Below are 139,563 nucleotides of genomic sequence, written 5' to 3' on the forward strand. Positions count from 1 at the left end.
TCTCGGACTCCTGACCTTGTGACCCGCCCTCCTCGGCCTCCCAAAGTGCTGGGATTACAGGCGTGAGCCACCACGCCCGGCTCAAAAATTAAAATTTTTACTCGACAGGGCACACTGGCCTGTAGTCCCAACACTTTGGGAAGCCGAGGCGGGCAGACTGCGTCAGCTCAGTTCAAATCCAGCCTGAACAACATGGAGAGAACCCTGTCTCTGAAAAATAAATAAATAAAAAGATCTTGGAAGGTGTCTGAGGCTCATTCAGGGCTCCAGGAGTCCCCCTGCAGCTCCTACCTGTCGTTCTCACTCATATACAAAACACTAAGGAAAGTTACTAGATTTGCAGCTCACTCCTGCCCCCTGGTGGTGATCGGCTTGGGCACAACAGCATTCCAGGGGTTTTTATCAAATGCTTTTGCAAATGTTTCCTGAAGGTCCCCTTTCTGGCACTGTGCATGTTGCAAGAAAAAGTCCGTGCTCTGGTGGCACCCACAGCACATGGAAGGTGACAATACACAGGTCTCTGCGAAGAAAGGCATGTGAGGCAGGTTTGGTGGCCGAGCACGAGGGCAATTAAAGTAGGTCAAGGAGGGCCTCAGAGAAGTGGCATTGATCTGTGATCTGAGTGACAAGCAGTCCCCTCAGAGATGATGTCCCCCAGGAGAGGCAGGCATAAGTCTCTACTGGATCGGAGGTATTTCATGTCTTAAACTGATGTGAACCTGGGTATTTATTGTACTTTAATCTTAGCTCACTGCAGCCTTGACCTCCAGGGCTCGAGCAATCCTCCTGCCTTAGCCTCCCAAGTATCTGTAACTACAGGTGCGCCCCACTGTGCCCAGCACTGTTTTTTTTTTTTTTTTTTTTTTTTTTTTTGAGATAAGAGTCTTTGTCACCCAGGCTGGAGTGCAGTGGCATGATCCTGGCTCACTGCAACCTCCACCTCCCAGGTTCAAGCAATTCTCCTACCTCAGCTTCCTGAGTAGCTGGGACTACAGGCACGTGCCACCATACCTGGCTAATTTTTGTGTTTTTAGTGCAGACTGGGTTTCGCCACGTTAGCCAGGCTGGTCTTGAACTCCTGGGCTCAAGTGATCCTCCTGCCTCGGCCTCCCAAAGTGTTGGGATTACAGGTGTGAGCCACGCCTGGCCGTGCACTCTTAAGACTTTCCCTGTGGCAGAAATATTTTGTGACTTTTGCAGAGGGCCAGCAAGTGCCAAGGTCCCCGTTCAGAGAATCTGAGTGCCAGGTGCCAGTTGTCTGATCCATTACCTCACCTGTCCCCCTCACTACAGCCTGAGGAGGGCACTAATGCGACGACGTTAGCCCTAAGAGCAGGGACACTGAGGCTCAGCACATCACCCAAGGCCACACGAAGAGAAATTTCAAGTGCTCAAGGGCCAGCATGGAGCTGGGGACAACAGGCAGGGAGGTAACAGGCAGATGGTGCTGGGGACTGGTCAGTTGCAGGGAGGACTTCGGCTTCTGCTCCCAGGGAGGGGAGTCCTGTGAGGCTTTTGAGCAGGGGTGGGACATGCCCTGATCCTGGTGTTCACAGGTCCCCTCTGGCTGCTGCCTCCTCGGGGGCTGGCTTGGAGTGGGGAATGGGAAGGAGGCTGGGGCAGGAATTAGAGCCAGAGGGGATGGGGACCTGGAGGCCATAAGGAAAAAAGGCAGTGGTCAGAATCAAGATCTGTTTGGGGGGGCGGCCAGGTGCGGTGGCTCACACCTGTAATCCCAGCACTTTGAGAGGCCAAAGTGGGAGGATCACCTGAGGTCAGGAGTTCGAGACCAGCGTGGCCAACATGGTGAAACCCCGTGTCTACTAAAAATACAAAAAATTAGCTGAGTGTGGTGGCGGGCGCCTATAATCCCAGCAGGAGGCTGAGGCAGGAGAATCACTTGAACCTGGGAGGCAGAGGTTGTAGTGATCCGAGATTCCACCACTGCACTCCAGCCTGGGCGATAGCTAGACTCTCAAAAAAAAAATCTGTTTGGGGGCAGCGCTGGCCATAGGGTGGGGAGATATAGTCCAGGATGCTGCTCCAAAAGGTGGTAGGAAGCTGGAAAGGTGTGGGGTGTGGGCAGGCGGGCCAGATCCACAAAACCCTAGGGAACGTGACTTGGTTTGCAGATCACTACTGCCCTCTGGTGGTGATCAGCTTGGGCCACCCTGCATTCTGGAGGTCCAAGTAGGGACAAGGGAGTGGGTGGGTGAGACTGAAGGTTGGGGGCTTTTGAGGCCTCTGGAAGAAGACTGTTCCAAGTTGTGGAACAGCATGTGTGAGGCCAGGACCCACGATGGCTGGTGGGCAAAGGACCAGAGAAGCACAGCTCGGCCCCCAATATCCCACCAGGTTTCCCTCCCACCTACAAGAGATGGGCTGCCTGAACGGCCCTCCCAGCAGCCCGGAGAGCATCTGAAATCTTTTATTGGAACATCATTGCTGTTTGCCAAATAGAAGACACAGACAGCAGACGAACAGTGAAAACAGAGCCCAGTGACGAGAGCCGGCCCCTTGGCTGGGAACCCTCCCCTACTACCTGGTAGACCAGCCTGGTGACCTCTGCCCTTCCCCGGACCCCCGGGCCTTTGGCATAATGCTGATGGGGGGCTGCAGGCAGTGAAGCCCCTTGACTCAAAGCAGAGACTTGAATGGGCGCTGGAGAGTGGGGGACAGTGGAGAGGCCAAGGAGGGCTGGGCGGGTCCCCCAGGCTGGGCCGAGCAGCGCAAGTAGAGGAAGTCAGGAGCGGGCGAGATGGCATCTATCTGTTTTCTGAAAAGGGGCACATAGGGGCCTGGAAGCAGGTGGCGGTGGTAGCTGGGGCAGGTCACACACTGACATCCTTCTCATCGCCCGTCTTGGGAACAGATTCCAGTAGTGGGTCCCCAGGACCTGCCTCCTCTCCCTCCTTGGCCTCGCTGGCCTTAGAGTTGGGGACCCAGAGGCCAGAGTCAATGCAGCGCTGCATGTGGTACTTTGCGTCCTGTGAGGAGAAGGGCAGGCAGATGAGGTGGGGCCACCAGCCGGTGGTCCCCGTTGTCCCCTGCACATCCCCAAGCTGGCTTCCTGCCTACTGATATTTTACCGATTTATTTGAGACGGAGTCTCACTCTGTCACCCAGGCTGGAGTGCAGTGGTGCAATCTTGGCTCACTGCAACCTCCACCTCCCAGGTTCAAGTGATTCTCCTGCCTCAGCCTCCCAAGTAGCTGGGGTTACCGACGCCTGTCACCATGCCTGGCTAATTTTTTTACTTTTAGTAGAGATGGGGTTTTGCCATGTTGGCCAGGCTGGTCTTGAACTCCTGACCTTAGGTGATCTGCCTGCCTTGGCCTCCCAAAGCACTGAGATTACAGGCGTGAGCCACCGTACCCAGCTGGAACTTTAAATTTTATTTAACTTTAACTTAAATTTAGATAGTGCAATCTAGAACAAAAGCCAGCAAATTTTTTTGGTAAAGGGACAGACTAAATATTTCTGGTTCCGTGAGCCATATGGTCTCTGTCACGACTCAACTCTGCTGTGGTAGAGCAAGATCGGTTGTAGATGATAGAGAAACAATTGAGCGTGGCTTCTTTGTTCTAATAAAACTTTATTATAAAGACAGGCAGTGAGTCTGGGAGCTGCGGTTTGCAGAACCTGGTCTAGATGGCCATGCCCATAGAAGCTTCTAGAAACTCAGGGCCAGTCCTGCAGCTAGACCCATTTTACAGACGAGAAAACCAGTGTGACCAACCAGTGAGCCAAGTGGCAGGAATAGGGTCAAACGGTGTCCTACTTAGATTCAACGTCTATTACCACTTCCAAAAATACAGCCAGTGAGACCCTGTCTTTATAAAAACATAATTAAAAAAAAAAAATTAGCTAGATGTCATGGTGTCAGCCTGTAACCCCAGCTACTTGGGGAGGCTGAGGTGAGAGGATCACTTGAGCCTGGGAGGTCGAGACTGCAGCCTGGGTGAGAGAGGAAGACCCTGTCTCTCAAAAACAAGTAGACAAAATCCAATTAACAGCCAGCATTTACCAGCCCCTGCCGTGTGCTCACCTCCCTTCCCCACGCATTTTGTGAGCTGATATTGAGAGAAAATGTGGTTTGGATAAGGAAACTGAGGCTGGACTCAGTCACAGTAACAGTGACAGTCACGAGGGACATGCGCTCAAAGCTCAGCATTTATCTGCTGGATGCTGGGATACAGTAGGTGCTCAATATATGTGGGTGTGTGCCAAGGTGACACGACCCCCCTTACTCCTTGGAGAAGCCTTGGAGGGGCACTTTCACCAGCCGGCTTCAGAGACTTGGGACACAGGGCTGGGGGAGACACATGGCCCGCCGGGAAGGCATGGGACGCGGGGGTTACTCACGGTGGGGTCCATCTTGCTGATGGCATCTTGCAGCATCTGCACGTCCTTCACATCGAAGCACTTCTGGAGTTCCTGGGGGTACAGAGGGGCTGGGGTCAGGGGCTGGGTCCCTGTGGCCCTGGGGGGTCCCGCTCAGGGTCCTCCTGCTGCCCGCCTGAGCCGGGGAGCCGCACCTCGGGGAGGGACTCGTAGACCTCGATGGGGTCCAGGCCGCCAGGGCCGAGCCGCTTCTTGCGCTCCTCCTCCTCGTACTCTTTCATGGCCTTCTCGATGCGCAGCTTGGCGCGGCCCCGCACACGCTCCTTGAAGGCTTCCAGCTCATCGTTGAAGCCCTCCATGTACTGGCGATCGGCTGTCTGTGGGGGTCGGGCAGTGCTCACTGGACCTGGCCCAACGCTCAGGAGGGACTGGGGGGCCCAGGACCCTCCAGCCGCAGCTCCTCAGAAGTGCTCCTGGGTTCCCCAAGTCTGTTCCTGACCTACATGAAGGGCTCCCGAAGGCCTGGGCTCCCCTGCCAGGGACCTCGTCTGGCATTTGCTAAAGACCACCTGCTTGGGAGCCCTGCTCTACTGCAGATCTGAGACACTCATGTCCTCAGTGTCCCTGCATGGGCACCTCTAACTCAACACGGCCACCTCCCAGCCTGCCTTGTTCTTGGTCTCCCCAATCTCGGTAAGGGTAGCCCTGTTCCTCCAGGTGAGCAGGTTAAAAACCCTAGAGGCTAGGCCAGGCGCGGTGGCTCACGCCTGTAATCCCAGCACTTTGGGAGGCCGAGGCGGGCAGATCACGAGGTCAGGAGTTCAAGAACATCCTGGCTAACACGGTGAAACCCCATCTCTACTATAAATACAAAAAATTAGCCAGGCATGGTGGCACGTGCCTGTAGTCCCAGCTACTTGGGAGGCTGAGGCTGGAGGATCGCTTGAACCCAGGAGGTGGAGGTTGCAGTGAGCCGAGATTGTGCCACTGCACTCCAGCCTGGGCAACAGAGTGAGACTCCGTCTCAAAAAACAAAAACAAACAAACAAAAAACACTGAGGCTGGCAGGCGCCTGTAATCCCAGCTACTTGGGAGGCTGAGGCACTAGAATTGCTTGAACCCGGGAGGCAGGGGTTACAATGAGCTGAGATCATGCCACTGCATTCCAGCCTTGGTGACAAAGCAAGACTCTGTCTCAAAAACAAACTAAAACTCAAAACCCTAGAGACCCCCTCACCTTTGTCCTTCACCCACACATTCACATGGGGACCTTCAGCACATCCTACTGCTCCCACTTTTTTTTTTTGTAATGCAGTTTTGCTCTGTCGCCCAGGCTGGAGTGCAGTGGCAAACCACAGCTCACAGACTCCTGAGCTCAAGTGATCCTCCTGCCTCAGCCTCCCAAATAGTTGGGACTATAGTACTCAGTCACCAAACCTGGCCTGACCTCCACTTTTATTTTATTTATTTATTTATTTATTTATTTAGAGATAGAATTTCGCTCTTGTTCCTAGGCTGAAGTGCAATGGCACGATCTTGGCTCACCGCAACCTCCACCTCCCAGGTTCAAGCGATTCTCCTGCCTCAGCCCCGAGTAGCTGGGATTACAGGCACACACCACCACGCCTGGCTAATTTTGTATTTTCAGTAGAGATGAGGTTTCTCCATGTTAGGCTGGTCTCGAACTCCCAACCTCAGGTGATCCGCCCACCTCGGCCTCCCAAAGTGCTGGGATTACAGGCGTGAGCCACCGCGCCGGGCCTCCACTTTTAAAGTCTGGCAGGATCTGCCCACTTCTCTCCCCCTCCCTGGCCCCGCCCTCTCCCGATCTAGGATGCGGTGATTGGAGGGGCTTGAGTCCCAGTGGACAGGAGTCGGCCTTACCCAGAGCATCGTGGGCTGGTTCCCTGGGGAGGGGGCCTCCAGCCACCTGGCAGCTCAGGGACCCTACCTTAATCTTAGTGAAGAACTGCCGGAAGCAGGCCCGGGGGTCCACCTTCAGGCTCTTGGCCAGCTCTAGGATAAATTGCATGACGATTGTCTGGTGGGCCACCTGCTCCATGAGTGCACATTTCTGCCAGGAAGAACAGGCCCAGCGTCACCAAGTGGCGGCCTCATGGCAGCTCCTTTTTACAGCCCTGGGGAAAGCTCCACTCACCTCCTCCACCTCTAGGTCAATGCACCAAATGACCAGGTAATTGGCCGTCTCCTCGCACACCAGGTGGACGTTGTCTGACAGGTACTTTTGGCTGTCATCCCAGCGGCGGAGCATGCCTGTGGGAAGATGCTGGCAAGGTGCTGGAGGGCCCTGGAGGCAAAGGGCCTGCCTCGACCTTGCCCCCCATAACCCACACGCCCCACTCACCAAAGTGCTTGATCTGTTTCTCGTATTTTTCCACGAAGGTCTTGTGTTTCTGCTCCCTCACCTCCTCTGAGTCCTCCTCCGTCTTCTCGGGCTTGGTATTTACCATGCTCTGTGGTAGGGTGAGAGGGGGAGTGGGCTGGGGCAAGGTTGCGGAGCGCCTCGAGCGCGGCCGGGCGGGCCGTGGCCGCAGCGCCCATCCCATCCACGGCGGAGGTGGTGACGAAGCCATGAGCATCAAGGTGGCGGGAGCGTGGGCATGGGCCTTGGGGCAGATCAGAGGAGGGGACCGGTGGGGTGTTTCATCCGCCCGGCCCCCCAAGCCTGTCCCCCCTCCCACGTGGCCCCCGTCCATCCCTCAGCTCCCCGCCCCCCACCACACTCTTCAACTACACCGCCGGGGTCCTCCCCTGAACAGGCATTGGGTGCGCATGCGTCCTGGCTGCACGCTCTCTGGCTGCGCGTGCGCACTGCCCACCCCGCCCGCCCCGCACACCTTGCTGAAGCCGTCTTTGCTGAGCGTGTCCACGTTCCAGGGCATGCTCTTCTCCTTCTTGCGCATCTCCTCCAGCTTCTGCTCCCAGCTCCGCTCCTCCTTGCGCAGCTGCTGTGCCTCAGCCTGCAGCCGCTCCAGCTCTGCCTTGCCGCCCTCGGCGACCTCCAGCTCCTTCAGCTTCCTCTGGCACTCGGCCACCTTGCGCTTGCACTCGCGGCAGCCCCTGTCCAGTTCCTCCTTCTCCTTCTGGAACTGCTCCATGCGCTCCACCCGGGCCTGCGGGCAGGGACGGCCTATCAACTCTGGGGAGTCGTCTGTCCCTTATCTCCCGCCCCATACCCGATCCTTGCACCGGAGATGGCCCCAGGAAAAAGTATGCGTCCACCTCCCGTGCCCTGGTCTCCCAGCTTCCGCCCCTGCCCCCACAGGTGCCAGCGCACACCCAAGTGGGGTCAGGTCCCTCCGTCCTCTGCTCAGAACCCTGGCGGCTCCCATCTCACTCAGAGTAGAGCCCAAGTTGTCACCACAGCCTACATGGGCCCTACACAATCTGCCCCGGCACCTCCCCTGGTAACTCTTCCTTCCGCCACACTGGCCCCTCACTTTTCTCTCATTTCTTGAGGCCATTTATTTTTTTTTTAAGAAAACAAAACAAAACAACAACAACAAAAAAAACAGGGTCTCACTCTGTCGTCCAGGTCAGAGTGCAGTGGCCCAATGACGACATACTGCAGCCTCGACCTCCCTGGGCTCAGGCGATCCTCCCACCTCGGTCTCCCAAGTAGCTGGGACTACAGGTGTGCACCAGCATGCCCAGCTAATTTTTGTATTTTCAGTAAAGATGGGGTTCGCCATGTTGCCCAGGCTGGTCTTGAAGTCCTGGGTTCAAGCGATCCTTCCGCCTCGGCCTCCCAAAGTGCTGGGACTACAGGCGGGAGCTACTGCGCTCTGCGGAGCCCACTTTTTTCTTGAACCTCAAGGCCTTCGCACTGGCTGTTCCAACTACTTGGAATGCTTTTCCTTCAGAGCCCCCCACAGCTGACTCCATGGCACCCGCACCATCTGGGCTCCATGTTGCCTTAGCGAGGACCCCTTCCCCAACCACCTTCCTGATGATGGCAACCTCCTGCTGCCCCTGTCCGGAATTCCCTGCCTCTTCAACACCAGCAACCATTAACATCATATGACAATTATTTATCACGTTTTGGGTACTGCCCCCTCCAACGAATGAAGCCCTGCTCTCTAAATATGGGAACGTGTTCGCCATTTGTTCCCAGAACCAGGAACTTGGCCTGGTGCAAAGCAGGGGCTCAGCAAATGCTTGTTGTTTTTTTTTTTTTTTTTTTTTTGTTCGGTTTTGTTTGAACAAGGTTTTGTTGTCACGCAGACTAGAGTAGAGTGGTGCGATAATGGCTCACTGCAGCCTTGACCTCCCAGGCTCAACCTGTCTCAACCTCCCAAGTAGCTGGGACTACAGGTGCACACAAACCACCATGCCTGGCTTTTTTTTTTTTTTTTTTTGAGACGGAGTCGCCCAGGCTGGAGTGCAGTGGCGCGATCTTGGCTCACTGCAACCTCTGCCTCCCGTGTTCAAGCGATTTTCCTGCCTCAGCCTCGTGAGTAGCTGGGATTACAGGCACACGCCACCACGCCCGGGTAATTTTGTATTTTTAGTAGAGACGGGGTTTCTTCATGTTGGTCAGGCTGGTCTTGAACTCCTGACCTCAAGTGATCCACCCACCTTGGCCTCCCAAAGTGCTGGGATTACAGGCATGAGCCACTGCACCAGGGCCCCTTCTAGATGTTTCTTTGTTCCACCCATAACCTTGCCCCAGGATCACTGCCAAGGCCCCCTTAGCTGGGTCTCCAGCCCAGCATGCCCTCCTGAGCCCCAGCTTGGTGTCTACCTGCTTCCCGTTCACCCCAGCCCCAGATGTCACTCCCCAGGCACTCCTCTTTCTCCTGATGACAGTGCCTCATCTCCTCAGGCTCCTGGTCCCCGCCTCACTCCTTATCTCGCTCAGACCTCTATTTGGGCCCCATCGGATCATACAGGCATCTCCTGAGACCCCTGCGTGGCTCCCCCATCACCTCTCCTGAACCTCAGTGGGGGCTGCTCTATCCAGAGCCGCTAATCAAACCCTGAAACATGCCACCACCTTCAATTGCTGTCTCTCTCCAATCCAGGCACAGCTGCCGCCAGGGAGGCCTGTGAAGCCCGTGCATTTGACCACGTGACCAGAGTCCTCCCCACTACGTCTTGGGGGATGTGAATTCAGATGGGACTTTTGATCCTGGCATCTTTATCCTGGGTCCCAGGCAGATACTGGCCCTCATGGTTCCCCGAAAGTATGGGCTCTCTTGCCTCTTGGCCTCTGCATGTGCGGTTCCCTTACCTGCTTTTGCACCCAAAACTCAGCTTCAACAGAGCCTTCCCCAAATGCTCCCTACCTGAGGCACCACTGATCCCCAAAGGACCTCCTGTGACCATCTGACGATGTGGTGAGGGTGCTGGAGGACAGCTTTGGGGCGCCGGCCCCTGGGTCCTAGCCCACAGCCACCATGTACTGGCTGGGTATCCCTGGCCATCCCCCAACCTCCTGTAACCTCAGTTTCCTCATCTGTCGAACAGTCAACAATGCTGACCACACAAGCTCATATTGGAGATGATTAGAGTAAAATGTCCCGAGCCATGTGGGCCCTCAGCACGCACCCTTCCTGTACTAGCCAGGGTCATTACCATCCGTACAAGAGGAAAATCTCTCTCTCTCTCTCTCTCTCTGGGGACCACTCTGGGGCTTTAAAAAGGAAATGTCCTTCAAATGCTTAGTTTAATTTCTGGCCCAGAGTACACGCTCAATAACTGGGAGTGGTTGTTACTACGTGGTCACAGCACCCGGCTGTGCCACTGATGGGAGATGGAACTTTGGCCATGTCACTGAAACCTTTCCCGGCCTTGGTCTTCCCCTCTGTGAAATGGAGTCTCACAGGATCGCCGTGAGAACTAAATGACTAACTCTATGGAAAATGCTTCCAAAACAGCCCTCAGTAGGCGTGTCCCACTGTTACCATCTCCGTCCTTGTCACTGCCACCTGAATGGTCTGCTGACTCATTTCTGTGCCTTATCTGAGGCTGTGTCCCCAGGTTCTAAGGCAGCGCCAGGCAGACCTGGCCCCTATTCTAATACCCCAGGGGACTGACACAGCCAGCCTGAGCCTCGGATTCCCGCATATGTATAAGGGGTCAAGAAGGCCTACATGGTTGAGAGTGGTGGCTCACGCCTGTAATCCCAACACTTTGGGAGGCCGAAGCGGGTGGATCACCTGAGGTCAGGAGTTTGAAACCAGCCTGGCCAACATGGTGAAACCCCGTCTCTCCTAAGAATATAAAAATTAGCCAGGCGTGGTGGCGGGCGCCTGCAATCCCAGCTACTCCAGAGGCTGAGGCAGAATCACTTGAACCTGAGGCAGAAGTTGCAGTGAGCTGAGATCGCGCCACTGCACTCTAGCCTGGGCGACAGAGCATGACCCTGTCTCAAAAAAAAAAAAAAAAAGCTATACCTCATGAGATAAACAGCAGCTGCAGGCTGGGCACAGTGACCCGTGCCTATAATCCTAGCACTTTGGGAGGCCGAGGTGGGAGGATCACTTGAGCTCAGGAATTTGAGACCAGCCTAGGCAACATAGTGAGACTCCATCTCTTAAAAAAAAAAAGTTGCTGGATGTGGTGGCTCATGCCTGTAATCCTAACACTTTGGGAGGCCAGGCGGGCAGATCATGAGGTCAGGAGTCCGGGACCAGCCTGGCCAACATGGTGAAACCCCATCTCTACTTAAAAAATACAAAAATTTGCCAGGCACGGTGGCACACACCTGTAGTCCCAGCTACTCAGGAGGCTGAGGCAGGAGAGTTGCTTGGATCTGGGAGGTGGAGGTTGCAGTGAGCCGAGATGGCACCACTGCACTCCAGCCTGGGCAACAGAGTGAGACTCTGTCTTTAAAAAAAAAAAAAAAAAAGCAGCTGTGGCCTCTCCAACTCCCTTTCTCCATGATGGGCCCGTGTCACCCTGGAGCCTGCCCACCACCCTGCAATCCGCTGCTGGGCAGCCACCAGTCTCCCCTGTGTCCTCTGAACAACCGCCAGGGAGGCCGCAGCTAAAAAAGGCCTCTTGGAGTTGGTGGGGGCGGCAGCCTGCCCAGCCTGGGCTTTACACCTCCTATCGGGGAGGGGCTGTAGCAGGCTGGGCAGGGGAGAAGCCACCCCAGCAAGCAGGGCCCACAGGTGTCACTACCCTCCTGCCTTACAGTTAGGGAAACTGAGGCTCACAGAATCTCAATGTCATACAACTCATTAGAAGAAACCACTAACAGCAGCTGTCTCTGGGCAGGAGAGGCAGCGAGCTGGGGCTGAGAAAAGGGATTCATTTGTCCGCTTCTGGAAACTTTGGAATTTTTTTTTTTTTTTTAAGAGACAAGGTCTTAGGCCAGGCTTGGTGGCTCACACCTACAATCCCGGCAGTTTGTGAGGCTGAGGCGGGTGGATTGCCTGAGCTCAGCAGTTTGAGACCAGCCTGGGCAACATGGTGAAACCCTGTCTCTACCAAAAAGTACAAAAATCAACCAGGCATGGTGGTGTGCACCTGTGGTCCCAGCTACTCAGGAGGCAGAAGTAGGAGGATCACTTGAGCCCGGAAGGTAGAAGTTGCAGTGAGCTGAGATGGCACCACTGCACTCCAGCCTGGGTGACAAAGCAAGGCCCCGTCTCGAAAAAAAAAAAAAAAAAAAAAAAAAAAATTAAAAAAAAAAAAAGAGAGACAAGGTCTTGCTATGTTGCTCAGGCTGGACCTGAACTTCTGGGCTCAAATGATCCTTCTGCCTCAGCCTCCTGAGTAGCTAGGACTATAGGCATGTGCCACCACATGTGGCTACAGAATTTTTTTTTTTTTAACCATGAACAGAAATTATTTAAATGATGATGATGATAATAGCCACTGCCCCAAAAGGATTACAAATATTAAATGAATAAGGTAACCCTTACAACAACCTTATGGGGTGGACATCATTCAGATTCTCAGGTAGGGAAACTGAGGCACAGAGCGATCAAACAGTTCCCTGGCAGTCACGCAGCACGTGAGTGATACAGAGAGAGCTGAGATTTGAACCTAGTCAGGCCTGTGCTCTGAACCACAGCAATCTCTCCTTCCCCTCCACAACGCTTCCTTCCAAACCTGCCCCAAGTTTTCCTGACCCAGTCTTAATTCATTCTTACAAAGGTCTCAGGGAGGTGGGGCCATATTATCCCAGGTTTCACATAGGCTCAGGGAGGCTTCTTTTGAGTCTTGCCACATCAGAGAAAGAAAGAAGCAGCAAGAGGTGGGGCTAGGATTGGAACCCAAGCTTGCCTGTCCTTCAACCTGTGCTGGAGACGCTGAAGCCCCCTGCCTCCCTTACGAGCCACTACAACCACCCGGGTTCTCAGCGGTAGGACAGGAAAAGCTCCGTGCCAGAGGGAGGAGGGTGTGGCAGGTACACCACACTGCAGGAGGGGGGCCCTCCCACCCGGCAGGACCAAACCATTCTCCACAGTAGTAAAGATTAACCTCTTTATGTGACAGAAATAGGTCTTCCCAAGAATAGTCTTTGGAGCTTTGAGGAAGTCTTAAATATTTCATAATAAAATGTTACACACGGCAAGAAATAGAAGCGCTAGAACTTTCTTCCCACACTCCAGTGGCTTGCTTGGCAGGTACACTACCCAGGAGACTCAGGATTTAAGGAATAGGTCTGGAGGTGGGACTGGGAGCTAGATGAAGAGACTAATGCCGTATTCTGGAGTATTCTGGAAGGATGGGAAAGGGACCTTCTAGTTGTTTCTGGATAAATGATGGGGAGTTGCCCTATGGGAGGGTGGGGTAAGAGATCCTCACTAGAAGGTTCTGAGAGGTATATGCCCTTCGTTTAAGAGCACAACATGGCTGGGTGCGGTGGCTCAGGCCTGTAATCCCAGCACTTTGGGAGGCCGAGGTGGGCGGATCAACTGAGGTCGGAAGTTCAAGACCAGCCTGACCAACATGGAGAAACCCTGTCTCTACTAAAAATACAAAATTAGCCAGGCATGGTAGTGCATCATGCCTGTAATCCCAGCTACTCAGGAGGCTGAGGCAGGAGAATCGCTTGAACCCAGGAGGCAGAGGTTGCAGTGAGCCAAGATTGTGCCACTGCACTCCAGCCTGGGCAACAAGAAGGAAACTTCGTCTCAAAAAAAAAAAAAAAAAAAAAAAAAAAAGGAGTACAACAGACACTGATATGTGATGCAGGCACACTCATTTGGGGTAGTAGGAGGTTAAACCTTTAAGTCTTAGTCATCCCATTGGCTTGTGAGCACTGAGGGGTTGGTAGGACATGGGTCACCCAGACTTGGGATTCTGGGGTCTGGATTTGGGGCCTCTGTTGTAGTCAGATAGAAGAAGGGGTAGTGAATTTAGAATCAGACCAGGAGAGTCCCTGGATAAGAGCAGGGACAATTTGGGTAGTAGCTATCAGGCTGGGGACAAAAGGTGGGGTGGGTTTGGGGTTCTGAGCTTGAGTTAGGGGAGAGTTTCCAATGCTGGCCGAGGCTCATACAGGAAGCCAGTCTGGGAGGTGGGTGGTGACAGGGTCTGCAATACCAAGTAGGAGCAGGGGCTCTGGCTGGGCCGGAAGCCACGTGGGCAGGATTTCCTGGTATAATGGGAAATGGGTCTACCGGAGGCCAAAGGAGAGGCTGGAATGTGAGGCTCTATCGGGTTGGAGCTGGTAGTTAGATCCAGAGGGGAACCAGATTCCAAAACCCAAGTACTCGGTGAGACTAAGAATCCTGAAGGGGGACGGTTCTACACTCTAGGAAGGGGGTCCTGGGTGTGGGCAGGGACAGGAATATCAGAGTAGCATAGAGTTCCTTGTTCCGTTTAGAAAAGGAGTGGCGACTCCGGATCTGAATGGGAACCCCGGATCAAGATCCCGGAAAGTAGATCCCGGGACAGACCAAAGTATTGGGGGTCCAGACTACGGAGGTGGGGGGGGCGATGGGAGATCCCAGATAGGAAGTGAATACCCGAATAGGATGAGGGATCATCTAGAAGAATTTGGGGTCCAAACTTTAAGGCAGAGTTCTGGGTGTAAATGTTAACTGCCGAACAGAATTAGGGAGACCCCCCCCCAAGACTCGTCTAGGGGACTCCAGACTAGGAAGAAGTTCTAGGGGGTGAATAGGGAATCCCACGCAAAAATCGGAGCAGGGAGTGGGGGAGCGGAGATCCAGGGCAGGGACTCAGGGTTCCAGTGGTGCTGGGGTCCCACAGTTGAATCGAAGCTCCTGAAAATCCAGACTGGGGGGGGTGAGAATCCTAGGTGTGAACAGCGGGGTCCCTGGGCAGTATCGGGGATCACAACTCCGAAGCCGGGTCCGGGAGTGGGGAAAGGGATGGGCGCGCGCGCCTTACCTGATGCCGCCAGCGGAAGAGGCTGGCCGTGTCGATGTTGGGGTGCGTCTCGTCTTCATCATCAGACACCTCAATGTGGTCCCACACGCTGTAGTCCACCATCTTGCCTTGGCGGCCCAGCCCGCTCCGGCTCGGGTGGCGGCGACCGCGGCAGCGGTGGAGACTCGGTGCGCGGAGCCCCGCCCCTTCCGCTTCCGCCGAGCGCGGGAAACCCCGCCCTGTGTGACGTCACATCCCTAGTAACCGCGGCAGGGGCACTAGCTACCCAGCCAGCCTTAAAGGGTCCTGCGCAAGTGTTCCGGCCCCCTGGAGTTCCCGCAGAGACTCCGCGTCATCTGGGGCGGGGTCTCAGCTACGTCTCCTGGAGGCATATGAGTGCGCGCTTCAACTCCGAGCCCCCCTCATCTCCCGCCGCTCCACGGTGGGCATTTGGGGTGGCAGGGAGGGGACGGTTGATGAGACTGAGAGGACTGTCCCCTCAGCCACGCCGCAGTGACGTCTGCAAGGGGTAGGGACACGGCGGGAAGGCCCTCCCCCTGCCCTTCGTAAACGGGGACCTAAGCCTGCGCTGGAGAGGGGCGCCTGATGACTCCTCGGACTTTCTCAACCCGAGGAGGACTGGACCTGCCCTGGGGGTGTCTAAATCGGGGGTGGTATGGCCCTCCCCTTGCGGGGTTAAACGTGGAGGGGAGATTGTGGCCCTGCCTTGGGAGCTGGGGTTTCCCCGCCTCGGCAACAGCCTTCTCCTCGTCTTCCACCTCCTGCCATTCGCAGCGAGGACTCGCGCGCGCGCGCGCACGCACACACACACACACACACACACACACACACACACACACACACACACACACACACACACACACACTTTGGAATCACCCGGACCCCCCCAAAACGGGTCTCGGCGCCCCACCCCGCTGGCCGCTGGGTGTCGCTAGAGTCTAGCCCACGGCGCGTATTCCTGGCCCCGCGCTCGGTGGGGGGAATCGTGGAGGGGTGGAAGGGGGCTTTCCTTGTCGTCACAGTCTGGGGCCACGCATAGCCCCTCCCCTTTCGTCTGGGGGTACCCTTCCTCCGCCGGGGCTCTAAAGACTCCATTACTCTAAGCATGCAGGGCCTCGACCACCTCACACTTCCATGCATCGCAATCCACGCTTTGATACCAAGATAATAGGCCGTGTTGCAGCCTTGGGCCAGGATTATCTCAGATTAAAGGGTGCTCCCTCGGGGGTCAGGCTGGATAGGAGGAGCTCCAGCCACTCCGGTGAGGTGCGCCTCTTCCTAGTCTCCCCTGGAGCCGACGTTGGAGGCAGTGTCTGGAGAGAGCAAGCGAAGGTCTCCAGAAGGGGGAGGATTCCCCGGTGCATAGAGCGGGAGGGGCCATCGGACAAAAATGTCCTCCCGCTGCCGCCCCTCCCCCTCGCGCTTCATTCAAACCCGCGAGTGGGCCGGCAGGGGCGGGGGAGTCCCCGTCTCCTCCTCCTCCCTCTTCCCCTCCACCCTGGCAGTCCAGCACATCAGTGGCCGTCACGGCCCGGGCACGCGCGCGCACGGACCCACACCCCGGCGGCTCTCACAATCGCACACACACATACACACTCACACACCAGCAAACAAAGGGTCTGGACACCCCCGTCCCCTCCCGCCCCCCAGGCCAGAGAGGGCGGGGCATCCCCTCCCCAGCCCCCCCGCAAGGTAAGCTTGGGGCCGCGAGCTGCGGTGGGGAGGGGGACACGGTACCACAGTGGGAGGGGGCCAGGACGGTAGGGGGTTCCCCGGCTCCCCAGGAAAGCCGTCCCCCACCCCCACAGTATGCCCTTTAGGGCTTCGGCCCCGTCATCAGCCTGGGGGTGTTTGGAGAGAATCCCAGATATCGGGGATTCCCGGATAGGCTCCAGGGTCTCTTCCCGGCTCTGGAGACTGGAGCTGCCCAGCTTCAGCAAAACAGGGTTCCCGGAGCCTCAGCTTCCAGAACTGGGGATAGGGCGCCGGAAGCTTCCCCATCAACGCCAAGCATTTCCTAATCTGCCAGCACAGCACCTCCAGCCCTGGGGACTGAGGAGAGAGACCCCTAAGTTGCTTTGCACTGTCCCTCTGTCCCCGGTCCCCATCCCACCCCCATCGGTGCAAACCCTGCTATGTCTCTCCTGCCTGTGGGGTGAGGGGCGTTTGCAGGAATTGGGAACGCTTTTTGGGGCTACCCTTGCTTCTTCTGCTACATCCCATAGCCACATACCACTGAGCTGCAGTGGGGCCCGGCAGGCGGCTTTGCCTTCCTGAGTCTCAATTTCCTCCTCTGCAAAGTGGGTGATGACACACACCTAGGATTCCGCGAAATCGTGCTCGCGGAGCCTGCTTTTGCGCCATCATTTTATTTATTAGCTCATTTCACATCTCTTTCCCAAATGTCTACTTACGATGTACTGGGCACTGTGACCAGGCTTTGGGGCAGCAGCAACCAACAAACCCAGTAGGGGTCCCTGCTCCTGGCTAGTGAGGGAGCAGGATCCCTGTATAAACATACAAATCCCCGCGGGTAATTTCAGACTGTGAAGACTAAAATTCTGTCCTCGGACAGAGAGAGACTAGAGAAAGGCACTCAAGATTAAAGGAGAAGCTGGGCACAGTGGCTCACGCCTGTAATCCTAGCACTTTGGGAGGCTGAGGCGGGTGGATCACTTGAGGTCAGGAGTTCAAGACCAGCCTGGCCAACATGGTGAAACCCCATCTCTACTAAAAATACAAAAATTAGCCGGGCGTGGTGGCAGGCGCCTGTAATCCCAGCTACCCCGGAGGCTGAGGCAGGAGAATTGCTTAAACCTGGGAGGCGGTGGTTGCAGTGAGCCAAGATCACACCATTGCACTCCAGCTTGGGTGACAGCGCGAGACTCTGTCAGAAAAAAAAAAAAAAAAAAAAAAAAACAGATTAAATAAGACTTCTGGATCCTGCCTGCCTTCCTCCTTGGGTCTGAGCTCCATGAGGGCAGGATCAGGTCTAGAACAGTGCCTGGCACACAGTAGGTGCTCAATAAATGTTGAATGAGCATGGCACCCTGGTGTGAGCCTGTAGTCCCAGCTACTCGGGAGGCTGGCTGGATGATCCCAGCAACACCCATCTCTAAAAAAAAATAAAAAAATAAAAAAATCCTTAGCTGGGCATGGTGGCATGCGCCTGTAGTCCCAGCTATTCAGGATGCTGAGGCAAGAGAATGGCTTGAACCCAGGAGGCAGAGGTTGCAGTGAGCTGAGATAGTGCCATTGCACTCCAGCCTGGGTGCCAAGAGCAAAACTCAAAAAAAAAAATCTTAAATGAATTAAAGAGGGGATTAGATTAAGACTAGATTCTAGAACTGTAGATTAGGAAGAAGGTTTAGCATAAACCAATCCACCCCTGCTCCCTTGAATTTGATACAGGAGACAGTGAATCCCAGAATGTCCACATTTCTACAAAATTGAAGATGGGCCCAGCACGACGGCTCACATCTGTAATCCCAGTACTTGGGAGGCTGAGGTGGGAGGATCGCTTGAGCCCAGGAGGTCGAGGCTGTAGTGAGCCATGATCACGTCACTGCACTTCAGCCTGGGAGACAGAGTGAGACTCTGTCTCACCAAAAAAAAAAAAAAAAAAAAAAAGAAGGTGGTTAAAGCAAGGGTTGTGAATAGCTGGGGACAGAGACCAGAACTGAGCACTGTGCACCCCAGGAACTCATGGTGTCCAGCCAGTGCCCACTCTTCCCCACACAGCATATAGACACAGCACTGCTTTCATCTGTTCAATATTTATTCAGCACCTACTATGTACCACGTGCCAGGGACACAGCAATTAACAGAACAAAACTCCCTGCCCCAGTGGAGCTGACATTTAGTGGAGGAAACTGAAATGAAATAACATGATCAAAAAGATATAATGACACATTGTTATTAGGATACTGATGGAAACAGAGGGCGTGGCTGGGTATTTAGAAAGACTTCCTGCAGGAGTTGAATTCAGCACACACTCAAACCCAAACATAATCCCACTAATACACATCACAGACAAGTGGCCATGGGTACTGAGTGGCTGAGCAGAGATTTAAACCTGGAACCTGCATTTCTTTTTTCTTTCTTCCTTTTTTTAACTAATTAATTTATTTATTATACTTTTAAGTTCTGGGATACATGTACAGAACGTGCAGGTTTGTTACACAGGTATACACATGCCATGGTGGTTTGCTGCACCCATCAACCTGTCATCTGCATTAGGTATTTCTCCTAATGTTATACCTCCCCTAGCCCCCCACCCCCCAACAGGCCCTGGTGTGTGATGTTCCCCTCCCCGTGTCCATGTGTTCTCATTGTTCAGCTCCCACCTATGAGTGAGAACATGCGATGTTTGGTTTTCTGTTCTTGTGTTAGTTTGCTGAGAATGATGGTTTCCAGCTTCATCTATGTCCCTGCAAAGGACATGAACTCTTTTTTCTTTCTTCCTTTCTTTCTTTCTTTCTTTTTTTTTTAAATTGAGACAGAGTCTCACTCTGTCACACCCAAGCTAGAGTGCAGTGGCTCGATCTTGGCTAACTGCAACCTCTGCCTCCCGGATTCAAGTGATTCTCCAGCCTCAGTCTCCCGAGTAGCTGGGATTACAGGCATGCGCCACCACACCCAGCAATTTTTTTGTATTCTTAGTAGAGATGGGATTTCACCATATTGGCCAGGCTGGTCGAAAACTCCCAACCTCAGGTGATCCGACTGCCTTGGCCTCCCAAAGTGCTCCCAATGAGCCACTGCGCCCAGCCCTCCTTTCTTTTTAAAGACAGGATCTTACTCTGTCACCCAGGCTGGAGTGCAGTGGCAATCGCAGCTCACTTGCAGCCTTAAACTCCTGGGCTCAAGCAATCCTCCTGCCTCAGCCACCTGAGTAGCTGGGATTACAGGCGCACAGCACCATACACGGCTAATTTTTTTTTTTCATTTTATTTTAAAGACGGGGTCTCCAAGAGTTGGAGGCTGCAGTGAGCTATGATCGCACCACTGCATACCAACCTGGGCAACAGCAGGAGACCTGCCTCAAAAAAGAAAAGAGATGGGGTGTCGCTATGTTGCCCTCACTGATCTAAAACTGCTGGCCTCAAGCGATTCCCCTGCCTTGGCCTCCCAAAGTGCTGGGAATATAGACATGAGCTACTGCGCCCAGCCCCCGGAACCTGCATTTCTAGGCACTGTGAAATACTGTTTTCCGCTGCATCTTCACACAGTGACACCCCCACACACCTACACATTCATATTACAGTCACACAGGCACAGCCAACCTCTTATTCACATAGACTGATGTGGTATTGCCCTGACACATAGATTCCTGTGGGTACAATTTGGTTTCAACTATGCAACACTTAGACTCACAGAAGGTTCCACCAGCCCATTTGCACATGCACAGCCAGGTATGAAGTTCATGCACATATATGCATGTATTTGCACACATGTGCACACATGCCTGGAGTCCTTCACAATCCTTCCAAGACCTGCGTCAGCTTTGAGCATGGAGCTTGGGCAGCCGTGAATATTCAGGGCCATGGTGTGGGCAGGGCTTTTGTTCTCACTTCCCTGTTATTTGCTGCACATCGCCACATCCTTCTGTTGAAGGAAGTGGGGAGTGGGCGGGATGTTGGGCTGGGTGACATCAGCTCTCCTCTGCCAGGCCAGGCCAGTGGCTCCCAGGCTGGGCTGGTAGCTGACGGTGCTGACAACATGGGTGGGGGAAAAGGACTCTCGTGGCCTGAGCCTGATGCCAGCTGTCCAGAGCACCCTGTGCTGCCATCTGGACCCCCCTCCCCAGCGGCCTGCTGTCCAGGGGAGGAGAAGGCAGGCTTAGAGGCATCCCTCCACCCTGAGCACTCCTGGGCCCTGCCTCCCTCGCCTGAGCTATGGCCAGGGCTGATTGCCGCAAATGTGCACTTGTGTCCTGACAGCAGTAAGGGGCATGTCTCTGCCTCTCTCGCCTGGCCGGCTGGACTCCTCCAACATCGTCTTCTTCATTGCTTTCTTCATTTCACAAATCCTTGAGACTTTGGGCAACAGAATTTGCAGAGCCTAGGGAAAATGCACACGCAGGGTTCGTCTTCAAAATTACAAACAATAGGCGGGGCGCAGTGGCTCACGCCTGTAATCCCAACACTTTGAGAAGCTAAGGTAGTGGAATTGCTTGAGGCCAGGAGTTTCAGACCAGCCTGGCCAACATGGTGAAACCCCGTCTCTACTGAAAATGCAAAAATTCACTGCGCATGGTGGCAGGCACCTGTAATTCAGCTACTCAGGAGGCTGAGGCAGGAGAATCATTTGAACCCTGGAGGCGGAGGTTGCAGTGAGTCGAGATCACGCCATTGCACTCCAGCCTGGGTGACAAGAGCTAAACTCCGTCTCAAAAAAAAAAAAAAAAAAAAAATTATAAGTCTAAGGCAAAGAAAACACAAGCAGGGCTGGGCGCGGTGACTCACGCCTGTAATCCCAGCACTTTGGGAGGCCGAGGCGGGTGGATCACAAGGTCAGGAGATCGAGACCATCCTGGCTAACATGGTGAAACCCCGTCTCTACTAAAAAAAATGCCAAAAAATTAGCTGGGTGTGGTGGCAGGCGCCTGTAGTCCCAGCTACTCAGGAGACTGAGTCAGGAGAATGGTGTGAACCCGGGAGGCGGAGCTTGCAGTGAGCTGAGATCGCGCCACTGCACTCCAGCCTAGGCAACAAAGGGAGACTCCATCTCAAAAAAAAAAGAAAAAAGAAAAAGAAAAAGAAAACACAAGCAGAGTCAGGGGGATGGGAAAAACATTAGGATATCTGAGGTCTGAATATGTTCTAGGTGTTTGAAGAACAGCAAAGGGGCTGGTGGGTTGGCCAGACATGGTGGCTCACGCCTGTAATCCCAGCACTTTGGGAGGCTGAGGCAGGAGGATCATCTGAGTCAAGGAATTCCAGACCTGCCTGAGCAACATGGCAAGACCCCCTCTCTACAAAAAATTTAAAAATTAGCTGGGCGTTGTGGTGCTCACCTGTAGTCCCAGCTACTTGAGAGGCCGAGGCGAGAGGATCACTTGAGCCCAGGCGTTTAAGGCTACCGTGAGGTGTGATAGCGTCACTGCACTCCAGCCTGGGCGACAGAGTAAGACCCTTGTCTCTTAACAAAATGAAAATAGGCCGAGCACGGTGGCTCACGCCTGTAATCCCAGCACTTTGGGAGGCTGAGGCGGGCAGATCATGAGGTCAAGAGATTGAGACTATCCTGGCCAACATGGTGAAACCCCATCTCTACTAAAAGTACAAAAATTAGCTGGGTGTGGTGGTGTGCGCCTGTAGTCCCAGCTACTTGGGAGGCTGAGGCAGGAGAATCATTTGAACTCAAGAGGCAGAGGTTGCAGTGAGCCGAGATTGTGCCACTGCACTCTAGCCTGGCAACAAAGCGAGACTGTCTCAATAAAAAAAAAAAAAGGGGGAACAGAAATAAATTCATATGCGTTACTTCACTTCATCCTCACAACAACCCCATCAGATGGGTGTGACTATGATTCCTATTTTACAGATGACAAAACTGAGGGCCAGAGAGGCTGAGTAATTTGCTCTAAAGTATACAGGCAGAGCTGAGAGATACTGAGTTCAGTTCTAGGCTACCACAATAAAGCGAGTATCACAATAAAGTGATACAAAAAATTTTTGGTTTCCTAGTGCATGTAAAAGTTATGCTGACACTATACCATATGTATATTAAGTATGCAATAGCATTATGTCTAAAACAACAATGCATGTACCTTAATTTTAAAATACTTTATTAGCTTGGGCATCATAGTGAGACCTCATTTCTACAAAAAACATTTAAAAATCAGCTGGGCATGTTGGTGCTCACCTGTGGTCCCAGCTACTTGGGAGGCTGAGGTAAGAGGATAGCTTGAGCCCAGGAGGACAAGGCTGCAGTGTGCTATGATCACAGCACTGCACTCCAGCCTGTGCAACAGAGCGAGACCATCTCAAAAACAAAACAAAAAAACCTTAAAAACTTTATTGCTGCCCGGGTGTGGTGGCTCACGCTTATAATCCCAGCACTTTGGCTGAGGCGGGCAGATCACTTGAGCCCAAGGGTTTGAGACCAGCCTGGCCAACATGGTGAAACTCCATCTCTACCAAAAAATACAAAAATTAGTGGGCGTGGTGGTGTGCACCTGTAGTCCCAGCTACTCCAGAGGCCGAGGCAAGAGAATCGCTTAAACCCGGGAGGCGGAGATTGCAGTGAGCTGAGATCACGCCACTGTACTCCAGCCTGGGCGATAAAGTGAGACCCTGTTTCAAAAAAAAACCAAAAACAAAAAAACCTTTATTGCTAAGAAAAGCTAACCATCATCTGAGCCTTCGGCAAGTCATAATCTTTTTCCTGGTGGAGGGTCCTGCCTCAATGTTGATGGCTTCTGACTGATGAGGGTGGTGGTTGCTGAAGGTTGGGGTGGTTGTGGCAATTTTTAAAAATAGGAGAACAGGTTGGGCGCAGTGGCTCACGCCTGTAATCCCAACACTTTGGGAGGCCGAGGCAGGTGGATCACTTGAGGTCAAGAGTTCAAGACCAGCCTGGCCAACATGGTACAACCCCCTATACTAAAAATACAAAAATTAGCCTAGCATGGTGGTGGGCACCTGTAATCCCAGCTACTTGAGAGGCTGAGGCAGGAGAATCTCTTGAACCTGGGAGGCAGAGGTTGCAGTGAGCTGAGATGGCACCATTGCACTCTAGCCTGAGTGACAGAGCAAGACTAGGTCTCAAAATAAATAAATAAATAAGATAATAATAATACTTGAAAGTCAAATGTACTCCTTGATCAGTGGGCTGCAGAATGGATGCTGTGTTAGCAGGCATGAAAATATCTCCTTGTACATCTCCATCAGAGCTCTTGGGTGACCAGTTGCATTGACAATGAGCAGTCATATTTTGAAATGAACCTTTTTTCTGCACAGGAAGTCTCAACTGTCGGCTTAAAATATTCAGTAAACAGATGTGCTGTCACCCAGGCTTTGTTGTTCTATTTATAGCGCAGAGGCCAAGTACACTTAACATCATTCTTAAGGTCCCCAGGATTTTCAGAATAGTAAATGAGAATTGGTTTCAACTGAAAGCCACCAGCTGCATTAGCCCTTACAAGAGTCAGCCTGTCCTTTGAAGCCAGTCATTGACTTCACTTCTCTCTAGGGTGAAAGTCCTAGCTGGCATCTACTTCCAATAGAAGACTATTTTGTTGGGCGGGCGCCGTGGTTCACGCCTATAATCCTAGGAATTAGAAACCAGACTGGGCAACATGGTGAAACCCCGTCTCTATAAAAATACAAAAAATTAGGTGGATGTGGTGGCGTGCACCTGTAATCCCAGCTACTCTGGAGGCTGAGGCATGAGAATTGCTTGACCTGGGAGGCAGAGGTTGCAGTGAGCCGCAATCTCACCATTGCACTCCAGTCTGAGCAACAGGGTCTTCCCATCCCCCTAACTCTGTCTCAGAAAAAAAAGAAAAAATAGACCGGGAGCTGTGGCTCACGCTTGTAATCCCAGCACTTTGGGGGGCTGAGGCGGGCGGATCATGAGGTCAGGAGATCAAGACCATTCTGGCTAACACAGTGAAACTCTGTCTCTACTAAAAAAAAAAAAAAAAAAAAAAATTAGCCGGGCATGGTGGCAGGTGCCTGTAGTCCCAGCTACTTGGGAGGCTGAGGCAGGAGAATGGCGTGAACCCGGGAGGTGGAGCTTGCAGTGAGCCAAGATCGCGCCACTGCACTCCAGCCTGGGCGACAGAGCGAGACTTCATCTCAAAAAAAAAAAAAAAAAAAAGAAAAGACTATTTTGTCTACACTGAACAATTTGTTGTTGATTGTAGCCACCTTCGTCAATAATTTTAGCTAGATTTCTTCTGGGTAACTTGCTGCAGCTTCTTTTTCTTTTTCTTTTTTTTTCTTATTAAAACATGTTTACTTTTTAGTCCAGGCATGGTGGCCCATGCTTGTAATCCCAGCACTTTGGGAGGTCGAGGTGGGAGGTTTGCTTGAGCCCAGGAGTTCCAGACCAGCCTAGGCAACATGGTGAAACTCCATCACTACAAAAAATACAAAAATTAAGGCCAGGCGTGGTGCCTCACGCCTGTAATTCTAGCACTTTGGGAGGCCAAGGCAGGCAGATCATGAGGTCAGGAATTTGAGATCAGCCTGACCAACATAGTGAAACCCCGTCTCTACTAAAAATACAAAAAATTAGCCGGGCGTGGTGGCGGGTACCTGTAATCCCAGCTACTCAGGAGGCTGAGGCAGGAGAATCACTTGAACCCGGGAGGCAGAGGTTGCAGTGAGCCGAGATTGTGCCATTGCACTTCAGCTCGGGCGACAGTGCAAGATTCTGTTTCAAACAAACAAACAAACAAACAAAACAACAAACAAACCAAAAAAACCCAAAAAACAAAAATTAGCTGGGCATGGTGGCGTGTGCCTGTAATCCCAGCTACTCAGGAGGCTGAGGTGGGAGGACTGCTTTAGCCCAGGAGGTCGAGGCTGGGGGCCACAATGAATGGGTACCATTTCTTGCTCTGTTTACTGGAGAATACAGGTTACAATCAGAGTGGTGAGTGCTTTAATGGGGGTAGAAAAACCTGCAGTGGGGGCCCAGAACATGGACTGGGGCAGTCTAGCTGAAAAATGGAGGTGACCTTTAAGCTATCTTTTTTTTTTTTTTTTTGAGATGGAGTCTGGCTCTGTCACCCAGGTCACCCAGGCTGCAGTGCAGTGGCGTGATCTCAGCTCACTGCAAGCTCCACCTCCTGGGTTCACGCCATTCTCCTGCCTCAGCCTCCCGAGCAGCTAGGACTACAGGCACCCGCCCCCGTGCCCAGCTAATTTTTTGTATTTTTAGTAGAGACGGGGTTTCACCGTGGTCTCGATCTCCTGACCTTGTGATCCTCCTGTCTCAGCCTCCCAAAGTGCTGGGATTACAGGCGTGAGCCACCGCGCCTGGCCTAAGCTATCTTTATACATTCATCCATTTGTTCAACAAATGTCTGTTGAGGGCCCACCAGGTGCTAAAGGCTAGGTTGAAGAAATGATGTTTACATTCATTTCCATTAATTTACATTGAATTGAAGTGCTAGCTAAGGCAATAAGGCAAGAAAAAGAAATAAGAACCAGACTGAGCATAGTGGTTCATGCCCAGCATGAACATGGGTTCATGTAATCCCAGCACTTTGGGAGGCTGAGGTGTGAGGAGCACTTCAGCCCAGGAGTTTTTGACCAGCCTGGGCAACATGGCAAGACCCCATCTCTACAAAACAACAAAAACAAATTAGCCAGGCATGATGGCACGTGCCTGTAGTACCAGCTGTTACTCTGGAGGCTGAGGTGGGAGGATAGCCTGAGCCTGGGAGGTCGAGGCTGCAGTGAGCTGTGCAATGGTGCCACTGCACTCCAGCCTGGGCAACAGAGTGAGACCCTGTCTCAAATAAATAATTAAATATTTAAAAAAATAAAGAAATAAGAACTAGGCTGGGTGTGGTGGCTCACATCTGTAATTCCAGCACTTTGAGCTTTAATTTGAGCTCAGGAGTTTGAGACCAGCCTGGGTAACATAGCGAGACCCCAGTCTCTATTTAAAAAATAAAAACAAAAGAACCAAAGTAGGGGATAAACCAGCTAGTACATAGTAGAACTGTTAGGAACATTACACTATCAGGTTCTCAATAATAACCTGATATTGAACAGGTTATTAAAAGCCTATTATGTTCCGGATTCTGTTCAGGACACTCAGGAGATAGTAATGAATAATACTACATTATTGTTAACATAATAATTAAACAAAGTTTTCGTGCCCTTCTGCAGCTAATATTCCAGTGTGAGGAGACACAGACAATAAATGTAATAAATTACATAGTGTGGTATGAGGGGGAAGAGCGGGAAAAGGGGGACCAGAAGTCCTAGGAGGTTGTATTATAATTTTAAGTGGGGGTGGGGTAAGAAAGAAAGAAATGCCTGAAAGGATGAGATATAAGCAAAGACCTAAAAGAGGTAAGGGACCTGCGGATTTTTTTTTTTTTTTTTTTTTTTTTTGAGATAGAGTCTCCATCTGTTGCCCAGGCTGGAGTGCAGTGGCCTGATCTTGGCTCACTGCAACTTCCACCTCCCGGGCTCAAGCGAGTCTCCTGCCTCACCCTCCCAAGTAGGTGGAACTACAGGCGCCCACCACCACGCCCAGCTGATTTTTGTATTTTTAGTAGAGATGGGGTTTCACCATGTTGGCCAGGCTGGTCTCGAACTCCTGACCTCAAGTGATCCACCTGCTTTGGCCCTCCATACTGCTGGGATTACAGGCCTGAGCCACCGCACCTGGCTAACCTGCGGATATTTGGGGGAAGAGTTCCAGGTGGAGAGAATTGGAAGTGCAAAGGGCCTGAGGCACCAGCATGCTTGCTGTGTCCAGAAACAGCTAGACCAGTGTGGCTGGAGCTGAGGGCAGGAAGGTGACTGGGCATATCTAGCAGGACTGTGTGGGCCACGCGAGGACTTTGACTTTTCCTCTGAGTGAGGTAAGAGCTATTAGGGCTCTGAGTAGAGGAAGATCATGATCTGAATCGAGTTCTAACAGGCTCCCACAGGGTCAGATGTTACCATTTATTAAACATTTACTGAGTGCCAGACACTGTTCTGTTCAATATGGTTTGATCTGATTTCATTCTCACATGGACCCTGTAGGGAATATCATTCCATTTCACAGAAGAGAAACTGAGGCTCACAGAGTTTAAGACACTGACCCATGGCCGCACAGCAATAATCTTCAGCGCCTGGGTGCCAAGGTAAAGTAAGCCAGCCTCTCCCTCCCCCAAGCATTTCAGACAAGGATCGGTGGCTGCAGAGCGCACCCGTCTTCGGGAACGGCGTCTGTGTCCCTGTCTGTCTGTTTCTATTTCCACACGTCCCTGTCTGTCTCCACGCGCCTCTGCCTGTGCGTCCCCCATCTGTGCCCAAGCCGCCGTCTCTCTGCGCCCGGCCCCCGCACATCAGAGCTATTTCGGGTTTAAGGCTTAAAAGCCCAACAGCTCGGAGGAGACGCTTCCTCCTGCCCCCGGCTCGGACCACGCGCCACACGCGGCCAGCTCTGGGAGCTCCCAGTTTTTTCTGCGGGATCCCCGAGCCGGGGAAGCCCCCGCGGGAGGAATGGTGGGGGCTGGGGCGACCCGGGCCCGGAGGCTCTCGGCCCCCCAGTGGCCAACCCCGGCATTGACGCCGTCAGGAGCCCAGCCGTGCGTCAGTTGTCGCCCTGGCAACGGGGGCGACGTCACCACATTGGTGGAGCGACAGTCCGCTGACGTCACGCCCCAGGAGAGGCAATAGGCAAGGGGCGGGGGCGGGTTCTAGGCCCGGCCGGCAGGGGGAGCCCTGGGGCACTGATGGCAGATGCGTTTGGCTTGGTCTTGCAGGAGGCCCTGGCCCTGCCGACATGGCCACCGCAGCCCCAACGGCGCGCTAGGTTGGCGAGATGAAGAGGAGTCGCAGTGCTCTGTCCGTGGCAGGGACCGGGGACGAGGTGCGAGAGGAGGGGCTTGGGCTAGGGGCGGGGCTTCGCCCCTGGGGAGACTAGCGCCCTCTAGTGACCACGGCTATTTCCTGAACGTGGCTTTACTACCTCCAAGCTGTGAGGAGTTTGGTCCCCTCGTGCCTCAGTTTACCCCCTTGATTCCATTTTTCTCCTACTGCCCTGATTAAGAGGCTCTCAGCCGGCCCAGGGACAGCAGGCAGAGGCTTCTCAAATGAGGAGAGGATTTTGGCGAGGAGGTGGGAGGGGGCGCTAGGGGTGGTGAGGTCTTGAGAGTCTCAGATGTGAGGGATGGGAGGGGGGCATTGACATTAAGACCAAGAGGGGCCCTCTTAGACGTGGAGGTTGGGAAGAGACCCTAAAAAGGCGATGTGTTAGAGAGGTCTCACACTTGAGACAGAATGTCTAGATGTGACAGACCCCAAGGCTGGGGCATCGAGAGGCGACCCCACAAAAATTATGGCTGAGAAGGGGCACTCTCAGACCTAAGGGATGGTAGGGCACCCTCTGTGGGAGGGGTCAGCGAGTGGCTCACACGTGAAGGGGAGCCTATACCCCCATTAACTACTCCCTTAGACAGCTAGGTAGGGGTGTTCTTGGGGAGAGGGGCTCAGAGCTTCCCAGCCAGGCCACGCCCCTATTCCACTTTGTCCCTCCCCAGAGGTCGAGGGAGACCCCCGAATCCGACCGTGCCAACATGCTGGGGGCCGACCTGCGTCGTCCTCGTCGCCGCCTCTCGTCCGGTCCTGGCCTGGGCTGGGCCCAGCCTGAGCCCTCGGACCCTGGGGTCCCTCTGCCGCCACGGCCCACCACGCTGCCGCTGCTGATCCCACCGCGGATTTCCATCACCAGGGCCGAGAACGACTGGTAGGTAGGAGAGGGAGCAGAGTGGGAGGTGGGATGGGGAGGCACAGTGCCAACTGGGCTAGGTCCAGACACCAGCCCTTCCCGATCTCCATGCTCCCTGCCGTTTGCAAAACTAGCTGCAACTTGTCCTGTGGCGGGCTGTGACACCCCTACGCCAAGGCACCCTTCGCAGGCTCTAGGAACCCCTTATTTCATTTTCCAGCTGCCTGAGTCAGCAAGGGGCAGGACTGAGGAAAGGGGTGTCATGTCTCCAGCCCCCAAGATGCTCCCATATTCACAGAGCTGGGGCAGGTTGATCAGGCGGCTGTGCACCGGCTTTCATGTCCCCGCCTGGGAGGATCAGGTTTCTTCTCCGCCTTGAAGGGGCTGATGGAGTCTTGGAAGGGGTCTGGACTGGCATTTTTCTTTCTCCTGGGGAGATGTGAGAAATATCTGCGAGCTCTGGGTTCACACAGCATCTCCTGCTGATTCTCATCTGGGGACCTTCCAGGTACCCAACCAGTTTCCCAGAGTACTCAACCCCCCTCTTGGCTCAAGAATGAGCTGGAAAGTCAGACAGCTGAGCTGGTCCTGGCTTCTGGCCGGCCCCTGCCCCATGCCCTCCTCTGGTCACCGCTCTCGGCAGTTCCAATCCACCCCCACCCCCATCTACTCAATTGGAGGGTTCCAGGGTCTCTGTTTCCGTCATGGTCCTGTGGTTCATTTCCAGATAGGGAGAGCAAGTGACTGTCTCTCGCCCCTGGAGCTGCTTAATTATACTTCCCCACGCCCATTCCACTAGCCTCAGGTCCAGATCAGTTTACCCCCAGCTCAGGCTACCACTCCTCGTTTCCTCCTTCCTCTGCAACCCCAGCTGTGTCCTGACACCCCCACCCACCTCACATTACGCACTCCCACCCCCTTCCAGATCTCTAACCAACGTTACAGCATCCCCCCGCCAAGAATTTGGCCCAGCCCAGGACTCTCAAATATGATCTGGGGAGAACTCACAGCCCCTACAAATTCCCTAGAAGCCGTTTTGAGTGTGTAATGCGGGGGGTGTTCCTGAGAGAAGTGGGGAACACAGTTTTGGCCCTTGGAATACCCGGCGGCTGCTCATGGGGGGGCCGGTTTTTGCTCGGCGTTCGCCCACGCCGGGAGCCCCCTCTGGCGGGGAGAAAAGTGGCTGTGGGGGTTGAAGACCGGCAGTCTTTTTTTTTTTTTTTTTTCAAACAAGGAGAAGGGCGCGGGGGGAGGGCGGTGGCAGACGGCATCGCCTGCCCTGGGGAGCCCGTGACAGGGGGCGCACGGGGGCAGGGGTCTGGTCCCCGGGTCGCGCAGCAGAGCAGTTTCGCGTTCGAGCTCTTATCGGCGTGGGGGGGGGGGGGCGGTGGGACACGCGGGCGCGTGCGCTCCCCCAGCCCAGCAGCCATCCTTGGGGGGGGTTGAGGGGGATGGGGGCGCACTCGGATCCCGCTCGCTCTCTGCTCGCTCGCTCGGCGCGGCGCTGGGGGAGGCGGGAGCGTGAGTCACGGCGACTCCCGATTTAGGTGCCGGAAGGGGGGCTCTGCTGGCGGGGGCCGCAGGGAGGAGGCTCGCCTGTTTACTCGCCTGAAAAGGGCACGGGGGTGCGCTCCGCGGCTACCCGGGACCTTCCTCAGTTTACCTCTCGCAGAAGCGCTTTAGAAGAGGCAGCGATGTATAGAGCGGTGGGCGGGCAGCTGCGGTATCCGCCACAGGGTGTCTTCCTGGAGCCACAAGGGAACCAATGGGACACACCCCAGAAACACCCCAGAGGCCCCAGGCCGACCACACACATACACTCACGCACACACACACACTAACATACATAGACGCCCTCCGACACTACAGTCAGACGACAGACTCCGCAAGCACACACCGATCACAAACGCATCCAAGCGCTTGAGAACACATTCACAGTCCCCAGGCCACCTGAAAAAAGACCACGTAGGGGTGCACATCCTCCAAATAGGTAGCACATGTGCGCACACATCCTTCACCCACAGACACGCACAGTTATACACACAGCCAAATCCAGAGAAACGGGCAGACAACAGCAGCCAACCACGTGCGCACACACACTTCCAGCCGACACTGAAAACACAGACAACCCTCGGAAGAGGCCACGTGCGCGCACATCCCGCCCCAGGCCCGCACCATCACTATCCTCCGACGCACAGACAGGAGATCCCACACATTCTGCCGCTGCCCGCTGCAGGCACCGCGCCGGTGGCACTAGGACCACTCCTCAAAAACTACCCCCGGCCAGGGGTAGCGGCGAGGACACGCCAGCACCGGACTCCGCCCTCGCCATGATGGACCGACTGACTGACACTCTGGCAACCAGTCCGGTGTCTTCTTCCAGATCGGATTAACCGTGTAACTCCTTCGTGCCCGTGCGCGCCGCGGCCAAGCAGGGTGCTTTGAAGAGAGCCGAGTTCCAGCGCCCCCTCCCAGCCCGGAGCGGGGATCTGCGTGGGCGGGAAGGGCCCCCCTCCTTAGGTAGCTGCCCCCCGCTGGCCCGGACGGAGGAGGAGGGGGGCGGCGCTGACAGCCGCGGCGGGCGGGGGGCGGGGAGGGGCGGGACGGGGCGGAGGAGCCGGGGCTGGCGCCGAGCGGGGCGCGGAACGCGGAGCGCGGAGAGCGCCGCCTGGCACTGAGCAGAGCTCCAGGCGCCGAAAGGAAGCTGCAGAGCCTGGCCCGGGGGCGATTGGCCCGCAGCGCCCCCGGGTCTGTCCCCGGGGCGCCATGGCCCTACCGCGGCCGGGCGCACCCGCGGGGCCCTGGGCTCGCTGCCTTGCGCGCAGCTGAGCGGGGTGTAGGTTGGAAGGGCCAGGGCCCCCCGAGGCGCAAGTCGGGGCCGGCGCCATGGAACCCCCGACCGTCCCCTCGGAAAGGAGCCTGTCTCTGTCACTGCCCGGGCCCCGGGAGGGCCAGGCCACCCTGAAGCCTCCCCCCCAGCACCTGTGGCGGCAGCCTCGGACCCCCATCCGTATCCAGCAGCGCGGCTACTCCGACAGCGCGGAGCGCGCCGAGCCGGAGCGGCAGCCGCACCGGCCCATAGAGCGCGCCGATGCCATGGACACCAGCGACCGGCCCGGCCTGCGCACGACCCGCATGTCCTGGCCCTCGTCCTTCCATGGCACTGGCACCGGCAGCGGCGGCGCGGGCGGAGGCAGCAGCAGGCGGTAAGACTCCCCGCGGCGATGCGCGCGGAACGGATGGGCGCGCAGGGAGGAGGCAACTCCAGCTGCCGGCCGCAGGGGGCGCTAGGATGCGGGTGGGGTCGGTTTGGCTGGAGGGGGCGGAGGGAATTCAGCTGCGGGGGCGTCTAGGACCTGGCCCCTGGTTGTGCGCGCTACGGGAGGCTTCCTGCTGAAGCCCATCCTGGGGTCCATTTAGGGGGCGCCACGCTGTGCGTGGTGTTAACGAGGTCTGGATTGGGGAAAGGGGCTGCACATTTAGGGGTCTGTATTCTTGGTGACAGTGCAGGACAGCTGCTAAGCTGGGAACCACTTGGAGGGACCTTCCTGGGGGCACTATACTGAGGGCTAGATTCGCAGTGTTTGGGGTACTCTTGGAGCACTCAGTAAGGGGGTGCCTGCTAGGACCAGGATCTTTAGTTCAGGGTGGGGTGCTCTCAGGGTCCTTCTAGGGGATGGAGGACTCTATTGCGGGGATGTTAGTGGACTCCTCCTGCAGCAGCTGGGGTCAGAAATCCAGAGGGTGCCTCTTGGGGGAGCACTGTTTTGGGAGCCTTGTGTTAGATCGGAGTTCCCCTCTCAGGGCAAGAGTGTTAGGGTTAAGTAGCTGTTCAGAGGCAGGAAACAGTGGGGGGGGGGGGTGCAGTGCCAGCACAGAGGGAAGGAGTCCCCGACTGCCGAGGTAACAGTACAGTGAGGGTGCCTGTGTGTTGAGCTTGGTCTCCTCTGAGGGTATCCTCCGACTGACCTCCGTTTGCTCCAGCTGTCCGGGTATGACCAGCTGTGGCTGCCTCAGTTGTGTGCTCTGTGTGAGCTTCTGGGGTCTTGTGATGGTGACACGATGACTATGTGTCCTCCAGGGACAGTGTAATTGTGACAGTGTGGCTGTGTATTTCCAGGGTAGTGTGACTGTGTGTTTCTGGGACAGGGTTTGTGACAGTGACTGTGTGTGCTCCAAGAATGCTGTGACTGTCACAGGGTGACTGTGGCCTCATGGGATGCAGTGATTGGGATAGAGTGACTGTTTCTGCTCCTACGACAGTGATTGTGCAATGGTGTCGGTGGTCTAGGGACAATGTGGTTGTGACAGTGTCATTTCTGGCATGCAGCGATTGTGGCACTGCGGTGTTTACACTTGGGGAACAATGTGATTGAGTTCGTGGAACAGTCTGTGCTCCTTAGACACTGTGATTGAAACACCGTGGCTATGTGTTAGTCTTCGCCAGGTGCTCATGTCTGAGCGTCGGTGCTCTGACATGTGGTCTGTGTTCCCTCTGCCTGGTGTATCCTAAGAACTGGTGTCCTCTAACCACCTGGTGTTCTTAGTTATTGTTCCTGCTCTGATGGTGCTCCAGGGTCTGATTGCTTGTGCTCCAGCGATGTGTGTAACTGACAGCTTTGCTCGTGTGCTCTACCTGGATGCCCCACTGCTGGGGATATCACCAAGACGGTCAGATTTGGGCTTCTTATCCCTGGAGCTCCTGAGTGAGGCCCCTCTAAGATGTAGCCCTACTCTTCCTAAGTTTCTTTGGGGGTCTTCAGCAGTCATTGCAGCCCTCCAGGCCACCCCCACCTCTGTTCTGGTCACCCCCCAGCCCCAGTCCCCCTGCACCCCTGTACCCACCAGGAAGCAAGTGTCATGGGCCCAGCATACATGGGCTGACATTTCCCAAAGGGAACTGGAGAGAGGCTGAAGGAAGAGAAAGCTGGAATCAACAGAAAATGCTAAAACTGGGGCAGGGGGCCAAACTGGCATAGGTCACTGTCCTAAGACACCAAGGGGTGGGTGAAATGAAGTAGGATCCGGGCCCCATTTCTTTGCAAGGCTCCAGGGACTCCTCCTAGCCTGGTCTCTGGGGCTCAGAGTCTTAGGGGACAGTGGCTGAGTGGTAATAATCATCATTATTTTTGTGGGTATCCATCTCGCAATGGCTCACCCTCTGGCTCCGTGCCAGGGACTTTTCCATATGCATCCTCATCCCCAGTGCCCTGCGTATTCCAGCAGGGTATTCCTGCTGGCATATGGAGAAACTGGAGCCCAGAGACAAAACCCTTTCTCTTTTTTTTTTTTTTTTTGACGGAGTCTCCTCTGTCACCCAGGCTGGAGTGCAGTGGCGTTATCTAGGCTCACTGCAACTTCTGCCTTCCGGATTCAAGTGATTCTCCTGCCTCAGCCTCCGGAGTAGCTGGGATTACAGGCGCCCACCACCACACCTGACTAATTTTTGTATTTTTAGTAGAGATGGGGTTTCACCATGTTGGCCAGGCTGGTCTCGAACTCTGACCTCAGGTGATCTGCCCACCCCTCAGCCTCCCAAAGTGCTGGGATTACAGACATGAGCCACTGCACCCAGCTAAACCTTTTCTCTTTCTCACCCAAACTCACACAACCAGGAGATGGGGGAGCTGGAATTGCAACGCAGGTCCCCCCAATTCCTGTGCGTCTTTGTATAAGTGTCTTGCCCTCTCTGAGCCTTAATTTTCCAGTCTGTAAAGTGGGGCTGTTGTTGGCACTGCCATGTGGGGTTCACTTTGAGGGTTCTGTGAGCTTGGGGATGTGTGTAAAGGACTTAACATAATCAGTAGATCTCCATTCAGGGACCTGGACTAAGGAGGGGGGACCTGGGTGGATCCCATTTCTCCAGGGTGAGTAGAAAAAACAGGAACCTTAACCACATCCCCACGTAGACTCGGGTTTCTGTTTCGCTGTGGGCCTGTGCACCCTTCAGTGTCTGTGCTGAGGTTCAAAGCTGGGACTGATGGGTGGGCTGTAGCTGGCATCAGTGCCAGGGTCCTCCCCCATTCCGAGGGAAAAGGAGGAAGGTCTCTGATGGCAACCTCAATGCTTAGAACAGGCATTTCTTCAAAAAGGGGGTTTTTACCAGGGCACATACAGGATTCAGTGCTCCCCACATTGGAGTTCATCCAGCTACCGCAAAAGGAGTCCAGTGAGCTCCCCGATTTGGGTCAAAGGAATCCCCAGAGAGAGGGCACTGCCCACCCCCAACCTGAGATGTCATCCAAACCTCCCCTCCAGACCTGAGGATGTATGAGACGGCTGAGTCACGGCACAGCCACGATCTGTCAAGAGGCAGATGGAGAGGGAGGAAGAGGAGGACTTTGGTGGTGGGGGGTGGGGAGCTGTCTGAACTGGGGACGGGGCCAACATACAGACCCTGCGTCCCCCCTCCCTGGGCCCTAAAACTTCCCCATCGAGGTGGGGGCACAGCGTGGCCCCAGAAGCAGGTGGAGGCAGCCGAGCTGGGGACTCCGTCTGGTCGCTGGTCTCTGTCTCCACTTGGGTCCTCGCCTCCCCCTTGTCCCTGGCGCTCCCAAGTCCCTGGATGTGGGTTGGGAGCGGGTCTCCCCGCGCGCCCTCTGCCGGACGACGAGGAAGGCACAGCCTGGGTGTGCGCTCCGAGCGCGGACCTGCCCCAGGGACGCCGCCAGTCCCGGAGCAAAGCAAAGTCGCCGCCACCGTCGCGGCGCCCAGTATTATTATTTTATGCTGATTGAGCGTCCTGGAGTGCGGGCGCCAGGCCGGCTGACCGCATGCTGCGTGTGGGGTCCTCGCCCTCCCGGGCTTGGGACCAGGCCGCTTTCCCCATGCGCTAGCCCCTGCCACACGCTGCGGGGACTGTCGTCTGGAGGACAGGGAGGAACCTGGCCGAAAAGTTGCAGCCGTGGAGTTCCCGTCCCGCCTCCGCGCGCTTGCCCGGCAGGCCGGTGAACCCCAGCATCCTTGGCTCTGCGCTTCCTGCCCGGGAAACAGAGACCATGGGACTTGTCCAAGGTCACACAGCGAGGAAGGTGAGAATAGGAGTTAAAAACCAGATCTCGGCCAGGCGCGGTGGCTCTGTAATCTGAGCACTTTGGGAGACCGAGGTGGGCGGATCACGAATGAGGTCAGGAGTTCAAGATCATCCTGGCCAACATGGTGAAACCCCGTTTCTACTAAAAATACAAAAATTAGCTGGGTATGGTGGCACAGGTCTGTAATCCTAGCTACTCGGGAGGCTGAGGCAGGAGAATCGCTTGAACCCGGGAGGCGGAGGTTGCAGTGAGTCGAGATGGCACCACTGCACTCCAGCCTAGCAGCAGAGCGAGACTCCGTCTCAAAAAAAAACAAAAAAAAAAACAGATCTCCTCCACTCCAGATCGCTGGGTAACATTCACATGGCAGCCCTGCCCGCTGACTCACTGTGTGACTTGGGGCCAATGCTTGTGCCTCTCTGAGCCTCAGTTTCCTCATCAGTCAAACGGGGCTGAAAAATAAGAACTGTCCACCCCCAGGGCTGTGGTGAAGCTGATATGTTTGACGTAGGCGCTGGGCAGTCAGGAGCTGGTGTTCTGAGAAAGTACTTCCTCAAATGACATCAGCAGAGAGAAAGGGGGCGTCCCCCAAACCGCAAACCTGGCTGGTGGGGAGGGTGCCCCATATTTCATTAGTAACAGATTGACTGCAGGCTCTTATGACTTTAGGAAAACTGGGGCTTTGGACCTGGGAGAGCCACAGTCTGGCAGGGTGAGAACAGAATTGTGAGGGCATCTGAGCCCACTCTTTTCATTGTGGAGTATGAAAGAGTTCAAATCTGGCTGGGCGCGGTGGCTCATGCCTGTAATCCCAGCACTTTGGGAGGCTGAGGCGGGTGGATTATTTGAGGTCAGGAGATTGAGACCAGTCTGGCCAACATGGTGAAACCCCGTCTCTACTAAAAATACAAAAATTAGCCAGGTGGTAGTGGTGCATGCCTGTAATCCCAGCTACTGGTGAGGCTGAGGCAGGAGAATTGGTTGAGCCTGGAAGGCGGAGGTTGCGGTGAGCCGAGATTGGGCCACTGCACTCCAGTCTGGGTGAGAGAGTGAGACCCTGTCAAAAAAAAAAAAGAAGGAAGGAAGGAAGGAAAGAAAAGAGTTCAAATCTGCTTTTGGCCAGGCGAGGTGGCTCACACCCAGCACTTTGGGAGGCTGACGTGGGAGGATTGCCTGAGGCTAGGAGTTTGAGACCAGCCTGGGCAACGTAGTGAGACCCTGTCTCTACAAAAAGAAAAAAATAAAATAAGTAAATCCAGCTTTTGTCCTGGACTCGCTGTGTGACCTTCACCTGTCAGAGCCTCAGTCTCCTCATTTCTAGCAGATTCGTTCATTCCACAAACACTGAGCGCCTTCAGAACTGTGGCTGAGAATGCTGTAGACCAAGTTTGTCCAACCCATGGCCCAGGATGGCATTGAATTCGGCCCAACACAAATTCGTAAACTTTCTTAAAACAATGAGATTCTTTTTTTCTTTTTTTCTCATTAGCTATTGTTAGTGTCAGTGTATTTTATGTGTGGCCCAAGACAATTCTTCATCTTTCAGTGTGGCCCAGGGATGCCAAAAGATTGCACACCCTTGCCATAGACACAATCCCTGCTGCCCTGAAATTGTCAGACTAGAGGGTGAAGCAGAAATAGCAAGTAAAGGGCCGGGTGTGGTGGCTCAGGCCTGTAATCCCAGCACTTTGGGAGGCTGAGGCAGGTGGATCACTTGAGACCAGGAGTTCGAGACCAGCCTGGCCAAAACATGGCAAAACCCTGTCTCTACTAAAAATACAAAAATTAGCTGGGCGCACGCCTGCAATCCCAGCTACTTGGGAGGCTGAGGTGGGAGGATTGCATGAACCTGGGAGGTGGAGGTTGCAGTGAGCCGAGATTGCGCCACTTCACTCCAGCCTGGGTGACAGAGCCAGACTCCATCTCAAAAAAAAAAAAAAAAAAAAGAAATAGCAAGTAAAGCTGTATGATAATTCAAGATGGTCACACATAGGATATGAAAAAAAGAGGGATCCTGAGGTCAGGGAAGTCTTCTCTGAGGAGGTGACATTTGAACAAAGACCCAAATAAAATGAGGGAGGCAAGGGCCAGGCACGGTGGCTCACGCCTGTAATCCCAGCACTTTGGGTGGCCGAGGCAGGGGATCACGAGGTCACGAGTTCAAAACCAGTCTGGCCAGGATGGTGAAACTTCATCTCTGCTAAAAATACAAAAATTAGCTGGGCGCGGTGGCAAGCGCCTGTAATCCCAGCTACTCAGGAGGCTGAGGCAGGAGAACTGCTTGAACCCAGAAAGTGGAGGTTGCAGTGAGCCAAGACCGTGCCAGTGTACTCCAGCCTGGGTGACAGAGCAAGACTCCGTCTAACAAAAAACAAAAGAGGGAGGTTGCTACATGGGTGTCTGATGGAAGAGGGTGCCAACCAGAGGGAAGAGCCAGTGCAGAGGTCCTGTGGTGGGAGTGTGTCTGATACATTGGAGGCAAGTGTGTCTGAGGCAGAGTGAGCGAGGAGGCAGTGGAAAAAAAGGAGGGAGCGAGGTGACAGGCAGCTCATGTAAGGGCTCATAGACCATGAGGCCATGATCAAGGTTGGCTTTAGGCCTCAGTTTACATCTGGCTTCCTAGGACGGGACAAGCATCACTGGGCTGGAAGGAAACTCATCCATAAAGGGCTTGTGTAGCCTCATGGCTAAAATTCTTGTCTCTGAAGCCAGACAGCTGGGTCCATAATCCAGCTCTGATCTTTCTAGATTGGGAGACCCTGGCCAAGTCACTCCTCTCTGGGCCTTGGCTTCCCCGTCTCTGAAATGGGCCTAGTAAAAACCATATTCCCAAGGGCTGATCTGATGAACTGGCAAAACAATTCAGGGAAGCTAAGGGCGTTGAAACCTTAACTGATCAGTGAACGAAAATGCATTTCTGGGACAGGTATAGCGGCTCATGCCCAACACACTTTGGGAGGCTGAGAGGGAGGCGGATCACTTGAGCCTGGGAGGTGGAGGTTGCAGTGAGCCAATATCATGTCACTTGCACTGCAGTCTGGATGACAGAGTGAGACCCTGTCAAAAAAAAAAAAAAAAAAAAAAGTATCACCTGATAGGTATCTGGTGGGTATTTTGTGAGGATTAAATGAGATCATAAGACCAGGTGTGGTGGCTCACGCCTGTAATCCCAGCACTTTGGGAGGCCAAGACAGGCAGATCACTTGAGTCCAGGAGCTCAAGACCAGCCTGGGCAACATAGGAAAACCCCACCTCTAGAAAAAGTACAAAAAATTAGTCGGGCATGGTGGTGCACATGCTACTCAGATACTCAGATACTCAGGAAGCTGAGGTTGAAGGATCGCTTGACCGCAGGAAGTTGAGACTGCAGTGAGCTATGACTGTGCCACTGTACTCCAGCCTCGATGACAGAGTGAGATCCTATCTCAAAAAAGAGAGAGAGAGAGAGAGAGAGAGAGAGATCATAGCTAGAGGCACTGGATGCATAGGAAGCTTTCTAAAGGGTTAGTTGCTATCATCACCATCATCGTCATTATCATCATTATCTATACTCTCTGGCTAGTATAGTGATTTGCATATTATAAGCCTTCAGTAAATATTTGTCAAATAATGATAATAACTGTAGCTCATATTGAGTGCTTACTAGGTTCAGACACTTTTCTGAGCCTTTTATGTGTCCATCCATGGGGGTAAGTGGTAGTATTATACCCATTTTACAACTGGGGAAACTGAGGCTCAATGAAATGAAGTGACTAGCCCAAGATCAAATGGCTAAGAAGTGCCAGAGGCCACATGCAAGCCCAGGCCTCCTCACTCTGGGCCCCATGGCATCAGAGCCAACACTAGAGAAGGAAAGATATTTCACAGAGGTGGACTCGAAAATAGAGATTCACTGTTGGGCGCAGTGGCTCACACGGGTGGATCACTTGAGGCCAGGAATTTGAGACCAACCTGGCCAACATGGTGAAACCCCATTTCTACTAAAAATACAAAAAAAATTAGCCAGGTATTGTGGCACATGCCTGTAATCCCAGCTACTTGGGAGGCTGAGGCACGAGACTCCTTTGAACCTAGCAAGCAGAGGTTGCAGTGAGCCAAGATCGTGCCACTGCACTCCAGTCTGGGTGACAGTGTGAGACTGTCGAAAAAGAAAGAAAGAAAGAGAGAAAGGGAGAAAGGGAGGAAGGGAGGAAGGAGAAAGGAAAGGAAAGTAAGGAAGGAAGGAAAGAAGAAATGAAGGAAGGAAGGAAAATAAGGAAAGGAAGGAGAAAAGGAAAAGAAAGAAAGAGAGAGAGGGAGGGAGGGGAAAGGAAAGGAAAAGGAAGGAAGAAAGAAAGAAAAGAAAGAAAGAAAGAAAAAGAAAGAAAGAGAGAGAAAAAGGAAGGAAAGAAAGAAAAGAAAAGAAAATAGAGATTCACCCTCTTTTTTTTTTCTTGAGACAGGGTCTCACTGTCTCAAGATGGTGCAGTGGCACCATCATAACTCACTGCAACCTCAACCTCTTGGCTCAGGTGATCTTCCCACCTCAGCCTCCAAAGTAGCTGGGACCACAGGCTCATCCCACTATGCCATGCTAATTTTTGTCATCTTTTGTAGAGATGGGATCTGGCCATGTCACCAGGGCTGGTCTCGAACTCCTGGGCTCAAGTGATCCGCCCGCCTTCACCTCCCAAAGTGCTGGGATTACAGGCATGAGCCACCACACCTGCCTTCTAGGGGTGTCTTAAGAGTTGTAAGACACATCTCAGAAGCTGTGGGTGGCATTCTAGGTTGTCCCCAAGGACTGTGGGGTGCATCTTGGGATTCTGTTCTGGGGTGTGAGACTGTCTTAGGAGCTGGAGAGGAATCTAGTTGTGTCTCTGTGGTCTATTGGGGCACCCCAGATTTTGCTGGCATCTCCATGGTTACTAGGGCATCCCCTGAGTCTGAAGGCATTCCTGAGGTTGTCTTGGGGTCTCAGCACTTGTGGGGGCATCTCAGAGATGCTGTAGAACCATTCAGGGATTAAGGGACACCTGAGGGACTGTGGAGGTGTTCCTGGGGTCTGTGGAGAACTCTAGGATTTGGTGGGAACCTATATTCGGTCTATGAAAATGGCTCTGTGGGTGTGGGGGATTCTGGAGGTACTGAGGGAGGGTCTATGCATGATGGGATGATGAGAGTTGGGGATGATGGGGAGCTCTGGAGGAATTTTGGGACATCTGAGGAACTGTGGTGGGGGTTCTGGGATCTGAAGGGTTTTCCCTGGGCCCTCAGAACACCACTGGCAGGGAGTTTGTGGGAGCGCCCCCAGAGATTTGGGGACATCCCTGGCATTCGTGGGTGCACTCTGGGATTCTTGGGGCACTCCTGGGGCTTGTGGCATGTCTCAGAAACAGTGAGGATACTGCTAGGATTATGGGGGCATCTGGAGAGCTATGAGAGTGCCCCATGGTCTATGAGGGTGTCTCAGAACACCTCTAAGTTGTGCTGAGATGCCCTGGGATTTGAGGGGGTACCCCTGAACTTCTTGTGTGGGGTTGTCTCAGGGACAGTGAGGGTGCTCCTTGGGATTCTGAGAGACTGTGGGGTGGCTCCTGGGGCTTGTGGGGCCTGTCAACATCACGGAGAGTTTGCAGGAGTGTCCCCACAGATTTGGGGGTGTCCCTGGTGTTTGTGGGGACGCGTGCGGCGATTGTGAGGACATCAGAGCCAACGCGGGCGGCTTTGGGGTCTGCGGGGGAGTCCCCGCCAGAGCCGTGCTGGCGCCCCAGACCCGCCCCGCCCTGGGGGCGGCTCCAGCGTGAAGCCGGAAGGGCCGAGGCGACAGGGCGGGGTGGGGCCCGCGGGCCCGGGGCTGGGCAGGCGGCCTGCGTGGGCCTCCCGTGGTGGGCGGCGCAGCTCCCCAGCGCCCGCCGAGGCGGGGCCGCCCCGCGGCCATGGCGCGGCCGCGCGGCCTAGGCCGCATCCCGGAGCTGCAACTGGTGGCCTTCCCGGTGGCGGTGGCGGCTGAGGACGAGGCGTTCCTGCCCGAGCCCCTGGCCCCGCGCGCGCCCCGCCGCCTGTGTTCGCCGCCGTCCTCGCCCGTCTTCTTTGCCAGCCCGTCCCCAACTTTCCGCAGACGCCTTCGGCTTCTCCGCAGCTTCCAGGATTTGGGCCGCCAGGCGTGGGCTGGGGCTGGGTAAGTGCAGCGCTGGTGGCCGTGGGTTCAAGTCGCCCCTGGCCACCTGGCGCACGCCTGGGTCTGGGGTTCGTGGCTCACTCTCTCCAGCCTCACTTTCCTCTTCTGTCACATAGCAGCGATCAAAATCTCCCTGCCCGCCAGGGTTGCCCTGGAGACTTCTGATAGGGCATGCAGTAGACGTTTAATAAATGTTGCATCCTTCCCACTTCCTGTGCAAACCTGAAGCTGCGGTCACGCTTTGGAGGAGTGAGGGCGACCTGCCATCCAGGTCATGTGTTCATCCTGGGGCTATGTGTTCAGTTCTGTCAGCCTCAGTCTACTGGCCTGTGAAATGGGGCCAGTCATGCACTCTGGGGGCGGCCTTGCGGTGAGGCTCGGTGTCATTCCTTGTACCGGGCCACGGAGGCCAAATGGAAGTTCCCTTTCTGGCCAGACGGGGTGGGCTGCGGGGGCGGGAAGTCTGGGGGTGACAGGCCCCGAGGCCACATCCGGTCTGGCTTTCTAATGTCCTTATATCCTGGAGGCAGAAGTTGGCAGCCCGAAGTTGGGCACTGGCTGGCCCTGGGGGCTTCTCCGGGTCCTCAGCCTCCCCCTCTTCCACCTACCTTCCACGTGCAATTGAGGCACAGACTGAAGGAGGGCACGGCGGGGCAGGACCGGGCCCAGCGACTGGCCCCAGGAACGAAATGGGGCGGGGACAGAAGAGGAGGAGGGGCCGGGGCCTTTGGGAGCCCCGCGTGGGGTCCGCAGGGTGTGTGTAGGGAAATCGTTGCCTCTCTCCGGGTCTCTCTGTCTGCGTCCTGCGTCTCTGTTTCCACATCTGTCTTTTCTGTCTGTTTTGTCTCTTCTCCCCACCGCTGAGCTGCACCTTCCCCTCCCCTGGGTTTATGTCACCCGGCCCCACACTCGAGTCCCGTTTCCCCGGGGGCGCACGGCGATCAGAGACCTCGAGCGGGCCCAGCTCGACGTCAGGGCGGGGAGGGGGGAAAGGCGGGGCCGGAGGCGGTGGCAGGAGGGCGGGCCCGGAGCCGGGAAACCGGAGCCCCGGGGCACCCCAGAGGCCTAGGAGGGAGGAGACAGGGGGGAAGTGTGCGTCCGATTCCGCAGGACCCCTGCAGGGGGAGGCAGACAGAGCGCCAGTGCGCTCCCCTCCCCCGTGCAGACCCAGGAACGCCCGACCGCCCGGGGCTGTCCCTGGGGGGGTCACCAGAGGCGTGGAGGCGGTGCCGGCAGTGGAGGCCGCAGACACCTTGGGCCTGGCCAGCAGCGCGCGCCACACCACCCTGCAGCCGTCCCCATGCGCGCCCCGACGACGGCGCTTGGCTCCCATGCGCTCCGGTGCAGCGCCCCGGGCCCGGCCCCGGCCCCCTGCCCTGGCACTGCCCCCCACGGGCCCCGAGTCCCTGACCCACTTCTCCTTCAGCGATGAGGACACCCGTCGGCACCCTCCGGGCAGATCTGTCAGGTGGGTGGCCCGTGGCCAGTCAGTCCTCTCTTTTAATACTGAAGGGCACTGGCTGTGCTGGGGGAGTGGGGGTGCTGAGTCTACTTGGGTGAGTCCCCTAAGTGGCTTCCAGGATCTGGCTGGGGCCCCACTCCCTTTCCTGGCTCTAAAGGCCTGGGGTGCTGCTGAGGGCTTCTTGAAGGTGGCAGCCCTCAAAGTGGGTGCTGGGTCTATTCCTGCCTATCCAAGGTAGGACCCGTCACCCTCTTTGTGCCCCTAAACCTGGGCTTCTGGCATTCACTTTGGCTGCAAATATGGGTGTCCAGCGTCACCTGGGCTCCAATCCCAGGCCACTGGCCTAGAACCAGGTCCCTAAGTCCCTGCCTGGCTCAGTGTCTCCAGCCTTACCTTCCCCACCCCCTCTCATGCTGGAGCTGCCAGGCTGAAAACCAAGCTGGGTTGGGTGGCGAGGGGAGATTCTGGGACGCATGGAGGGTGTTTAGAATAGGCTGGACTGAGCTGGGGCTGTGAGTGGCCTTTAAGTTCTCAGAATTCTCAGGGGTTTCTTCTAGCCTTGTTCTTGCTTTCCTGCTCCATGGTCTCTAACACAGACACGCACACAGGGCAATCCGGGTCACCTGCTGTTTACCGTACCAGGTGTGGGTCTCCTGGCTGCACCAAGAGGACCCTGCAGTTGACTCATGGCCACACACAGGTGACACACAGACCACAGCAACCCTGGCCCAGCCATCGCACATCCTTGTCTACGCTGCGTTCCTCCACAGTGGGGGACATTGTATTTTGGTGAGACACATTCTCACCAAAATACACACCCAGGGCCCACACATGTTTCTGCAAGCTGGACTCCCACCTGCACCAGATACACACAGGAACGCACCTCGTGCCCACACAGGGGTCAGGGACTGTCACAGTATCAGTGTGACATGGTCTCATAAAGTCACCCAGACTCAGAAATACACAGATAAAGACACAGAGATGCACACAGGCACTCATGAGCACCCAGCCCCTGCTCACACAGGCAGATGTGCGATGCCACAGAGATGTCTATGTGCGATGCCCCGGGGCACACAGACCTCCCTCTCCCCCAGTCTCTTACATACTCAGCCCCCCAAACAGCTGTGTCACCTGGCACCACGCGCCTGCCTGGGAGACACACTCCAGCACCCGCCTTCAACCTCCGTGTGACCTTCACAAAGCAAATGCCAGGCCTTTCCATAAAGGCTGCCTGGCACCACCTACAAGTGAGTCAGGTGGAAAAGCACAGGGAGCCAGGGGAGACGCCAGGCCTGCCTGCCCTGCGCGCCCCGGGGGAAGACACTGGACGCAGCTTTGTAGCTCAGCTGCCCAGGTTCAAATCCACTTTCTAGGCTGGGTGTGGTGGCTCATGCTTGTAATCCCAGCACTTTGGGAGGCTGAGGTGGGAGGATGGCTTGAGCCCAGGAGTTTGAGACCAGCCTGGGCAACATAGCAAAACCTCATCTCTACAAAATAAATAAATTTTAAAAGAAATCCATGCTCTGCTACTAATAACCATGGTATTTATCCTTTCTGTGCCTCAGCTTCTTTTTCTTTCTTCTTTCTTTCTTTCTTTTTCCTTCCTTCCTTCCTTCCTCCCTCCCTCCCTCCTTCCTTCCTTCCTTCCTTCCTTCCTTTCTTTCTTTTCTCTCTCTTTCTCTCTTTCTCTCTTTCTTCCTTTTTTTTTTTTTTTTTTTCAGGGTCTCGCTCTGTCACCCAGGCTGGAGTGCAGTAGAGTGATCTTGGTTCAATGCAACCTCTGCCTCCCGGGTTCAAGCAATTCTTGTGCCTCAGCCTCCCGAGTAGCTGGCATTACAGGTGTATGCCACCATAGCCCAGCTAATTTTTTTGTATTTTTAGTTGAGATGGGGTTTCTCTATGGTGGCCAGGCTGATCTCAAACTCCTGGCCCCAAGTGATCCATCCACCTTGGCCTCCCAAAGTGCTGGGATTACAGACGTGAGCCACCGTGCCTGGCCTCAGTTTCTTTGGAAAATGGAGCATTAATGCATGTTACAGTATAGCACAATGCCTAGCATGTGGCCTTCACATAAGTTTGGTTTTTTTTTTCTTTCTTGAGACAGAGTCTCACTCTGTCACCCAGGCTGGAGTGCAGTGGTGTGATCTTGGCTCACTGCAATCTACGCCTCCTGGGTTCAACCAATTCTCCTGCCTCAGACTCCCAAGTAGCTAGGATTACAAGCGCCCCGCCACCATGCCTGGCTAATTTTTATATTTTTAGTAGAGACGGGTTTCCCCATGTTGGCCAGGCTGGTCTCGAACTCCTGACCTCAAGTGATCTGCCCGCCTTGGCCTCCCAAAGTGCTGGGATTACAGGCATGAGCCACTGTGCCCAGGCTTTTTTTTTTTTGAGACAGCATCTCTATCATCCAGGCTGGGGTGCAGTGGTACCATCTCTGCTCGCTGCAACCTCCGCTTCCCAGGCTCAAGCGATGCTCCAACAGGCATGAGCCACTGTGCCTGGCCACAGTTCTTGTTATTATAATCTTTACCAATGTGTTCCTTTCCCCCGCCCCCGCTCCCTAGCTTGTTTGTGTGCCATCAGTCCCTGCAGTAGTCATCCCCCAAGGCCTAGACTCTCCCTCAGCTGCTGCATAGCCCTCAACAAGCCCAATTTCATGCTCCCAAAAGCCCTGGTGGGAAGGCCTAGGGGCCACATGGAGGGGGAAACAGGTAGCAACTTCATCTGAAAGTGTCACCAAATGGTCAGCCTGAGGCCAGATGCAGTGGTCATGCCTATAATCCTAGCACTTTGAGAGGGCGAGACTTTGGGAAGCAGATTTCTTGAGTCTAGGAGTTCAAGACCAGCCTGGGCAACATGGTGAAACCCCATTTCTGCTTAAAAAAAAAAATAGCTGGGTGTGGTGGTGTGCACCTGTGGTTCTAGCTACTCAGGAGGCTGAGGTGGGAGGACCGCTTGAGCCCGGGAGGCTGAGGCTGCAGTGAGCCATGATCGCCCCACTGCACTGCAGTCTGGGTGACAGAGCAAGACCCTGTATCAACACACACACACACACACAAACAAACAAACAAACAAAAAACAATGATTAGCCTGCCTAAGAGGGAGTCTTGGGCAGGTCATTTCACCTCCAATGGAGTGTCTGGGCATGTGGCTGTGATGTAAGGCTGGCAGCTACCCCTGTGTCTGGGTTGCAGCCTTGGGTCCCATGGGGGTGTTGCTGGAGTGGCCTCTGGCCTAACTTTGGGCCACCCTGAGCAGTCAGTGGCAAGCCAGGGAGGGGTGACTCTCCATGGCTCAGGGGTCTGATTCTGGGGCATCACTGGCCCTGACTCTCCCCTATCCCCACCAGCTCCCAGGCAGCAGTTCTATAGTCCTGTACCCTCCCCTCTGTCCTCCCTCAGCCCAGGGGACATCGGGTCTTGAAACACAAACAGCAGGGCCCCATCCAGGCCTCTGGGCTCCTGCTGACGTGAGCTGAGCCCCTTGGGGCTGGTGGATGTGCCAGGATGTGCTAGCTGGGCACCCACTTGGGAACAGAGTCTCACCTTCCTAAACTGTAGCTTAAACCCTGGGCCGGGGAGTTGGAGGTGGGGCGTCGTCTCTGTGTAGCTATGTTCCTCTCGCCTTCTCTGGAGCTGAAAAAAAATCCACCTTAGGAGACAGGACACGGTTCTCAGACAATGAAGCCACCAACCCCATGTCTCCTTATGCCATGGGAATGTTAACGGGACTTATATGTTGCCGGGCGCAGTGGCTCACACCTGTAATCCCAGCACTTTGGGAGGCCGAGGCAGGTGGATCACCTGAGATCGGGAGTTCGAGACCAGCCTGACCAACACGGAGAAATCCCGTCTCTACTAAAAATACAAAATTAGCCAGGCATGGTGATATACGCCTGTAATCCCAGCTACTAGGGAGGCTGAGGCAAGAGAATCTCTTGAACCTGAGAGGCGGAGGTTGCAGTGAGCCGAGATGGCGCCACTGCACTCCAGCCTAGGCAATAAGAGCGAAACTCCATTTCAAAAAAAAAAAAAAAAACAACAACAAAAAACCAGGACCTATATGTTAACTTACAGAGTGGGTTGGAGCCCTCTATCGGTCAATGTGTATAAAGCACTTCCATAATGCCAGGCACACAGCAAGCATTCAATAAATGTCTTGTTATTATTACTCTATGCCTGAAAGGATCTAACCTGGCACCCAGGACACAGCAGGTGCTCAACAAATGGACACTATTGGCTGAGCGCAGTGGCTTACGCCTGTAATCCCAGCACATGGGGAGGCTGAGGCGGGTGGATCACCTGAGGTCAGGAGTTCGAGCCTGGCCTGGCCAACATGGTGAAACCCGTCTCTACTAAAAATACAAAAATTAGCCAGGTGTAGTGGCACGTGCCTGTAGTCCCAGCTACTCGAGAGACTGAGTCAGGAGAATCGCTTGAGCCCGGCAGTAGAGGTTGCAGTGAGCTGAGATCGCATCACTACACTCCAGCCTGGGTGACAGAGTGAGACTCCATCTCTAAAATAAATAAATAAATAAATGGACATTATCATCAAAGGTCCAAGCTGATGATCTATGATTATTTCATCTTAAGAGTGGGGTTTTTTTTTTTTTTTTTTTTGAGACTATCCCCTAGGCTGGAGTGCAGTGGCTCAATCTTGGCTCACTGCAATCTCCACCTCCCAGGTTCAAGTCATTCTTCTGCCTCAGCCTCCTGAGTAGCTGAGATTACAGGCGCACACCAGCACGCCAAGCTAATTTTTGTATTTTTAGTAGAGACGGGGTTTCACCATGTTGGTCAGGCTGGTCTCAAACTCCTGACCTAAAGATCCGCCCACCTTGGCTTCCCAAAGTGTTGGGATTACAGGTGTGAGCCACTGCGCCCGCCCTTTTTTTTTGTTTTTTTTTGAGATAGGGTCTCACTGTATCGCCCAGGCTGGAGTGCAGTGGCATGATCACAGCTCACTGCAGCCTCCAAATCCTGGTCTCAAGCAATCATCTTGCATCAGCCTCTTGAGTAGCTGGGACTATACACATGCACCACCATGCTCAGCTAACTTTTTAATTTTTTTTAGAGATAGGGTCTTGCTATGTTGCCCAGGCTGGTCTCAAACTCCTGGCCTTAAGTGATCCTCTCACCTCAGCTTCTCAAAGTGCTGTGATATAGGCGTGAGCCATTCTGCTAGGCCCATTTTATCCATTTTCGAGTGTATAGTTCAGTGGCATTAAGTACATTCACATTGTTGTGCAACCATCACCACCATCCATCTCCAAGACTGTTTTTTTTTGAGACAGGGTCTCTATCACCCAGGCTGGAGTGCAGTGGCACCATCACTGCTCACTGCAGTCTATACCTCCAGGGCTCAGGTGATCCTCCCACCTCAGCCTCCTGAGTAGCTGGGACCACAGGCGCACACCATCATGCCTTGCTAATTTTTTCCATTTTTTGTAGCGATAGGGCCTTGCCATGTTTCCCAGGCTGGTGGCGAACTCCTGGGCTCAAGCAATCCTCCCGTGTGGGCCTCCCAAAGTGCTGGGATTACAGATGTGAGCCACCTCACCCAGCCTCCAAGACTTTTTTTTTTTTTTTTTTTTTGAGACGGAGTCTCGCTCTGTTGCCAGGCTGGAGTGCAGTGGCGCAATCTTGGCTCACTGCAACCTTCGCCTCCCAGGTTCAAGCAATTCTCGTGCCTCAGCCTCCCGAGTAGCTGAGATTACAGGCACGCACCACCACATCCAGCTAATTTTTGTATTTTTATTAGAGACGGGGTTTCATCATGTTGGCCGGGATGGTCTCGCTCTCCTGACCTTGCAATTCGCCCGCCTCCGCCTCCCAAAGTGCTGGGATTACAGGCGTGAGCCACTGCACCTGGCCAGGACTTTTTAATGTTCTCAGACTGAAACTTTAAGCAAAAACACACCATTTCCATATCTCCCCCAGCCCCTGGCACCCACTCTTCTACTTTCTGTCTCCAAGTTTGAGTACTCCAGGTACCTCATATAAGTGGAATTTCCTGTGCACTATTTGTCTTTTTCTGACTGGCTTATTTTACTGAGCGTAATTTTGTTTGTTTGTTTTTGAGACAGAGTTTCACTCTTATTGCCCAGGCTGGAGTGCAATGGCCCAATCTTGGCTCACTGCAACCTCCACCTCCCGGGTTCAAGTGATTCTCCTGCCTCAGCCTCCCAAGTAGCTGGGATTACAGGCATGTGCCACCACGCCCGGCTAATTTTGCATTTTTAGTAGAGACAGGGTTTCTCCATGTTGGTCAGGCTGGTCTCGAACTCCCAACCTCAGGTGATCTGCCCGCCTCATCCTACCAAAGTGCTGGGTCACTGAGCATGTTTTCAAGGTTCATCCATGTTGTAGCCTGTGTCAGAATTCCTTTCCTTTTTAAGGCTGAATTCTATTCCATTCAATGGATATAACACATTTTGTTGATCCATTCATCTGTTGATGGACACGTCAGTCACTTCTACCTTTTGGCCATCATGAATTATGCTGCTGTGAACATGGGTGTACATGTATCTGTTTGAGATCCCCGCTTTCAATTCTTTTGGGGATAGTCCTAGGAGTGGGATTGCTGGGTTGTGTGGTGATTCTACGTGTTTGTTTGTTTTGAGGGTTTTTTGTTCATTTGGTTGGTTGGTGTCTGACACAGAGTCGCGTTCTGTCGGCCAGGCTGGAGTACAGTGGTGTGATGTCGGTTCACTGCAACCTCCGTCTCCCGGGTTCAAGCAATTATCCTGCTTCAGCCTCCCGAGTAGCTGGGACTACAGGCACCTGCCACCACGCCCAGCTGATTTTTGTATTTTTAGTAGAGATGGGGTTTCACCGTGTTGGCCAGGCTGGTCTCGAACTCCGGACCTCAGGTAATCCGCCCACCTCGGCCTCCCAAAATGCTGGGATTACAGGCGTGAGCCACCGCACCTGGCCTACAAACATTTTTGATTGGGGTTATGGTGGTTCTCTCAACAGCAGGTAGGAATGGATTGTTTGTGAGTGGGGAGGAATCGGAGCAGCAGAGAGACCTGGTTGGAACGGAGAGTGTAGCAGGTGAGAGAGGAGGTGATGTGACCTCAGGGATGCGAAGAGTCCAGGCCTTCAACAAGGTCTGTCTCTGGAACTCAAATCTGAGGCCCAGGAGGCAGGTCAGAGGCTGAGAGATGGGGTGGATGGAGGTAGGAGTGCCTCCTGGCTCCACAGTCCCTTCTCTTGGAGTGAAGAGACCAGCTGTCTGGAGGGGAGAGCAACTGGGAAACAGGACACGGGTAAAGGCCAGTTACAAGTGGCATCCTGGAGAGAAGGTGGCTCAGGACATAGCTGTCCCCAAAATACCCTCCTTGGCATTGCATGCACGGGATGGAGGAACCCCAAGATCTTCAAAAGTAAAAGGCCCTTCAGGAACCATCCTAATAGGCGTGACATGGTATCTCCTTTTTTTTTTTTTTTGAGATGGAGTCTTGTTCTGTCACCTAGGCTGGAGTGCAGTGGCATGATCTCGGTTCACTGCAGCCTCTGCCACCTGGGTTCAAGCAATTCTTCTGCCTCCGCCTCCCAAGTACCTGGGATTACAGGCATCCACCACCACACCCAGCTAATTTTTGTATTTCTAGTAGAGACAGAGTTTCGGCATGTTGCCCAGGCTGGTCTCAAACTCCTGACCTCAAGTGATCCACCCACTTCGCCTCCCAAAGCACTGAGATTACAGGCATGAGCCACCTCACCAGACCTGTATCTCTTTCTTTTGATTTGCGTTTCCCTGATGAGTGATGTTAAGGATTTTTTTCATGTGTTTATTGGCTGTTTGAATATCTTTTCTGCAGATATGCCTATTCAAGTCATTTGTCTATTAAGTCAAATTATTTACAATTTATTATTTATTATTTTGAGACAGGGTCTCACTCTGTTGCCCAGGCTGGTGTGCAGTGGCATGATGTCAGCTCACTGCAATCTCTGCCTCCCGGGTTTAAGTGATTCTCCCACCTCAGCCTCCCTAGTAGCTGGGATTACAGGTGAGAGCCGCCATGCCTGGCTAATTATTTTGTTTATTTATTTATTTATTGAGACAGAGTCTCACTCTGTCATCCAGGCTGAAGTCCAATGTCGCGATCTCAACTCACTGCAACCTCCACCTTCCAGGTTCAAGCAGTTATCCTGTTTTAGCCTCCCAAGTAGCTGGGATTACAGGCAAATGGCACCACGCCCGGCTAATTATTGTATTTTTAGTAGAGACAGGGTTTCACCGTGTTAGCCAGGATGGTCTCGATCTCCTGACCTCGTGTTCCACCCACCTCGGCCTCCGAAAGTGCTGGGATTACAGGCGTGAGCCACCGCGCCCGGCCAATTTTTTTTTTTTTTTTGTATTTTTTTGGTTGAGACGGGGTTTCACCATGTTGCCCTGGCTGGTTTCAAACTCCTAGACTCAAATGATCCACCCACCTCGGCCTCCCAAAGTGCTGGGATTACTGGCATGAGCCACCAGGCCTGGCCTATTTATTTTTGAAACAAAGTCTCCCTCTGTCGTCCAGGCTGGAGTGCAGTGGTAGGATCACAGCTCACTCACTATAGCCTCAAACATCCCAGGCTCAAGTGATCCTCCAGCCTTAGCCTCCCAGTAGCTGGGACTATAGGCACACACTGCCATGCCTGGCTAATTAAACAAGTTTTGTTTCTTTGTGTTTTTTTGTTTGTTTGTTTGTTTTTGAGTAGCTGGGACTATAGGCGCACACCACCATGCCCGGCTAATTTTTGTATTTTTAGTAGAGATGGTTTCACCATGTTGTCCAGGCTGGTCTTGAACTCCTGACCTCAAGTGATCTGCCCGCCTCAGCCTCCCAAAGTGCTGGGATTACAGGCATAAGCCACCGTGTCCGGCCCTTTTTTTTTTTTTTAAGTGATGGGGTCTCACTATATTGCCCAGGCTGGCCACAAGCTCCTGGTCTCAAGCCATCCTTCCACCTCAGCCTCTGTTGAGACACAAAAGTCTTTGATTTTGTTGAAGTCCACTTGTTTGTTATTGTTGTTGCCTGTGCTTTGGTGTCAAATTCAAGAAATCATTGCCAGATCTAATGTCGTGAAGCTGCTAAGAGTTTTATAGTTTTGGCTCCTATGTTTAGGTATTTGATCATTTTGAGTTATTATTATTTTTTTTTTTTGAGATGGAGTCTCGCTCTGTCATCCAGGCTGGAGTGCAGTAGTGTGATCTCGGCTCACTGCAACCTCCGCCTCCTGGGTTCAAGCGATTCTCCTGCCTCAGCCTCCTGAGTAGCTGGGATTACAGGCACCCACCACTATGCTCGGCTAATTTTTAAATTTTTAGTAAAAACAGGGTTTCACCTTGTTGGCCAGGCTGGTCTCGAACTCCCACCTCAGGTGATCTGCCCACCTCAGGCCTCCCAAAGTGCTGGGATTACAGGCATGAGCCACTATGCCTCGCCTTGAGTTAATTTCTGTATGTGGTCCACCTCTTCAGTTTTCCCAGCACCATCGTTTTGAAAAGACAGTTCTTTCCCCATTGCGTAGTCTCTGGGGTTAGACTGGTAGGTAGATTTCAGGCTATGCTCTGACTGGGTGCAAGTGGAGAGGGAGAGAGGATAGGAACCCCCTGCTTCCGCTTTCTAGGTCAGCCTATAGAGAGTCACCATAAGACTTTACTGGAATGGTCTCTCTACTAAGAAGTAAGTTTGAAATCTCCTAGGCCTGCCAGGCACTTATAATCCCAGCACTTTGGGAGGCTGAGGTGGGCAGATCACTTGAGGCCAGGTGTTTGAAACCAGCCTGGCCAACATAGTGAAACCCTGACTCTACTAAAAATTCAAAAATTAACCAGATGTGCTGGTGCATGCCTGTAATCCCAGCTACCTGGGAGGCTGAGGCAGGAGAATCGCTAGAACCCGGGAGGCAGAGGTTGCAGTGAACCGAGATCGCACCACTGCACTCCAGACTGGACGACAGAGTGAAATCCTGTCTCAAAAACAAAACAAAGCAAAACAAAAATGTATAAGAAGACACGCTTCAGGCATAGCGTCTCATGTCTGTAATCCCAGCACTGTGGGAGGCCAAAGTGGGAGGATCTCTTGAGCTCAGGAGTTACAGACTATCCTGGGCAACATATTACTATTACTATTACTAAATATTACCTTATTACTATAATTACTTGTTACATATTACCTTATTACTATTATTACATATTACCTTATTACTATTGCCTTATTACTATTATTACATATTACCATACTACCATTATTACATATTGCTAATATATGTAATATTACTAATATTACATATATAATATTAGTAATATATAGTAATATTGCATATACATGTATGTAATATTGGTAATATTGCATATACATGTGTGCAATATTGGCAATATTGCATGTGCATATATGTAATATTAGCAATATTGCATGTGCAAATATGTAATATTGGCAATATTGCATGTATATGTAATATTAGTAATATTGCATATTGCATATTACTAATATTGCATATTACCTATTACTACGAAAAATTCAAAAATTATCTGGGTATGGTGGCACATGCCTACAGTCCCAGCTACTCAGGAGGCTTAGGTGGGGAGATCACTAGAGCCCAGGAGGCTACAGTGAGCTATGATGGTGCCACCGCACTCCAGCCTGGGCAACAGAGTGAGACCCCATCACTAAATGATAAGCTGCAAACTTGGAGAAAAATACATGATAAGGGATTTGTATCCAGAATATATAATGGGCCAGCCACGGTGGCTCACGCCTGTAATCCCCGTGTTTTGGGAGCCCAAGGCGGGTGGATCACTTGAGGCCAAGGTGAGCGCATTGCTTGAGCCCAGGTGTTCCATACCAACCTGGACAACATGGTGAGACCTCATCTCTACGAAAAATACAAAATTTATCTGGGGGTGGTGGTGTGTGCCTGTAGACCCAGCTGCTTGGGAGGCTGAGGTGGGAGGATCTCTTAAGCCAGGGAGGTGGAGGTTGCATTGAGCTGAGATTGTGCCATTGCACTCCAGTCTGGGCAACAGAGTGAGACCCTGTCTCAAAAAAAAAAAAAAAATTAGCTGAGCTTGCTGGTGTACACCTGTAGTCCCACCTACTTGGGAGGTGGAGGTGGAGGATAGCTTGAGCCCAGGAAGTTGAGGCTGCAGTGAGCTGTGATTGCCCTATAGGACTCCAGCCTGGGTGATAGAGCAAGACTTCATCTCAAAAAAACACCAGGCTAGGCGCGGTGGCTCATGCCTGTAATCCCAGCACTTTGGGAGGCCGTGGTGGGTGGATTACTTGAGGTCTAGAGTTCGAGACCAGCCTGGCCAACATGGTAAAATCCCATCTCTACTAAAAATACAAAAATTAGCCAGGTGTGGTAGCAGGTGCCTGTAATCCCAGCTACTAGGGAGGCTGAGGCAGGAGAACTGATTAAGCCCGGGAGACGGAGGTTGCAATGAGCCAAGATCACACCACTGGACTCCAGTCTGGTTGACAGAGCAAGACTGTCTCCAAAAAACTAAAAAGATAAATATAGATTATGTCAAGTAAGTAGTGTGATTTTAGTTTGTGTGTGTGTGTTTTAAGGAAGAGAAATAGTATTGGGCTGGGCATGGTGGCTCACGCCTGTAATGACAGCACTTTGGGAGGTAGAGGCGGGCGGATCACCTGAGGCTGGGAGTTCGAGACCAGCCTGACCAACATGGAGAAACCCCATCTCTACTAAAAATACAAAATGGGCTGGGCATGGTGGCCCACGCCTGTAATCCCAGCACTTTGGGAGGCCGAGGCGGGTGGATCACCTGAGGTCGGGAGTTCCAGACCAGCCTGACCAACATGGTGAAACACCGTCTCTACTAAAAATACAAAATTTGCCGGGCGTGGTGGTGCATGCCTGTAATCCCAGCGACTCGGGAGACTAAGGCAGGAAAATCGCTTGAACCCAGGAGGCGGAGGTTGCGGTGAGCCAAGATTGCTCCATTGCACTCCAGCCTGGGCAACAAGAGTGAAACTCCGACTCAAAAAAAAAAAAAATTATTATGGTTGAAATTTCAGCTGGATTGGTCAGGGGAGGCTTCTTTGTGGTGGTGACATTTGAGCAGAGGCCTGAAGGAGGGAAGGAGGAGCCGCTGCAAATCTGGGCTGGAGAAACAGCCTGTGCAAAGGCCCTGAGGCAGGACTGTGTCTGAGATTTTTTTTTTTTTTTTTTTTGAGATGGAGTCTTGCTCTGTTGCCCAGGCTGGAGCACAGTGGCAAGATCTTGGCCCTCACTGCAACCTCCGCCTCCTGGGCTCAAGTGATTCTCCTGCCTCAGCCTCCCAAGTAGCTGGGATTACAGGCACCCACCACCATGCCTGGCTAATTTTTGTACTTTTATTAGAGATGGGGTTTCACCATGTTGGCCAGGCTGGTCGAGAACTCCTGACCTCCAGTGATCCGCCCACCTTGGCCTCCCAAAGTGCTGGGATTACAGGCATGAGTGAGCCACCTCACCCCGGCCTGTGTCTGAGATTTTTAGGGAACAGTGAGGAAGCCATTGTGGCTGGAGCAGAATGAGTGAGGGGGGAAGGGGAAGTCATGGGACAGGACCTGTGAGCTGCAGTGAGGACTTTGGATTTTGCCCAGAGTAAGGTGGGATCCAGTGAAGGCTCTGAGCAGAGGGAGGACTTGACCTCATTCAGGTGTTTCCAAGCTCCCCCTGGTGGCCACTGAAGAAAGACTGGGGGTTGAAAACAGGAGGTGGGTACTAGGGCAGAGGTGAATGCAACCAGTCCTGGCTGAGGGAAGCTGGCCAAGGAGTGGGTGAGAAGTAGACAGATTCTGGATAGATTTTGGCACCAAGGCTGATTTGAGGTACGAAGGAAAGAGTGAATGATCCCATAAATTTTGGCCTTGGGGTGTCCCCAGCACAGCAGTGAGGACGGGTGCACACCGGTGCTCAACAAGTTCCATCTTTGCAATTCTGTGTCTCCTGTCTCTTTTAAGGCGTCTGTCTTTCTTTGACATCCTCCACGTGGTTGGGCGCAGTGGCTCAGGCCTGTAATCCCAGCACTTTGGGAGGCCAAAGAGGGAGGATCACGAGGCCAAGCGTTTGAGACCAGCCTGGCCAACATGGTGGAACCCCGTCTCTACTAAAAATACAAAAATTAGCCAGGTGTGGTGGTGCGTATCTGTAGTCCCGGCTACTCAGGCGGCTGAGGCAGAAAAATCACTTGAATCCAGGAGGTGGAGGTTGCCGTGAGCCAAGATCACACCACTGCACTACTCCAGCCTGGGCTACAGAGCGAGACCATAACTCAAAAAAAAAAAAAAAAAAAAAAAAAAAATTCTCCACCTGAATTTGTGAGGACTTTGCCTGGAATTCCCTTAGGCTCCTCATCCCACCCCACCACCTTTTTTTTTGAGACGTTGTCTTGCTCTGTCACCCAGGCTGGAGTGCAGTGCCACAATCTTGGCTCACTGCAACCTCCGCTTCCTGGGTTCAAGCGATTCTTATGTCTCAGCCTCCCAAATAGCTGGGACTACGGACACCTGCCACCATGCCCAGCTAATTTTTGTATTTTTAGTGGAGACAGGGTTTCATCATGTTGGCCAGGTTGGTCTTGAACTCCTGACCTCAAGTGATCCGCCCCCCTTGGCCTCCCAAAGTGCTAGGATTACAGGCATTACAGGCGTGAGCCACTGCGCCCGGCCTCCTCATTCCTCTTGACCTCCCTAACAGCGTTTCAGCCTCCTGACCCCTCTTCTCGCCCATCCCCTGCAGCTTTGAGGCAGAGAATGGGCCGACACCATCTCCTGGCCGCAGCACCCTGGACTCGCAGGCGAGTCCAGGACTCGTGCTGCACGCTGGGGCGGCCACCAGCCAGCGCCGGGAGTCCTTCTTGTACCGCTCAGACAGCGACTATGACATGTCACCCAAGACCATGTCCCGGAACTCATCGGTCACCAGCGAGGCGTGAGCATCCCTCTCCCCACATGCCAGTCCCCCAGGCCTGGTCCTGCTGGAAGCTGCCCTTCCCAGCAAGGAGTGGGGGACACCCACCCCTATCCTCCTCAGCACCCCCAACCCGTCCTCCCCAGTGAAGGGTAAGCCGCACCCTGCCCCTCCTATAAAGGGCTCAGTTCCTTTTTTTTTTTTCCTTTTCCTTTTTTGAGACGGAGTCTCGCTCTGTCATCCAGGCTGGAGTGCAGAGGTGTGATCTCAGCTCACTGCAACCTCCGCCTCCTGGGTTCAAGTGATTCTCCTGCCTCAGCCTCCCGAGTAGCTGGGACTACAGGCACCCGCCATCATGCCTGGCTAATTTTGTATTTTTAGTAGAGACGGGGTTTCACCATGTTGGCCAGGCTGGTCTCAAACTCCTGACATCAGGTGATCCGCCTGGGATTACAGGCGTGAGCCACCGTGCCCGGCCTCAGGTCCTTTTTTTTTTTTTTTGAGACGGAGTGTCGCTCTGTTGTGTTGCCCAGGCTGGAGTGCGGTGGCGTGATCTCAGCTCACTGCAAGCTCCGCCTCCTGGGTTCACGCCATTCTCCTGCCTCAGCCTCCAGAGTAGTTGGGACTACAGGCACCCGCCACCATGCCCGGCTAATTTGTTTGTATTTTTTAGTGGAGACGGGGTTTCACTGTGTTAGCCAGGATGGTCTCGATCTCCTGACTTCACGATCCGCCCGCCTCGGCCTCCCAAAGTGCTGGGATTACAGGCGTGAGCCACCACGCCCGGCCCTCAGTTCCGTTTTTAAAAAATATATTAAAATAGTGATCGGGTCTCACTATGTCGCCTAGACTGGTCTCAAACTCCTGGGCTCAAGCAATCCTCCCACCTCAGCCTCCCAAAGTGCTGGGATTGCAGGCATGAGCCACCCCGCCTGCTCTCAGTTACTTTATTAGCATGTCCAGCCAGAAAGGTGTGAGTGCCCACCCACTGCATCCTCCCACAGTGTGTGCATCTCACCTGACCCACCCCCCGCCCCTCCCCCAGGTTTTCCTGAGCTAACCTCCCTTATCGTGACACTTGTTGAGGTGTGACTTCCCCCTGAACCTGCTCAGCCTCTTCCTCTCTCACTGGGTTCCTCCAGGCCTTGCCCCCAGCCATTGCTGTGCACACCTCAACCCCCTTGGTCCCCTTCCTGTTCACTGCTCCCCTCATCAAGCCCCGCCCTTGCAACGTATTCACCTCGGGTCAGTCTTGGAAGCTCACACTCATAATCCTAGCACATTTGGATGCTGAGGCAGGATTGCTTGAGCTCGGGATTCTGAGACCAGCCTGGCCAACATAGCAAGACTTCATCTCTTTTTTTTTTTTTTTTTTGAGATGGAATCTCGCTCTGTCACCAGGCTGGAGTGCAGTGGTGCGATCTTGGCTCACTGCAACCTCTGCCTCCCGGGTTCAAGCGATTCTCCTGCCTCAGCCTCCCAAGTAACTGAGACTACAGGCGTGCGTCACCGCGCCCAGCTAATTTTTGTATTTTTAGTAGAGACAAGGTTTCACCATGCTGGCCAGGATAAGATGTCATCTCTTTAAAAGAAAAAATAAATAAATAAAAAGGTCAGGCACGGTGGCTCACGCCTGTAATCCCAGCACTTTGAGAGGCCAAAGTGGGCAGATTGATCCAGGCCAGGAGTTTGAGACCATCCTGGCCAACATGATGAAACCCAGTCTCTACTAAAAATACAAAAATTAGTGGGACGAGAGGCACATGCCTGTAATCCCAGCTTCTTGGGAGGCTGAGACAGGAGAATCGCTTGAACCTGGGAGGCGGAGGTTGCAGTGAGCTGAGATCATGCCACCACACTCCAGCCTGGGTGACAGAGTGAGACTCTGTCTAAAAAAAAAAAAAAAAAAAAAAAGACAAAAAAAACACCCAACCATATTCACCTCTTCCCTCTCCCCTTTTCCACTTTGTCTCTTTTCCCCGGACCTACCTGAGCCACACTCCTTGACTGCCATTTCTTCCACGATCAGCCCTGGACACATGTCCACCCTTATGCGGTACAAGTGTTCTTTCCCTAGGTCCCACAGAGTCCCCTCCCTCCCTCTCAGCCTCCCTGGGTCCAGCCTCACAAGGCATCTACCCCAGACAGTTGCTTCTCTGCGGACCCCTGACCTGCCTCTGTCCTCAATCACAGGCACGCTGAAGACCTCATCGTAACACCGTTTGCCCAGGTGAGACCTCTTCCCAAATGGTTAAGGAGAGAAGGGGCTCCAATGCTCCGCCACACTTGGGGACAGGGCCCAGCCCCGCCGTCCCTCTGGGGAGACCCCCTCCCAAATGGTTAAGGAGAGAAGGGGCTCCAATGCTCCTCCACACTTGGGGACAGGGCCCAGCTCCGCTGCCCCTCTGGGGGAACCCCACTCCTCACTGCCGCTCCCCATCCCAGGTGCTGGCCAGCCTCCGGAGCGTCCGTAGCAACTTCTCACTCCTGACCAATGTGCCCGTTCCCAGTAACAAGTAAGTGAAGACTGGGCTGCAACGGCTGTGATCATAAGGTGAAGCATATGCGGGTTCTGCTCTCAGCCCTGCTGTGTGACCTCCGGCAGGCAGGTGACCTCTCTGAACCTCTGTTCAGACAACAGCTCCCAGGGAGCCAGAGAGCCATTGCAGGTCAAGTGCCTAAGACACAGAGGTGTTTTTTGTTTTTTGTTTTTTGTTTGTTTGTTTGTTTGTTTTGAGATCAAGTCTCACTCTGTCACACAGGCTGGAGTGCAGTAGTGCGATCTTGGCTCACTGCAACCTCTGCCTCCCGCGTTCAAGTGATTCTCCTGCCTCAGCCTCCCGGGTAGCTGGGATTACAGGCATGCGCCACCACACCAGGCTAATTTTTGTATTTTTAGTAGAGATGGGGTTTCACCATGTTGGCCAGGCTGGTCTCAAACTCCTGACCTCAGGTGATCCACCCGCCTCAGCCTCCCAAAGTGCTAGGATTACAGGTGTGAGCCTCTGCGCCCGGCCCAGAGGTTTTTATAAATAAAGATTTACGAGTCTGGATGCATGGTGGTGAGGCCACATCCACAGTCCCCAGGCCCACCCTGGGTCTTGACACCAAGTTGCTGGGCAAATAGCATTCCATGGTGCTTCTGTTGCCCCTCTGCAAAGTGATGATCACAGCCAAGTGTGCTGGCTCATGCCTGTAATCCAGTACTTTGGGAGGCCAAGGCAGGAGGATCACTTGAATTCAGGAGTTCAGGACCAGCCCGGGGGAAACAAAATGAGACCCTGTCTCTAAAAAAAAAAAAAAAAAAAAAATTAGCCCAGCATGGTGGCCTGTGTCTGTGGTTCCCACCTACACAGGAGGCTAAGGCAGGAGGATCATTTTGAGCCCAGGAGGTTGAGGCTGCAGTGAGCTGTGTTCCCACCACTGCACTCCAGCCTGGGTGACAGAGCAAGACCCTGGTTCAAAAAATAAATAGATAAATAAAGTGGGGATTACAATAATGCCTCCCTTAGATAACTGCCGTGAGGAGAGGAGATGATGTCTAGAAAGTGCTAGAATATTGCCCTGCACGTAGTAAGTGCAGAGTACATAGGAGTGGATCTTAATTGTTTTAGGGCAGGAGATGTGGCTGAGAGCTGCCATTGCTTCTGGGGGTGGGGGATAGAGACATCCTTAGGGGCTTGGAGGATTTGTGGAGAGTTAGTCAAGAGAGCAGAGATCTTGGAAACCCAGGACCTGACCTTAAGGCAGATCAGCCACGTGGTCTTGAAGAAGCTGTTTCACCTCCTTGAGTCTCAGTTTCCACATCTATAAAATGGATGTTTCTGGGGCTCATTGAGGCTGCAGGCAGAGTACATGGCAGCGTCCTTAGGACACGGTGAGCTTTCAGACAAATGAAAATTGGCACTGTTCATGAAAGCGAGAGGCAGGGACCTGGTGGGGGGACCCAGGCTGACATTGCAGCCCCATTTTTTTTTTCTGCAGGAGGTCCCCGCTGGGCGGCCCCACCCCTGTCTGCAAGGCCACGCTGTCAGGTAGCTAAGCCCAGAGGGGTGGGAAGGGGCCCCTCTTGCTGCCCCATTGGGGGTCCCTCAGCCCCTTCCCCACCCAGCAGTCCACTCACCTGGCGAACCCCGTCACCGCGGGCTGGGGCCTCTGGGCTTCTGCCTACAGACCTTCTCAGTCACTACCCTGGCTGCCCCTTCCTTAGAAGAAACATGTCAGCAGTTGGCCCGGGAGACTCTGGAGGAGCTGGACTGGTGTCTGGAGCAGCTGGAGACCATGCAGACCTACCGCTCTGTCAGCGAGATGGCCTCGCACAAGGTGTGCAGGTGGTGGGCAGAACCCCTGGGCGGGGCCGGCGGGAGCGGGGCCCGTGGGTAGAGCCAACCACTGGATGGGACCAGTGGGCACGGCCTGCGGATGGAGCCAGCCATTAGGTTGTTCCTGTGGGCGGAGATAGCTATTGGATGTAGCTGATTAGGGCAGGGCCAAATCCCTGGGCGGGGGCTGGTGGAGATGGGCCCTATGGGTGGAGCCAACCACTAGGTTAGGCCCGTAGCCGAGGCCAACTATTGGGCGTGGCTCATGAGGGTGGGGCCAATCTCTGGGTAGGGTCTATGGTATGGGGTCAGTCCCTGGGTGGGGCCAGCCCCTTGGCGGCAGCTTCAAGGCTTGAAGCTCCTGTAGATTATGACTTTCCCCAGGGCTGGAGGAGCCTGGTGTGTGTTGTGGGGTGGGGTGTGTCTGTCTGGTTGTACATATGTCAATAGGTGACCGTTTCCATTGGGGAGTTTTATGCTTTTATGGTCTGCAGGGGTGTATCTGTGGCTATAGGTCTGTGTAGCTGCTGGTTTATTGGCTACACATTTGCAGCGCTGGGGTGTTGGGAATAGATTCTGAAGAGTAGCACGCCAGTGTGTACTTGTGGAGGTGTATAGGTTTGCACGGGTAATTATGCAGGGTTATAGGTGTGTGGGGCTGTGCCAGAGGGGTGCGCATGTCTGCAGGGGAGAGTTGGACAAGATGGGAAACTGAATGTGTAGCTCTATGTGTTTGTGAATGTGTGTGTGTGTTTGCAGGGCCGCAGGGGTGACTGCAATGCTCCCATGTACAGTTGTGCAGACCGTGCACTGCACAACTCCAGGGGACACCATTCAGGAAGCAGGCAGTATGTGTGAATGATGCTTCCTGGAGTTGGAGAGAGTGGTAACAGCCCTTGTGGGCGGGTGCCTATCAAGAAATGATCTGTAGGTGGGAGTGTCTTTGTTGGGGGGTGCTTACAGCAGTGGGTGGAGGCTTGTATGGGAACATAGCAGTCCGAGGGCGATTGTGTCCCTGAGGGTGGATCAAGCATCTGAAATGTAGCTGTGTCTCTGGATATGGGTCTGAGGATGTTTCTGCAATGGTGTGTGTGTGTGTGTGTGTGTGTGTGTGTATTTTTGCATCTGTGAGTATATTTCCTTATGGATTTGTCGGGATATGTTTGTGTCCAAGGGCAGTGGATATTTGCAATGGTTGGAAAGTGTGTCTGTGGGTGTGTTTAGTGTGTGTCTGTAAGTGTGGCTGGCTGGGGAGGCCAAGGCGGGCGGATCACCTGAGGTCGGGAGTTCGAGCAGCCTGACCAACATGGAGAAACCCCGTCTCTACTAAAAATACAAAATTAGCTGGGTGTGCTGGAGGGTGCCTGTAATCCCAACTACTCGGGAGGCTGAGGCGGGAGAATTGCTTGAACCCGGAAGGCGGAGGTTGCGGTGAGCCGAGATCGCGCCATTGCACTCCAGCCTGGGCGACAAGAGTGAAAACTCCGTCTCAAAAAAAAAAATTGTGGCTGGTATCTCGGTGTCTGTCTATAGGTGTGGGTCTGGATGTGGGTCTGGATGTGGGTCTGTGCCCTTGGATGGGGCATGTCTGAAGGCATTTGCTATATGCTCAGCTGTGGACCTATAAATGTGTTGGACATCAGAGTTGTGACTGTCTCCGGGTGTGTGTGTGTGTGTGTGTGTGTGCTGTCAGTGTACAACAGAAAGCATTTGGGTATCTGTGTATATTCAAGTGTCAAGTGCCTGGATGTGTGCGGGTGTCCCTGGAAGGTGTGTCTCAGGGTGTTTGTACATCTGTGAGCGTAAAGTGGGTGTGTGTTTCTGTCTCTGGGTATGTCCATGGAGGGGACGGGTCCTGATGGGGACAGCCCACCTAGGTTCTGGCTGAGGCCCATGGGCTCTGATGCCCCTTTAATGCCCCCCCACCCCCAGCACCACCTGACATCCCATGCAGCCTGCCAGTGCTGCAGTGAGCACACACGCACACACACGAGTGCACACACAGAGCTCCGCAGCCTCCTCCTGGGACCCTTGCCCTGTCCCCCTCCCATGGGCACGGACCCCCCACCGCCTCCACCCACTGCCACGGGGGGGCCCATTGGGGCCCAGGGCTGGCGGACCATGTAACCAGGGCTGCTGCTGGGAGCGCGGAGGGGAAGGGAGCCCCCAGCCCTGCTGGGCCGGCCCAGGCCCCTCCGCGGCTCCCCCTTCCACTACCCACCTGCCCAGCACCCCCTCCCCAGTAGTTGTTAACCCCGGGACTCCCCAAGCCCAGCCTCTGTGTGCAGCAGCCCCAGGCGGGCTAAGTCTCCAAGATGCCCTTGGTGGATTTCTTCTGCGAGACCTGCTCCAAGCCTTGGCTGGTGGGCTGGTGGGACCAGGTAGGAGAGTGGAGGGTAGTGGGTGGGCAGGCATCCTGGTGAGCTGGGCCCCCGGTGTGGGCTTGTGTGTGCAGCTGTGCACGTGTGTGGCCTGGAGATGAAGCCTTGTGACTGTCTCTGTGTGTGGCCCAGGGCTGGGCGTGGATGGCGGGCAGCTGGGGGTGTGTGACTCTCCCTGGGGGTGGACTGCGGGTCCCTCACTGGGTGTGACTGTGTCAGTGCCTGGATGTGTGTGTGTGTCTGTGATGGTCTGTGTCTGCCTGAGTATAGGCTTGTTTGCCTGGGTCACTGTGTGGCCCTGTCTGAGATCATCTGGCTCTCACCATGGTGTTGTGTGTTGGGCTATGTGTCTGAGCCCAGAGCTGCCTGATATTTTGGGGACATGTGACCCCAAATGTCAGTGACCGCCTTATTTTGCATGCCCTTTGATCTGTGTGTCTGGGCTGTGTGACGCTGTGTAGGACTGAGAGCCTGTGATTGTGTGTGTGGTTGTGTGAGATTTTGTGGGTTCATCTTGTGTGGATGTGTGTGTCTCTGTACCCAGGGTCTCTGGGTGGCACCGGGAGGAGGGAGTGCCCCGTCCAAGCCTGGGCCATGCAGGCTCACTCTTCCTGCCAGGTGTCCCTCCTGCTTCCCTGGACAGAGTCTGCTCCTGCTTTTGGGGTGCTGTGGCAGAGCTTGGGGGTGGGGAGCCAATGCCCTTTCTCCTCTGTGTACAATGTCACAGCAGAGGCCTGTGCAGAGTGGCATGGGGGGACCAGGAGGGGCCTCCAAGCCCGGTTTTGGGTATACTCTGTTCATCCGTGCATCTGTCCACCTCTCTGGGGTTGGGGGAGAGGGGGCTATGATGGGAACCCCCCTCCCCCTCCCCTGGGTGATCAAACTGGGATTTCCTCAGCTCACCATTCTCCCCTACCCAGGCCAAACCTTTTTGTCCCCCAGAGCTTGGCCACCACGTTCCCTTTTTCCAAACTGAGCTGGAGGCCAGGAGCCAGGACCCCCAGGATTGGGGTCCATGTCTGGGAAGACTTGGGTCAGGGGCAGCTCTAGGAAGGCAAGGGTTAAGGGGCCTCCGGCTTGCCCCCCTTTTCCCCAGCTCAGCAGCTGGTTGGAGGGGGAGTTGCTAAGGAGACTCCCATCGCCATGGCGACGGGATTCTCCTGCTTCCCCATTGGCTCCCTGTTAGGCAGGAGCCCCTCCCTTCCACAGGTGCCCCTCTAGCTCCTCCTTGGGGGACATGAGGAGGGAAGCCCCTCTTTCCTCAGGCAGGGAGGGTTATGCTGATCATGACTCCCCAAACCTGGGGACCTCCATCCAGAGCTGGGAGGAGAGGAAAGGCTGACCCCAGCCCCCCAGCAGTCTTATAGGGGCTCTGTTGGCTGAGCAGAAAAATAGGAGGGACTCATGGGGTCTTCAGGCGTTCTTGGGAAGGACTGACACCCTCCCCACCACTGTGCTTCCCCCATCATTTCTTCCTTGTTGACTCCTTTACCTTAGTTCAAGAGGATGTTGAACCGTGAGCTCACACACCTGTCAGAAATGAGCAGGTCCGGAAACCAGGTCTCAGAGTACATTTCCACAACATTCCTGGGTGAGTGAGGGGAAGCACGTGGGACTGGAGGGGGGATACTTGGGGTAGAGAGGGGGCTGCCCATGACCCTGGGTCCTGTTGCTCGCATTTTCCCAGGGACTCTGACTCTCAACTCCCCAAAGGTCACAGTTACCCTATCCAAGAACCCTCATGTTCCTGATGCCTCCAAACTCTGTGGGACCCCCAGCTTCTATAGAACCCAACATTTGAAATCATCTGTGAGCTTAAAACCCTTCTAAACTTTAAAAAGCCTCCAAGCGCTGGGCGCGGTGGCTCACGCCTGTAATCCCAACACTTTGGGAGGCTGAGGCAAGCGGATCACTTGACATCAGCAGTTTGAGACCTGCCTGGCCAACATGGTGAAACCCCATCTCTACTAAAAATACAAAAAATTAGCCAGGCATGGTGGTGGGTGCCTGTAATCCCAGCAACTCAGGAGGCTCAAGCAGGAGAATCGCTTGAATCCAGGGGGTGGAGGTTGCAGTGAGCCGAGATCGCTCCATTGCACTCCAGCCTAGGCAACAAGAGTGAACCTCTGTCTCAAAAAAAAAAAAATTAGCCCGGCATGATGGTGTGTGCTTGTAATCTCAGCTACCTGGGAGGCTGAGGCAAGAGAATCTCTTGAACTCAGGAGGCAGAGATTGCAGTGAGCCAAGATCATGCCACTGCATTCCAGCCTGGGCAATAGAGTGAGACTCCGTCTCAAAACAAACAAACAAACAAATAAACACCTCTTTGTTTTAGGCACTCAATTGAACCCGGGAGGCAGAGGTTGCAGTGAGCTGAGATCACGCCACTGCTGCACTCCAGCCTGGGCAACAGAGTGAGACTCTGTCTCAAAAAACCAATTAAAAAAAGCCTCCAAGCTGAAAAGCTTCCTGAACTGAGTAGAACCCCAAATTCAATAGAATTTCCAAACTTGGATTGACTCCTTTCCAAACTCAGTAGACATGCCCAAACTCAAGAGAGATGCCCAAACTCAGTAGAGTTCTCAAACTTAAGGGAAGTTCTGTGCTTCCGAGTCCACAAAAGGCCCCCAAACTTTAGCAAACCTCCAAATTGAAAAAGCCCCCAAATTCAGTAGGATCTCCAAACTTGGTATGACCCCCCCCCGCAATTCAGTAGACTCCCAAAATGTTAGAACCCTTCTCTAGAAGATTATCAAGCTTAAGAACCTGTAAGAGGCAGGAAGAGGCAGCTCATGCCTATAATCCCAGGACTTTGGGAGGCTGAGACAAGAGGATCGCTTGAGCCCAGGAGTTCAAGACCAGCCTGGGCAACATAGTGAGAACCTGTCTCTACAAAAAAATTAAAAACTAGGCCGGGCGCAGTGGCTCACGCCTGTAATCTCAGCACTTTGGAAGGCCGAGGTGGGCAGATCATGAGGTCAGAAGTTCAAGACCAGCCTGACCAACATGGTGAAACACCGTCTCTATTAAAAATACAAAAATTAGCCAGGCATGTTGGCGCACGCCTGTAATCTCAGCTACTCAGGAGGCTGAGACAGGAGAATTGCTTCAACCTGGGAGATGGAGGCTGCAGTGAGCTGAGATTGCGTCACTACACTCCAGCCTGGGTGACAGAGTGAGACTCCATCTCAAAAATAAATAAATAAATAAATAAATAAATAAATAAATAAAATAAGGTAATCGGACATGGTGGTGTGTGCCTGTGGTCCCAGCTACTTGGGATGCTGAGGCAGGAGGATCACTTGAACCCAGGAGTTGGAGGCTGCAGTGAGACATGATTGTGCCACTGCACTCCAGCCTGAGCGACAGAGCTGAGATCCTGTCTCAAAAAAATAAACACTTGTAAGATTCCTAATTCAATGGAACCCCAAATGCACCAGAATACCCCAGATTCACTGGAACCCTTAAGTTCATGGGTACCTCAAAACCCTCAAGCTAAAGATGTTCCCCCAAACTCAGGATAATTTAATCCTCGCAGTTTATCACCACACCCCAAAGGCCCCCAAATTCAGGAACCGCCCAGACAAGCTCAAGAAAAGTGTTGGGGCTGGACGCGGTGGCTCATGCCTGTAATCCCAGCACTTTGGGAGGCCAAGGCAGGCGGATCACTTGAGGTCAGGAGTTCAAGACCAGCCTGGTCAACATGATGAAACCCCATCTCTACTAAAAATATAAAAATTAGCTGGGCTTGGTGGCGGGTGCCTGTAATCCCAGCTACTCGGGAGGCTGAGGTAGGAAAATCACTTGAACCTGGCAGGTGGAGGCTGCAGTGCGCCAGAGATCGTGCCACTGCACTCCAGCTCTGTCTCAAGAGAAAAAGTGTTCGGAGTTTCCAGTGCTCCCACCAGTGAGGGTGTGTCTCTGAGTTCTGAGGATCCACCCAATGGGAGCATAACATGCAAATGACCCGTATTAGGCCTTTTCATTGACTAGCTAGCTCCAGGTCACAATGAGTGACCTTGGCTGAGCTCTGGAAGCCCCTGAAAGCTCAGGAAAAGGGCTCCTGGGGCTGTCCCCCAGGCAGGCTGGTGCCAAGGTGGGCGGTGGCGGGGGCAGGGACATGGATCCAGAGACCACCCTTCCCTCTCTCTTCCCAGCGATGCCACCCCCCACACCAGCACTCTTGGCCCCCAGGCCGGGGTCTTCCCCACCCAAAAAGGTTCCCTCGGTGTTTGGGGTAGGCATCGGCTCTCCCTGGCATCCCCACCTTGCTTCCTGACTTCCCATGCCACTCTCCATCCAAATCTGATTATCAGACTGGGGCCATCCCAGAGCCCTGGGCCCCCACTCCAGCCCACCACCTCCCGGAAGATTTCCCACATCCCCTCTGGTTTCCTGACTGAGTAGCCAGCAGCATCACAGCTGGAAGGGTTCTGCCCTTTCGGGTGAGCCTTCCCTGTACGTAGTAGAGGGCTGAAGAATAAGAGAGCCTCCAGGGGTGGAAGGGGTGTTCACACTTGTTCCCGCTCCCCATCTTCTGCAGACAAACAGAATGAAGTGGAGATCCCATCACCCACGATGAAGGAACGAGAAAAACAGCAAGCACCGCGACCAAGACCCTCCCAGCCACCCCCGCCCCCTGTACCACACTTACAGCCCATGTCCCAAATCACAGGGGTGAAAAAGTTGATGCATAGTAACAGCCTGAACAACTCTAACATTCCCCGATTTGGGGTGAAGACTGATCAAGAAGAGCTCCTGGCCCAAGTGGGTGGGGGCTCAGTAGGGGCAGGGCTGGAGGGGGTGTTCTCCTGGGACCCTGAGAAGGACTGGGCATTGGGTTATGTCTTAGGCCAGGTTTCCTAGAAGCAGAGCTTGAGATGAGTGTTTGAGCCCATCTTGAGGCAAGCATGCTGGCTCTTTGTACCTCTGTATCATTCATTGCTTGGGGGCCGTCCCCAGGGCTGGATGTATCACCTCTTCCATGTAGCTCCTGTTGGGACTAGTCTTCTGGAAAAGCAGGCAGCTGTGAGCCTTAGCAGGCAACACTCCCAGCTGCAGGGGGATTGGTGTACACACCAGTGACGCTAATCCAGACTGTGCCCCCATAGTGTCCCCAACAGTCCAGACCGGGGTTTCACTCCTAGCTCTTCCAGGGAACAGCAGCAGTGGAAGTGATCCATCTTTGGTGGCTCACTCAGCTGAGGCTTACTGTAACCCTCTTTGAGCCACCTCCTCCAGTGAATCTTCCATTCAGTCACCTGGCGTTTATTTATTTATTTTTATTTATTTATTTATTTATTTTGAGTTGGAGACTTGCTCTGTCGCCCAGGTTGGAGTGCATAGTGTGATCTCGGCTCACGGCAACCTCCACCTCCTGGGTTCAAGCGATTCTCCTGCCTCACCCTCCTGAGTAGCCGGGACTAAAGGCGTGTGCCACCACACCTGGCTAATTTTTGTGTTTTTAGTAAAAATGGGGTTTCACCGTGTTGACCAGGCTGGTCTCGAACTCCTGGCCTCAAGTGATCCACCCGCCTTAGCCTCACAAAGTGCTGGGATTGCAGGCATGAGCCACCACACCCGGCCAACTGGTGTGTATTGAGCAGCTACTATGTGCTGGCCCTTTTCTGAATTCTGGAGAGACATGGAAAATAAGCCCTTCTTCCTTTCTCCCCTGGGGCTTGTGAACAGCTTAGCTAAGAGGCAGAGCTGTGCTGGGGGCCAGTCGTGCTAGGTTCCTATCCTAGCTTTGCCACTTATGAGCTGCATGATCTTGGAGAAGTCACATCGCCTCTCTGAGCCTTGGTGGCTTCACCTGCCAAATGAGATCAAGTGCTTAGAGCAATACTTGGCAGATCATAAGTACTCAAAAGACAGTGGCTGTGATTGCTTTCACTATTTTGCAGCCCAGTAGGACGAGGGCAGTACATTCTGTGCTGTTGAACCTGTCACCCACTGGGTGAGCAATAATGGTACTTCCTTCAGACCAAGGCTTCAAAATCCTAGGAAATGTTCTCCAGGGCCCTGAGCCTTACAGGCTCCTGACCTCTGGCCTCCGTCTCCACCAGGAACTGGAGAACCTGAACAAGTGGGGTCTGAACATCTTTTGCGTGTCGGATTATGCCGGAGGCCGCTCGCTCACCTGCATCATGTACATGATATTCCAGGTGATGGGGACAGCCGGGAGTGGGCCCGGGTGAGGGGCTCAGAGCGGGGCGCTGGGGGCTGGCGGAGGTCACCAACCTGCCCCTGCCTGCTCTCAGGAGCGGGACCTGCTGAAGAAATTCCGCATCCCTGTGGACACGATGGTGACATACATGCTGACGCTGGAGGATCACTACCACGTAGACGTGGCCTACCATAACAGCCTGCACGCAGCTGACGTGCTGCAGTCCACCCACGTACTGCTGGCCACGCCTGCGCTAGATGTGAGTGACTGCCCTGTCTCCCCGTCCCTGTCTCTCTTTGTGACTGCCTCTTCAGCCTCCTATGTGTCTCTCTGACCCTGTGTCTCTGACCTCCAACTCTCTTTGACCCCATTTCTCTCTCTCTTTTTTTTTTCTTTTTGAGATGGAGTCTCACTCTGCCACCCACGCTAGAGTGCAGTGGCACGATCTCAGCTCACTGCAACCTCTGCCTCCTGGGTTCAAGCGATTCTCCTGCCTCAGCCTCCTGAGTAGCTGGGACTACAGGTGCCCACCACCACGCCTGGCTAAGTTTTTGTAATATTTTTAGAAGAGATGGCGTTTCGCCAAGTTGGACAGGCTGGTCTCAAACTCCCGACCTCGTGATCCGCCCACCTTGGCCTCCTAATGTGCTGGGAGTAGAGGCGTGAGCCACTGTGCCCGATCAAAAATCTTATTTCTTAAAAAAAAAAAGTTTTAGTCCGGGTGCGGTGGCTCACATCTGTAATCCCAGCACTTTGGGAGGCCAAGATGGGTGGATCACCTGAGGTTGGGAGTTCGAGACCAGCCTGACCAACATGGTGAAACCCTGTCTCTACTAAAAATACAAAAATTAGCCGGGTGTGGCGGGGCACGCCTGTAATCCCAGCTACTCCAGAGGCTGAGGCAGGAGAATCTCTGGAACCCAGTAGGTGGAGGTTGCAGTGAGCCAAGATTGTGCCACTGCACTCCAGCCTGGGCAACAAAGTGAGACTCCATCTCAAAAAAATAAAATAAAATAAAAACTGGGGGGGGCTAGGCACGGTGGCTCACACCTGTAATCCCAGTACTTTGGGAGGCCAAGGCAGGTGAATCACCTGAGGTCAGAAATGGCCAACATGGCGAAACTCTGTCTCTACCAAAAATATTTAAAAAATTAACCGGGCGTGGTCGTGGGAGCCTGTAATCCCAGATACTCGGGAGGCTGAACCAGGAGAGTTGCTTGAATCCAGGATGGGGAAGTTGCAGTGAGCCAAGATCGTGCCACTGCATTCCAACCTGGGCAACAAGAGCAGAACTCTGTCTCAGAAAAAAAAAAAGAAAATTAAATTTGAGACAGGGCCTTGCTATGTTGCCCAGAATGGCCTCGAACTTATGGCCTTGAAGTCCTAGGCTCAAGCGACCCTCCCATCTCAGCCTCCTAAGTAGCTGAGACAACAGGCGCTCACCACCATGCATGGCTTCAACTCCGTTATTCTAACATCCGTCTCTCTGCTCCCAGGCAGTGTTCACGGACCTGGAGATTCTCGCCGCCCTCTTCGCGGCTGCCATCCACGATGTGGATCACCCTGGGGTCTCCAACCAGTTCCTCATCAACACCAGTGAGTGGCCCTCGCCAGGGGCGGGGTTTGCTGAGCTGGAGGCGGTGTTGGCCAGGCTGGGGGCGGAACTGACTAGGCTGGAGGCGGGGCTGGTTGGCCTGGGGGCGGGGCTGGCTGGGCTGGAAAGGGGATGGCCGGGCAGGAGGCGGGGCTGGGGGCGGGGCTGGCTGGGCTGGAAAGGGGATGGCCGGGCTCGGGTAGAGCTGACTGGGCTGGAGGCGAGGCTGGCCGGGCTGGGGAGGGGTTAGCTAGTTGGAGGCGGAGCTGGCCCTCCTGCTGTTGGGGCTGCACACGTGGGCCCTCTCCTGACCTCCGGGTTGGGCTGCAGATTCGGAGCTGGCGCTCATGTACAACGATGAGTCGGTGCTCGAGAATCACCACCTGGCCGTGGGCTTCAAGCTGCTGCAGGAGGACAACTGCGACATCTTCCAGAACCTCAGCAAGCGCCAGCGGCAGAGCCTACGCAAGATGGTCATCGACATGGTGGGCGGGGTTGGGGCGGGACGGAGCGGGAAAGGAAGCCTAGGAGTCGAGGGCTTTGGGGAGGAGTGGGTCTGAGTCCCAGAGGAACCCTCAACCTGGACAGAGCGGGCGGCTTCTACCTGGTGAAAACTTCAGAGGCCCGGATCAGTCTTGGGGGCGGGTGTCAGCAGCCCCAGTGATGCCCCCTTGCCCGCAGGTGCTGGCCACGGACATGTCCAAGCACATGACCCTCTTGGCTGACCTGAAGACCATGGTGGAGACCAAGAAAGTGACCAGCTCAGGGGTCCTCCTGCTGGATAACTACTCCGACCGCATCCAGGTGCCCCCACGCCCCATCATCTAAGGAGGGAGGACACTCCCCCAGCCACACCTTTAGGTCTGCGTAGCTAACTGCCCCTTCCTCAGCCTCTTTCTCCCAAGTGGCCCATCTTCCTGTGTCTTTCTTTTTTTGTTTGTTTGTTTTTGAGACGGAGTCTTGCTGTTGTTGCCCAGGCTGGAATGCAATGGCGCCATCTTGGCTCACCGCAACCTCTGCCTCCCGCCTTCTGGGTTCAAGCGATTCTCCTGCCTCAGCCTCCCGAGTAGCTGGGATCACAGGCATGCGTCACCATGCCAAGCTAATTTTGTACTTTTAGTAGAGACAGGGTTTCTCCATGTCTGTCAGGCTGGTCTCGAACTCCCGACCTCAGGTGATCCCCCCCCCCCCCCCCCCCCCCCCCCCGCCTTGGCCTCCCAAAGTGCTGGGATTACAGGCGTGAACCACCGCGCCCGGCCCTCTTTTTTAAAATTTATTTTTATTTACTTCGTATGTTTAAAGGAGAGTTGGGGTCTCACTATGTCACCCAGTCTGGTCTCAAACTCCTGAGCTGAAGTTATCCTCCTGTCTTGGCCTGCCAAAGTGCTGGGATAGCTGGCATGAGCCACCACACCTGACTTCTTTCTTTTTCTGTCTGTCCCCTTCTCCATCTTCACTTTCCAATCCCATCACTCCCACCATTTCCTCCCATTTCCCCCAATTCCTCCTTTCTTCTCATCAACCCCTTCCAGGTCCCCCGTCCCTCTCCCTCACCATCTTCTCTTCCCTCACCCCCCTTCCGACTCCTCCTATATTTTCTCCATCTCCCACACACCTCTCCCTGCTACCTCCTCTGTTCTCTCTTCTCCCCACCTCCTCTGCCCACTCCCCATTCCCTCCCTCCCCAGGTGGGAGATAAGAAAGCCTGAAAGCTGGGTGTGGTGGCTCACACCTATAATCTCAACTACTCCAGAGGCTGAGGCAGGAGGACTGTTTGAGGCCAGGAGTTTGAGACCAGCCAGAGCAACCTTGCAAAATCCCCCTTTCCCCTTTCCTTTCCTCTCCTCTCCTCTCCTTTCCTTTCCTCCTTCTTTCCTTCTTCTTTCTTTCCCTTCTTTTCTGTTTTTGGTTTTTTTTTTTTGAGATTGGGTCTCTCTGTCACCCAGGCTAGAGGGCACGGATCTTGGTTCCCTGCAAACTCCACCTCCTGGGCTCAAGCAATTCTCCTGCCTCAGCCTCTAGAGTAGCTGGGATTACAGGTGCCTACCACCAGACCTGGCTAATTTTTGTATTTTTGGTAGAGATGGGGTTTCACCATGTTGGCCAGGCCGATCTCAAACTCCTGACATCAAGTGATCTGCCCACCTTGGCCTCCCAAAGTGCTGTGATTACAGATGTGAGCCACCGCGCCCAGCCCCATTCCTTTTTTTTTTTTTTTTTTTTTGTCTGAGATGGAGTCTCACTCTGTCGCCCAGGCTGGAGGTCAGTGGCTTGATCTGGGCTCACTGCAACCTCCACCTCCTGGGCTCAAGCAATTCTCCTGCCTCAGCCCCACTATAGCTGGGATTACAGGCATGTGCCACCATGCCTGGCTAATTTTTTTGTATTTTTAGTAGAGACAGGGTTTCACCATGTTGGCCAGGCTGGTCTTGAACTCCTGACCTCATGATCCACCTGCCTCGGCATCCCAAAGTGCTGGGATTACAGGCGTGAGCCACTGCGCCTGGCCCCCATTTCTTAAAAAACAAAGAATGCCTGAGGTCTCAGACTGGGACAGAGGCATAGCCTCTGAAGTCTCCCCTGTGCCTCGACCCCATGCAGGTCCTCCGGAACATGGTGCACTGTGCAGACCTCAGCAACCCCACCAAGCCGCTGGAGCTGTACCGCCAGTGGACAGACCGCATCATGGCTGAGTTCTTCCAGCAGGGTGACCGTGAGCGCGAGCGTGGCATGGAAATCAGCCCCATGTGTGACAAGCACACTGCCTCCGTGGAGAAGTCTCAGGTACAGGCTCGGGGCATTGATGGACGGGGACAGGGTGGGTCTCCCCAGCCCATCTTGGCCTGAAGTTCTGAGGCCCAGAAGCTCCTCCCCTGCCTTTCCACAATGCCAAGTTGTCCTGTTTTTTGTTTTGTTTTGTTTTTGAGACGGAGTCTCATTCTATTGCCCAGGCTGGAGTACAATGGCACGATCTCAGCTCACTGCAACCTCCGCCTCCCGGGTTCAGGTGATTCTCCTGCCTCAGCCTCCCGAGTAGCTGGGATTACAGGCGTGCACCACCATGCCTGGCTAATTTTTGTATTTTTAGTAGAGGTGGGGTTTCACCATGTTGGCCAGGCTGGTCTCGAACTCTTGACCTTGTGATCCACCCACCTCGGCCTCCCAAAATGCCAGGATTACAAGCGTGAGGCACTGCGCCTGGCCTCCTGTTTTTCTTTTATTTATGTTTTATTTATTTATTTTGAGACCAGGTCTTGCACTGTTGCCCAGGGTGGCATGCAGTGGTGTGATCATAGCTCACTGCAGCCTTGAATTCCTGGGCTCAAGCGATCCTCCTGCCTCAGCCCCCAGAGTAGCTGGGAATACAGGCGCACACCACCACACCTGGCTAATTTTTAAAAATTTTTTGTCAAGATAGGGGTTTGCTATGTTGCCAGTCTTGTCTTGAACTCCCGGGCTCAAACCTTGGCCTCCCAAAGTGCTGGGATATGGGGTGAGTCACCATACCCGGCCTTGTTTTCATTTTTCTTTTTCTTTTTTTTCTGAGACAGGGTCTCATTGTGCCACCCAGGCTGGAGTGCAGGGGCGTGATCTTGGCTCACTGCAACCTCCACCTCCTGGGCTAAAATGATCCTCCACCCCCGCCTCCAGAGTAGCTGGGACTACAGGCGTGCACCACCACACTCGGCTAATTTTTGTATTTTTCATGGAGACGGGGTTTTGTCATGTTGCCCAGGCTGGTCTCGAACTCCTGGGCTCACTCAATCTGCCTCCCTCAGCCTCCCAAAGTGCTGGGATTACAGGGGGTGAGCCACCCGGCCTGGCCCCTCCCCACTTTATATCCTCCCTGGTGAAACCCAACCATCTGAGTTTGATATCTCTGCCCGTCCAGACCTAGGTTTCTAGGCCTCAGCACTGTTGACATTTGGGTGATCATTTTTTGTGCTAGGAGCTGCCCTGGGTATTACAGGATTCTTAGCAGGATCCCTGGTCTCTACCTACTAGATGCCAGAAGCATCCCCCTGCTCATTTGTTTTTTTTTTTGAGACAGAGTTTCGCTCTTGTTGCCCAGGCTGGAGTACAGTGGCGCAATCTCAGCTCACTGCAACCTCCACCTCCCGGGTTCAAGCGATTCTCCTGCCTCAGCCTCCCGAGAAGCTGGAATTACAGGCATGTGCCACCACGCCCAGCTAATTTTGTATTTTTAATAGAGATGGGGTTTCTCCATGTTGGTCAGGCTGGTCTGGAACTCCCAACCTCAGGTGATCCGCCCACCTCGGCCTCCCAAAGTGCCAGGATTACAGGCATAAGCCACCACGCCCGGCCTCCCCCTGCTCATTTGTAAAGACCAAAAATGTCTCCAGACATTGCCAAATGTCCCCTAGGAGTGCAAAATCACTCACAAACACACCCCATGGAAAACTAATTTTATACACTTTATAATGTAGTTATTATGTTCACAGGCAACTTTATAGCAATAGTTTGCGGATTTAGCTTTTTTTTTTTTTTTTTTTTTTTGAGATGAAGTCTTGCTCTTGTCCCCCAGGCTGGAGTGCAATGGTGCGATCTTGGCTCACTGCAACCTCTGCCTCCCAGGTTCGAGCGATTCTCCTGCCTCAGCCTCCTGAGTAGCTGGGATTACATGTGCCCGCCACCATGCCCCGCTAATTTTTGTATTTTTAGTAGAGACAGGGTTTCACCATGTTGGCCAGGCTGGTCTTGAATTCCAGACATCAGGTGATCCACCCACCTCGGCCTCCCAAAGTGCTGGGATTACAGGCGTGAGCCACGTGTCCAGCACCGTGTCCTTTCTGAGATAGAGTCTTGCTCTGGTGCCTAGGCTGGAGTGCAATGGCACAATCTTGGCTCACTGCAACTTCCGCCTCCCGGGTTCAAGCATTTCTCCCTGCCTCAGCCTCCCAAGTAGCTGGAATTGCATTTAGCTTTTTAAAAAATAGGCCAGGTGCAGTGGCTCACGCCTGTAATCCCAGCACTTTGGGAGGCTGAGGTGGGTGGATCACCTGAGGTCAAGAGCTCAAGACCAACCTTGCCAACATGGTGAAACCCCATCTCTACAAAAACAAGCCAGGCATGGCGGCACACGTTTGTAGTCCCAGCTACTTTGGAGGCTGAGGCAGGAGAATCACTTGAACCCAGGAGGCAGAGGTTGCAGTGAGCTGAGATCGCACCCTTGCACTGCAGCCTGGGTGACAGAGTGAGACTGTGTCTTCAAAAAAAAAAAAGAAAGAAAAGAAAAACAGAAAAATGCATACAGGGTTGGGCACAGTGGCTGTCACCTCTAATCCCAACACTTTAGGAGGCCAAGACAGGCAGATCGCTTGAGCTCAGGAGTTTGAGACCAGCCAAGGCAATGTGACAAGACCCGGTCTCTACAAAAAATACAGTAATTAACTGAGTGTGGTAACGTGCGCCTTTAGTCCCAGCTACTGGGGAGACTGAGGTGGGAGGATCACTTGAGCCCGGGAGTTCAAGGCTGCAGTGAGCTATGATCACACCACTGCACTCTAGCCTGGGTGACAGAGTGAGACACTGTGTCAAAACAAACAAACAAACAAAAAAAGGCCGGGCGCAGTGGCTCACGCCTGTAATCCCAGCACTTTGGGAGGCCAAGGTGGGCTGATAACAAGGTCAGGAGATCGAGACCATCCTGGCTAACACAGTGAAACCCCGTCTCTACTAAAAATAGGAAAATTAGCCGGGCACACTGGCGAGCGCCTGTAGTCCCACCTACTCAGGAGGCTGAGGCAGGAGAATGGCGTGAGCCCGGGAGGCAGAACTTGCAGTGAGCCGAGATCGAGCCACTGCACTCCAGCCTGGGCGACAGAGCCAGACTCCGTCTCAAAAAAAGAAAAAAAAAGTGTATGTGTGTGTGTGTGTATAAACTGCATCAATGTATACATTTTTTGTTTTTGTTTTTAAGATGGAGTCTTGCTCTGTCACCCAGGCTGGAGTGCAGTGGCGCTATCTCAGCTCACTGCAACCTCTGCCTCCCAGGTTCAAGCAGTTCTCCTATCTCAGCCTCCCAAGTAGCTGGAACTACAGGCACGCACCACCACGCCCAGCTAATTTTTGTATTTTTGGTAGAGATGCGGTTTCACCATGCTGGCCAGGCTGGTCTCGAACTCCTGACCTCAAATGATCCAACCGCCTCAGCCTCCCAAAGTGGCTCATTATAGACATGAACCACTATGCCTGGCCCATAAGCATGTTTTTCATTTCATTGGCTCCCATAATGTGGTGATATCATCCACCCCATAGGCTGCCCGTTTATACTTTCTTCCCCTCTACCAGGTGGGTTTTATTGACTACATTGTGCACCCATTGTGGGAGACCTGGGCGGACCTTGTCCACCCAGATGCCCAGGAGATCCTGGACACTTTGGAGGACAACCGGGACTGGTACTACAGCGCCATCCGGCAGAGCCCGTCTCCACCACCCGAGGAGGAGTCAAGGGGGCCAGGCCACCCACCCCCGCCTGACAAGTTCCAGTTTGAGCTGACGCTGGAGGAGGAAGAAGAGGAAGAAATATCAATGGCCCAGATACCATGCACAGCCCAAGAGGCATTGATAGCGCAGGGATTGTCAGGAGTCAAGGAAGCTCTGGATGCAACCATGGCCCGGGAGGCATCCCCGGCCCAGGAGTCATTGGAAGTTATGGCACAGGAAGCATCCCTGGAGGCCGAGCTGGAGGAAGTGTATTTGACACAGCAGGCACAGCCCACAGGCAGTGCACCTGTGGCTCAGGATGACTTCTCGTCCCAGGAGGAATCCGTGGTTGCTGTAAGCCACAGCAGCCCCTCTGCCCTGGCTCTTCAAAGCCCCCTTCTCCCTGCCTGGAGGACCCTGTCTGGTTCAGAGCATGCCCCGGGCCTCCCGGGCCTCCCCTCCACGGCGGCCGAGGTGGAGGCCCAACGAGAGCACCAGGCTGCCAAGAGGGCTTGCAGTGCCTGCGCAGGGACATTTGGGGAGGACACATCCGCACTCCCAGCTCCTGGTGGGGTGGGGTCAGGTGGAGACCCTACCTGATCCCCAGACCTCTGTCCCTGTTCCCCTCCACTCCTCCCCTCACTCCCCTGCTCCCCCGACCACCTCCTCCGCTGCCTCAAAGACTCTTGGCCCTCCTGAGAAAAAAGAAAACGAAAAGTGGGTTTTTTTTTTTCTCTTTTCTTTTTTCCCCCTTTCCCCCTGCCCCCACCCACGGGGCCTTTTTTTGGAGGTGGGGGCTGGGGAATGAGGGGCTGAGGTCCCGGAAGGGATTTTATTTTTTTGAATTTTAATTGTAACATTTTTAGAAAAAGAACAAAAAAAGAAAAAAAAAAAAAGAAAGAAACACAGCAACTGTAGATGCTCCTGTTCCTGGTTCCCCCTTTCCACCTCCAAACCCCTCCCCTCACCTCCCCCCACTGCCCCCCAAGTTCCAGGCTCAGTCTTCCAGCCGCCTGGGAGTCTCTGCCTGGGCCCAAGCAGGTGTGGGGCCTCCTTCTGGGCTTTTCTTCAGAATTTTAGAGGATTTCTAGAACGTGGTCAGGAATAGCCATTCTAGGCGGGGCTGGGGCCGGGGTGGGGGGCAGTCACTGTGGGAGGTCCCAGCTCCAGCCCCCCTCTGGTTTGCTGCCTCCTCTCCCCCCTAAAAAAGTCTTCCGCTTGATTTTGCACAATCCCGGCGATACTCCTGGCAATACTGACTAGAAAGTCAGGGAGCTGGGGTAGCTGTTCACTTTAGGATACGGGGGTGGTGTGGGGGTGGTGTGGAAGGAGGCGTTCACACTGCCAGCCTCTGGCCTGGGATTTGAGGAGGGCCCTAGACCTCCTCCACTCTCCATCCCCTTTCCCTTCCACTTTGGTTCACTTTGAATTTTCTCCGTTTTGGGGGGCGGTGGCTCTGATCCACTCACCCCCTGCCCCCCGCCCCACTTCTAGCTGCTTCTCCTCTTGTTTCTGCCTTAATAATTCCCACGGCTACAGGCAAGGGGGTTGCAGCGGCCGCCTGCACCTTGGGTGAGGCAGGGCCAGGCGCCCAGAACCCCCATCCTGGCCGCACCCCCCCTTTCCAGGGTCCTCTGGACCCCACCTTCCACACTCTGATCACAGCCGCCCGACCTTTTGCCCTAGGAGGAAGCAATAATGGTGTATACCCTCATTCTCATTCCTGGGCAACCCTTCTTTCCATCCTGGCACCAAAATAATTTCTCTTCCATCCATACCTTGCCAAGCCTCTCCCTCTCCCCCAGCTAGTCCCTGAGCAATACGGCAGACAGATGCAAGGCCATTTTTCTCCAAGCCATGGGGGACTGTTTGGAAGGAAAGACCCCCTCTCTCCCTTCCCTGGCCCCTCGGCCTGGTTCTGCAGCTGGACCGACCTCATTCATCACCTGCCCCTACCCTATTCTGAGCACACGGTACTGTAGCCCCCAGTTCCTCCCTAGCCTTCCATCCCTCTGTCTACCCCAGGGGGAGGTAACCCCCCACTCACGCTCCCTTGATGCTGTCTGTACAGGGTTCATATTTTGTAGCGAAAGTCGTTTTTGTCCCAGTCGGCGATCGGAGTGGGCCTTTTCTTTCTTTTTGTTCATTCTTTATTTTTTTTTCTTTTCTTTCTTTCTTTTTTGTACATACTGTAAGGTTGGTTTGTAAATTATTCTACGGAGGCAAAAAGGGAAAATAAAAACTTGCCCTTCCCTGGCTGACCCAGTCGGGAAGGTAGGGAAGGGGGTCTCCCGTTGGGAGAGTCTCTGTTCCTGCTGTATTATACAAACTGTACCATAGTCCTGGGAAAAGGGTGGACTCACCGCTGTTGTTTTATGGGAAGTCGTGTCATCCTAGGGGTTGGGGCTGGGCAGAGCCTGTCCCCTCCCCCTTCTCCAGGAGCCAGGGGGTGACTGGAGAGACAGACCCCACCCCCAAGCAGGGCTCCTCTCCCCAGGGTGGGCACAGGACCTCTGTAAGCTGCTTGTGTATTGTCCACTTTGACGATCAGTCATTCGGTCCGTTGATCAATAATCCTTCGATCTTGTCTCCAATTAAACCGAGGCTTTCACCGACTTTCCTGGCTGATGTGGCTTCATTCCCCACGTTGTTTGTTGAGGTGTCTCCCCTCTGCACCATCTGCTTGGGTTGGGGAGGGAGTTTCTGTCCCTACTTGTTCCCCAGCAGACAGAATTGTGAAGTAGAGCTCGGACAGAGACATTCCCCAGCCTGAGTCGGGTTATAAAATGGAAATTCAAGCCATGCAGGGTTTGTTTTGTTTTGTTTTGTTTTGTTTTTGAGATGGAGCTTCCCTCTTGTTGCCCAGGATGGAGTGCAATGGCGCCATCTCGGCTCACTGCAACCTCCGCCTCCCGGGATCAAGCGATTCTCCTGGCTCAGCCTCCCGAGTAGCTGGGATTACAGGCACCCACCACCATGTCTGGCTAATTCTTTGTATTTTTCGTAGGATGGAGTTTCACCATGTTAGTCAGGCTGGTCTCAAACTCCTGACCTCAGGAGATCCACCCGCCTCAAACTCCCAAAGCGCTGGGATTACAGTCGTGAGCCATTGCACCCAGCCCCATGCGGTATTTAAAAGGGAAAAGATGTGGCTGGGTGTGGTGGCTCATGCCTGTAATCCCAGCATGTTGGGAGGCCGAGGCGGGAGGATCATGAGGTCAGGAGTTGGAGACCAACCTGGCCAATATAGTGAAACCCCGTCTCTACTAAAAACTACAAAAATTAGCTGGGCGTGGTGGTGTGCGCCTGTAGTCCCAGCTACTCGGGAGGCTGAGGCAGGAGAATAGCTTGAACCCAGGAGGCAGAGGTTGCAGTGAGCTGAGATCACGCCACTACACTCTAGCCTGGGTGATAGAACGAGACTTTGTCTCAAAAAAAAAAAAAAAAAAGGCAAAAGACTACCCAGCGCAAAGACTCCTGCCTGTAATCCCAGTGTTTTGGGAGGCCAAGATGAGCGCAGGAGTTCAGGACAAGCCTGGGCAACATAGTGAGACCCTGCCTCTATTAAAAATTTTAAAAATTGGCCAGGCATGGTGGCTCATGCCTGTAATCCCAGCACTTTGGGAGGCCAAGGCAGCTGGATCACCTGAGGTCAGGAGTTCGAGACCAGCCTGACCAACATGGTGAAACCCCATCTCTACTAAAAATACAAAAATTAGCTGGGCATGGTGGTGCATTCCTGTAATCCCAGCTACTCAGGAGGCTGAGACAGGAGAATTGCTTGAACCCGGGAGGCAGAGGTTGCAGTGAGCCGAGATTGTGCCACCATACTCCAGCCTAAGTGACAGAGCAAGACTCCGTCTCAAGAAAAAAAAGAAAAAAAAAATTTAAAAGTTAGCCAGTGGTGGTGGACCATCCCTGTGGTCCCAGGTACTTGGAAGGCTGAGGCAGGAGGATTGCAGTGCCCATGCCACTGCACTCCAGCCTGGACAACAAGAGCAAAACTCCATACCAAAAAAAAAAAAAAAAAATTAATGGCAAGGTCTCTCTCTCTCTGTTTTCCAGGCTGAAGTGCTGTGGCACAATCAGCTCCCTACAGCCTTGAACTTCTGGGCTCTAGAGATCCTCCTGCCTCACCGTACCTAGTAGCTGGGATTACAGGTGGATGCCACCACACCTGGCCTAGCCCACATACTTGAATGCTGTTAATTCCACCCACAGAGCCTAATTTTCCCACATTTATTAGGCTTTTTTTTTTTTTTTTTGGTGGCAGAGTGAGACTCTATCACCTAGTCTATAGTGCAGTGGTGTGACGTGATCATAGTTCACTGCAGCGTCAACCTCCTGGACTCCAGTGATCTTGCTGCCTCAGCCTCCCATGTAGCCAGGACCATAGGTGGGTGCCACTATGCCTGGCTAATTTATTGTTTATTTTGTAGAGACAGGGTCTCACTTTGTTGCCCAGGCTGGTCTCAAACTCCTGGGCTCAAGCGATCCTCCCACCTCGGCCTCCCAAAGTGCTGGGATTACAGGAGTGAGCCACCATACCCAGCCCTATTAGGCTAATTAACAAGCCCCAGGTTTTACCAATAGAAGGTTTCTGACATTCATTATACTAATGAGCAAAACTTCTGAATATAGATAAAGATATGGATAGTGGAAATGTTTGTGATTTGGACCTTGATTAGAATACTGGCTGCCTCGGCTGGGCGTGGTGGCTCACTCCTGTAATCCCAGCACTTTGGAAGGCCGAGGCATGTGGATCACCTGAGGTCAGGAGTTCGAGATCAGCCTGACCAACATGGTGAAACCCTGTCTCTACTAATAATACAAAAATTAGCTGAGTGTGGTGGCACGTGCCTGTAGTCCCAGCTACTCGGGAAGCTGAGACAGGAGAATTGCTTGAACCTGGGAGCTGCAGGTTGCAGTGAGCCCAGATCATAACCCTGTACTTCAGCCTGGGAGACAGATCAAGACTCCGTCTCAAAAAAAGAAAAAAAAAAAAAAAAGAAGAATACTGGCTGCCTCTGGGGCTTAATAAACCAGGATGCACATGAATACACACAGTGCTTGAGTAGGTAGACACAAGGGGGCACTAGACATATATTTTTATACCATGCATGTTCTGAAACAAATGAGACCATCTTGCCTGGTTCCAGGGAAAAGTCCACCACCTGCCTACTCTGCCATTTGTTTCTAGTCTAGGGACTCTGAGATTTTTTTCCTATTTTTCTTTTCTTTTTCTTTTTCTTTTTTTTTTTTTAAGACACGGATTGGCTGTGTCACCCAGGCTGGAGTGCAGTGGCATGATCAGGGCTCACTGTAGCCTAGACCCTCTGGGCCCAAGTGATACTCCTGCCTTAGCCTCCTGAGTAGCTGGGATGATAGGTGTGCACCACCAAGCCTAGCTTTTTTGTTTTGTTTTGTTTTGTTTTGTTTTGGTAGAGATGGGGATCTCCTTATGCTGACCAGGCTGGTCTTGAACTCCTGGGCTCGAGAGGGACTCTGATTGGTGATCTTGGGGGTGATCTCTCTGAGCTTCACTTGTTTCTTCTACTAAATGGGGATATATTAGCTGGGTGTAGTGGTGCGCACATGTAGTCCCAGCTACTCCGGAGGCTGAGGCAAGAGGATCACTTGAGCCCAGGAAGTCGAGCCTGCAGTGAACTGTGATTGTGCCACTGCACTCTAGCCTGGGTGACAGAGTGAGACACTGCCTCAAAAAAAAAAAAAAAGTAAATAAATAAAATGGGGCCAGGTGTGGTGGCTCACACCTGTAATCTCAGCACTTTGGGAGGCTGAGGCAGGCGGATCACCTGAGGTCAGGAGTTAGAGACCAGCCTGGCCAACTTGGCGAAACCTTGTCTCTACTAAAAATACAAAAATTAGCCAGGAGTGCTGGCGGAGATCTATAATCCCAGCTACTGGGGAGGCTGAGGCAGGAGAATCACTTGAACCCGGGAGGCAGAGGTTGCAGTGAGCCAAGATCGCAACATTGCACTCCAGCCTGGGCAACAAGAGCGAAACTCCATCTCAAAAAAAAAGAATTAATTATTTAAATAAAATGGGATAACGACAGTTACAGAGTTAAAGAGTTGCTCTATAGTACGGTTTGGCTAGTAAAACTTTCTTTAAAAAAAAAAAGGGGGGTCTCACCATGTTACATGCCCAAGCTCATCTCCTCGAAGTCCTGGGCTCAAACAATCCTCCTGCCCCAGCCTTCCAAAATGCTAGGATTACTAGCACTTTGACCCTAAAATCAGGTGTGAGCCACTGTTTCTGGCCTTAGTAAAACTTTCTGTGGTAATGGGAATATTCTGTATCTGTGCTATCCAACAGGTCAGCAACTAGTCACATGTGGCTATTGCGCCCTTGAAATGTGGCTCCTTTTAATTTCCGGCCACAGTGGTGGCCAGAAGCTGCTGTATTGGACTTAAATTCTAAAAATTCAGCCAGAGTTAATGGAAAATATTTAGGCTATACAAAGAGTTGTTTGACAACAGCTGTAAAGATTCACAGAAGATAGAACCTAGAAAAGTGGGAGGAGAGAAGCAGAGCTCGAAAACTAGGTAGAAGTTTTCAGGGAATCTGAACTTTGCAAGAAGCAAAAACGAGACACAGACATTTTCCCCAGGGACTTTCAAAGGGAGGCAGAGTCGGGGAAAGGGCTTTGGGCTGGGGGTCAGGAGGTGACAGCACTAATTCTAGCCTGCAGTGGACTGTGGGTGACCTTAGACGAGATTTCTCCTTCCAGGCCTCAGTTTCCCCAAGTGTAAAAGGGTGGGCCGGGTGCAGTGGCTCACGCCTGTAATCCCAACACTTTGGGAGGCCGAGGCAGGTAGATCACTTGAGGTCAGGAGTTGGAGACCAGCCCGACCAACATGGTGAAACCCGCGTCTCAACTAAAAATACAAAAAGATTAGCCAAATATGGTGGCGCATGCCTGTACCAGCTACTTGGGAGGCTGAGGCAGGAGAATCACTTGAACCTGGGAGGTGGAGGTTGCAGTGAGCTGAGATCAAGCCACTGCACTCCAGCCTGGGTGAAAGAGCGAGACTCCGTCCCAAAAAAAAAAAAAAGACCAGGTGTGGTGGCTCACGCCTATAATCCCAGCACTGTGGGAGGCCAAGGCGGGTGGATCACCTGAGGTCAGGAAATCGAGACCAGCCTGACCAATATGGTGAAACTCCGTCTCTACTGAAAATACAAAAATTAGCTGGATGTGGCGGCGGGCACCTGTAATCCCAGCTACTCGGGAGGCTGAGGCAGGAGAATTGCCTGAACCCAGGAGGTAGAGGTTGCAATGAGCTGAGATCGTGCCACTGTACTGCAGCCTGGGTGACAGAGTGAGACTTTGTCTCAAGAAAATAAAAAAATTTTTTTAAAAAAGGGCAGATGTGATGTTCGGAACACCTCCTGTATTGGGACAGACTGAAAATATGGGTCAAAAATGGCAGTGATGGCCGGGTGCGGTGGCCCACGCCTGTAATCCCAGGACTTTGGAAGGCTGAGGCAGGTGGATCACCTGAGGTCAGGAGTTCGAGACCAACCTGGCCAACATGGCGAAACCCCGTCTCTACTAAAATCCCAAAATTTATCCGGGCATGGTGGCGCGTACCTGTAGTCCCAGCTACTCAGGAGGCTGAGGCAGGAGAATCGCTTGAACCCGGGAGGCATAGATTGCAGTGAGTGGAGATTGTGCCATTGCACTCAAGCCTGGGCAACAAGAGTGAAACTCTGTCTAAAAAAAAAAAAAAAATGGCAATGACGTGACCATCAGCTGGCTCTCCCAGGTGGGGAGTTCACCTTTCTTCCAGCAAAGGTGAACAAGGGCAGTGGGGCACAGCAGGGAGGCCACGTAATCTGGAGGCCAGGGGAACCTGGGGAAGGGGTGGAGTCGGTTCATTATCTGAAATTGACATCAAGGCTTGCAGGCTTCCCGGTACTGGTCTTGAGCAAATGGCTCCGCCTCTTCCAGCCTTTAGAGGGCTCTGTCCTGTGCTAATCTTTTTAAGAAGATTATCTCATTGACTCTCCAGCTGTTCTTGAGATATGGACTATCATTGGTTCCATTTTGCAGTTGAAGAAACTGAGGGCTGGGATGAGATCGCACAATATGGAGAAAATTCGAGGAAATAAGACGAGGACCTCGCTTCACACAGTGCCTGTTCAACAGGGATAGCTGTCCCCATACTTTTATGTTATTTCAGGCGCATGAAATCTTGAGATGTAGGTAGTATTTCTCCCTCTTTAACAGCATAAAAACATGTCAGTGCGGGCCAGGTGTGGTGGCTCACGCCTGTAATCCCAGCACTTTGGACGTGACGGCGGGCGCCTGTAATCCCAGCTACTCGGGAGGCTGAGGCAGGAGAGTCCCTTGAACCTGGAAGGTGGAGGTTGCAGTGAGCTGAGATCACGCCACTGCACTCCAGCCTGGGCAACAAGAGCGAAACTCCATCTCAAAAAAAAAAAGTCAATGCAAATCAAAATAAGACATTTATTTTTTATTTTCTTTTGCAAAGCATTTTTACAGCTCATTTCTGTTCGTGCAAGTTAGAACATACAGCTTTCCAGGAATGGTCTGACAATATTTATCAAAAACATAACCAGCTGGGCGCAGTGGCGCTTGCCTGGAATCTCAGCACTTTGGGAGGCTGAGGTGGGAGGATCATTTAAGCCTAGGAATTCAAAACCAGCCTGGGTGACATAGTGAGACATGTCTTTTTTCTTTCTTTCTTTTTTCTTTTGAGACAAGATCTCACTCTGTTATCCAGGCTCCAGGCTGCAGTGGCTCATTGCAGACTCAACCTCCTTAGGCTCAGCTGATCCTCCCAACTCAGCCTCCCAAGTAGCTGGTATTAGAAGCATCTGCCACCATGCCAGGCTAAATTTTTTTTTTTTTCTCTTTTGTAGAGATGGAGTCTCGCCATGTTGCCCAGGCTGGTCTCAAACTCCTGGACTCAAGCGATCCTCCTGCCTCGGCCCCCAAAGTGCTGGGATTACAGGTGTCAACCATCACACCTAGACCTGAGACATGTTTCTAAAAAACTTTTTTTTTTTTTGAGACAATGTTTCACTCTTGTTGCCCAGGCTGGAGTGCAATGGTATGATCTCAGCTCACTGCAACCTCGGCCTCCCGGGTTCAAGCGATTCTCTTGCCTCAGCCTCCCAGGTAGCTGGGACTACAGGTGCCCACCATCACGCCTGGCTAATTTTTGTATTTTTAGTAGAGATGGGGTTTCACCATGTTGGCCGGGCTTGTCTTGAACTCCTGACCCCAGGTGATCCGCCCGCCTTGGCCTCCCAAAGTGCTGGGATTACAGGCATGAGCCACAGTGCCCGGCCAAAAATTTTTTTTTTTTTTAGACGGAGTTTCACTCTTGTCACCCAGGCTGGAGCGCAATGGCACGATCTCGGCTCACCACAACCTCTGCCTTCCGCGTTCAAGCAATTCTCCTGCCTCAGCCTCCCAAGTAGCTGGGACTACAGGCATGCGCCACGACGCCAGACTAATTTTTGTATTTTTAGTAGAAACGGGGTTTCACCGTCTTGGCTAGGCTGGTCTCGAACTGCTGACCTCATGATCCACCAGCCTCGGCCTCCCAAAGTGCTGGGATTACAGGCATGAGCCACTGTGCCTGGCCAAAAAATATTTTTTTAAAGATGCAACTGCTTGGCCAGGCGCGGTGGCTCATGCGTGTAATCCCAGTACTTTGGGAGGCCAAGGTGGGAGGATCACCTGAGGTCAGGAGTTCAAGACCAGCCCGGCCAACATGGTGAAACCAACCTCATCTCCACAAAAATAACAAAATTAGCCAGGCATGATGGTGGGTGCCTGTAATCCCAGCTACTCGGGAGGCCGAGGTGGGAGAGTCACTTGAACCCATGAGGCGGAGGGTGCAGTGAGCCGAGATCGTGCCATTACCCTCCAGCCTGGGTGACAGAGTGAGACTCTGTCAAAAAAAAAAAAAAAAAAAAAAAGACGCAAATGCTCAAATATCTAAAGTAAAAAATGTCTCTATTCTCCTTGGTCAGAATAGTGGAGAATTATTAATAATCCAGGTGACCACTATTAAGGAGTTATTAAATTACTCTTCACCTATATGATGGAATAATATGCAACCATTAAAAATGATCAAGTGGGCTGGGCGCAGTGGCTTACGCCTGTAATCCTAGCACTTTTGGAGGCCGAGGCTGGTGGATTGCCTGAGCTCAGGAGTTCGAGACCAGCCTGGGCAACACAGTGAAACCCTGTCTCTACTAAAATACAAAAAATTAGCCGGGCGTGGCAGTATGCGCCTATAGTCCCAGCTACTCGGGAGGCTGAAGCAGGAGAATTGCTTGAACCCGGGAGGCTGGGGTTGCAGTGAGCTGAGATTGTGCCACTGCACTCCAGCCTGGGCAACAGAGCAAGACTCCGTCTCCAAAAATAAATAAATAAATAAAAATCAGGTGGATCTATGTTTATTGAAACGACCAGAGATATTCACAGTCAGAACAGCAGGTTTCAAAATGTTCTGTATCATATGATCCTACTGAAAAGTAACATGCAGAGAAAAGGCAGTTACCCATCCAGATATTCACAGCGTCTCCAGTGGCGGGATTAAGAAAGATCTGTGTCTTCTGTTCTATAGTCTTTGACATTTTCTGAACATTTTGCAATGAGCATATATTACATTCATTGATGATTGGTTGATTGGGACAGGGTCTCATTTGTCACCCAGACTGGAGTGTAGTGGTGCAATCACAGCTCACTGCAGTCTCGACCTCTCGGGCTCAAGCAATCCTCCCACCTCAGCCTCCCAAATAGCTGACAGGCACCTGCCCCTGCCCCCAGCTACTTAAAAAAACTTTTTGTAAAGATGGGGTCTCATTATGTCGCCCAAGCTGGTCTCAAGCTCCTGGGCTGAAGGGATCCTCTTGCCTCAGTGTTGGGATTACAGGCGCGAGTCACTGCACCCAGTCGATATTACTTTTATAATCAGAAAGTTATTTTATAATCAGGGGAAATAAAAAACATCTGGTATTTGTTATCTGGGAGGCACAAAAACGTGGTGGATAAGCACACAGATTCTAGATTCAGCTTTCCTGGATTTTGGCTCCAACTCAGCCAAGTTAATGGCTGGGTTAGTCTGGGCAGGTTAGTGGCCAATGGGGGAAACCGTGCCTCAGTTTCCCCCATTGTAAAATCCAAATAATAGCTCAGGTTTACCGAGAGGTTGTTATGTGACAGGCACGGTTTGTTTTACGTAAATCATCGGGGTAAATGCTCACAACAGCCCTATTAGTAGGTACTATTATTATAAAAAGGGTCACAGGCATAGGCAGGGAAGGAGGCAGGGCTAGGAATCGGAGCCCGTGAGCGCCCCCTAGAGTAGGGCAGAGGGGCGTGGGGACGGGCTACAGCAGACTAGGGACCCAGCGCACGCGCAGAACGGGTGGGAGGCGTGGCGAGAACGAGCGGGAGTTTTCTTCCCGACTACGATTGGCTGGTGTAATTGTCATCACTTGAAAAGGCAGCCAATGAGAGGCGCGGCCGCCTCTCCCCTGGAAGCCCAGGGCTGAGCGAAGTGAGGCGTGCGGAGCCAAAGGCGCTCGAGCGACAGCCGGCGCCCCGGACCCCGAAGCGGTTGAGGGGATCCTGGGCTCACAACGTCTTGAGAGTGGCCCCAGCGTCGTTCCTACTCTCTTCGGCAGACCCCAGCATCGTCCTCCTTTTCTTGAAAATATCCTGACATCAGTCGCCCGTTCCACAAGGGGACACTTGGCTTCATCCCTTTTTTTCTGAGTGACTCCAGAGTCGTCCTCACTTCCTGAGGGGGATCCTGGCGTCATCCGCCCTTCTTGAGGGGACCCTGCTGTCACTCCTCTGTCCTGATGACCAGCACCGCCTTGTCCTTTCTTCCCGCTGGAAACCCGGACATCATCCCCTCTTCCTGGCGGGGACCCCCATGCCATTATCCCCTCCTGAGGGGACCCCAGAGCCAGAGCCGTCCCCCCTTCCTCAAGGCTTCCCAGCGTTGTTTCTTCTTCCCGAGAAGGGGCCTGGTGCTGTACCCCCGTTTCCAGAGTGTTTCCTATCGTTGTCCTCCGCACACTCAGGATCTGTCATCCTCCCTTTTTTTGAGATCAGTCCCTTCCTCCTTTCCAGTTTAAGGCCGACCCCTGCAAAGGCTTCTGTGGCCCCCATAGATAGAAGGCCCAAAGACCCCCTGTGCTCCCTTGCTCCCAGTTGAGCAGAGGGGAAGGCAAAAGACTCAGCTCACCCCATGAAGATGGGAAGAAACCGAAACTAGCTGATAAAGGAACTCACTATGTCACATGAGAAATCATTTAGGGCCGGGCGCGGTGGCTCAAGCCCATAATCCCAGAACTTTGGGAGGCCGAAGTGGGTTATCATATGAGATCAAGAGTTCAAGACCAGCCTGGCCAACATGGTGAAAACCCACCTCTACTAAAAAATACAAAAATTAGCCGGGAGTGGCGGTATGCGCCTGTAATCCCAGCTACTCAGCAGGCTGAGGTAGGAGAATCGCTTGAACCCAGCAGGTGGAGGTTGCAGTGAGCCGAGATCACACCACTGCATTCCAGCCTGGGCAACAGAGTGAGACTCCATCTCAAAAAGAATAAATAAATAAAAATAATTTGCCAGTTAACTACAATTTTTTTTTTTTTTTTGCCTCCCAGGTTCACGCCATTCTCCTGTCTCAGCCTCCCGAGTAGCTGGGACTACAGGTGCCCGCCACCACGCCCGGCTAATTTTTTGTATTTTTAGTAGAGACGGGGTTTTACCGTGTTAGCCAGAATGGTCTCGATCTCCTGACCTCGTGATCCGCCCACCTCGGCCTCCCAAAGTGCTGGGATTACAGGCGTGAGCCACCGCGCCTGGCCAACTACAAAATTTTTAAACAACTTTTATATATACTCAGTTAAGGCAGACAAAACAAATCTCTGATTATTTCATTCACTGAGGCAATATTAATTTTTTGAGACACTTCCACACAGATTTACATTTAAAAAAATTGTCAGACGCGGTGGCTCACTCACGCCTGTAATCCCGGCACTTTGGGAGGCTGAGGTGGGTGGATCACCGGAGGTCAGGTGTTCGAGACCAGCCTGGCTAGCATGGTGAAACCGTCTCTACTAAAAATACAAAAATTAGCCAGGCATGGTGGTGGGTGCCTGTAATCCCAGCTACTTAGGAGGCTGAGGAGGGAGAATTGCTTTAACCTGGGAGGCAAAGGTTGCAATGAGCTGAGATAGCGCCATTGCACTCCAGCCTGGGGGAAAAGAGTAAAACTCTGTCTCAAACAAATAAAAAGAAAAAAAAATTATTGAGGTGATATTCACATAACATGTATCGGCTAATATTTCTTGAGGGGCTTTATGCCGATGGTGCACAAAACAGATGTAGACCCTGCTCTCAAGGTGCTTAAAGCTTAACTGGGAAGTTGAACATTAATGTTACAACTACAAAATGAATATATCATACATTGTTGTAAGTGATATGAGGAATGATGAGGTGGAGGCTAATTTAGACTAAAGGGTCAGGAAAGGCTTTGAGGATGTACATTTAAAAAGGAAACTTAAGGGCCAGGCGCGGTGGCTCACGCCTGTAATCCCAGCACTTTGGGAGGCCGAGGTGGGCAGATCACCTGAGGTCAGGAGTTTGAGACCAACCTGACCAACATGGAGAAACCCCCGTCACTACTAAAAATAAATTAGCCAGGCGTGGTGGTGCATGCCTGTAATCCCAGCTACTCGGGAGGCTGAGGCAGGAGAATTGCTTGAACCCAGGAGGCAGAGGTTGCAGTGAGCCAAGATCGCACCATTGCACTCCAGCCTGGGCAACAAGAGCGAAACTCTGTCTCAAAAATAAATAAATAAAAATAAATAAAAAATTTTAAAAAGAGGCTGGGCGGTGGCTCACACCTGTAATCCCAGCACTTTGGGAGACCAAGGCGGGCGGATCATGAGGTCAGGAGATCGAGACCATCCTGGCCAACATGGTGAAACCCCGTCTCTACTAAAAAAAATACAAAAAATTAGCCAAGCGAGGTGGCTGACGCCTGTAGTCCCAGCTACTCAGGAGGCTGAGGCAGGAGAATGGCGTGAACCTGGGAGGCGGAGCTTGCAATGAGCCGAGATCGCGCCACTGCACTCCAGCCTGGGCGACAGAGCGAGACTCCGTCTAAAAAAAAATAGAGAAACTTAAAATATTCATAAAGATTAACGGAGTGAAGGGGGATAGGTGCTTTGGCTTATGCCTATAATCCCAGCCCTTTGGGAGGCTGAGGCAGGAGAAACTCTTGAGGTCAGGAGTTCAAGACCAGCCTGGGCAACATAGCCTGCTTGGTGGCATACACCTGTGGTCCCAGCTACTTGAAAGGCTGAGGTGAGAGGATCACTTAAAACTGGGAGGTCGAGCCTGTAGTGGTGAGCCTTGATCTGACCATAGCACTCCAGCCTGGGCGACAGAGTGAGACTCTTCTCGAAAAAACAAATAAAAATAAAAAAATAAACAGAGATGGCCAGGTAGGATGACATGTGAGGAGTAGACGGATGTAGGGTAGAAATAAAAGAGACCCCACGTAGGATAGTTGAGACTTGAGGGAAAAATAAACCAACTTCTTGAGTAATGTAATTATTAACCCTGAAGCTGAGCATAAATGAAGGCTGAGGCAACTGAAGTTGGCACTAGGCAGTTCGGTTTCCTTTCCTTACCACCCTTATCAAGATCAATTGCTTAATCCTGGAGGATCCTGGGACGTGTAGTCTAAAAAGAGTGTTCCTGCTTTAAAAGGTGGCACCACAGGCCGGGCGCGGTGGCTCACGCCTGTAATCTCAGCACTTTGGGAGGTTGAGGCGGGCAGATCACGAGGTCAGGAGTTCAAGATGAGCCTGACCAATATGGTGAAATCCTGCCACTACTTAAAATACAAAAATTAGCCGGATATGGTGGCACATGCCTGTAGTCCCAGCTACTTGGAAGGCTGAGGCAGGAGAATCGCTTGAACCCAGGAGGCAGAGGTTGCAGTGAGCCGAGATCACACCACTGCACTCCAGCCCGGGCAACAAAGTGAGACTCTGTCTCAAAAAAAAAAAAAAAAGTTTGCGCCATAAAATCAGTTACAACCCTGAGCAGTGGATAGGGTGCTGGTGCTTGCAGGAGGGCGAGTCCTTTAAATAGGGAACTCCCTCAAAGCATGTGCGCTTTTATTTGATTTATAAGAAATATCATTTGGTCCAAAGTTTTGAAGAATGAAAACGGAGGTTCGCTCTTGTTGCCCAGGCTGGAGTGCAGTGGTAATGAGAAGTGACAGCGTGCTGGCAGTCCTCACAGCCCTCGCTCCCTCTCGGCGCCTCCTCTGCCTGGGCTCCCACTTTGGCGGCACTTGAGGAACCCTTCAGCCCACCGCTGCACTGTGGGAGCCCCTTTCTGGGCTGGCCAAGGCCGGAGCCAGCTCCCTCAGCTTGCAGGGAGGTGTGGAGGGAGAGGCGAGAGCGGGAACCGGGGCTGCGTGCGGCGCTTGCGGGCCAGCTGGAGTTCCGGGTGGGCGTGGGCTTGGCGGGCCCTGCACTCGTAGCAGCCAGCCGGCCCTGCAGGCCGCGGGCAATGAGGGGCTTAGCACCCGGGCCAGCAGCTGCGGAGGGTGTACTGGGTCCCCCAGCAGTGCCAGCCCACCGGCGCTGCCCTCGATTTCTCGCCAGGCCTTAGCTGCCTTCCAGTGGGGCAGGGCTCGGGACCTGCAGCCCACCATGCCTGAGCCTCCCACCCCTTCCGTGGGCTCCTGTGCGGCCCGAGCCTCCTCAACGAGCGCCACCCCTGCTCCACGGCGCCCAGTCCCATCGACCACCCAAGGGCTGAGGAGTGCAGGTGCACGGCAGGGGACTGCCAGGCAGCTCCACCTGCAGCCTTGGTGCGGGATCCACTGGGTGAAGCCAGCTGGGCTCTTGAGTCTGGTGGGGCCTTGGAGAACCTTTATGTCTAGCTCAGGATTGTAAATACACCAATCGGCACTCTGTATCTAGCTCAAGGTTTGTAAACAAACCAATCAGCACCCTGTGTCTAGCTCAGGGTTTATGAATGCACCAATGGACACTCTGTATCTAGCTACTCTGGTGGGGCCTTGGAGAACCTTTATGTCTAGCTCAGGGATTGTAAATACACCAATCGGCACTCTCTCTCTGTATCTAGCTCAAGGTTTGTAAACACACCAATCAGCACCCTGTGTCTAGTTTGTGAATGCACCAATGGACACTCTGTATCTAGCTACTCTGATGGGGCCTTGGAGAACCTTTGTGTCGACACTCTGTATCTAGCTAATCTAGTGGGGACATGGAGAACATTTGTGTCTAGCTCAGGGATTGTAAACGCACCAATCAGTGCCCTGTCAAAACAGACCACTAGGCTCTACCAATCAGCAGGATGTGGGTGGGGCCAGATAAGAGAATAAAAGCAGGCTGCCAGAGCTGGCAGTGGTAACCCGTTCGGGTCCCCTTCCACAGTGTGGAAGTTTTGTTTTTTTGCTTTTTGTAATAAATCTTGTTACTGTTCACTTTTTGGGTCCACGCTGCTTTTATGAGCTGTAACACCGTGAAGGTCTCCAGCTTCACTCCTGAAGCCAGCGAGACCACGAGCCCACCAGAAGGAACGAACAACTCCAGACGCGCTGCCTTAAGAGCTGTAACACTGCGAAGGTCTGCAGCTTCACTCCTGAGCCAGCGAGACCACGAACTCACCAGAAGGAAGAAACTCCAAACACATCTGAACATCAGAAGGAACAAATTCCAGACGTGCTACCTTAAGAGCTGTAACACTCACGCTGGGCGCGGTGGCTCACGCCTGTAATCCCAGCACTTTGGGAGGCCCAGACGGGCGGATCACAAGGTCAGGAGCTCGAGACCATCCTGGCTAACACGGTGAAACTCCGTCTCTACTAAAAATACAAAAAAAATTAGCCGGGCGTGGTGGCGGGCGCCTATAGTCCCAGCTACTCGGAAGGCTGAGGCAGGAGAACGGTGTGAACCGGCAAGGCGGAGCTTGCAGTGAGCCGAGATCACACCGCTGCACTCCAGCCTGGGCTACAGAGCGAAACTCCGCCTCAAAAAAAAAAAAAAACAAAAAACTGTAACACTCACTGCGAGGGTCTGCGGCTTCATTATTGAAGTCAGTGAGACCAAGAACCCACCAGTTCCAGACACAGTAAGATCTCGGCTTACTGCAACCTCCACCTCCCAGGTTCAAGCAATTCTGCTGCCTCAGCCTCCCGAGTAGCTGGGATTACAGGCATGCGCCACCACGCCTGGCTAATTTTGTATTTTTAGCAGAGACGGGGTTTCTCCATGTTAGGCTAGTCTAGAACTCCCGAGCTTAGGTAATCCACCCATCTGGGCCTCCCAAATTGCTGCGATTACAGGCGAGAGCCACCCCACCTGGCCCAGAGAATGCTACTTTTAAAAATAGGAACAAGTCAGGAGCTCATCCAATCTTGTTCCTTTTCTTTCTTTCTCTGGAAATAGTTCCTCTTTCACCCAGAGGCCCACAAGAGGGTGCTGTCTGCCTTTTAGATGGAACTTCCTGACTCTGCCCTGAGGGTATTCATCCCAGAGCTATACCTCCCGGGTTCAAGTGATTTTCCTGCCTCAGCCTCCCGAGTAGCTGGGATTACAGGCACACGCCACCACGGCCAGCTAATTTTTATATTTTTAATAAAGACAGGGTTTTGCCATGTTGGCCAAGCTGGTCGAACTCCTGACCTCAAGTGATCCACCTGTTTCAGCCTCCCAAAGTGCCGGGATTACAGGCGTGAGCCACCACACCCAGCCTGTTTATTTATTTTAAGACACAGTCTTGTTCTGTCACACAGGCTGGAGTACAGTTGCAATCTTGGCTTACTGCAACCTCTGCCTCCCGGTTTCAAGTGATTCTTCTGCCTCAGCCTTCTGAGTACCTGGGATTACAGGCATGGGCAACCACACCTGGCTAATTTTTGTATTTTTAGTAGACAGGGTTTCACCATGTTGGCCAGGCTGGTCTTGAACTCCTGACCTCAGGTGATCCGCCTGCCTCAGCCTCCCAAAGTGCTGGGATTACAGGCGTGAGCCACCACACCCAGCCTTATTTTATTTTAGAGTCAGGGGTATTGCTGTGTCACCCAGGCTAGAGTGCAATGGTGCAATCATAGCTCAGTGCAGCCTCAAACTCCTGGGCTCAAGTGATCTCCCGCCTCAGCCTCCCAAAGAGCTGTGATTACTGGCATGAGCCATTGTACCTGGACAGCCTGTGAATTTTACTTATTTATTATTACTTATTTATTATTTTTATTTTTGAGACAGAGTCTTACTCTGCTGCCCAGGCTGGAATGCAGCGGCGTGATCGTGGCTCACCACAACCTCTGCCTCTCGAGTTCAATTGATTCTCGTGCCTCAGCCTCCTGAGTAGCTCGGATTACAGGCATGCACCACCATCCCCAGATAATTTTTGTATATTTTAGTAGAGACAGGGTCTCACTACGTCGCCCAGGCTGATCTCCCAACTCCTGAGCTCAAACGATCCGCCTACCTTGGCCTCCCAAAGTGTTGGGATTATAGGCAGGAGCCACCGCACCTGGTCCAGCCTATTAATTTTATCTATCTATCTGTCTGTCTATCTATCTATTGGACGGAGTCTCGCTCAGTCGCCCAGGCTGGAGTCTCGCTCAGTCGCTCCACCTCCTGGGTTCACGCCATTTTCCTGCTTCAACCTCCCGAGTAGCTGGGACTACAGGCGCCAGCCACCACGCCTGGCTAATTTTTATTTTTTTTGTATTTTTAGTAGAGACGGGGTTTCACCGGGTTAGCCAGGATGGTCTCAATCTCCTGACCTTGTGATCTGCCCATCTCGGCCTCCCAAAGAGCTGGGATTACAGGCATGAGCCACTGCACCCAGCCATGAATTTTAAATTATACAACTAAGGTGGTCTGCTATTAAACGTTATCATGATCATTCTAACGTCAACAGTCTTGACAATTCTGCCCAATTTCAGTATTTCAACAGTCTTGACAATTCTGCCCAATTTCAGCATTTCAGGTTCCCAGTACTTAATTCATTCCTAAGTAAATAATACTACATTAGAAGGCAAGGTGACACACACCTGTAATCCCAGCACTTTGGGAGGCCGAGTCAAGGGATCCCTTGAGCCTAGGAGTTCAAGACCAGCCTGGGCACTATGGCAAAACCTCATTTCTATAAAAAATGCAAAAATTAGCCGGGCATAGTGGCACACGTCTGTAGTCCCAGTTACTCAGGAGGCTGAGGTGGGAGGATCACTTGAGCCCAGGAATTCAACGCTGAAGTGAGCTACTATCTCTCCACTTCAGCCAGGGCGACAGAGCAAGACCTTGTCTCTGAAAAAAAAAAAAAGAAAAGAAAAACTTGAAAGAGAAGAACTATTAAGGAAGGAAAAGGGTGATACATTTGGTTGTGTCTAAATTTACGAGGCTGCACGCGGTGGCCCATGCCTATAATCCCAGCACTGTGGGAGGCCGAGGTGGGTGGATCACTTGAGGTCAGGAGTTCGAGATCAGCCTGGCCAATATGGTGAAACCCTGTTTCTACTAAAAATACAAAAATTAGCTGGGTGTGGTGGTGCGCACCTGTAATCCTAGCTACTCGAGAGGCTGAGGCAGGAGAATCACTTGAACCCTGGAGTAGGAGGTTGCAAAACTCCGTCCTGAAAAAAAAAAGTAGGCCAGGCATGGTGGCTCACGCCTGTAATCCCAGCACTTTGGGAGGCCGAGGTGGGCGGATCACCTGAGGTCAGGAGTTGAGATCAGCCTCACCAACATGGAGAAACCCTACTGAAATACAAAATTAGCCAGGCGTGGTGGCACATGCCTGTAATCCCAGCTACTCGGGAGGCTGAGGCAGGAGAATCACTTGAACCCAGGAGGCTGAGGTCGCAGTGAGCTGAGATCCCGCCATCGCACTCCAGCCTAGGCAAGAAGAACGAAACTCCATCTCAAAAAAAAAAAAAAAAAATTGACCTTGGGGAGCCCTAGGAGATGTGACTAGGAATTAGCTCCTTGTCTTCCAAGGCAGCTGAAACTGAAGGACAACTGTGTGGCTTGCCTGCGGGGAGAAAGATGCCCTACATATCAAAATGCGATGGGCAAAGATTACAAACTGGTTTCAAATACCAGCCCTAAGTCAAAGAGGAGTGTGTTTCAGAAGAAGAGCCCTTTCTGGCCCTGGGTTTCAGACCTCCAGCCCAGAGCCAGGGTGAAAGACACTAGTTAGTCTGTTCTTTATTTTCCTTGGAAAATTACAGGGTTACTTATCAACAAAATAACTGTCCATCCGGTGGGGAAGTGCCAACCGGTGGCTTCTATGTACAGGCCCATCCCTGGGAACCACATTTCCAGAGGGGGCCTCCCCCTGAGGCCCCCACTGACCCCCTCCCAGGTATCCAAGAATAAATCACACGGTGACAGCTGCTGGCGTGGGTGAGTGGGACCCAGGCCTATTAACTGGGACAGAGGGTTTGGGGGCCTCTCTCCTGGAAGCCTGTTCTTTCCACACCCCCTTTCCCAGCCAGGCTGTCTTGGACACTCCCGAGGCTCCGCTGAGGGGCACATGATTCCCGCTTTGGACTTCTTTTGAGATGTCATTTTAACACTGAGGCATCCCGGCCTCCCTTCCTGGAAGATGGGTTATTTGCAGTGCTGTCTTTTCTTTTAGTCCCGGTTTTTGTACAAAAACAATGATACTTCCCATTGGACTGTATTTTTGCCCAAGAAACAAAAGTGCTTCAACAGGTACAGTTCTGCTGGTCAATCTGCTTCCGGCAGGGCTCCATGGTGACAGCCACGCCCACCCCACTCCGGCCCGATGTCATTCTGGTCACCTCGCTCCAGGTGTCTGTATCTGGGTCGTAACACTCCACACTGTCCAGGAACGTGTGACCATCATAGCCTCCTGCGGGAAGAACAGAAGGGATGGTCACCACCTGTCACACCACATCCAAGAGCAGGGGACAGAAAGAGAGAGAAGCAGCTGTGAGATGCAAAAGCAGGCCGGGCGCGGTGGCTCACGCCTATAATCCTAGCACTTTGCAGGGCTGAGGCGGCAGGATCGCTTGAGGCCAGGAGTTTGAGGCCAGCCTGGGCAACATAGCAAAACCCTAGTCTCTTACTAAAAAAAAAAAACAAAAATGGCCAGGCGTGGTAGCTCACGCCTGTAATCCCAGCACTTTAGGAGACTGAGGTGGGTGGATCACTTGAGTCCAGGAGTTTGAGACCAGCCTGGGCAACATGGTGAAGCCCCATCTCTATAAAAAAGTCCTGTAATCCCAGCACTTTGGGAGACTGAGGTGGGTGGATCACTTGAGTCCAGGAGTTTGAGACCAGCCTGGGCAACATGGTGAAGCCCCATCTCTATAAAAAAACATAAAAATTCAGCCAGGCGTGGTGGTGTGCGCCTGTAGTCCTAACTACTAGGAAGGCTGAGGTGGGGAGGATCAGTTGAGTCTGGGAGGCAGAGGTTGCAGTGAGCAGAGATTGTACCACTGTACTCTAGCCTAGGCAACAGAGTGAGACCCTATCTCAAAATAAATAAATAAAAATAGGAAAATAGGCCATTCATGGTGGCTCATGCCTGCAATCCCAGCACTTTGGGAGGCCGAGGCGGGCAGATCACCTGAGATCAGGAGTTCGAGACCAGCCTCGCCAACATAGTGAAACCCTGTATCTACTAAAAATACAAAAATTAGATGCGCTTGGTGATGCACGCCTGTAATCTCAGCTACCTGGAAGACTGAGGTAGGAGAATCGCTTGAGGTAGGAGAATCTGGGAGGCGGAGGTTGCAGTGAGCTGAGATTGTGCCACTGCACTCCAGCCTGGTGACAGAGCAAGACTCCATCTCAAAATAAATAAATAAATAAATAAATAAATAAATAAATAAATAAATAAAATAAAATAAAATAAAAATAAATAAAAATAAAATAAAATAAAGGCCGGGCGCAGTGGCTCATGCCTAATCCCAAGACTTTCAGAGGCTGAGGCAGGTGGATCACCTGAGGTCAGGAGCTCAAGACCAGCCTGGCTAACATTGTGAAACCGCATCTCTACTAAAAATCAAAATTGGCCGGGCACGGTGGCTCACACCTGTAATCCCATCCCTCTGGGAGACCGAGGCGGGCAGATCACCTAAGGTCAGGAGTTCGAGACCAGCCTGACCAACATGGAGAAAACCCTTCTCTGCTAAAAATACAAAATTAGCCAGGCGTGGTGGTGCATGCCTGTAACCTCAGCTACTCGGGAGGCTGAGGGAAAATCGCTTGAACCTGCCAGGTGGAGGTTGCAGTGAGCCGAGATCGAGCCATTGCACTCCAGCATGGGCAACGAAAGCGAAACTCCATCTCAAAAAAAAAAAAAATTAGCTAGGCGTGGTGGCGCGTGCCTGTATTCCCAGCTACTCAGGAGGCTGAGACAGGAGAATCACTTGAACCTGGGAGGCAGAGGTTGCAGTGAGCCAAGATTGCGCCATTGCACTCCAGCCTGGGCAACACGAGCAAAACTCTGTCTCAAAAAAATAAAATAAAATAAAATAAAAATAAATAAAAACATTAAGCTGGGCGCGGTGGCTCACACCTGTAATCCCAGCACTTTGGGAGGCCGAGGTGGGCAGATCACCTGAGGTCAGGAGTTCAAGACCAGCCTGACCAACATGGTGAAACCCCCATCTCTACTAAAATACAAAAATTAGCCGGGCATAGTGGCAGGCGCCTGTAATCTCAGCTACTTGGGAGGCTGATGGGGGAGAATCACTTGAAACCAGGAGGCAGAGGTTGCAGTGAGCTGAGATCGTGCCATTGCACTGCAGCCTGGCAACAGACTGAGACTCTGTCTCAAAAAAATAAAAATAAAAATAAAAAAAACAGGCCGGGCGCGGTGTCTCACGCCTCTAATCTTAGCACTTGGGAGGTCGAGGCGGGTGGATCACGAGGTCAGGGGTTCAAGACCAGCCTGGCCAACATGGTGAAACCCCGTCTCTACTAAAATACAAAAAATTAGCCTGGTGCGGTGGCATGCGCCTGTAGTCTCAGCTACTCAGGAGGCTGAGACAGGAGAATTGCTTGAACCCAGGAGATGGAGGCTGCAGTGAGCTGAGATCATGCCATTGCACTCCAGCCTGGGCAGCACTGTGAGACTCCATCTCAAAAGAAAAAAAACATTAGCCGAGTGTGGTGGTGCGCGCCTGTGGTCCCTGCTACTTGGGAGGCTGAGGCAGTAGGATGGCTGGAGCCCAGGCTGTTGAGGCTCCAGCGAGCTGTGATCACACCACTGCACTCCAGCCTGGGCGAGCTGTGATCACACCACTGCACTCCAGCCTAGGCAACAAAGCGAGATCTTGTTTCTAAAAAAAAAAAAAAAAAAAAAAAAAGGAAAGCAAAAGCAAAAGCAGTCCACAAAAGATGGGCTAGTCAGGACTCTTCCCTGCCCCCAGGACCTCACCAAGGACGTAGATTCTCCCCTGGTGGACAGTGATCCCCAGGGCACTTCGCCGGTGCTTCATGGGGGCTACGAAAGTCCACGTCTCTGTTTCCACGTCGTAGCGCTCCACGCTGTTCAGCTGGTCCTGACCATCATAGCCCCCAGCAGCATAGATACAGTTGTGCAGGACACAGACGCCTAAAGGGCACCGTGCAGAGAAGGTGACTCTGGGGGTCTGGCTTTGGGAACCCCAGCCATCACCTCCTTGAGGGAGACCTTTCCTCTCTCCTCTCCCTTCTCACCCTCAGAAATGAAGCGGGGAGAGAGAAAAGCTTGGACTCTATCAGAATCCAGGGCTTCTGTGGTTACCCCATCATGAGGGTTGCAACAGAGGGTCTCTCCCAGGCCTGGCTCAGTTTCCCCCCAGGATGGTTGGGGGTGTTCCTGGGTGCTCCCCTCCCTACCGTCCCCACCCACCTGCCCCGCTTCGGATGGTGTTCATTGCTGCGATCATTCGCCACTCGTTCCTCTCTGGGTAGTAACACTCAGCTGAATTAAGGCGGTTTGTCCCATCAAAGCCCCCCACGGCATAAAGCAGACGATTGAGGACAGCCACGCCCACCCCGATCCTTCGTGTCAGCATTGGGGCCACCAAGTGCCACTCGTCCCGCTCTGGCTCATACCTGCAAGGGCATAAGAAAAATGGGGACAATGGCCATTATAGCTGACCTTCGTGGAATACTTAAGGGCCAGATACTCTTTTTTTTTCCTTTTTTTTTCCCCTTAAAGAGACAGGGTCATTGGGCGTGATGGCTCATGCCTGTAATCCCAGCACTTTGGAAGGCCGAGGAGGGCAGATCATCTGAGCTCAGAAGTTTGAGACCAGCCTGGCCAACATGGTAAAACCCTGTCTCTACTAAAAGTACAAAAATTAGCTGGGTGTGATGGCAGCTGCCTGTAATCCCAGCTACTTGGGAGGCTGAGGCAAGATAATCACTTGAACCCTGGAGGCGGAGGTTGCAGCGAGCCGAGATCATGCCACTGCACTCCAACCTGGGCAACAGAGCGAGACTCTGTCTCAAAAAAAAAAAAAAAGAGACAGGGTCTTGCTCTGTTGTCCAGGCGGGAGTGCAGTGGTGCAATCCCAGCTCACTGAAGCTTCAAACTTTTTTATTTTTATTTTTTTTTGAGATGGAGTGCAATGGTGAGAGCATGGCTCACTGCAACCTCCACCTCCTGAGTTCAAGCAGTTATTCAGCCTCAGCCTCACAAGTAGCTGGGATAACAGGCACCCACCACCACGCCTGGCTAATTTTTGTATTTTTAGTAGAAATTGGGTTTCACCATGTTGGCCAGGCTGGTCTCGAACACCTGACCTCAAGTGATCTGCCTGCCTCAGCTTTCCAAAGGGCTGGGATTACAGGCATGAGCCACCGTGCCCAGCCTGCAGCTACCAACTCTTGGGCTCAAGGGACCCTCCTGGCTCAGCCTCCTGAGTAGCTGGGACTACAGGTGCACACCACCGTGCCCACCTCCACTCGAACTTTAGTGCTTGCAGTTGTTCTCCAAGGATTGAGGTATCAGCAACTCCATTTTCCAAATGACGAAACTGAGCCTCCTAGCCATCAATTGCTCAAGTTCAAAAACACATCTGATAAACCCCTAGTGGCTCAGTCAGATCCCCCACTTCACAGATAATAAGATAACGTCTCAGAAAGGAGAAATCACACATTCAGCATCACTCTTTGATGCTCAAAGAGTCCTTTAGGTCTGTCACAGTGGCTCACGCCTGTAATCGCAGCACTTTGAGAGGTTGAGGTGGGAGAATCCCTTGAGGACAGGAGTTCAAGACCAGCCTGGCCAACATGGTGAAACCCCATCTCTACAAAAAATACAAAAATTAACCAGGCGTGGTGGTGGGTACCTGTAGTCCCAGCTACCCCAGGGGCTGAGGCAGGAGAATCACTTGAACCTGGGAGTCGAGGTTGCAGTGACCCAAGATGGCACCAGTGCACTCCAGCCTGGGCAACAGAGCAAGAGAGACAGGGTCTTACTCTATTGCCCAGGCTAGTCTCCTGGACTCAAGCAATCCTCCCACCTCAGCCTCCCAAAGTCCCGGATTACAGGTATGGGCCACAGTGCCTGGCCCAACAATTTCCAACTGATGGAACATTTTCCAAATCTGCACAAAGGAACCATATGGGTTTGTGACAGTCCCCTAAGCATTTCCCAGCCCCAGGCACAGAATCCAAGGTAACTGACTAGAACTCTCCAAGGAGCTTAGCTTCATCCTGAGGCCTCCACTCCCTGAAGACAGGGAGAGGAAACAGCCTCAGGAAGAAACCCCGGATCTCAGTGTCTTGGGACTTGCCAGGAGCAGGACCCTCCGAGCCCACCCCCAGGCGCTACCACTCACCTCTCCACACTGTTGTGGTGGATGCAGCCGTGGGAGCCGCCGACTGCATAGATGTGCCCATCGATGACCCCCACCCCGATGCGGTTGCGGGGCACGCTCATGGGGGCGCAGGGCGACCACTGATTGGTCATGGGGTTGTAACAGTCCAGGGCGCTGGAGTCGGTGTTGCCGTCAGGGGAGTTGTTCCTGCCGCCCACGGCGTACAACAGCCCGCCCACCACGCAGCCGGCCAGGCCGCTCCGTGGCACCTGCAGGTCCGCCAACCGGAGCCAGGTGCCGTCACTGGGGTTGTAAGCCTCCAGGTAGCTGAGCGACTGTCGGAAGTAGCCGCCTGCGGTGTAGATCAGGCGGCCCACCTTGGGCGCCCGGCAGGGCATCACCTGTGTGGGCTTGTGCAGGGTGAGCTCCTCGAAGATCTTGACCAGGTAGTCCTTGCAGCGGGAGTCGGACTGCAGGATCTCGCACTTCTGCAGCTGCATCTGCAGGAAGTTCGGCGTCAACGAGTGGCAGCGCACGGCCCGCAGCAGCGCCTGGACGTAGAACCGTCGCTGTTCGCAGTCGTACTTGACCCAGTTGATGCAGGCGTGGAAGACCTCGGACTCGCAGCGCACGTTCAGGTCGTCCCGGCTGATGAGGGTCACCAGTTGGCAGTGGGACAAGTTGAAGAACTCCTCTTGCTTGGCCACCTGCAGAGGGCGACAGTGGGACGGGCTGACTCCCCAGTCACCCCCACACCTCACCAAGCAGGACCGGGACAAGTAACTTATCACTGCCGCTGACAGTCTCAGCTTCCTTATCTGCTAAATGGGGATTCAAATAATAGGAACCGCATACATTGTGATGACTAAATGAGTTAATACCGCCAGGCGCGGTGGCTCACGCCTGTAATGCCAGCACTTTGGGAGGCCGAGGCTGGTGGATCACGAGGTCAGGAGTTGAGAGACCAGCCTGGCCAATATGGTGAAACCCCATCTCTACTAAAAATACAAAAATTACCCGGGTGTGGTGGCACACGCCTCTAGTCCCAGCTACTCGGGAGGCTGAAGCAGAAGAATTGCTTGAACCCGGGAGGCGGGAGGCAGAGGTTGCAGTGAGCCGATATTGCGCCACTGCACTCCAGCCTGGGCGACAGAGCAAGACTCCGTCTCAAAGAAAAAAAAAAAAAGAGTTAATACTGTGTGCCAAGTATGTCATCAGGACTCAGGAAAATGGGCAAAGATTCAGTAGATCGTGTACCCTGGGGTATCATTTGGCTTTGGTTTTTGGTTTTTGAGACAGAGTCTCGCTCTGTCACCCAGGCTGGAGTGCACTGGCATGATCTAGGCTCACTGCAACTTCTGCCTCCCAGGTTCAAGCAATTTTCCTGCCTCAGCCTCTCAAGTAGCTGGCATTACAGGCACCCACTACCATGCCCCATTAATTTTTATTTTATTTTTTTTGATATGGAGTCTTACTCTGTTGCCCAAGCTGGAGTGCAGTGGTGTGATCTTGCTTCACTGCAACCTCCGCCACCCAGGTTCAAGTGATTCTCCTGCCTCAGCCTCCCCAGTAGCTAGCATTACAGGAGTGTGCCTCCACAGCAGCTAATTTTTTTTTTTTTTTTTTTTTGAGACAGTCTTGCTCTGTCGCCCAGGCTGGAGTGCAGTGGAGCGATCTCCGTTCGCTGCAACCTCCGCCTCCTGGGTTCACGCCATTCTCCTGCCTCAGCCTCCCGAGTAGCTGGGACTACAGGCGCCTGCGACCATGCCCGGCTAAGTTTTTTTGTATTTTTTTTAGTAGAGATGGGGTTTCACCGTGTTAGCCAGGATGGTCTCGATCTCCTGACCTTGTGATCCACCCGCCTTAGCCTCCCAAAGTGCTGGGATTACAGGCATGACCACCGCGCCTGGCCATTTTTTTGTGTTTATTTTTAGTAGAGACGGGGTTTCACTATGTATTTTTAGTAGAGATGGGGTTTCTTCATGTTGGCCAGGCTGGTCTCAAACTCTTTTTTTTTTTTTTTTTGAGACGGAGTCTCGCTCTTTTGCCCAGGCCGGACTGCAGTGGCGCTATCTCGGCTGACTGCAAGCTCCACCTCCCGGGTTCACGCCATTCTCCTGCCTCAGCCTCCCAAGTAGCTGGGACTACAGGGGCCCACCACCGTGCCTGGCTAATTTTTTTTGTATTTTTAGTAGAGATGGGGTGACTGTGTTAGCCAGGATGGTCTCAATCTCCTGACCTCGTGATCCGCCCGCCTCGGCCTCCCAAAGTGCTGGGATTACAGGCGTGAGCCACTGCGCCCGGCCAATCTTGAACTCTTGACCTTAGGTGATCTGCCCATCTCAGCCTCCCTAAGTGCTAGGATTACAGGTGTGAGCCACTGGACCCGGCCTGTTTTTGCTTTTGAGAGAGAGTTTTGCTCTGTCACCTAGGCTGTAGTGCAGTGGCACAATCATAGCTCACTGCAGCCTTGAACTCCTGGGCTCAAACGATCTTCCCACCTCAGCCTCCCGAGTCACTGGGACTACAGGTGTGTACCACCACGCACAGCTAATTTTCATATTTTTATGGTAGAGACAGGGTTTCACCATGTTGGCCAGGTTGGTCTGGAACTCCTGACCTCAAGTGGCCCACCCCCTTGCCTTCCAAAGTGCTGGGATTACAGGCGTGAGCCACCGTGTCTGGCTGTTGGTCTTAAACTCTTGAGCTCAAAATGATTCTCCTACTTCAGCCTCCTGAGGATTACAGGTGTGCAGCATCACCATACCTGGCTTGGCTTTTTTTTTTTTTTTTTTTGAGATGGAGTCTTGCTCTGTCGCACAGGCTGGAGTGCAGTGGCGCAATCTCAGCTCACTGCAAGCTCTGCCTCCTGGGTTCGCGCCATTCTCCTGCCTCAGCCTCCCGAGTAGCTGGGACTACAGGTGCCCACCACCACACCCGGCTAATTTTTGTTTTTGTATTTTTGCAGAGATGGGGTTTCACCGTGTTAACCAGGCTGGTCTTGAACTCCTGACCTCAGGTGATCTGCCTGCCTCGGCCTCCCAAAGTGCTGAAATTACAGGCCTGAGCCACCGTGCCTGGCCTCTGAGTTTTCTGTTTGTTTATTTATTTATTTTTTTTGAGATGGAGTCTCGCTCTGTCACCCAAGCTGGAGTGCAGTGGCGCGATCTTGGCTCACTGCAAGCTCTGCCACCCAGGTTCACGCGATTCTCCTGCCTCAGTCTCCCGAGTAGCTGGGACTACAGGTGCCCACCACCACATCCAGCTAATTTTTTGTATTTTTAGTAGAGACGGGGTTTCACCATGTTAGCCAGGATGGTCTCAATCTCCTGACCTCATGATCCACCTGCCTCGGCCTCCCAAAGTGCTGGGATTACAGGCGTGAGCCACCGCGGCCAGCCTCTTTTTTTTTTTTTTTTTTGAGACAGAGTCTCACTCTGTCGTCAGGCTGGAGTATAGTGGCGTGATCTCGGCTCACTGCAAACTCTGTCTCCTGGGTTCAAATGATTCTTCTGCTTCAGCCTCCTGAGTAGCTGGGACTACAGGCACGCACAACCACACCCGGCTAATTTTTGTATTTTTAGTAGAGATGGGATGTCTGAGTTTATTTTTTAAGAGACAGAGTCTTGCTCTGTCACCTATGGTGGAGTGCAGAGGTGCCACTGTAACCTCGAATTCCTGTGCTCATGTGATTCTCCTGTCTCAGCCTCCCAAAGTGCTGAGATTATACGCACGAGCCAACTCACCCATCTTGTTTTTTAAAATGAAATCATTTTCTAAAATGGCAAATAGACTAAAAAAGTAAAAAATAAGCAATCACAATAGAATGTTGTGGGAAAAAACAAGTGACAGCTCTGGGCCAGCACAGTGGTTCCCGCCTGTAATCCCAGCACTTTGGGAGGCCAAAGCAGGCGGATCACCTGAGGTCAGAAGTCCGAGACCAGCCTGGCCAACATGGTGAAACCCCGTCTCTACTAAAAACAAAAAAATTAGCCAGGTGTGGTGGTGGGCACCTGTAATCCCATTTACTGGAGAGGCTGAGGCAGGAGAATCGCTTGAACCCAGGAGGCAGAGATTGCAGTGAGCTGAGATTGTGCCACTGCACTCCAGCCTGAGCAACAGAGTGAGACTCCATCTCCAAAGAAAAAAACAACAACAAAAAAAAGTGGAAGCTCTGAAGAAACCAGCATGAGTTGGAATTTTGATCCGACCACTTCGTAGGTGTGTGACTTGGGCAAATCTCTGAAATGCTCTGTGCCTTGGTTTTCCTCCTCTGTAAAATGGGATTATATTAATGGCCACCTCAAAGTAAGGCTACTCCTAGGGTACACAGAGCCCTGGATAAATATTTCTTGTAGCCAGGTGTGGTGGCTCACGCCTGTAATCCCAGTACTTTGGGAGACCAAGGCGGGAAGATTGCTTGAGCCCAGGAGTTTAAGACCAGCCTGGGCAACATAGCAAGACCTCATCTCTACCAGGAAAAGATAGAAAAATTAGCCAAGCATGGTAGCTCACGCCTGTAGTCCCAGCTACTCAGGAGACTGAGGTGGGAGGATCACTTGAGCCCAGGAGCTGGAGTTTGTGATGAGCAGAGATCGTGCCACTGAACTCCAGCCTGGGTGACAGAATGAGACCCTGTCTCTATTAAAAAAAAAAAAAGAAGGCCAGGTGCGGTGGCTCACACATGTAATCCCAGCACTTTGGGAGTGATCCAAGTCAGGCGGATCACTCGAGGTCAGAGTTCAAGACCAGCCTGACCAACATGGTGAAACCCCATCTCTACAAAAAATACAAAAATTAGCTGGGCATGGTGGCACATGCCTATAACCCCAGCTACTTGGGAGGATGAGGAATGAGAATCACTTGAACTCGAGAGGCGGAGGTTGCAGTGAGCCGAGATCATGCCACTGTACTCCAGCCTGACCACAGAGTGAGACTCTGTCTCAAAAAAAAAAAAAAGAGGCCAGGCGCGGTGGCTGACGCCTGAATCCCAGCACTTTGGGAGGCTGAGGTGGGCGGATCACTTGAGGTAAGGAGTTCCAGACCAGCCTGGCCAACATGGTGAAACCCTGTCTCTACTAAAAATACAAAAATTAGCCGGCGTGGTGGTGCACACCTGTAATCCCAGCTACTTGGGAGGCTGAGGCATGAGAATCGCTTGAACCCAGGACGTGGAGGCTTGCAGTGAGCCGAAATCTCGCCACTGCACTCCAGCCTGGGCGATAGAGCCAGACTCAAGTCTCAAAAACAAAAAAGGGCCGGGGGGTGGGGGACGGGCGTGGGCGCAGTGTCTCATGCCTGTAATCCCAGCACACTTAGGGAGGCCAAGGCAGGCAGATCACCTGAGCTCAGGGGTTCGAGACCAGCCTGGCCAACATGATGAAACCCCATCTGTACTAAAAATATTTTTTAAAAATTAGCTGGGCATAGTGGTAGGCGCCTGTAATCCCAGCTACTTGGGAGGCTGAGGCAGGAGAATTGCTTGAACCCAGGAGATGGAGGTTGCAGTGAGCCAATACAGTGCCACTGCATGCCAGCCTGGGTGACAGAGTGAGACTCCGCCTCAAAAAAAAAAGTTGTCAGGCACTCGTCTATATAATCAATTTTAATCTAGTACCCCATGCTCATACAAACACAAGAAAGAAACACTGTATATGTTTCTCCTACTCTATAGACCAATTTCCTAGAAGCTGCAGGCCCTAGGACTAATGCCAGAGAGCCCTGGAGCATCTGATCAACCCCACATGTAACATAGAGGGTAAGAAAGAATCTATCCCTGAAGGAGAGAAATAGAGATCAGTGTAACATCCATCCCAGCTGGTACCAGCCAGTGGAGGACTTAGAAAATTTCCAGGAAGGAACACCAAGACATGGGACTCCCGAAGGCTTGGGGCCTGGGGCACTGCCCTGCTTGCCTAGGCCGAAGGAAAGTACTGCCTCATAGGACGGTTGGGAATAGTCAATGATGCAAAGGACGTATATCACTTAGAACAGGGGCTGGCCCACAGCAAGTGCTCAATAAACACTTCTTGGCCTGGTGCTGGTGTGGTGCTTCATACCTGTAATCCCAACACTATGGGAGGCCAAAGCCAGAGGATTTTTCAAAGCCGGGAGGTTTGAGACCAGTCTCAGCAACATAGCAAGGCCCTGTCTCTACAAAAAAATTTAAAAACTAAAAAATTAGCCATGCGTGGTGCTGCGTACCTATAGTCCCAGCTACTCAGGAGGCTGAGGTAGGAGGCCTCCTTGAGCCCGAGTTGGAGGCTACAGTGAGCTATGATGGCACCACTGTACTCCAGCCTGGGGACAGAGCAAGACCTAATCTCTTCAAAAACTTTTTTTTTTTTGAGACAGAGTTTCGCTCTTATTGCCCAGGCTGGAGTGCAATGGCGCAATCTCAGCTCACTGCAACCTCCGTCTCCCGGGTTCAAGCGATTCTCCTGCCTCAGCCTCCCGAGTAGCTGGGATTACAGGCATGCGCCACCATGCCAGGCTAATTTTGCATTTTTAATAGAGACGTGGTTTCTCCGTGTTGGTCAGGCTGGTCTTGAACTCCCGACCTCAGGTGATCTGCCCGCCTCGGCCTTCCAAAGTGCTGGGATTACAGGCATGAGCCACCGTGCCCGGGTTTTGTTTTGTTTTGTTTTGTTTTGTTTTTTGTTTTTGAGACAGAGTCTCGCTCTGTCGCCCAGGCTGGAGTGCAATGGCGCGATCTCGGCTCACTGCAACCTCCACCTCCCCGGTTCAAGCGATTCTCCTGTCTCAGCCTCTCGAGTAGCAGGGACTATAGTCACATGCCACCACACCCGGCTAGTTTTCTTTTTTTGTATTTTTATTAGAGACGGGGTTTCACCATATTGGTCAGGCTGGTCTCAAACTCCTGACCTCAGGTGAGCCACCCGCCTCAGCCTCCCAAAGTGCTGGGATTACAGGCTTGAGCCACTGGGCCCTGCTCTCTCTTGTCAATTTCTATAGATAATTTCCTTCACTGAGAAACGAAAACGAAACCAAAAACAGTATAAGGACATTGTGTGGACCAAAGAAAACATGACTAAGGTTCAGACTTAACAGCTTGCAGCCTGTCACGGGTGTCCAATAAACATTTGCTGACTGCCCGAAAGGCTGGGCTACCCTAGGATTTGGCTGCTGTTCACTGCACTCTGTCCCCACCTTTGACCCCAGAGAAACCAGGGAGCCCAGAGACATATGAAGACCTCACCTTCCTCAGCTGTTCACCAGTCTCCCCACATGTGTAGACAACGAACTCAGAACCCCAGTTGTTTTTTAAATTTTTTTTTTTTTTGAAACTGAGTCTTGCTCTGTCACGCAAGCTGGAATGCAGTGGCTCGATCTTGGCTCACTGCAACCTCCGCCTCCTGGTTCAAGCGATTCTCCTGCCTCAGCCTCCTGAGCAGCTGGGACTACAGGCACCCGCCACCAGGCCTGGCTAATTTTTATATTTTTAGTAGAGATGGATTTTAGCTATGTTGGCCAGGCTGGTCTCGAACTCCTTACCTCAGGTGATCCACCTGCCTCGGCCTCCCAAAGTGTTGGGATTACAGGCGTGAGCCACCACGCCTGGCCCCAGTTGTTTTTTGTTTGTGTGTTTGTTTGTTTAGAGACAGGTTGTCATTATGTTGCCTGGGCTGGTCTTGAACTCTTGGCCTCAGGCAATCCCCCCGCCTTGGCCCCTCAAACTGTGGGGACTACACCACCGTACCCAGCTCAGAACCTCCTTTTTCTCCAGTTTCCTGCCTTCACATCTCAAGGGGAGACAGTGATGAGCACTCGTCCATCCCTGGTCCTTCTCCTGACACGCCCCCAGCCCCACTTCCCCGCTCACCTCCCCGAAATGCATGTAGATGTACTCCCGGGCACGCTGGTGCAACTCCACACAGCCAATCTGCTCAGCGAAGTTGGCGATGCCGATGGCATTGCTGGGGTCCAGCTGCTGCACCAGGAAGTCACTGCAGGCGCGGACAACGCTGTCGATCTGGTACATGACAGCGCCGTTCATGACGTGGAGGACACACTTCTCGCCCATGGAGATGGAGGCCGTGTAGGCGAATTCGATGAGGCGCTCCATGACCTTGGGGTGGATACCCTCGATGGACACCACCTCCATGCCCTGCTCCCGCAGCCCGTTGGTGAACATGGCCTTGAAGACCGGGCTGGATGAGGCCAGCACCACCTTGTGGGCCATGAACTGGGCGGCCGGTGCATCCTGGTACTTGACCTGCAGTGTGACGTCACACAGCTGCTGGCTGAGCCGCAGCTCGTTCATGATGCCAAAGGCCTGCTTGGTATGATCCTCCAGGGTGTAGCTGAAGGTGCGGTTGCCATGCTGGGAGGGCGTCACCTCCGCCTTGCACTCAGTGGAGGCGTACATCACCGCGTCCCCTGCCCCCTCAGGGCACTGTGACCGCAGGGGCAGGAATCGGCTGCAGGCCCCAGCCCCGCTAGGCCTGGGATCTGGCTGCATGGGGTTCCAGAAGATAAGCAACACCACCACCTCTGGCACTCAGGGACCTGGAGGGGAGAGAGCACAGGGCAGGGGGCAGGGGTTGGGGCTGGGCCAGCACCTGCCGGGCCTCATTTTGCAAGATAAAGCAATTCCTAGGTCAGTTTTCCTGCAAAGTAGGAGAAGCAGAATCCATTTGCAAACTTGTAAACTTCCCGGACCTGATCAGCCCAAAAGCCCATCTTAAAACATACATGAAGTCATGTCTCTCCCCTGCTCTGGATCCTCCAATGCCTCCCACAGTACCTAGTAAAACTGAACTCCTCAACAGCCTGCAAAGCCCTACACAATTAGCCCCTGCCACCTCTTCCCTTTGATCACTCTGCTTCAGCAATCTGGCGGCCTTTCCCTTTCTAGAGCATGTTGAGCTCATTCCTTCATTTGCCTCACCATTTATTGGGCACCTACTGTATGCCAGGCACTGATCTGGGTGCTGACACAGCAGTGAGCAAAACACACAAAAATCCTACCCTGCGGGAGCTGATAACTGCAGGGAGGAGCAATCATAAGCTAAAATAAGCAAGACCTGGAAAAACAGCTTCATGAAGAAAATTACAACAGCATTGTGACAATGTGAGAATCGGGTGCAATTTGTTTGTTTGTTTTTATTTTTTTGAGATGGAGTCTCACTCTGTCACCCAGGCTGGAGTGCAGTGGCTCGATCTTGGCTCATTGCAACCTCCGCCTCCCGGGTTCAAGCGATCCTCCTGCCTCAGCCTCCCGAGTAGCTGGGACTACAGGCGTCCGCCACCACACCCGGCTAGTTTTTGTATTTTTAGTAGAGACTGGGTTTCACCATGTTGGCCAGGCTGGTCTCAAACTCCTGACCTCAAGTGAACCTCCCGCCTTGGCATCCCGAAGTGCTGGGATTACAGGCGTAAGCTACCATGCCTGACCCGGGGTGCAGTTTTTTAAAATCTGGCAGAGCAAGCCTCTTTGAGAAGGTGAGGTTGGAGCTGAGACAAGGATGAAAATTATTATAAAGTGGGAGGCTGGGGAGTAGTTTTGCAGGCAGAGGAAACAGCAAGTGCAGTGGCTCAGAGGCTGAGACAGTCAATCTGGAGAATTGGGAAGGAGTGCAATGAGAGCTAAGGGCTTAAGGAAGGGTTTCATGGAAACCCCTGGAGCCTGGAGGGCCAGGAGATGAGTTATGTGTTTTGTGTTTTGTTTTTCGAGACAGAGTCTCGCTCTGTTGCCCAGGCTGGAGTACAGTGGTGCGATCTTGGCTCACTGCAACCTCTGCCTCCCGAGTTCAAGATATTCTCGGCCAGGCCTGGTGGCTCACGCCTGTAATCCCAGCACTTTGGGAGGCCGAGGCGGGCGGATCACAAGGTCAGAAGATCGAGACCATCCTGGCTAACATGGTGAAACCCCGTCTCTACTAAAAATACAAAAAATTAGCCGAGTGTGGCGGTGGGCGCCTGTAGTCCCAGCTACACGGGAGGCTGAGGCGGGAGAAAGGCGTGAACCCAGAAAGCAGAGCTTGCAGTGAGCCGAGATCGCGCCACTGCATTCCAGCCTGGGTGACAGAACAAGACTCCGTCTCAAAAAAAAGAAAAAAAGATATTCTTATACTTCGGCCTCCTGAGTAGCTGGGATTACAGGCACCAGCCACCACGATGGGCTAATTTTTTGTATTTTTAGTAGAGATGGGATTTCACCATGTTGGCCAGGGTGGTCTCAACCTCCTGGCCTCAAGTGATCCCCCTCTTCGACCTCCCAAAATGCTGGGATTACAGGCATAGGCTGCTGTGCCCAGACGTGAGTTATGTTTTGAAAGGAGTGGGGGATCTCCAAGTGGCTCCCCACAAGTGGATCTGCAAGTTCTCACTCCCCTCTTTCTGGGGCTCAACTCAAAGTCCCCTCTTCCCTGTTTTATTGTCATTACTGCGCTTGTCAGGAACTGAAATGACCTCCTTTGCTTGTCTGTTGATCGACTGTCTCTCGTCCTCGGCCCCAGCGCCTCAAATGGCAGGGAGACCTATGTAGGTCGGCGTCGGGCCAACCCTCTCCTGTGCCTCTCGCCTGGGGCCTGGCACTGCGCAGGGGTCAATAAACGGGTGGTTGGCTAACTGCCCTGCCACCGTGCCTGCCAGAGCGGCTTCCTCCACCCTCCGTGGGTGCCACTCGGCCCCCACTCTGGTGCCAAGGCCCTGGGTTTGCCTCTTGGTCTTTGGCCAATCGGTCAACAATGCCCCTTGGGCACCGGGCACTTCCCCCACCCTACAAAGCGGCAAGTGGGCGACTGCGCATGCCCCTCCTGAGCCTCCACCGGGCCCAGTGAGGCGAGGAAGTGACCCCCACCGCGGCCTCTCGGCTGCCAACCCCAGAACGCAGATCGAGCCCCCCAACGCCTCGGAGCCCCCGAGCCTCCGTCTGCGCGGCGCCTCCTGGTTCTCTCGCTCGGTTTCCGCCGCTCCCGGGCCACCCCGAGAGTTGCGCCGTCCAACAAAAAGATCCATCCAGGCCGCGCCCTCCTGGCCCTCCGAGTCCTGGCGGGGAACTCGGAGGCGCCCTGGGCCGTGGTGCCCGTTTTCCTGGTCTCCGGGCACGGCCGCAGGGGCACTCGCGGCCCGCGATGCCCGCAGCCCGGGCACATCCCGCCTCACTCACCCCGCCATGGCCGCGCTCCGGCTCCGCCTCCACCGCCGGAGCCCCGGCGCCTCCATCGCTGCGCGTGGGGGAGGCGCGGAGCGCGCGCAGGTCACCATGACTAAGCAGAGCCGGGCGCCCGCCGTGTCACAATAAAAGTCCCCGGGCCCTGGCCTCGGGCGGTAGGGACTGCTGAGGGGCCACTCCCCACCCCCGCCCACGCCTGCTGTCGCCTAGCTGCGCGGCCACCACGGCGCCCAGCATGGCGGCGGGGCGGGGGCACGCGACCCTGAGCGAGCTCAGCAGCGTGGTCCGAGTCGCGAGGAGTCTGAACCCCGAGTTCCAGGCCTGCGCGCCCCGGCCGGCACCAGGGGTGGGGTGGACACCCCTCCGCGTCGCTGCTGCCCAAGCGCTCACCTCAGCCTCCAGGTCGCCTCCGTAGGGGGGTCCCTCGGAGTGGGGATGGCCGGGGCGCGCAGGGGCTCCGGGCACGGTGATGCCACCGGCGCACTGCGCTTCCGGGAAGTCGGGGGGCCGCGACCCAGACCGGGCGATTCCTGCCTTACCTTGGCTGTAGGGGACCCGCGGGCGCCTCCGCCGTCGAGGGACCTCGGCTCCAGGGCTGCGTGGCCTGCGGGGTCTTGGTTGTCGGTTGGGGAGCAGCCTCGGGACGCCCGAAAAGGAGGCGGGGAGAGGGCGGAAAGGGCGCGGCAGGAAAGGAGCGGCGATTCTCCCGCCTTTCCCGCAGGTGCCCGGCGCCCGTCGGCTAGGAGTGGGGCGTCGGGCGGGGGCGCACAGCCAGGCCCCCCTTCTCACTGTCCCTTCCATCTCCCGGTTTCGTTGCCGGATGTCTCCTCGCGGGGCTGCGCGCCACCACCTGCTATTCTCCTTTTAACAACGCACAGCGCCGGCCTCGTGGTCCGGCGGCCTCAGTATCCAGGGAAAATCGTCTACCTCGCTAGGTTTTCTTTTCTTTGCTTTGCTTTCTTTCTTTCTTTTTTTTTTTTTTTTTCCTTTAGAGACAAAGTCTCGCTCTGATCCGCACGCCCAGGCTGGAGTGCAGTGGCGCAATCGCGGCTCACTGCAGCCTCGAGCTCCTGGCCTCAAGCGATCCTCCCACCTCAGCCTCCTGAGTAGCTGGGACCACAGACACGCGCCACTACACCCGGGTAATTTTTAGTTTTTGTTTGTTTGTTTGTTTTTCTGTCGAGATGGGGTCTCGCGATGTTGCCCAGGCTGGTCTTGAACACCTGGGTTTAAGAGATCCTGACTCCATTGGCCTCCCAAAGTTCTGGGATTATAGGTGTGAGGCGCTGTGCCCAGGCCCCAGGTTTTCCTTGTCTTTTTTTTTTTTTTTTTTAATTGAGACAGAGTCTCTCACTGTCACCTGGGCTGGAGTGTAGTAGCTCGATCTTGGCTCACTGCAATCTCCTCCTCCCGGGTTCAAAAAATTTTGCCTCAGCCTCCCGAGTAGCTGGGATTACAGGCGCCCGCCACCATGCCCAGCTAATTTTTTGTATTTTTAGTACAGATGGGGTTTCACCATGTTGACCAGGATGGTCTCAAACCCCTGACCTCATGATCTGCCCACCTCGGCCTCCCAAAGTGTTGGGATTACAGGCATGAGCCACCGCTCCCGGCCTTCCTTGTCTTTATTTTTGATTTACTTCCTATCAAGAGGCGCGTGGCACCCGTCTTTGGGGGGTTCAAACCCTGGATCTGTCTCTTACCAGCTCAGTGCCCGTGGGCGCTTACTTAGTTCTCTATGGTTCAGTTTCCTCTCTATAAAAAGTAATCATATAATAGCACCTACCTACAAGATTATCATTAAGACTAAATGCGGGGCCGGGCGCGATGGCTCACACCTGTAATCACAGCATTTTGGGAGGACGAGGCGGGCAGATCACGAGGTCGGGAGATTGAGACCATCCTGGCTAACATGATAAAACCCCATCTCTACTAAAAATACAAAAAATTAGCCGGGCGTGGTGGTGGGCGCCTGTAGTCCCAGCTACACAGGAGGCTGAGGCAGGAGAATGGCGTGAACCTGGGAGGCGGAGCATGCAGTGAGCCAAGATCACCCCACTGCACTCCAGCCTGGGCCACAGAGCGAGGCTCTGACTCAAAAAAATAAGTAAATAAAAAATAAAAATACTAAATGCGAATGCTGGCGCCCAAGAGACAGAAACCATTGCTATTTTTCATGACTGGGGATACTGATTTGTCATGTACACCGTTTATCATGTAACGTTAACTTTTAAATAAATGTATGTAAGTTTATTTTAAAGAATTCATCTAGGCTGGGTGCGGTGGCTCACACCTGTAATCCCAGCACTTTGGGAGCCGAGGCGGGTGGATCACGAGGTCAGGAGTTCAAGACCAGCCTGGCCAACGTGGTGAAACCCCATCTCTACTAAAGATACAAAAATTAACCGGGCGTGGTGGCGAGCGCCTGTAATCCCAGTTACTCGGGAGGCTGAGGCAGAGAATTGCTTGAACTCGGGAGGCAGAGGTTGCAGTGAGCAGAGATTACGCCACCACACTCCAGCCTGTGCAACAGAGTGAGACTCTGTCTCAAAAAAAAAAGAAAAAAAAAGAATTCATCTAAATTTCATCTAAATTATAATTATTTTTAAAAGATAGAGAGGCCAGGCGCGGTGGCTCATGCTTGTAATCCCAGCTCTTTGGTAGGCCAAGACGGGTGGATCACCTGAGGTTAGGAGTTTGAGACCAGCCTGACCAATATGGTGAGACCTCCGTCTCTACTAAATACAAAAAATTAACCGGGTGTGATGGTGGGTAAGTGGAGGTTGCAGTGAGCCGAAATCCTGCCATTGCACTCCAGCCTGAGCAACAGAGCAAGACTACGTCTCGAAAGGAAAAGAAAAAAAAAAGATAGATGGGATTTCGCCATGTAAGTGAATAATAAATGGAAACGCTAGGCCCCTGGAGCCTCCAGGGTGAATTTGAAAGACTGAACCTCCTGGCTCAGGGTCTGGAAGGAATCACGTGTAGGGCTACGGTGGAGTTACCCCCTACCCCAAATCCTTGTTGCCTGTAGATGCAGTTCCAGACAGCTCCTCAGGGGGGGCGCCCTAGATAGTCCGGGAACACGCTGAGTGGCCGAGGTTGTAACCAGCGCCCTCCTGGTACGTTGCAGAAAACAACCTCTCTAATATCTCTCAAAATCAAACCTACAGGTCCAGTGAGCCAGGTGCTTGTATAGATTTATCCAAGGTGCACTCGCACACATACAGGAGGAAGCATGTGCACACATTTATTGCATTATAATGTATATCATGGCAAAAGGACTGGATCCCATTCACATGTCCCTCTATAGAGCCCTGGCTTAATCAGTGGTGGCCCATCCTTGCTAAGAAATACTATGCAGCCAGTTAAAAGGAGCAATACATTTACTGTATGGATATGTACCTAGATCTTCTATTTTTCCTTTTCTCTTTTTCTTTTTCGATTTTCATTTATTTATTTATTTATTTATTTTTGAGACGGAGTCTCGCACTGTCACCTGGGCTGGTGTGCAGTGGTGTGATCTCGGCTTGCTGCAACCTCCGCATCCCGGGTTCAAGCGATTCTTCTACCTCAGCCTCCCAAGTAGCTAGGATTACAGGCGCCCGCCACCACGCCCAGCTAATTTTTTGTATTTTTAGTAGGGACAGCGTTTCATCATGTTGGTCAGGCTGGTCTTGAACTCCTGACCTCATGATCTGCCCGCCTCGGCTTCCCAAAGTGCTGGGATTACCAACGTGAGCCACCGCACCTGGACTCTTTTTTTATTTTATTTATTTATTTTTCTTTTTTTGAGACAAGGTCTTGCTCTGTCACCCAGGCTGGAGTGCAGTGGCACAATCATAGCTCACTTCAGCCTTGACCTCCTAGGATAAAGTGATCCTGCTGCCCCAGCCTCCCAAGTAGCTGGGACTACAGTCACTCACTACCACACCCAGCTAACTTCCCCACCCCCACCATTTTTTCTTTCTTTTGTAGAGCTGGGGCTTCACCATGTTGCCCAGGCTGATCTCGAACTCCTGGGCTCAAGGGATCCTCCCTACTTGGCCTCCCAGAGTTCTGGGATTACAGGTGTAAGCCATCACGCCCCACCTCTTTTTTTTTTTTTTTTTTTTTTAACAGGGTCTTGCTGTCACCCAGGCTGGCGTGCAGCAGTGCAATCATGGCTCACTGCAGCCTCGAACTCCTGGCTCAAGCCGTCCTCCTGCCTCAGCCTCCCAAGTAGCTGGGACCACAGGTGTATGCCACCACACTTGGCAAAGTTACTTCTTTTTTGTAGAGATGGTGTCTCACTATGTTGCCCAGGTTGGTCTCAAACTCCTGGGCTCAAGTGATCCTCCTGCTTCAGCCCTGCAAAGTGCTGAGATTACAGGCATAAGTCACTGTACCTGACCAGGCCTCTATTTTTTTAATATAAAAAAAGAGCCAGGCCCGGTGGCTTACGCCAGTCATTCCAGCACTTTGGGAGGCGAGGCGGGCAGATCACCTGAGGTAAGGAGTTTGAGACCAGCCTGACCAACACAGTGAAACCTCGTCTCTACTAAAAATACAAAATTAGCTAGGTGTAGTGGCGCATACCTGTAATCCCAGCTACTCAGGAGGCTGAGGCAGGAGAATCGCTTGAACCCCGGAGGCGGAGGTTGTGGTGAGCTGAGATTGCACCACTGCACTCCAGCCTGGGCAACAAGAGCAAAACTCCATCTCCAAAAAAAAAAAAAAAGAAGTGCTATGGACCGAATTATGCACCCGTACCCCCTTTTCGTGTGTTGCAGCCCTAACCCTCAATGGAATGGTATTTGGAGATGGGGTCTTTGGGAAGCGATTAGGTCTAGATGAGGTCAGGAAGGTGGGAACCTCATAATAGGATTAGTGTCTTTATAGGAAGAGCACACCAGAAAGTGTTCTCTCTTTCTTTTTTCTTTTCTTTTTTTTTTTTTTTTTTTTTTTGAGACAGGCTGGAGTGCAGTGGTGCCATCTCCGCTCACTACAACCTCCGCCTTATGGGTTCAAGCAATTCTCCTGCCTCAGCCTCCCGAGTAGCTGGAATTACAGATGTGTGCCACCACACCCAGCTGATTTTTGTATTTTTAGTAGAGACAGGGTTTCACCATGTTGGCCAGGCTGGTCTTGAACTCCTGGCCTCAGTTGATCCTCCTGCCTCGGTCTCCCAAAGTGTTGGGATTATAGTCGTGAGCTACCTCGCCCGACCTGCTCTCTGTTTCTTTCCCCAACATGTGGGAACACGGTGAGAAAGCGGCTGTCTGCAAGCTCAGAAGAGAGTCCTCACTAGAACACAACCATGCTGACATTCTCTTTTTTTGAGACCATGTCTCACCCTGTCGCCCAGGCTGGAGTGCAGTGATGCGATCTCCGCTCACTGCAACCCCTGCCTTCTGGGCTCAAGCGATTCTTCTGCCCCAGCCTCCCGAGTAGCTGGGATTACATGCGCATGCCGCCACGTCCAGGTAATTTTTTGTATCTTTAGTAGCAACGGGGTTTCACCATGTTGGCCATGCTGGTCTCAGACTCCTGACCTCGTGATCCACCCGCTTCGGCCTCAGTGCTGAGATTACAGGCATGAGCCACCGCGCCCGGCCTTTTTTTTTTTTTTGAGACAGAATCTTGCTCTGTCATCCAGGCTGAAGTGCAATGTCGCGATCTCAGCTCACTGCAACCTCCACCTTCTGAGTTCAAGCAGTTCTCCTGCCTTAGCCTCCTCAGTAGCTGGGATTACAGGCATCTGCCACCACGCCTAGCTAATTTTTTTTTGTATTTTTGGTAGAGACAGGTGTTTCACCATGTTGGCCAGGCTGGTCTCGAACTCCTGAACTCAGGTGATCCGCCTGCCTGGGCCTCCCAAAGTGCTGGGATTACAGGCGTGAGCCACAGTGTCCGGCCCCAGGCTGCCATCCTGATATTGGACTTCCTACCCTCCAGAACGATGCAAAAGTAATTACAGGGACTTAAGCCACCCCATCTATGGTATTTGTTGTGCAGTCCAAGCTGACTAAGAGCAAGACATTACAAAATGTGTGGGTGTTGCCAGGCATTGTGGCTCATGTCTATAATCCCAGCACTTGGGAGGCTGAGGCAGGTGGGTCACTTGAGCTCAGGAGTTTGAGACCAGCCTCAAAAAAAAAATTAGCTGTGTGTGGTTGTGAGCTGTGTTGTGGTTTTGAGTTCTGTGGTTGTGAGCCAGGTGTGGTGTGGGGATATGTGGTCCCAGCTACTACACGGGAGGCTGAGGCAGGAGGAGTATTGCTTGAGCCTAAGAGGTGGAGGCTGCAGTATGCCATATTGTGTCAGTGCACTCCAGCCTGGGCAACACAGCAAGACACTATCTCAAAAAACAAACAAACAAGAAAATGTGTGGGTGTGCAATATTTTTGCAAGATATACTTTTTTTTAAAATTTTTTTAGACAGGTCTTGCTGTATCACCCAGGCTGGAGTGCAATTGTACAATCATAGCTCACTGCAGCCTCGACCTCCCAGGCTCAGGCGATTCTCCCACTCCAGCCTCCCCAGTGTCTGGGACCATAGGCATGTGCCACTATGCCCGGGTGATTTTTTTTTTTTTTTTTTTTTGGATAGTGTCTCTCTCTGTTACTCAGATTGGAGTGCAGTGGCATGATCTCGGCTCCCTGCAACATCTGCCTCCCGGGTTCAAGCAATTCTCATGCCTCAGCCTCCTGAGTAGCTGGGATTACAGGAACCTGCCACAACGCCTGGCTATTTTTTGCATTTTTAGTAGAGACGGGGTTTCACCATGTTGGCTAGGCTGGTCTCTAACTCCTGGCCTCAAGTAATCCTCCCGCCTCAGCCTCCCAAAGTGCTGGGATTACAGGCATGAGCCACTATGCCCAGCCCACCTGGGTGATTTTTTAATCATTTCTAGAAACTGGGTCTCCCTATGTTGTGTGGGCCTGTCTCCAACTACTGGGCTCAAATGATCCTTCTGCCTCAGCCTCCCAAAATGCTAGGATTACAGGCGTGAGCCAACATGCCCTGCCAAGATATACTATTAAGTCAACAAAGCAACATGCAGAACACTGATAAATTTGTACAAAAAGACAGGAGGTGTATTTACATTTCATTTTGGCAAGGTGAATCCACAGACTAGCTCTGGAAGGTCCCCAGGAGTCCCACTATGATCGCCACAAGGAAGGGGAACTGCGTGCTTTTTCTTTTTTTCTTGAGATGGAGTTTCGCTCTTTTTGCCCAGGCTGAAGAGCAATGGCACGATCTTGGCTCACTGCAACCTCTGCCTCTTGGGTTCACGTGATTCTCCTGCCTCAGCCTCCAAAGTAGCTGGGATTACGGGTGCACGCCACCATGCCCGGCTAATTTTGTATTTTAAGTAGAGACAGAGTTTCCCCATGATGGCCAGACTGGTCTCAAACTCCTGACCTCAGGTGATCCGCCCGCCTCGGCCTCCCAAAATGCTGGGATTACAGGTATGAGTCCACTGCGCCTGGCTGAACTGGATGCTTTTTAAATTTTCTAGAAAACTCATAAGCGAGTGTGCCTGTGTTCCAACTGGTTGGTTTCCCGTGTGTGTGGCCTCCAGGGGCACTCTGAGCGTGGCCAGCAGGGACTTGGGGTCCCCCCAGTCTGGGACACCTGTCCCCAAAACACCGCTTTTTTTGCGGCTGCCTGCAGTTCCAAGGTTTCCCGGAAGGTGGAGCGCTGCAGTCTGAACCCGAAGCCAGACACCGCCCAACCCGGCCCCAGGGCCCATCCAGCCGTTCAGGGGTCAAGAATGCGCCTGGGGACATGCCGGGGGCCGGGGCCAGCACGTCTGGAGCCTTTTATGGGCACAAACGGCGCCCTGGCATCGTTCCAACCATGAATGCAGACCCCCGTGGGAGGGACTGTTGGCCTAGCCTTGCCAGACGCATCTGGAGGGGTCAGATACCAAGCCAGTGCCTCCTGGGGCCTGAAGCTTAAGCTAATGTCCTGGCTCAGACACTGAGACAAGGTGCTCACTGTCTGGAATTTCCTCATCTGTCTAATGGGGATTAGGAAACCTACCTTGCAAAGTTGCTATAAGGCTGAAAAATAGGTGTGTCCCAGAACTGTGCAGAGAACTAGCCAGGCAAAATCAACTCTTATTTTAGGCCGGGTGTGGAGGCTCACACCTGTATCCCAGCACTTTGTTTTTGTTGTTGTTGTTATTTTGTTTTCTGAGACGGAGTCTTGCTCAGTCACCCAGGCTGGAGTGCAGTGGCGCGATCTCAACTTACTGCAACCTCCAGCCTCCCGGGTTCAAGTGATTCTCCCTCCTCAGCCTCCCGAGTAGCTGGGACTACAGGCACGCGGCACCATGCCCGGCTAATTTTGTTTTTTGTATTTTTAGTAGAGGCAGAGTTTCACCATGTTGGCCAGGCTGGTCTCGAGCTCCTGACCTCTAGAGATCAGCCTGCCTCCGTCTCCCAAAGTGCTGGGATTACAGGTGTGAGTCACTGTGCCTGGCCTGTATCCCAGCACTTTGGGAGGCCAAGGTGGGTTGCTTGAGCCCAGGAGTTTGAGACCAGCCTGGGCAACATGGTGAGAGAAATCATCTCTAAAAAAAAATTCAAAACATGTTTGGTGTGGTGCTCCAGTAGGCCCAGCTACTCGGGTTGGGGGCTGAGGCAAGAGGATCACTTGAGCTCAGGAGGTTGAGGCTGCAGTGAGCTGTGATTATGCCAGTGTACTCCAGGCTGGGCGACAGAGCAAGATCCTATCTCAACAAGAAACCAAAAAACGGCCGGGCGCAGTGGCTCCGCCTGTAATCCCAGCACTTTGGGAGGCCAAGGTGGACAGATCACGAGGTCAGGAGTTTAAGACCAGCCCGATCAATATGTGAAACCCCCATCTCTACTAAAAATACAATAATTAGCCAGGTGTGGTGGCAGTGCCTGTAATCCCAGCTACTCGGGAGGCTGAGGCAGGAGAATCGCTTGAACCCAGGAGGCAGAGGTTGTAGTCAGCCAAGATTGCAGCACTGCACTCCAGCCTGGGTGACAGAGCGAGACTTCAACTCAAAAAAAAAAAAAAAAGGCCGGGCGCAGTGGCTCACGCCTGTAATCCCAGCACTTTGGGAGGCCGAGGTGGGCGGATCACGAGGTCAGGAGGTCAAGACCATCCTGGCTAACACTGTGAAACCCCATCTCTACTAAAAACACAAAAAAATTAGCCGTGCTTGGTGGCAGGCACCTGTAGTCCCCGCTACTTGGGAGGCTGAGGCAGGAGAATGGTGTGAACCTGGGAGGTGGCGCTTACAGTGAGCCGAGATCGAGCCACTGCACTCCAGCCTGGGTGACAGCAGAGTGAGCCTCCATCTCAAAAGAAAAAAAAAAAAAAAAAGAGAAACAAAAAACCTTTTATGTTTTCCTAAAAGACATGATTTTGTCACACAGGCTGGAGTTCAGTTATGCAAAAATAGCTCACTGCAGCCCTGAGCTCCTGGGTTCTGGAAATCCTCCTTCTTCAGCCTCCCCAGTAGCTATGACTGTAGGCGTGCGTAACCACAACTGCCTAATTTTTAAAATTTTTTGTAGAGATGGGGTCTCACAATGTTGCCCAGGCTGGTCTCAAACTCCCAGCCTCAATCGATCCTTCTGCCTCAGGCTCCCAAAATGTTGGGATTACAGGCATGAGCCACTGTGTCTGGCCTTATTTTGTTACCCTTTTTTTTTTTTAGACCAAGTCTCACTTTGTTGCCCAGGCTGGAGTGCAGCTCTTTGCAACCTCTGCCTCCCAGTTTCAAGGGATTCTCCTGCCTCAGCCTCCCGAGTAGCTGGAACTATAGGCGTGAGCCATCATACTTGGCTAATTTTTGTATTTTTAGTAGAGATGGGGTTTCACCATGTTGGCCAAACTGGTCTCAAACTCCTGACGTCAGGTGATCTGCCCACCTCTGTCTCCCAGAGTGGTGGGGTTAGAGGCGTGAGTCACGGCACCCAGCCTATTATTATTATTTCTTTTAATAAAGGATCTGAAACTGCATTTGAAGAAATTTTATTAACTGGGCATGGTGGTGCATGCCTGTAGTCCCAGCTACTAGGGAGGCTGAAGCAGGAACTCCAGGCTTGATCCTAGGAGTTCCAGGCTGCAGTGAGCTATAATTGTGCCCATTGCACTCCAGCCTGGGTGACAGAGCACAAGATCCCAACTCAAAAAAGAAAGAAAGAAAGAAAAGAAAAATAAAAAAGAAATTTTATTACCAGATAGGATTTGGCTGAGTCTCCCAGAGTCAAATTTGGGGGTGCCCCACCCTTGGCATTGTCCTTGATAACTTTATTCCACTCTTACACTCAATTCCTCAGTAATTCTGTCTGCTGCCTCCAAAATCTATCTAGAATCCACCGGGTCTGGGCTTAGCTGGAATCTCCATCATTGTTCCTGTGGTTCAGTGCAGCCCCCCTTCACCTTCTCTGGCTTTCAACCTCTCATGGAGGCCACAAGACACCTGTGATCACCTGAATTAGGGCAAGTCCCTCCTCTGCTTAGAACCTTCTATGGCTCCCACCTCACTCAGAGCAAAAGCGAAGTCCTCTATACCACCCACAAGGTCCTTCGGGAACTACGCCTTCAGCTCCTTGTCTCCTCCCATTCTCCCCTCCATGCCTGCTCCAGGCACACCGGCATCCCTGCGTTTCTTAGAACACATGGGCACATTTCAGCCTCAGGGCCTTTGCTCACGCCATTCCCCCATCCTGAAATGCTTTTTCTTTTGGTCTTCCCAGGGCAGAGGTCTCAGCTCACATTACAAGTCACTACCTCTGCAGAGAGGCCTTCCCTGACCACTATCACCATCTCTGTCGTGTGTCACTGGAATCGTCTCCATTATTTCGTCACCGAGTTCTTTTCTGTGTTCCCAAGCAGAACGTCAATTCCACGAGGGCACAGATTTTTTGTCTGTTTGTTCACGTTGTGGGGTGTCGCTCCATAAATACATTTCCCCTGCCTCTTTTCCGACTGCACCTTCGGCTGCATTTCCTACAAATCCCTTTATGCAAAAAGAACAAGTCTGTAAAACTTGGGAGGACAGTCGTGGGCCGAGGGTGTCAGTCTGCAGCCGGTTCTGGTACCAGAGTCCGGGCGGCTGTGGGTGCACCGGGGCTGCCTGTGGAGCCGCTGGTGTCCAGCCCGTCGCGCTGGGGCGACGAGCGCTCCGAGCCGCTGAAGCTCCCATCCAGGCCCGGGGGCAGGCAGCGGCGCAGGCCCCCGGAAGCCTCAGCCGCGCTCGCCGACTGCTGGGAGCCACCCGGGTCTCTGCCGCAGGAGTGGCGGCCGCAGCAGACGAGGCGCAGGAGCGCGTGGCGCAGGTCGCGGTTGGTGAGCGTGTAGATGATGGGGTTCAGAAGTGAGTTGGCCATGGCCAGTCCCAGGAAGGGATCGGCCTGCAGGAGTACAGGACAGGTGCGCGCTGGGCACGCCACGTCGAGCAACAGCAGCAGGAAGAGGGGGCCCCAACATGCCACAAAGGCCAGGAGCACCACGCTGAGCGTGCGCAGCAAGGCCAGCGAGCGCGGCTTGCGACGCGCCCGGGTCGAGATGGTCCCCGCAGTCCCGGGCCGTGCCCGCAGGCGCCGCGCGTTGGCGCGTACCTGGCAGTAGATGCGCGCGTAGAGTGCACAGATCGCGGCCAGGATGCCCACGAAGGCGAGCACGCAGAAGAGCACGTAGGCCTTGGCGTAGAGCGGCAAGACAGTGGAGCAGGCGTCCAGGCGACCCAGGCAATTCCAGCCCAGGGCTGGCAGGAGCCCGAGGAGCAGCGACACGCCCCAGGCCGCGGCTGCCATCGCCAGCGTGCGCCCCCGACTGGAGACGGGAGCGGGCCCCCTGCGCGCCATGGTGAGGCTGCGCTCCAGCGCGATGGCCAGGAGGCTCAGCACCGACGCAGTGAGTGCCACGAAGACGCCTCCCTCCCGTGCGAACCAGAGCGCGGGCGACAGTCGCAGCGTGAGCGGCCCCGACAGTAGGATGTTGGCGGCGTAGGCCGCGCCTGCCAGCAGATCCGACAACGTGAGGCTGCCCAGGAGCAGGAACATGGGAGCGTGGAAGCGCGGGTGGCGTCCGAGTACCAACAACACGGCCAGATTCTCTAGCACGATGAAGGCGCACACCGCCAGGCACACCACGGCGTCGGCGCGCAGGCCGGCACCCGGCTGGTAGCGCGCACCGCGGAGCTTGCCGGTGTAGTTGTAATGCAGAACGATGACCTCGCTCACCGGCGCGGGCCGCAGCAGCCCCGACTCCATGGGCCGCGCGCCCCAAGGCTGTTGGAGAGGCAGGATACGGTGTCAGGCCGCGGTCCCCATGAGCACGGTCGCAGCAGCCGGCTAAGCCGTGGGAAAGGGGCCCTACCCCCTGACCATCACCCCCCATACATGGGGTCCAAGGGGGAGTTCAGGATGGAGGAATAGAGTCCGTGGAGACAGACATGCACACAAATAATATCACGAGGGGACAAGGTGACATAGTCTCAAAAAAAGGGACATTAATAACACATGCATGTCTGGGCGCGGTGGCTCACACATGGCTGGGCGCGGTGGCTCAGGCCTGTAATCCCCGCCTGTAATCCCCGCCAGGCTCAGGCCTGAGGCAGTGGCTCAGGCCTGGGAGGCTGAGGGGGGCAGATCACGAGGTCAGGAGATCCAGACCATCCTGGCTAACACGGTGAAACCCCCCATCTCTGCTAAAAACACAAAAAATTAGCCAGGCATGGTGGCACGTGCCTGTAGTCCCAGCTACTCCAGAGGCTGAGGCAGGAGAATCATTTGAACCCAGGAGGCGGAAGTTGCAGTGTGCCAAGATCGCATCACTGCACTCCAACCTGGGTGGCAGAGGGAGACTCTGTCTCAAAACACACCCCCCCCGCCCCATACACACACACACACGGCTGGGTGTGGTGGCTCACTCCTGTAATTCCAGCACTTTGGGAGGCTGAGGCGGGAGGATTGCTTGAGGCCCAGGAGTTCGAGATTAACCTGGACAACATAGGAGGACCCCGTTTCTACAAAAATTAGCTGGGCATGGTGGCGTATGCCTATAGTCCCAGCTACTCAGTGGAGTCCCAGCTGAGGTCAGAGATCACTTGAGCCCGGGAGGTCGAGGCTGCAGTCAGTGAGCGTTGATCGTGCCACTGTACTCCAGCCAGGACAACAGAGCAAGACCCTATCTCAAACACACACACAAACACACAAGCAGGGAGTTCCAGAGACATAACAGTAAACACACAGAACGCACACAAAAGCAACACACACAGAAAGAGACACACAAATACAGCGACACACTACAAGGGCAAAACACAGAGTCACACAGCATCAGGGAAACTAAAAAATACATCATACAGGAACAGAGTGACGCAGGCAGAAAAACACAGCGACCAAAATTCAGTCACACGAATACAGGGTCTCCCACCCAGTGGCACAGGCCACAATTTCACAACCTCCACTCACACTAGCCTGGGGCCCAGTGCACCACACTCCACACTCTTGTCTCACTGCACACAAAGCTTTTTCCTGCCAAAACCCCCTCATCCACCCAAAATCCCCATGAGAAAGTTGCTCTTTGGCCAGGCACAGTGGCTTTCGCCTGTAATCCCAGCACTTTGGGAGGCCGAGGTGGGAGGATCACTTGAGCCCAGGAGTTCGACACCAGCCTGGGCAACATAGTAAGACTTCATCTCTACAAAAAAATTTAAAAATTAGCCGGGTGTGGTGTTATGCCCCTATAGTCCCAGCTACTCAAGAGACTGAGGCGGGAGGATCACTTGAGCCTGAGAGGCCGAGGCTGCAGTGAGCCCTGATCGCACCCCTGCTCTCCAGCCTGGGTGACAAGAGAGAAACTCCATCTCAAAAAAAAAAAAAAAAAAAAGTTGATCCTATTCACTCATTTTACTAAGGCAGAGCCTGAGGACAGGAGAGAGGATCCACAAGAGGCAGACAGACTCTTACAGAGGGGCACACATGTCATTAAACTGTAATAACACTCCTCACCTGCCTCTGTGCCCTTATTAATCCCCACTTCCTTTAGTCCTAATTTACAGATGAGAAAACTGAGGCTCAAAAGAAATGCTTCGTATCAAAGCAGGCGCAAAGGTTTCCATGCTCCCACACAAACATCCATGCACAAACAGTCCCCATGCAAGTACGGATGAGAAAACCAAGGCCTGGGGAGGGGAATGGATCTCTTTTACACAAGGCAGGGACGGACATCCCAGAGAGCTTCAGTCACACACACAGAGAATCAAGGCAGGCAAACATAGACAGGAAGTCGCTGGCTCACCCATGCTGGAGGTGGGGAGCCCAAATACAGGGAGACAGGGTTACACATGCTCTGATGGGGAGGCCACCCCTCTCCACCCAGCTTGCCAGGCAGCAGGACTGAAGTATGGAAACTTGCAGTGGCCCGGCCAGGAGGGGGTGGCCAGGGGATTCCAGCCACCTTCACCCTGTATCCCAGGTCCTGCACCCAGCTGGGGAGCCCCCAGTTTCCCCCTCCCCAGAGGCCTCCAGGAAAAGTTCGGGGGACTCCCTGCAAGGAGTGGTGCGCCTTTTTAGACCGGGAAAGTGGCCGCCAGGGCGACCTCCTCCGGGTCAGGCCCAGCCCCGCGCCCCCAAGGGTCCAGTGCAGTCCACTCACTCTGCGCCCTGGTCGTGCGCCACCCGCAGTCGCGCTGCCTTGAACCGAGTGAGCGGACGCCGCTCCGGGGGCGGGGCTGGAGCTGGCAGGAGAGGGGGCGGGCCAGCGACGCAAAGGGCCGGCGGTCGCCAGCAGTGGCCACCTCCCCTTGGGGCCCGGGCACTCAGCCCGTGGCTGCCAGCCTGTGCCACTCGCCGCGGCACCGGAGCGCGCCCCGGCGGCGACTGGCACAGGCGAGCCCTCAGCTGCCCCCTCCGGGCCTGGGCTGTCCTCCCAGGGACGCTCCATCGCGGTGGGAGGACTCGGAGAGGCGGGAAAGGGAGGGTTCTGCAGCAGGGCGGTCGCAGCCTGAGCCTCTTCTCCCCAGCGGAGGGGTCTCCTCTGTCCTGGGTGTCCGGGCACTGCGCCCTCCCCATTGCCCACCCACCTGTGAACCGAGCTTCCTGGGCTGCACCCCAAGGACGCCCCGTCGATGGTTCGGAGGGGTCTTCAGTGGGTTGCTTAGCAGGAGTCTTCAGTGGGGGCCACCTTAGCCTGAGTCCTCTCCCACCAGCAGATAGGTCCCCGCTGCTCCCGGGCACAGGCCCCTCCCAATTTCCCGCTCCCGCCCCCGGCTCAGGGCGAGTCGGGGTGGAGCGGTCGCGGGCAGGATTGTGATGGGAACTTGCCGCTCCTCAGATAAGGAGGGTCTCGCCCGCCCCACCCCCTGGATTCCGTGTCCCCCCGACCGATTCTCTCCCACCCTTATCGCTGATGACAAAGTGATTTACTCATTAATGGTGTTTCTGGGCTGTGTCCTTAGCAGACAGTAAACCCCAGCAATGTAAGATTTTTTTTTTTTTTTTTTTTTTTTTGAGACAAGATCTTGCTCTGTTGCCCAGAGTGGAGTGCAGTGGCACCATCATAACTCACTGCATTCTTGACCTCCGCGGCTCAAGCCATCCTCCCATCTCAGCCGGCTGAACATAGCTGCTGGGACTCCAGTCGCTTGCCACCATGCCCAGATAATGAATGAGTGTCTCCCTCACTTCCTCTGTATCTCTCTCAGGAGGATCTCAGAGTCTCTCGCCTGCGTGTCTCTTTGTCTCTGCGTGTCTCTTTGCCTCTGCGTGTCTCTTTGTTGCTGTCTGTGATGCTCTCCCACGCCTCTCCCAGGCCACTGCTCCTCCAACGACCAGTCCCGCTGGCCCCAAAACGCCCCCACCCCCACTTCCCAGGAGCTTCCAGACGGTCCCAGCTCTTCCACTCTCAGATTCAGGAAGAGAGGCTGAGTCCCGCTGCTGCGACCTTCTCCAGGACCGTGCCCTTTGCCCCTGATGCTTCAGGCCCTGCTGGCGGCGGCTGGGGTGAGGGCGCCCCAGGAGAGATGAGCCAGAGGCTGAGAATAAGCGTGGATCCGGGATACCCTCGTGGGAGGAAACTCAGGGGGCACTCAGGCTGGGTCAGGCCCCCATGTGGCCCCTTGGGGGTCCCAGCCCTCCTGCCCCCGCTGTTCCCTCGATGGACAGAACCTTTCCTGCCTGCTCTGCTCAAAGACACAGCCAATGGGACCCGCAGGGTGGGATGGTGTTAACCCTTCAGTACCAGGTTCGCCACAGTCCTGTGGACCAAGTCAACTCCAATGGTGCCCACTGGGATGACCCCTGAAGATCTCCCAACATGGCTGTGGCTGGCACCCAGTAGGTGCTCAATAAATGACCTCCTTCTGTAAAGGGGAAGCCGCGCCCCAGGGTGGGGAGGTGGCTGCTTCACACCTCCCAGGCGCCAATCTCACCTCTCTCGAAAATGGGGCTCTTCCGGCTGCGGGTCCCGGGCTCAGCAACCTGCCTCTCCTGCTGCCTCCCTGCACTTCTTTCCCACGAATTGGGACCCTGGGGACTCAGGCTCCAGGATCTCGACAGATGTTGGGAGTCCCATCCCTAACTGCCACTCCACACTCCTAGCCACAGTTCTTAAAACTCAGATCACGTTTCTCTTCTGCTCCAAACCCTCCCGTGGCTCCCTGTGTTTCTCAGAGTAAGTGGTCAAGTCCTCAGTGAGGACCCCGCAAGGATAAGGCCATATGCTGTCCTGATCTGTCTCTTTCGGTTACTTCTGTGCCTCTCTCTGCTCCACTCTGCTTCTGCCTCCCGGGCTCCTCCGAGGAGTTCCACACACACTTCAAGACTTTTGAACTTGGGGGCCAGGTGGCCTGGAGCACCCTTCTCCCCACCCCTTCCCAGCTGGTCAGCTGGTCACCTCCTCAGAGAGACCTTCCCTGATCTGTCCCTCATCTCAAATGGCAGTTGGCATTATCTGACATCACCTTGCTTTTGCATTTTTTTTTTTTTTTTTGTAATCTCCCTTTATTGCCCAGGCTGGAGTGCAGTGGTGCGATTTGGGCTCACTGCAAACTTTGCCTCTGCAACCTTCACCTCCTGGCTTCAAGCAATTCTCCTGCCTCAGCCTCCAGAGTAGCTGGGATTACAGGAATGCACCACCCCGCCCAGCTAATTTTTGTATTTTTAGTAGAGGCGGGGTTTCATGATGTTGTCCAGGCTGGTCTCCAACTCCTGACTTCAGATGAATCGCCCACCTCCGCCTCCCAAAGTGCTGGGATTACAGGCATGAGCCACTGCGCCTGGCCACCTTGTTCGTTTCATTTATTTATTCATCTTTCCTAATGTGTATCTCTGACCTAGAGCCTCAGCTCCAGGAAGGCAGGTCTGTCCCTCTGCCCAGATTCCTAAAGGTTAAGGGCTCACAGTTTTTTTTATCTTTCTTTCTTTTGTGAGACAGCGCCTCACTCTGTCATCCAGGCTGGGGCACAGTGCCGTGATCACAGCTCCCTGCAGCCTCGACTTTCCAGGCTTCAAGCAACCCTCTGCCCAGCCTCCGGAGTAGCTGGGACCATAGGCGCCAGCCATTGCACTTGGCCACTTTTTAAAATTTTTTGTAGAGACAGGGTCTCACCAGGTTACCTAAGCTGGCCTTGAACTCCTGGACTCAAGCAATTCTTCTGCCTCAGCCTCCCAAAGTGCTGGGATTACAGGAGTGAGACAGGACTCAAGATCTTGAGGCAGGCAAGTGATACCCACTCTAAGCCTCAGCGGACTTAGCTGTAAAATTGAGATAATAGCCAGGTGCAGTGGCTCGTGCCTGTAATCCCAGCACTTTGAGAGGCTGAGGTGGGCAGATCACCTGAAGTCAGGAGTTCAAGACCAGCCTGGACAACATGGTGAAACCCCATCTCTACTAAAAATACAAAACTTAGCCAGGCGTGGTGGCGCGCACCTGTGGTCCCAGCTACTCCGGAGGCTGAGGCAGGAGAATCGCCTGAACCTGGCAGGCGGAAGTTGTAGTGAGCCAAGATTGTGCCACTACACTCCAGCCTGAGCAATTCAGTGAGACACCGTCTCAAAAAAAAATAAAAATAAAATCGAGATAACCGCACCCACTCCAAGGCTGTTGTTGAAGATGAAATGAACAGTTGAAACAAAGCCAAGGTACACAATGAGAGCTCCACAAAGGTTAGTGCAGCTATTATTGGTCACCACTGTATCCCCAAAGAAGAATTAGGGCAATGGGCTCATAAGGAATCAGCCCCAGACATTGCCACCCCACCCCCACCCCATACCTCCTCCCACACCCCACAGGCCAAACTGTCTCTTCCTGGGTGCAGGGCACCCCTGGCCTCTATGCTCCTGCTGTGTCTTGCAGCAGCCCTCCCGCCTGAAGCATGCCTAGGCCGGCACACCCGCTGGGCCAGTTCTGCTGCCCGCACCCTCGCCCACAGAGGCAGCTCCACCCGGCGCCCGCTCTTGCAGAGCTGGGTCTGCACCTTCGAGAGGGCAAACTGCCTCCCATGGTACCCTCAGATCCCCTTCACCCACTCCCATTCCCACCCTCCCCACTCCCCCGGCCTTTTGTTTGTTTGTTTTTGAGACGGAGTCTTACTCTGTCAGCTGGGCTGGAGTGCAATGGCACTATCTCGGCTCACTGAAACCTCCACCTCCTGGGTTCAACCAATTCTCCTGCCTCAGCCTCCTGAGTAGTTGGGATTACAGGCATGCGCCACCACACCCGGCTAATTTTTGTATTTTTAGTAGAGACACGGTTTCACCATATTGGTCAGGCTTGTCTCGAACTGAACTCCTGACCTTGTGTTCCACCAGCCTTGGCCTCACAAAGTGCTAGGATTATAGGCGTGAGCCACCCTGCCCGGTCTTTTTTTTTTTTTTTTTTTTTTTCTTGAGCTAGGGTCTGGCTCTGCCACCCAGGCTGGAGTGCAGTGCGCAGTGATCTTGGCTCAGTGCAACTTCCGCCCCCTAAGTTCAAGGGATCCTCCCACCACAGCCTCCCAAGTAGCATGTGCCACCATGCCCAGCTACTTTTTTTGTATTTTTGTAGAGAAAGAGTTTCGCCATGTTGCCCAGACTGGTCTCAAACTACTGGGCTCAAGTGATCCTGCTGCGTCGACCTCCCAAAGGGCTGGGATTACAGGCATGAGCCACTGCACCCGGCCCACATTCCCTTTTTCACAGCCCTGAAACTTAAGTGGCTGCAGGGAGGTGTGAACTGACAACTTTCCCACAGCCAGAGAACAGAGAGGCAGGGTTTGGGGTCTCAAACTGGAGGCCCAAGGGCCAACTCCAACTCACATGCACAAGGCTTGTTTGTGCAGCTCAGTGAGGTTTCACACTCAAACAGCTATCTGAACTGGACAGAAATGCTGCACTCTAGCCAGTAAATTTGTTTCTCTTAGAAGTACAAGGCAACAGGCTGGGCACAGTGGCTCACGCCTCTAATCCCAGCACTTTAGGAGGCCGAGGTGGGTGGATCACCTGAGGTCAGGAGTTCGAGACAAGCCTGACTAACATGGTGAAACCCCATCTCTACTAAAAATACAAAAATTAGCCGGGCATGGTGGTGCACGCCTGTAATCCCAGCTACTCCAAAGACTGAGGCAGGAGAGTTGCTTGAACCGGGGAGGCAGAGGTTGCAGGGAGCCGAGATCGCGCCACTGCACTCCAGCCTGAGTGACAAGAGCGAGACTCTGTCTCAAAAAACAAAAAGAAAAAGAAGTACAAGGCAACAATTCTGAAAATGCTTTCATGCTAACATTGAACAAATAAGTACACGTGTTGTAGATATGAATAACCAGGTTTCATACTGTTGGGAAAAAAAAGTGACAAATAAGCCAGGTACTGCTGCATTGAGGTTATCAGTATGAGCTCAAGTTTATTTTAATAAATGGATAAGAAAATAAATATAGATATGTGACCAGTCGCTGTGGCTCACACCTGTAATCCCAGCACTTTGGGAGGCCAAGGCGGGCGGATCATGAGGTCAGGAGATCGAGACCATCCTGGCCAACATGGTGAAATGCCGTCTCTACTAAAAACACAAGAATTAGCTGGGCTTGGTGGCGCATGCCTGTAATCCCAGCTACTCGGGAGGCTGAGGCAGGAGAATCGCTTGAACCAGGGAGTCAGAGGTTGCAGTGAGCCGAGATCATGCCACCGTACTCCAGCCTGGCAACAGAGCAAGACTCTGTCTAAAAAAAAAAAAAAAAAAAAAAAAAAAGCTGGACGCTATGGCTCACGCGGTAATCCCAGCACTTTGGGAGGTCAAGGTGGGTGGATCACGAGGTCAGGAGTTCAAGACAAGCCTGACCAATATGGTGAAACCCCGTCTCTACTAAAAATACAAAAAAATTAGCCAGGCATGGTGGTGCATGCCTGTAATCCCAGCTACTCAGGAGGTTGAGGCAGGAGAATCACTTGAACCCAGGAGGCAGAGGTTGCAATAAGCTGAGATCGTGCCACTGGCTCCAGCCTGGGCAACAGGGCAAGACTCTGTCTCAGAAAAAATTTTTTTTTTAATTAGAATGTGGTGAAGGTTGCTCCACTCTGTAAAATACACTAAAAACCACAGTTGTATATTTCAAATGTGTGAATTTGATGATATCTGAATTATACCTCAATAAAGCTGTTAAAAATTATATTTGACATTTATCAAGTGGTTAGTTCAAAGTGGGGCAATGTGCTGAACTTTCTACACCATGTTACATTCCCACCCACAACATCATGTGAGAAGGAAAGGGACTTTTATGTCTCCGTTTTATAGGTGTCCCAGATTGAGATCTGAGAGGTTAAGCAAGCTGTCCACAGTCACACAGCAATGGTGTGAACAAACTACAGAGGTCTGGCCTTGGAGGCCTGGCAACCTTGGGCTTCCCCTCTGGTCCCCTGCTCCTTACTTGTCCTAAGCTGAGCTCATGGCACACTGCAATGATTTTAGTTTCTGCCACACACACATTCTTTCCAGCCTCCAGGCACCTGGATTTGCTGGTTCAATCCTTCTGCCTGGCTGTTTTCCCTTTTCTTTTTCTTTTTTTTTGAGAGGGAGTTTCGCTCTTGTCGCCCAGACTGGAGTGGTGCAATGGTGCGATCTCGGCTCACTGCAACCTACCTCTGCCTCCCGGGTTCAAGAAATTCTCCTGCCTCAGCCTCCCAAGTAGCTGGGATTACAGGCGCGTGCCATCATGCCTGGCTAAGTTTTGTATTTTTAGTAAAGGCGGGGTTCCACCATGTTGGTCAGGCTGCTCTCGAACTCCTGACCTCAGGTGATCCACCAGCCTCAGCCTCCCAAAGTGCTGGGATTATAGGCGTGAGCCACCACACCTGGCCTGTTTCCCCTTTTCTTTCCACATAGCCTGTGAAATGAATGTCTAAGTGTGAGGGCACACGAGAGAGATGCAGAGAGAGACAGAGATAAAGGAAAGGTGCCGAGTCCAGAGCTCCACATCTTTGCCTGGGAGTTGAGGGGTGTCAGGGGCACCTGGAAGGGTTGCTTGGAGGGAACATCCAGGAAATGCTTGGCCACCGACCTCCATCTATAGTGTTTAAAGCCATCTCTCTTCCTTGGCCTGGAGTTTAAGCCGAACTATAATTCAGGACACTCCTAAGAGGATGAGGTCAGATTTTCCCCAGGAGAATTCACCAGGCCTGGGGGTGAGCAGGTGGCAGGAGTGAGACATGGCCCTGCCAGAGTCCTCCCAGCACCTTGGGACAAGGTGGTCCCCTCCCCTCACTACTGTGCTGCTTTCTCTTCCCTTCTCCTTCCCAACTCAAAACCTCATCTCAGAGCCTTTTAGAATCTCTGATAGACCGGGCACGGTGGCTCACGCCTGTAAGCCCAGCAACTTTGTGACGCTGAGGTGGGCGGATCACCTGAGGTCGGGAGTTTGAAACCAGCCTGGCAACATGGAGAAACCCTGTCTCTACTAAAAAATACAAAATTAGCCAGGCGTGGTGGCACATGCCTGTAATCCCAGCTACTTGGGAGGCTGAGGCAGGAGAATTGCTTGAACCCGGGAGGCGGAGGTTGCCGTGAGCCGAGATCACACCATTGCACTCCATCCTGGGCAAAGAGATCAAAACTCTGTCTCAAAAAAAAAAAAAAAAAAAGAATCTCTGATAAAACATACACTAGGGGGTGGGTGCAGTGGCTCACACCTGTAATTCTATCACCTTGGGAGGCCAAGGTGGATGGATCGCTTGAGGCCAGGAGTTCAAGGCCAGCCTGGGCAACATAGCAAGACTCTGTCTCTACAAAATAATAATAAAGATTATATATATATATGTTCACTCATGCGTGGTGGCTCATGACTGTAGTCCCAGCTACTCGGGAGGGTGAGACAGGAGGATCACTTGAGCACAGGAGTTGGAGCCTGCAGTGAACTGAGATTTCACCACTGCACTCCAGCCTGGGCAAAAGAGTGAGATCCTGTCTCAAAAAAACAAACAGAAAAAAACCCTCCAGGGCAGGCACAGTGGCTCACACCTGTAATCCTAGCATTTTGGGAGGCCAAGGCAGGTGCATCACTTGAATCCAGAAGTTCGAAATCAGCCTGAGCAAAATAGGAAGTCCCTGTCTCTATTAAAAAAAAATATATATATATATATATATATATACACACACACACACATATATACACACATATATATATACACACACATATATATACACTATATATATATGTGTGTGTATATATATATATATGTGCAGGGCGTGGTGGCTCACGCCTGTAATCCCAGCACTTTGGGGGGCTGAGGTGGGTGAGTCACCTGAGGTAGGGAGTTCAAGACCAGCCTGACCAATATGGAGAAACCCGTCTCTACTAAAAATACAAAATAACCGGATGTGGTGGCGCATGCCTGTAATCCCAGCTACTAGGGAGGCTGAGGCAGGAGAATCACTTGAACCCGGGAGGTGGAAGTTGTGGTGAGCCGAGATCGCGCCACTGCACTCCAGCCTGGGCAACAAGAGCAAAACTCCGTCTCAAAAAAAAAAAAAAATTATCTGTCCTCTGTGTATTCATCCCCACCTCTTCCCTAACCCCCAGCAACCCCTGATCTTTTTACTGTCTTCATAGCTTTGTCTTTTCTGGAATGTCATACAACTGGAATCACACAACATGTAGCCTTTTCAGATTAGCTTCTTTCACTTTGTGATAGGCATTTAAGGTTCTGCCATGTCTTTTCAAGGCTTGATAGCTCATTTATTTTATTTTATTATTTTTTACATATATATATATACGTATATATATATATATATATATACGTATATATATATATATATATTTTTTTTTTTTCTTCGTGAGACAGAGTCTTGCTCTGTCGCCCAGGCTGGAGTGCAGTAGTGCGATCTCGGCTCACTGCAAACTCTGTCTCCTGGGTTTACTCCATTCTCCTGCCTCAGCCTCCCGAGTAGCTGGGACTACAGGCACCCGCCGCCACGCCCGGCTGATTTTTTGTATTTTTAGTAGAGATGGGGTTTCACCCTGTTAGCCAGGATGGTCTCGATCTCCTGAACTCATGATCCGCCCACCTTGGCCTCCCAAAGTGTTGGGATTACAGGCGTGAGCCACCGCGCCCAGCCTTTTTTAGTGTTTTTAGTAGAGACTGGGTTTCGCCATCTTGTCCAGGCTGGTCTTGAACTCCTGACCTGGTGATCCACCTGCCTCAGTCTCCCAAAGTGCTGGAATTACAGGTGTGAGCCAGCGCACCCGGCTATGATTATTATTTTTTAGAGACAGGGTCTTGCCTTGGCGACCAGGCTGGAGTACAGCAGTGTGATCCTAGCTCACTACAGCCTCCAACTCCTGAGCTCAAGCAATCTTCTTCCTCAGCCCCCTGAGTAGTTGGGACTACTCCTTATGCTTGGCCAGGCACAGCGGCTCATGCCTGTAATCCCACTACTTTGGAAACCAGGTGAGAGGATCACTGGAGCCCAGGAATTGGAGACTAGCCTGGGCAACATAGTGGGACCTCATTTCTACAAAAATATTA

General features: G+C 53.2%; 4 protein-coding genes across 8 annotated transcripts; 1 reads left to right on the plus strand and 3 right to left on the minus strand.

The window, feature by feature from the left end:
• Positions 1 to 2,412: 2,412 nt before the first annotated feature.
• Positions 2,413 to 18,283, minus strand: CDC37 (cell division cycle 37, HSP90 cochaperone). The gene is made up of 8 exons (XM_024236864.3): positions 14,683 to 18,283; positions 7,203 to 7,478; positions 6,710 to 6,818; positions 6,503 to 6,618; positions 6,296 to 6,418; positions 4,539 to 4,721; positions 4,366 to 4,437; positions 2,413 to 2,987 (listed from the first exon to the last, which is right to left on the minus strand). The coding sequence occupies exons 1-8, from the start codon at positions 14,782 to 14,784 to the stop codon at positions 2,832 to 2,834; spliced, it is 1,137 nt and encodes a 378-aa protein (XP_024092632.1). The 5' UTR covers positions 14,785 to 18,283; the 3' UTR covers positions 2,413 to 2,831.
• A 23,682-nt stretch (positions 18,284 to 41,965) lies between these two features.
• LOC100440902 (3',5'-cyclic-AMP phosphodiesterase 4A) lies at positions 41,966 to 81,197 on the plus strand. 3 transcript variants are annotated; one of them, XM_063719931.1, is made up of 16 exons: positions 42,032 to 42,288; positions 43,715 to 43,756; positions 57,499 to 57,690; positions 59,863 to 59,899; positions 60,115 to 60,185; positions 61,654 to 61,703; positions 61,880 to 61,992; positions 65,870 to 65,963; positions 68,916 to 69,139; positions 70,441 to 70,539; positions 70,636 to 70,800; positions 72,038 to 72,137; positions 72,466 to 72,620; positions 72,817 to 72,939; positions 74,737 to 74,919; positions 78,448 to 81,197. In XM_063719931.1, exons 1-16 carry the CDS (start codon positions 42,047 to 42,049, stop codon positions 79,180 to 79,182), a joined length of 2,625 nt encoding a protein of 874 aa, XP_063576001.1. In that variant the 5' UTR covers positions 42,032 to 42,046; the 3' UTR covers positions 79,183 to 81,197. The 3 variants fall into 3 exon arrangements, with proteins under 3 accessions (XP_024092633.3, XP_054395631.2, XP_063576001.1); XM_024236865.3 differs by lacking the exon at positions 43,715 to 43,756 and having other exon boundaries at positions 41,966 to 42,288; XM_054539656.2 differs by lacking the exons at positions 43,715 to 43,756; positions 57,499 to 57,690 and having other exon boundaries at positions 41,998 to 42,288.
• Positions 81,198 to 98,846: 17,649 nt separating this feature from the next.
• On the minus strand, positions 98,847 to 116,442 carry KEAP1 (kelch like ECH associated protein 1). 3 transcript variants are annotated; one of them, XM_009252776.4, is made up of 6 exons: positions 116,133 to 116,442; positions 112,297 to 112,982; positions 104,475 to 105,160; positions 102,536 to 102,741; positions 102,080 to 102,256; positions 98,847 to 99,541 (listed from the first exon to the last, which is right to left on the minus strand). In XM_009252776.4, exons 2-6 carry the CDS (start codon positions 112,933 to 112,935, stop codon positions 99,375 to 99,377), a joined length of 1,875 nt encoding a protein of 624 aa, XP_009251051.2. In that variant the 5' UTR covers positions 112,936 to 112,982; positions 116,133 to 116,442; the 3' UTR covers positions 98,847 to 99,374.
• Positions 116,443 to 125,777: 9,335 nt separating this feature from the next.
• S1PR5 (sphingosine-1-phosphate receptor 5) lies at positions 125,778 to 130,776 on the minus strand. Its single transcript, XM_024236805.3, has 2 exons — positions 130,229 to 130,776; positions 125,778 to 127,860 (listed from the first exon to the last, which is right to left on the minus strand). The coding sequence occupies exons 1-2, from the start codon at positions 130,514 to 130,516 to the stop codon at positions 126,646 to 126,648; spliced, it is 1,503 nt and encodes a 500-aa protein (XP_024092573.2). The 5' UTR covers positions 130,517 to 130,776; the 3' UTR covers positions 125,778 to 126,645.
• Positions 130,777 to 139,563: the final 8,787 nt, after the last annotated feature.

The sequence above is a fragment of the Pongo abelii genome, chromosome 20, assembly GCF_028885655.2.
Source record: "Pongo abelii isolate AG06213 chromosome 20, NHGRI_mPonAbe1-v2.0_pri, whole genome shotgun sequence".
Lineage (NCBI taxonomy): Eukaryota > Metazoa > Chordata > Mammalia > Primates > Hominidae > Pongo > Pongo abelii.

What these genes read in the sequence shown, in the direction of transcription:
- S1PR5 (XM_024236805.3), bottom strand. Translation starts at nt 130,516, where the DNA reads ATGGAGCGTCCCTGGGAGGACAGCCCAGGCCCGGAGGGGGCAGCTGAG. An exon ending in GCGCACGACCAGGGCGCAGA is followed by an intron (nt 127,861 to 130,228) that starts GTGAGTGGACTG and finishes CCTCTCCAACAG; the next exon opens with CCTTGGGGCGCGCGGCCCAT.
- LOC100440902 (XM_063719931.1), top strand. Translation starts at nt 42,047, where the DNA reads ATGGCGCGGCCGCGCGGCCTAGGCCGCATCCCGGAGCTGCAACTGGTG. An exon ending in TGGCCACGCCTGCGCTAGAT is followed by an intron (nt 70,801 to 72,037) that starts GTGAGTGACTGC and finishes CTCTGCTCCCAG; the next exon opens with GCAGTGTTCACGGACCTGGA. An exon ending in CCTCCGTGGAGAAGTCTCAG is followed by an intron (nt 74,920 to 78,447) that starts GTACAGGCTCGG and finishes CCCCTCTACCAG; the next exon opens with GTGGGTTTTATTGACTACAT.
- KEAP1 (XM_009252776.4), bottom strand. Translation starts at nt 112,935, where the DNA reads ATGCAGCCAGATCCCAGGCCTAGCGGGGCTGGGGCCTGCAGCCGATTC. An exon ending in TCTACATGCATTTCGGGGAG is followed by an intron (nt 105,161 to 112,296) that starts GTGAGCGGGGAA and finishes CGCCCTCTGCAG; the next exon opens with GTGGCCAAGCAAGAGGAGTT. An exon ending in GGGGAGAATCTACGTCCTTG is followed by an intron (nt 99,542 to 102,079) that starts GTGAGGTCCTGG and finishes TTCTTCCCGCAG; the next exon opens with GAGGCTATGATGGTCACACG.
- CDC37 (XM_024236864.3), bottom strand. Translation starts at nt 14,784, where the DNA reads ATGGTGGACTACAGCGTGTGGGACCACATTGAGGTGTCTGATGATGAA. An exon ending in GCAAAGACGGCTTCAGCAAG is followed by an intron (nt 6,819 to 7,202) that starts GTGTGCGGGGCG and finishes ACCCTACCACAG; the next exon opens with AGCATGGTAAATACCAAGCC. An exon ending in AGTTCTTCACTAAGATTAAG is followed by an intron (nt 4,722 to 6,295) that starts GTAGGGTCCCTG and finishes CGACCCCCACAG; the next exon opens with ACAGCCGATCGCCAGTACAT.